Source organism: Miniopterus natalensis, chromosome 1 (assembly GCF_054644295.1).
Source record: "Miniopterus natalensis isolate mMinNat1 chromosome 1, mMinNat1.hap1, whole genome shotgun sequence".
In the NCBI taxonomy this organism is placed as follows: Eukaryota; Metazoa; Chordata; class Mammalia; order Chiroptera; family Miniopteridae; genus Miniopterus; species Miniopterus natalensis.
The window spans coordinates 197,875,289-198,018,617 of record NC_142081.1 but is presented as its reverse complement, the minus strand read 5'-3'; the positions used below and the strand labels follow the sequence as shown (position 1 = coordinate 198,018,617).

The 143,329-nt window shown below is 48.5% G+C and overlaps 1 protein-coding gene across 4 annotated transcripts; it reads left to right on the top strand.

Moving 5' to 3' along the window:
• Positions 1-59,263: 59,263 nt before the first annotated feature.
• On the top strand, positions 59,264-143,091 carry STX18 (syntaxin 18). Of its 4 annotated transcripts, none has more exons than XM_087828301.1 (11): positions 59,264-59,645; positions 118,587-118,654; positions 122,807-122,922; positions 124,063-124,140; positions 124,295-124,361; positions 132,655-132,770; positions 134,843-134,931; positions 138,856-138,914; positions 139,738-139,807; positions 141,938-142,018; positions 142,719-143,091. In XM_087828301.1, exons 3-11 carry the CDS (start codon positions 122,814-122,816, stop codon positions 142,812-142,814), a joined length of 765 nt encoding a protein of 254 aa, XP_087684427.1. In that variant the 5' UTR covers positions 59,264-59,645; positions 118,587-118,654; positions 122,807-122,813; the 3' UTR covers positions 142,815-143,091. The 4 variants fall into 4 exon arrangements, with proteins under 4 accessions (XP_087684427.1, XP_016059204.2, XP_087684432.1 ...); XM_016203718.2 differs by lacking the exon at positions 59,264-59,645 and adding an exon at positions 60,036-60,256; XM_087828306.1 differs by lacking the exon at positions 59,264-59,645 and adding an exon at positions 74,163-74,615.
• Positions 143,092-143,329: the final 238 nt, after the last annotated feature.

The window sequence follows — 143,329 nt, the reverse complement described above, 5'->3', positions numbered from 1 at the left end:
CCTGTGTATTTTGTTTCCACCCCGGGATGGGGGCTTGGTTTACATGAGCTCTGAGGCCCCTAGGTTTCTGGAAAAAATGGGCTTTGTTTAAATTATTCATTCACCCAAAAAATACAAATTGAGTTCCTACTATAGCCAGACATTGTCTTAGGCAAACAACATACAAACTCCCTATCTGGTGGAGGTTGAATTCTAGCGGAGGGAGCTAGACCATCAATAGGCACAGTAAGTGAATTGTATAATATGTTGGGGGGCAGGTGTTCAGGGTAAAATAGAGCAGATAGGAGAGGTCGGGAGTGCCTTCCAAGCGGGTAGGGGGAGCCATATACGTTCAATATAGGCAGTCCTGGCTGAGAAGATGTCAGCTGAGTGGGACTTGAAGGAGGGAAGGCAGTTAGCCATGCAGGTAGTCTAAAGGAGGGTATTCCTGGCACAGGGACAGCCAGTGCAAAGGTCCCATGGCCAGGGCATGCTAGGTATGGTCCAGATAATGGCAAGGAGGCCAGTGTGGCTGGACAGGGTCAGCAAAGGAGAGTCATGGGAGGAGAGGCCGGGGAGGTAATGAAGCCCACGGCAGCTCAGGCCCTGCAGGCCTTTGCCTTTTCCCTCCGGGAAGTGAAAATTATTGGAGGGTGAGAGTTAATGAGGGGCAGAGGCAGAGTTGGCGAATCCAGAAAAACAGGTGAGATGAAAAATCATGTCAAGAATCCCAACACAGGCTGTCTGCTGGCGGGTCGCTGAGTGGTGACTGCATTCAGTGGCAGGTCTGACCCAGCCTCCTGGTGAAACCAGAGCCCAGGTTAAAAGCTGCAAACGAGCACTGAAGATCTCTCCCGACTTCAGACAGTACCGACTACTAAGAAAGGTGGTGCTGGTGTGGGTTAATGCAGAGAATCCCGGTAAATAGTTTGCTTTAAGGGGGGGAAAAAAGCCCCAGGCAAGCGGGTGGGAGGCATGGAGTGAGTGGCTCAGGGCTGGGTTCTGGAGGCAGAGTCCGGGCTCCAGAACCCAGGCCGGCCGTGCGACCTCAGGCAGTCTCCGTGCTCTGGAGCCGTCTATACAATGTCTTTCTTGCTTTTAAAGGTGCATTTATACAGGTTCGTGCACCGCTAGGCATGAAACCAAAGGTCAGGGGGGTGCTCACCAAGCCAGGAAGGCGGTCGCCTAGGGCGGAGGCTGCCCCTCCCTCCCTCAGCCTCCGCTCTGCTGTGGGCTCCGAGCCTGGGGGCTCCCCATCCCCTGCTGACCCTCTGCAAGCAGTAAGGAGACCCCATTCTGCCGATGTTTGCAGTGGGGGGGGGAGTAAATGGCTCATTTACAGGAGCTCCTCCAGCTACAAGGTTCCTGAGACCCTGCAGGGCTTTTCAGATGACTTAATGCTGGGGGCTGGTGAAGGCTGTGGAGTAAGCGAGTGATCAGATGCCCAAGTGGTCAGATACCGGAGTGATCAGATACCCCGGTGATCTGGGCACTGATGGGAAACAGCCCAGTCTAGCGCAGGAGGCAGGAGGCAGCCTCGATGGAGCCTCCACACACATCAGATAAGGACAGGCCAGGACAGGAAGACAGCCCTCCCGACAGACAGCTGGCTAATCACACCCCCGGCAGGGGCCAGCAGACAGCACCCCTGGCCCACCAGGACTGGCCTTGGAGTTGAAAGTGGGACACGGACAGGAGGGTGTGCCCACAAAGACTAGCTGATTTTCCGTGTCTGGACCTCGCTCGATACTCCGACGAACACACTCCCGGCCTGCACCTCAGACAGAGCCACAGGTCCTGGTGTGTGGCTCAGACAAGCTTCCTAAAAACATGTCAGTTAGTGGCCATTGTGGGCAGAATTGCATCCCCCCCCCCCCCCCCCCAGTTCTTAAGTGGACGTCCTAACCCTTGGTGCCTCAAGATGTGACTGTATTTGGAGACAGGGTGTTTAAAGAGGAATTTAAGGTTAAATGAGATCATTGGGATGAACCCTGATCCAATCTGACTGGTATATTTATAAAAATGAGATTAGGACAGGCACACACAGAGGGACAACTCTGTGAGGACACGGGGAGAAGGCGGCGATCTGCATGCCAAGGAGAGAGGCCTCCGAGGAAACCAACCCTGCTGACACCTTGACCTTGGACTTCCAGCCTCCAGAACTGTGAGAGAATCAAGGTCTGTTGTTTAAGCCCCGAGTCTGGGGTATTTTGTTGTTGCGGCCTCAGCAAACTCCTACAGTGGCTGATTTTTAGAAACTGCAAGATTGCAAATAGAAATCCAGATTTCCTTTTTTCATTTAAAAATGAGAAGCTGTGGCCACCGTGGGCTCGCATTCCCTTCTGGTTGAAGCTGGTAGTAGCTGTCCACTGACAGGCCAAATGTCCCCGTGGGGATCAGGTGCAGGACCCAGCACCCACTCCTGGTGGGCGAGCAGGGTGCCCATGAGGAACTGAGAGGGCCTTCCACGCCTTCCCAAGAACGAGGGTCACTTGGTGGTTTGCCAGGACCACCTGAACTCAGCACAAGCTCTACCCCAGCTGACTTGCTGAAGCTCCGGGAACCTGCCACTGCAGGTTCGCACCTCCTCCCTTCACCTGTGATAATAACAACGGGGACCTCTAACATGTATCATGTGCTTGCTAGATTGAACCCCATTTTATAAACCAGGACACTGAGGCACAGCAAGCGCGGTTTGAACCAGATGCTCTGGCTCAAGCACATGCACACTTGGGCTTTGGCTATAGCACTGTCTTGTGCCTCATCTGCCTGGGACGCTGAATTTCAAGTTCAAGTTCCTCCACCTCCCAGAAGCCTCTCCAGCCACCCTCTAACCATAGCAAAATTTGAATCCATCCCTCTTTGTGCCATATTTGTAGCGCACATACATCGGGTGTCTACCATTTACCAGGCACTTTATAGACCTAATGGCTGCCCACCCCCAGCAAGGTGCAAGGTGACCATTGTTGTCCCCCTTAGAGATAGAGGCCTGGGGCTCAGGACTTTAAGTTGACCAAGGCTACAGTGCTAATCAGTGCTAGAGGCAAGATCTGAACTCAAGTCCACCTGACTCCAAAGCCCTTGGTTCTCCAAAACCAAGCCTGCCTGCCTCTCAAAACCAGCCACTGTCGCTTGTCACACGATGTGTCTCTGGGGCAGGGCTCACGTCTGTCACATCCCTGGTACCAAGAGCCCGCACTGGGCCTAGAAAAAGACAGCCTTGGAATCTGGGTGCCCAATGCCTGTGGCAAAGGCACTGACTGGGAAGATGCTGAGTGACACTCATGTGGCTACTCCAGAACCATTCATTTATTCTATTGACAAATGTTTACTGGATGCCTGCAATAGGCCAGGCACTGCCCTAGGCACGGGGGAAAAAGTGGAAAACAAAATAGAAACATCCTGGCCCTCGTAAAGCTTGTATTCTACTGGGCAGAGTTAGACAACCAAGAAGAAACAGGTCCCATGTCAGCTGGAGGGTCACAGTTATGTGAAGAAAACCAAAGCAGCAGGGGTGATAGATACAGGGCTGGGCTCACTGTTTCATATCAAGTGGTCAGGAAGGACTTCTGACCAGAGGACATTTGAGCAGAGACTGGTGAAAGTGACAAATAGGGGGAATGGGGATTCCAGGCAGAGTTCACAGTCCTCAGGCTGCAGGGAGCAAGCATTTAAAGGTGCAGCCACTGCTGGCTGCCGTAGGATGAGGCAAGCACAGCCAGTGCCTGGCCCGATCATCAGTGTGGTGTGAGGACAGAGAATGCCCCAGGGACCGAGTCTGGGAAATGCTCAGCCCAAAGTGTGACAGGTTTCTTCATCTCGGGACATTTGTGGCCTTAGGCTGCTGACCCACCCAAAGGCTCAGGAGTGAGATAGCACATAGGGTGCTCCCAGGTGTATCTGACCCCAGAACTTTGGGGAGAGAAAAGGCATATCCTGCACCAGCATTCCTCAGAAGACACGTGGGAACTATGGAAAGCGATTTGCTGCAGGGTCTGTTTCTGAGCTGGAAAGGAAGGTGGGGAGCTGTGGTCCCGGGAAAGCAGCCCAGGCCCCAGATGGGCACACCTCCCCGCTTTTCTGAGTGGCTGAGCTGGTGTGGGCAATAGCCTCGACCTCCGGGCCTCAGCTCTGCCACTGGAGTTCCCTGAGGATTCACTCTACTTGTGGGGAAATTGTCTCGTCAGGGAAGCTGTGAAGTGCTGAACCCATGAGTCACAGTCATCTCTAAACATGGCTGGCTGGCGGAAGATAACTTTTCCCAAATCTATTTGCATGCCAGCTGGAGCCTTAGAGAAAAACAAAACCTGACTCAAAAGAGTGGCTTTCAGGATGAAAATACTGACACACCCTCCCGCCCAAGGGCAGTAACAATGATAATAAAAACCTCAAAAACAACAAAAGCGATCCTTCACTTCCCACGCCTGTGCCTGGCCCTTCACAATTATTTTCTCTACTAGCAGTTAACCTGGTGAGGTAGGCATTAGTGTCTTCTTACAGACGGGGAAACCAAGCCTCAGAGAGGGTAAGTAACCTGTCCAAGGACACACAGCAGGCAAGAGTGCCACTGGGAAGATAAGCATTCATTCATTCATTCATTCATTCATTCACTCATCCATCCAAGATACACCTGCTTACTGCATTCTGTTCTGTTCTCTTCTGTTCGGAGGGGACTGACCCCACCACTGGTGACAGAGAGGTGCTGAGGGAGCAGACTTAAGGCAGGAGGAAAGGAAAGCTGCCTGGAGGAGGCGCTGTCTACACTGAGCCTTTAAAATGAGTCATTCAGGAGAGGAGAAAGGGTGTTCCAGAGCAAGGGAACGGCTGGACCCGCAGGGGAGAGAGGGCAGCCTGGGCGCTGCGGTCACACCCCGCCTCTGCCCCCAGCAGACCCACTGCTCCTACCTGGACGGCGAGGGGTCCCCGACGGGAAATGGGCCTTCTCCTCACGGCCTGCTTGGGCTGTGGGTAGAAGACTGAGCACTGGACCAGGGCTCTGGCTCCGGTTCTGCCACCCTCGAGCAATGCGAACTCAGGGGAAAAAAACCCCTCTGAGCCTCAGTTTCCCAGAGAGGGCGTTGGTTTTGGACAGTGGCTTTCAAAGTGTGGTCCCCAAGCCACCAGCATCACCTGGGAGCTTGTGGGAAACAGGAACCCTCGGGTCTCACGCCCACACCTGTGGCGTCGGGAGGGGCCCAGCGATCCGTCTTAACGAGCCCTCCAGGGGGTTCTGGTGCTGGGAGCTCCTGAGAGCCACTGTGCCCGCGGGGCCTGGTGACGGGACCCCCGGCATCAGCACCATGGGGAGAGGGTGAGCAGGGCAGAGTCCAGGCCCCAGCCCTGCCCCGCAGAACCAGAATCTGCATTTCACAAGATCCCCGGGGGTCTCGGGCTTATTAACATCTGAACAGCGCAACCCCAGGGCTGGGCGACTCCCAGATTCTAAGTGACACCCCTCACAGCTGTAAACCTCTCTCAGGCGCTCTTGGGAAAATCACCCACCCTTTTCTTCTCTCTGTGAACACCCCAGGCGGGAGGGGAGCCCGTCCGGCTCAATTAGGGCTTCCAGTCCTTTGATCCTTTCTGAGCTCCCGATAAGAAATGGGGGGCAAGGGGCGCTGGGGGCGGCCCCCTGGCAGTAAGGGGAGAGTGCTCTCTCCCCCAGGAGGCAGGAGACCCCGCAGCACTCTCCTGCCAGCCTGGCCAAGGAATGTCCCCTCACGGAGCCTCTGGATGGGAAGAAATTCCATGCGAATTCCACGCCATCCCTCCCGAGCCAGCGCAAAAACCAAGAGGGGGCTCGAAAAGGCAAGTTCAAAACAATAACCAGCCAACATGTGTTTCCTATGAGCGGTGCAAGTGTTAAAACGGATTTAATTTTCTTCTGTAAATAAAGAGGCCGATCCAGGCCCGCCGGTTTATCTCCCTGGGAGAGATGAAAGTGTTTCATGAGCCAGTAGCCTCTGCCCGCGCGGAGGTGGGGGGCAGCGATCTGGACCCCATGTGTTCCCTATCTGGGAAGCCGAAGTCATCTTCCCCATGTGGGACTGTTTGGGCACCGTGGGGTCTTTTCTCGAAGCCTTATTTTTAGTTATCTCAAACGGTACTCCCTTTTTTTGCCCCCCTTAAACATATTAGTGATTCATAAACAGTAAAATTAGTCTGCGAGGGGCTAGTGGAGGTATTCATCCCGGTGGCGCCTGCTTTCCTGGGTTGGTAGTTAAAATAAATCATCGCTGTCACAATGGAATTCAGGCCTAAAAATCACCTGTGGGAATCCCCACCCCCTCCCGCTCCACCTCCCCCAGGCCCCCAAGCAGCAGGGATCAAAGCTATCTTCCCCCCTCCAGCTGAGGGGTGGGGGGAGAGGGGGGAGGCCCAGAGGAAAGCCCCAGAAGTTACACCAAACCAGGAAATTAATGTCTCCGCTCCACTGTCGAAGCTGGGAGCCTAGGACTTGGAGGCCCATTTGTGATATTAGTGTCTCTAAAGCAAAATGCGATTAACTACTTCATTATGTAAAGTTATGTTTCCACTTAACCTCTCTGCGCTGGCGTCCAGAACTCCGTTTTTGTTTTGTTTTGGTTTTTCTTTTTTTTCTTTTTTTACTGCAAATTTAATAAATTCCAACATGCCCAAACTTCCTGACTTCCACTGTCCACCGCTGGTATCTTTGGAAACTTCAATAGCGGGAGGGAACTCGCACAGTCTGCCCTGCCTACCTTCGAGGCCCAGGCCCTAATCCAGGATCAAGCAAATAAGCTTTCATCTTCAGGGCACTTAAGTTAATTACATGGAGGCCGGTGGAGGCCCGAGCCGGTCTGCGCGCAGCCCTCCCAAAGCCAGACATCATAGGATCCAGATGCAAACCCTTGGCAGCTTAAGCCCAACAAATTTCCTTTGTCAAGAAATGCAAACAGCCAAACATTGCAGCCCAGGCTACTTCAGTGAGCCGGCCTCCTCCTGGGGCGCCGGGCCTGCAGGGCACAGGCCAGAAACCATTAAAAAGCTCCAGTGTTGAGGGCCTAGCCGGTTCCCAGGCGGAGGAGGGAGGTGGGTTATGCTATTTTATTTTGGACAGGTTACCCATCAGAATGGCCAGCTGCCTTCTTTAATCTGGCCCAAGGTGTTTTAAAGACCAGGGAACCCATCCCGGGCTGGGAACATGGGGGACAAGTATGGGGCTGCTCCCACCGGCTGACTGCCCCCTGCAGACTTTCTCCCCGATTTCTTTCTGTGTCGTCTTCTCTCCCTGGCTCCTTCCAATCAATTCCAGCCTCAGTAGTCCCTTTTCTTGGAGCCCTCCTGACCTTACTCAGTGGCCCTGCCACCCCACTTTTGTCACTTGGAATCTCCATTGTCAGGCAACCTTCTTCCCTGGCTTTATGGTCCATGCTCATCAGAGTGATGTTTGTGGTCCCCTCCATGCCCCTCTTCTCTGCAGGGCGGCTTGGACTGGGTGGGGGGAGGGGGTGAATCTGTCTCCTCTGCAGGGTGGCTTGGACTGGGGTCCTTAGAAGACAGGAGTTTGGGCACAGAGACTCATGAGGAGAAGGCCTTGTGAGGGCGGAGGCAGAGGTTGGAGCGATTCAGCTACAAGCCAGGAACACCCAGGGTGGCCAGCAAGTCACAGGAAGCTGGAAGAGGCAGGAAAGACCCTCCCAGGAGCCTTCAGAGGGAGCACAGCACCTTGATTTTGGGCTTCTGGCCTCCAGAACTGGCGAGAATAAACATCTGTTGTTTAAGCCCCCAGTTTATGGTACTTCACTACCACAGCCCCAGGAAACTAAGGCACCTCCTAGAACCTCAGCACTCATCACCTGCGTCTTCTCCCGCCTGGACTCAGGGCATCGAGAATGGAAGGCGGGGCAGTGTCTTCCCAGCTTTGCCCAGTCTCACTGCCATGCACGGGCCTTTCCACTCACGCCGTGACGCCTCACATTCAGCCTGCCCAGCCTGCCGCCTCTCCGATTTCCTCACTGGGCCCAGTCTACCTTAGCTGCCCTGGGTCTGTGCAGCGCCCTGAACTGGGTCTGCTTCTGCCCTGCTGGTTCCCCCTCCCTGTAGCCCACCCCTCTTCCAGGCCTGGCCAACTCTTACTCAACCCTCAAGACCCACGCAAGGCCCCTTTCTCAAGGTTCCTGGAGAGCTTCCCAGACTCCTCAGCAGCCTGGCTCAGGGCCTCCCTCTGTGTCCTCACAGCTCTCACACAGCCTAACACACTCTACGATCATTGTCCATTGCAGACTCACTAACATTACCACCTGACACAGCTCTCTGTGAGCCCACAAGGCTCAGGATTTGTGTTCAATGAATACAAACCAGTGTAACCAGACATTCAGGTTTGGCAGCTCTAACAGAGACCCAGAATAATGTAGCTTAACAAGATAGAGACCCATTTCCCTCTTATCAGGGGCCTATCTTTTCCCTCTGCCTTAATAGGAAACTTCCACCTCATGGAGCAAGGTGGTACCACCAGATCCTGCCCTCACATCCACATTCCAGCCAGTGAGATGAAATGGGAGAGAGGAAAGTACGCTCCTGCATTTAAGGGCATGGCCTAGAAGTTGCACACATCACTTCTGCTTGCGTCCCATTGACTAGATCCCATGACTAGACACCTGGCTGCAGGGAGTCTGGGGAAGCAGTCTGTGTGCCTTCTCCCCTTCTCTTCTAAGGATCGTTTTCATTGGCTTTGAGCCCACCCGGGTAATCCAAGATAAACTCATCTCAAGACCCTTACATTTGCAAAGGCCCTGTTTGCAAATCAGGTCACATTCACAGGCTCTGGGTAGACATATCTTTTGGGGACCACCATTCTACTGGGGGCCAGGGTAGGCACAAGGAGACCAGTTAAGAGGCTACCACCATCGTTTGGGTCAGTGATGATGGTGACCTGGACCAGACAGGGGGACGCAGAGTGTTAGCAGAATTAAGAGGTACCAGAAAATGGGATTGAAGGATGTGATAAATGACCAGGAGCAGAGAGTTGAAGAAGAGGCGATGTTAAAGGTGACTGTCAGGATTTGGCTTAAACACCTGGGTGGATGGTAAACGCATCTTTATTTTACCCAGCGCTAAATCACAAAGCCGGCTCTTCTCCCAGACCCAGTTACCCTGGTTCCCAAAAGGAGCCGACCTAACCCCTTCGAAGCCGGGCCTGGTTCCCCACAGACATTTGTTGAGGCTGCACAGCTCTGGGAAACACAAGAAGACCTTCATGTGATTGCTAAGTAATTGCTTTCCAACTATAAAAGTAATTAAGAAATGGCACCAATTTCCCTAAGTGTAATGCAATTAAATCCACTGGCTTGGAAAATCATTTGAGATAAACTGAAACAGCGAAAGATCAGGCCATGGGGAATTAGGGGAACGTCTGACAAGAGGGACAGAGTGTTCTCTGGGGCCTCTCCCGGGAGGATGGCTTTGGTAGGTGCAGAACGTGGCGGGCGACGGGGACGGGGGAGGGGGTGAAAGGGGAAAGCCAGTTGCTGGGTTGGCTCGGACCCACCGGGCAGTGTTACCCACTCAGGGTGCTACCTGCGGGGCTCAGGCCAGGGTGGGTGCCCACAGGTCAGGCAGGGTGGGGGGAGGGAATACCCCAGGAGGTCAAAGGCAGCTCTGACTTTGGTCAAGACATCAGCCAAGGAAGCAGGATGGAAGATCAGGCTCAAGGAATGAACCTGGACCATGGACAGAAGCAGGTAAAATCAGTCTAGCTGGGCCAAGAAATGCAGACAGGTCGGGCTAAGCAGTTCACCCCCAAGGCTGTGGCCAAGGGCAGAGCTCAGAGATCTCTTCTTCAATGGCTCTAGCTGCAGGATCCAGTCTGATGATGGGAGGGCCAAACAGACAGGTTTCCAATAGTTACGGAAACTAGCACTTTTTTTTGGGCAGAGTCAGGCAGAGAGCTCTGGGCTCCAATCCTGACGCCCCACTTGGTTATCTTGAGCAGCTTGCTAAACTCTCTGAGCCCCTGTTTGCTTTCCCAGAGAGAATAATCGTAATTCCTGACAAGCGGGCTGTTAGGCTCTCCTAACATGAGTCCCCTGGGACTGAGGAAGGGCCACCGCTTCTCCCTCCAGGACTTCCTCCGGGTGGGACATCCCCCCCTCCCCACATCGTCCCCCTCTCTCCACTGGTCCCCTCCCCTTGGCCTAGGCCCCTAATCCCTGCCCCTCAGTTGCTATAAATATAAAAAGAAAGAGCTAATGCATGAGAAAGTGTTAAGATGGAGCCTGGCACAGAGCTCTGTGAGACTGCAGCAGGGCTCGGCCATTATTAGGAGCACAAAAGATTTAGAGAAAGCCAGCAAAAGAGAAGAAACAGGCTCTCTCCGTCCTGGGACCATGCCCACGCCCTTCCCTTCCCTTCCCCTTCCCTTCCCCCTCCCCAAAGGCACATTACAGTTACCTTCCTCACTTCTAAGAGCCAAGGGCCCTTCCTTTGTCTCTATAACTTGTTTCCTAAGCCCATTTCTTCTACGAACTACTTCTTCTACCCCTGAGATTTTATGAATAAACGTTCTCATATATATATATACATATATATAAAAGTCAGCCCTAAATATGCCCACCTGGCAGTAACTATTATTAACAATTGGATAGCAACCTCTGGGGCTATCCCAAAGTTTTTTTAATTTTCAGGAACTGATCATATCACACACACACACAGTGTTTTGGGACCTATTTCTGTCATGTAACAATATGTCATGAGCAACTTCACACTTTCTGGTACATCGTCATTTTAATTCCTGCCAAATCATTTGCGGTTTTATCGCACACCATTGCTTCATCAGTTAGCGCTTCCTGGGCCACTGGAAAAGCTGGTCCTCACACCCCCTTTCCAACCAATTCCCACCCCAGCTCCGGCCCAGGCTCTCTGCTCTCCTTTTTCCTACAGATCTCCATGAGGTAAAATCCAGCTCTGGACTCATCACTCTTCCCCCCGAGCACCTTCCGTGGCTCCCCAGTGCTTATCAATTGAAACTGGGTCTTCCCTTCCTGCCCTCAAAGCTGCTTAGCTCCTAAATCCCCGTCATGCTCCACACGCCACCTGAAGGACCGCCTCACTCTTGCTGTTCCCAGCGCCTGGAAGGAACTGCTCCCCCACCCCCACCCGCCTGCCTCAGTCCATCTTTCAAAGCCCAGCCCAAGCTAATTTCCTCCCTCGAAGCCTTGTCTGCTGTCCCATTGTATCACTTAGGATCAGATGCATCTGGGAGGAAACAAGACATTACAACAGTGGCCTAAACAAGATAGAAGCTCGGTCTCTCGCATAAAGATGACCAGGGCTGGCACAGTAGCTGCACAGTCATCTGGAACCCAGGCCTCTTCTGGCGTTCCTCTGCCATCCTCGCGTTCGAAGGTGGTTGCTGGAGCTCCAGACATCACATCCGCACTCTGGACAGAAGGTTTTTGAAGGAGATGGGAAGAAGCGTGTATGGTCTGTCTTCAGGAAGCTTTTCAGAAGTGCCACACAGGACTTCTGCTTACATCTCATTAGTCCCCTTGGTCACGTAGGTGCAAAAGAGGCTGGGCAATGGGGCAACGTGTCCATCGCTAAGAAAGACGGGAGAACGGATTCTGAGAGCCAAGCCAGCCTGCTCAACTAAGAAATAACAGCTCCTTGCCCCCACCCACAGTGCGTTTCCTGGGCGTCTCCATACCCCGGCTCCAACTCCAGGAGCAGCAGGAGATAACGCCACGCAGGCTGTGTGGTCAGGCAGATGCAGGTTTAGACCCCGACTGGTTGCCTTCTACCTGGATAATTTAGGAAAGTTACTTAAACTTTATCAACCTCTCTGTCTTAAAAACAAACAAGAGCAGTTGTGAGAAAGTCATAGCATAGAGCCTTGTGCCTAAAGCACTGGGAAAGTGGCCCGTGAGGGACTGAGAAGCCATGGCAGTGCTGTGTCCTTGTTCCCACTGTCTGTCTTCTTCCCCATGTCCTATCTCCCATGAGACGCCAGGGCGGTCATGCCCAGGCCCCTGCCATATGGTAAGGGTCGTTATTAATGTCTGCTGCATTCAATTGAATCCAATTGGCCTGTCCCTTTCCTGGGCTTGCTCTGCCCCCGCCTTGGCCAGTGAACCCATGGCCACTGGGATGCTGGTATGAGGCTGACTCAGCAGGTTTGGGATGGGGCCTGGGAACCTACATTTTCCATCTCACCAGGAATTGAGCCCCTTCCACCTCTCGCTCTACAGGCTCTAACACAGTGCCAAGCCTGCAGCAAGTGCTCAATGAATGTCTACGCTTATTACCTGTGGTTGTATTTTCTCTAGTAGTGCTGCCGAGTAACACGCGAACTCTAAAACAGCAGCGTTCAACCACCATTTCGTTAGACTCACGGTTCTGTGGGTCGGGCATCTGGGCAGGGTCTGTCTCTGCTCCCCAACCTCGGGGCCTCAGCTAGGAGACTCAGAAGGACGGGGGCTTGAAGGCTGGAGCCATCCTTAGGGATCTTCACTCCCATGCTTGGCAGTCGATGCTGCTCAGCTGTTGGTTGGGACACACACGGCCTCGCCGTGTAGGCTAAATTGGGCTTCCTGATAGCATGGCGGCTGGGTTCCAAGGATTGTCCCAAGAGAGCAAGACAGAGGCACATGTCTTTTTAAAAAAGATATGAGGTGGTAATTAATTTGAGAGAGAGAGAGAGAGAGAGAAACATGGATAAGAGAGAACCATTGATCGGCTGCCTCCCGCACACCCCCTACTGGGGATCAGTCCTGCAACCCGAGCATGTGCCCTGACTGGGAATCGAACTGATGACCTCTCGGTGCACGGGACGCCACTCAGCCATCTGAGCCACACTGGCCAGGGCTGCACATGGCACTTTTATGATCTAATGATCAAGCCTTGAAAGTCACATAGTGTCACTTCTGCCACGGTCACAAGCCTGCCCAGGTTCAAGGGGAGGGAACATAGACCCTGGCACACGGTGGGAGGAGAGTCAAAGTCACGCTATCAGAAGACCACGTGGAATGGGAGACCACGGTGCAGCCTGTAGGAAATACTGTCACAATATAGTAAGGAGGAGGTGGGAGAAAGGAGTCTTCCTCACCGTTGCCACGGTCACCATTGCCATCCTGCATGCCCACCAGGCCGGTGCCACTCAGGACAGTGGAACCAGCTCTGGAAACAACTCAGACCCAGCACTCACCAGCCTTGTGACCTTGAATGCGACCTTCTCTGCCCTTATTATTCTGAAGCTCTCATCGTATGAAGACGAGAACCCTTCCTTCCCCGGACTGTCCTGAGAACATATGAAAAGTTCTAGGGCCCGGAGCCGGCTCGCCCGGGGTGAGGGGCGGGCTCCTGCTCAGCCGTCCTCTCCGTGGGCGCCCCGCAGCCAGCCCTCAGAGGCCTTCGGTCAGGGTCAGGGGCTGGGGGCCGCCGGCAGTGTGCCCAGGCCATCTATTTTAAAGGACTTCCATGGGCTTCCCGGATGACTGTCCTTTGAAGTTGCCCGAGGAGGGTCCCTTTTCACTCTGCCCTGTGAGATATTCGGTTGGTGACACGGCTGGAAAGATCCACAGGGAGACATGCAGTATCTTTCTTCCCAAACCTACCAGTCCTCCAAAGAAGAGCTGTGTGTTTGGTTTGAAAACAGACTGGCTTTATCACCAGCCAGGGCCCTGGGTGAAATCTTTCCCCCTAAAGCTGAATAAACAGCCTCAGGCTCTGCTCACACCCTGCTCTCAGCTCCTGAAGCCCACTGGGGCTTATCTAGGCCCTGCCCTCCACCCTGGGCCTGTGCAGACGCCCTTCTCTGTGAGGCCTGCCCTAAGCCCCTGACCACCCCACGGGCTGGGAGACCTGCTTTCCTCCCCATCTCCTCCCAGCAGGGGGAAGAAGCAGCGGGATTCAAGTCTCTTCTTCCTCTGAGCCTCAGTCGCCTCATCTGCAAAGTGGGGATGGTGTCGCTTGCCTTGCCAGACTGAGCCGGGGCTGAACAAGACTATTTTAACAGAAAGCCCTGGCTTTGGAGGTGCTCAGGGAGTCCCGGCCTGACCTGAAGAGAGTATGGCAAAACCCATGGCCACCACCATTACCGCTTACGTGCTGGGTGACCTTGGGCAAGTGCATTCATTTCTCTTCCATCTGTGATAATAAGATTGCTGTGGAGATCAACACAGTGCTTGAGCACAGGCGCCTAATAAATGTAGTTAATTATTATTATTATTATTAATTCATTACACTCCTCTAGGCAAGAATATGGTCTTATAATTCATTTAGTCCCAACATCTCGCATATACAAAATGAAGCTCCTCAATGTGTTTGCAGATGGTCCTATAATTTTAGTTCATTTCTATTTTGTTGTTGTTAATCTTCACCAGAGGATATTTTTTCCATTGATTTTTCAGAGAGAGTGGAAGGGGCGAGGAGGAGAGAGGGAGAGGAGAGGGAGGAGAGAGACACGCACCGACTGGTTGCCTCCCGCACTCACCCTGACCAGGGCTGGGGATCAGATCTGCCACCGAGGTACGTGCCCTTGACAGAGAATCGAACCCACGACCCTTTGGTGTACAGGCCAACACTAACCACTGAGCCACGCCAGCCAGGGCTCATTTATATATTTTTTCAATGGGAAGTTTCTGTGAAATCATTGTAGATCCGTGGGCAGGTGTGAGAGATTACGCAGAGAGCTCTCTTGTCCAGGTCTGCCCCATGGCAACACTTTCACAAAACCGTGCACGGGGATTTGGGGCATTATCACGGCACCCGAGCATATTCTCATAGAAGCACAATAAACCGTGAGAGCTAAAGACGACCTCAAGCCACTGAGCGAGCCCCATCCTCTGGCCTTCACAGGGAGCGCAGGGCTCCCGCTCCCCCCCCCCCCCCCCAGCCTCCTCTCCGAGGCGCGTCAACTCTTCACCCAAAACTTCTGAGCCTGTGCTGGGAGCCTGTTGTTAAAGTGTCATTTCCAAACAAACACAGGTTACAATCTTTTCTCCTTTTTCCCCTCTTTTTCTTTTCCCCAAGATCAAAGGAGGCATTTGGGCCTTTAAGATAACATTCATTTGAGGGGAGATGGTAATATATAAGATTAATGAAAATTAACATAATCCCTCTGAATAGAAGAGAGCTTTTGTTCCCTCGTTTGTCCTGCTGTTAATTATCGTTAGGTGGTGATAAATGCCCTAAATCAAGCGGTGCCTTGAAAACCATTTAAATGATTTTCACCTAATTAGGTTCCTTGCCTTGCTCCGAGCCTGGGGGGTCCCTCCCCAGCTGCGCCCCCTCCTTTGGATGTGAAATATGCAAGGGGATCAAGGAACCCCGAGCTCCAGAAGGAACCCTTGCTGGCCTCTGCCGGCTCTGACCCACCCCGTGGGCCCACGGCTGTGATTTATTTTTTCTGAGTGGCTTTGCAGATCAAAAGGAAATTTATCAGTTTCTGTCTCCCTTCAGCCCATTGCAGCCAGACTTTCTGACAAGACCCTATGGGCCTTAAAGTTGAGAAGGCCGGGCACCGAGGGGAACAGAGAGGGGAGGCCCCAGGCAACTGTCACTGTCAGATCAGGGACCGGAAATTGCTGCGTGGCTCCCAGCTGGCCTTGGACAGGAGGAGCCCTGGTTTGTGCAACTCAGAGCTCTAGGGGGGCACAGATTCATACAGACCCCCATCTCTGCCGCCCCTCTGAGGTTGAAATGTCATCTGAGCATTTTAAAGAAACTGGTGGAAAGTGAATTGAAGCTCTGGAGAGGAAGGGTGAGGGGGTGGGGCTGTGTGGGGGGGGGGGGGGGTATAGCCAAACCTCCCAGATAACCAGGATCCTGACCCAGAGGCAGGCCTGGGCCCTGAACTCTCCTCCTCCTGGGGGCCTCCAGGATTGAACCAGGCCGTTCTGGCTCAAGGGGGCCCTGGTGTATCTTCGCTCACCACCCCTCTTTCTTGCCAGGAGATAGGGGCATTAGAAGACAACTGATTTGGAGGCTGATCACCACCATCTGTCAGTCTAAATGCTGTGACATGCGGGGCCCTGGCCTTCTGACTAGTGATTCTGACCTAGAGATCAAGGCCCGTCATCTCCACACGGGTAGATTCCTGGTATCTGTCTGTGTCCAACGGGCTGAGCGCCACCAGGGCGGCCACTTCTACTGGGTTTGAAACTCTCACCACCCCCTTGGAAGCCAGAAGATACGAAAAAGAAAATGCAGCCAAGATACCTTCCATAGATGCCTCTTCTAGCTGAAAAACAAGAAAAAAAAGAAAGAAAAAAGTTCACATTCGACACTGGAATCTTTTGGGGGGCTTTCCCCCCCTCCTTTCATCCCGAACAATCCTCCCATTTGCAGCGCCGACGGCTTCAGAGCCCCCTGAAGTCGCAATTATTTGGACATTTTTGGAACATGTCTGTTAATGATTTGTGATCCCAAGGACTTATTTTGAATTAATTCCTTTTTTAAAGGGCAGTTTGGTCTCCCAATAAGGGGCAGACCCCAAGTGCCACAGCCGCTGCCTTTGTGCTAAATGAAGCTTTTAGAGGTTCCAGATGACGCCTGGCACCGACTGAGGGGAGCCAGCCAGAGAGGTCAGCTCCCTGGGACAAGTTCCCTGGGCAATCCCCCCAAGTGGCTGCGCAGGAAGCGGTGCCCTCCGGAGCGAGGCATTTCAGAAATGCCTTTGAGACAGGAGGCCGGCCAGCGGGGCGTCGGAGCCCCCAGCGGGAGGGGACCGAGGATGAGTCCCGAAGCCCCACAGGGCACAGTCACCGAGCCGCTCCTGCTCCTCAGACACCCCTCCACACGCTAGCCCTGCTGCAGTCAGCGTCCCCAGAAGGCCCTTAATTGCTCCCCAGCCTTTTATTTTGGTAATAGACACATAACATAAAATTTCATCATTTTAACTATTAGTGGCATTAAGCGCATTTGCACTGTTGAGCGACTGTCCCCACCATCACCTCCAGAATCCCTCATCGTGGCAAAACCGAAACTCTGTCCCCACTAAACCCTGAATCTCCCTTCTCGCCTCCCTCCAGCCCTGGCTCCCCCCGTTCTGCTTTTCTCCCTATGAATCTGACTCCTCCAGGGACCTCAGAAGTGAAATCGTGCCGTGTTGGTCTTGTTGTGACTCGCTGGCTTTACTCAGCATGGTGGCCTCAGGGTTCCCCCGTGTTGTGGCCTGGGCCAGACTGTCCTTCCTTTTCAAGGTCGAGTAATATTCCACTGTGAGTACAGAGCAGGTTTTGTTTATCCGTTCATCCGTTGGTGGACACTGGGGTGGCCTCCGCCTTCTGCCCGCTGTGAACAGTCCCCTGGGAACGTGGGTGTCCCCACCCTGTGCGGGGCCCTGCCTCAGCCCCCAGGCTGTGCACCCAGACGCGGCATTGCTGGGTCCTAGAGTAATCCTGTCCAACTTGGAGGAGCTGCCGACCGCTTCCCGAGGCAGCTGCCCGTTAGGTTCCCAGCGGCGCACAGGGCCCGACCCCTCCACCCTCCAACACGTCCTTTCCTCTTGTGTTTTGCTTTCCCTGATAGTCACCATCCAGGCGGGTGTGAGGGGACGCCTCATCACGGTTCTGATTCGCATTTCCCTGACGAGTAGTGCTATTAAACATCATTTGAAGTGTTTATTGGTCATTTCTACGCCGTCTTTGGGGAAATGTCTATTTGTGTCCTTTGGCCATTTTTTTTTAATCAGCTTTTCTGTTGTCAACTATTAAGAGTCTATATTCTGGATATTAACCGTTACAGATGTATGACCTGCAGACACGTCTTTCCATTCATGGCTTCCCTTTTCACTTTGTTGCTAGAGTCCTTTTGACACACACAAGTTTATAATTCTGATGTAGTTCAATTTATCTATTTTTTTCTCTTGATGCCTGTGCTCCGTAATCATTCTTGTGCCTAAGTCTTCATCTGCTCCCTCCACCTAGAACGCTCTTCCTTCGCCTCTTAGCTGGACTAACTCCTATAAACTGTCCAGTCCCAATTTAAACGCCACCTCCTCCAGGAAGTCCTCTGATAGGCCCACCCCAAAATAGGTGCCCTATTGTGATTCTAAGGATGAGGTGCTTCCTTCAATCACAATATTCATCCAATTATTTTATAATTGTCTACATGTGTGTTCCTTCCACTGCTACACACATTTGCCACTGGACTTTGAGTTCCTCAGGACAGGAGTTCTATTTTCTAGTTCATTACCGAGCACAGTGCTTGGCATATGGAAGGCTCTCCATCAGTGTCTGTTGATGGAAATAAGCCACTTCTGTGACTCCAGGCATTCTTCATTATCAAGGCCTCTTACAGAAGAAAAGATTTCACGAATGCTCACCTGATAGAAATTATATTTCCCTATTTATGCTAATTAAGAAGATCCATGACAAAAAACAGTGAGTTTTCAAATAAATGTGTTTCTTCTTAGTCCCAATAACATCAACAGTCGCTCCATCTTCAGCTGGGCTGGGTTTGCCTGGAGAGTCTATGACGCAGGGTCAGTCCACAGTCTACACCTCACCTCCTGGGATCCGTGGCCCACAGACTGGGAACCACCACCTATTTATTTGATCCATGGGAAAGTTAAGTCTCAAAGGGAGAAAGGGAATTGCCTGGGATGCTGGCAACAATATGTCCTAAAATGCCAACCCAAAAATCCTGCCCTGTTCTCTAAAATATACCTACCTATGTGGGATTCCTGTCAAGATACAAGATTTGGGGAACACAGTGGCCATGGCATAGACAAGGCTGTGGGACCATGGCCCCTGTTCTCCTTCCAGGCTCATCCTGTCTACATTTCCTGGCCTCCCTTGCCGTTCAGCTGGGGACCACAGGACTGAGTTATGGCTAAAGGGACACGGGCAGAGGGGTGTAAGCTGCTCTCAGCCCCGGTCCTTAAAAAGCATTGTGAGTGATCCCCCACTTTCCTTCTCCTTCTGAGGTGACCTAGTTCTTAGTTATATAACTTGGGGCTAATTAGTTTATATTCCTGGACCTCAGTTTCCACGTCAGTTAAATGGGGTAGCCGGCACACCTCTCTCACAGGGACAGGATGGGGAGCGAGTGATAAAACATGCGTAGAAACAATTTTTAAACTGCACCTAAAAAGTTTTTGCGAATGAAAAAAACCTACAGATTTTTGTGCTTTTCCCAAACATTACTTTGTTGTACAGCAGGCAATGTTGGAATGAATTAATTTAATTTGCTCAGTTGTTGGAGGAAGGGGAAAACCAAAGAGCTTGGAAGCATCGAGCCAGGGAAGCTTAAAATGCACGCATTTGAAGTAATTTATTGAGCACCTATTATGTATGATGTGTGTCGATGCTGGAGGTTCAGAAATGAGACTGGTTGTCTTAGTTGAGGTAACTTTAGCTCCTGTAGCAGATAAACCCTCAAGTCTCAGTGACTTCATACAATGTTTCTCACGCCCATCACAGCCCCAGAGATGTGCCTGTCTGTTGGGAGGGGGGCGGTCCACTCTTTTCCACAGGACCCTTCAGGAGGAAACTCTGCCATCTCCCACGGCGGCTTCCACGGTCACCCTGGGCTTTGCCCTCTGGCCAGGAGATGGGGAAAGATGGTGTCGGGGTTATGCCAGGAGGTTTCCAGGCCAGCCCTGAAGCTGGCCACTTCCATCCACATTCCAGTGACGCAGGCACAGGGCCTGGGGACAAGGAACTGCAGGTTAGTACATTGCTCACCATCTATGTCAATTGACTCTGCCCTCCAGTGGCTCGTAATAAAACCTGAAAATTGAATTAGGAAAACAATTCCATTTTCAATACTATCAATAGAATAAAATATTAGGAACACATTTAACCAAAGAAGTATAACACTTGTATGTTGAAACTACAAAACAGTTGAAAGAAATTAAAGAAAACCTAAATAAATAAAAAGATCCCCTGTGTTTATGGGTTAGAAGACTTAACATTGTTGAAATGGCAACACTCCCCCAAATTTATCTACAGATTCAGTGCAAAAACTCAACAGTCTTTTTTCTTTCTTTTTAGAAATGGACATGCTCACAAGAATTCACATAGAAGTACAAGGGACCCAGAGGAGCCAAAAACAAACTTTAAAGCACAAAGTCGGAGGACTCACACTTCTTAATTTCAAAATGTGCTATAAAACTAGAGTCAGCAAAATGCTGTGGTTCTGGCATAAGAATGGATGTATAGATCAAAGGAACAGAACTGAGAGTTTAGAAATAAACCCTCACATTTATGGTCAATTTATTTTCAACAAAGGTGCCAAAACCATTTAATGAGAGAAAGAATAGTCTTTTAAACAAACAGTGCTGGAACAACTGGGTATTCACATGCAAAAGAATACATGTGGACCCCTACCTCACACCAAATACAAAAATTAACTCCAAATAAATCACGGACCAAAACGTAAGAGCGAAAATGAAAATTCCTAGATGAAAACATAGGCATAAATCTTCATGACCTTACAGTAGGCTATGATTTCTTAATATGACCCCGAAAGCATGGGCAACCAAAGTAAAAATAGACATATTGTGCCAAACTTAAAAACGTTTGTGCATCCAAGGACATGAATAAGAAAGTAAAAAGAGGGAATCAGAGAAAATATTTGCAAGTCGTATGTATGATAAGGGCCTGGTGTCCAAAAGAAAGAACTCTTACAACTCAACGATTAAAAAGGGCAACTCAATTTTAAAATGGACCAAGGATCTAAATATACAGTTCTTCAAAGAAGATGTATAAATAGCCAATAACCGCAAGAAAAGTAACCATGTGACCCAACAATTCTACTCCTAGGTCTATACCCAATAACCACAAGAAAAGATGCTCAACATCACTGATCATTAGGGAAACGCAAATCAAAACCACAGTGAGCTACCAGTTCACACTCACTAGCACGGCTATAATAAAAGACGGGTAATAACAAGTGTTGGTGAGGGTCTGGAGGAACTAGAGTCCTTACACGCTGCTACTGGGAACGCAAAATGGTGCAGCTGCTTTGGAAAACAACTCGGCAGTTCTCCAAAAAGCTAAACGTCAAGTAACCTTGGGACCCAGCAATTCTCCTCCTAGGTCTACACCCAAGAGGACTGAAAAGTTGCATGTGAAGCATTCACTGCATTATTCATAGCAGCCACAACGTGGAGACCACCCAACCACCGTCAGTAGATGAATCGCTAAAAACAGGTGGTGCATCCATACAATGGGATATCATCCAGCCATACAAGGGGTGACGTTCTGATTCCACAATGTGGATAAACCTTGAAAACATACGCGGAGTGAAAGACACCAGTCACAAAAGGTCACATATTATATAATTCCATTTACATGAAATGTGCAGAATAGACAAATCTATATATAGAGAAAGCAGATTAGTGGTTGCCAGGGGCTGGGGGGGGGGGGGAGCTGATGTTTGAGTCTTGACAGGTGAGTATGGTGGCAAAAGATTTCCCAGAGCAGAGGCACAGGCAGGCACCCCCTTCTCCCACTGGCCAGGGCTTCCGCACCTAAGTCCCCAGGTGACACCTACCCCCTTGGACCCCTCACTTCTTCTCAGCCCTCTGAGACCAAGAGCCTGTACTTTGGGCAACTAAATGAACCATCACGTTCTCCCACTTGGGGCCCCTCTCCTACTCAGGGCCCCTCTCCCCCTGCCTCCAGGTCCACCCCCACTACGCCTCCTCACCCTGGCCCGTTTGAGTGGAATATGCACAGGACAGGGTGCTGTGGGAAAGGGAAAGGGAAAGGGAAAGGGAAAGGGAAAGGGAAAGGGAAAGGGAAAGGGAAAGGGAAAGGGAAAGGGAAAGGGAAAGGGAAAGGGAAAGGGAAAGGGAAAGGCCTGCACCTGGGCACCTCCTGGAATCAGGTACCGGGCTCTGTGCTTCACACTGTTACCATCTCATTTCACTCTTCCAACCATCCTCAGATGAAGATGCCTCACAGGGGCCAGGGAAACAGAAGCTCAGAGAGGTCAACAACATAGCCAAAGCCACACAGCTAGCAAGGGAGGCAGCTTGGTGTGAAGTTCCGACCTGCCTATGTCTCTTCCAAGTGTGTACTTGTTCCGGTCCCCTGATCTGCATTCAGGAGCCTTGACTTTAACTCCCAGCCCGGACACCCACACTCTAAGTGGCTTGAATTATTTTACCTCTTTGAGCCTCAGTTTACCCATCCCTAAGACGAGAATGTTCTGAGAGCTGAAGAGGAGCTCTCAAAGGAGGCTTCTATCTTCAAGATCCTTTGATCTCGTGCGACTTTGGATAACACCGGCATTTATGAAAAACAAGACATCATCCAACGAGCTTGTAATAAAATTCCAAAGCAATATGTAGGGGGGTGGGAGAGGGCTGTAAATCCACAGGATGTCGATTCCAAGTTGCATACAATGTACAGAAATGTGGTTCAAATATCACAAGGTCAAAACAGTTTTGAGCTTTCCAGTATTTACAAACATACCTCACGTCATAAACCCTTTCAACCCGCGCCGCACAGCACACACAGGGCCATTGGAAAACAACCCTCTTTAATTTGATGTGGCTTTAAGTGAGGTCTGTTGGAAATGTGCTACTAATTTTGGACTTTTGTGTTTAGGGGAAAATGCGATTGAAGCTTAATCCAATTTTCTAACACCCCCAAAACAGCTACGAGGAAATAGACGGGCCATCAGGGAAAATGGCAGAGCCTGCCTCAGAAAAGGCTCCACTCGCCACTACTGCTGGAACGTTCCACACCAATCAACGTTGGCCCTTCGGGCACGAGGGGAAGTCAGGCCATGAAGATCTCTCACGGTGGAGCAGGGAGCTTAGGGAGAAGAGTGAGGCCCCCGAGAAAGCCTTTCTGGAGGATATTCCTGCTCTAAGCTGCATGGAGAAGCTTCCACATATATTCACCTAGTCTTTCAACTAGATGACTGACGATGGTAACATTCATCATTTGTTGAGCAACTCCCAATGCAAACTCTTTGGGTTACCTGATTGATTGCAGTTTCCCATGTCTCCACATCAGCGGAGGTCCTGCCCCATCACTGCTCTAATAAATTCAGATAGATCTGAGCCCTACGTGGGCACATTGCAATTTCCAGAAAGGGTTGCATCAATATGTATCCCACCCCACAAGGCTTTCTGACTGTGACTTTGACATGCCTCCCCAACTGACAGGAGGAGTCTGGGTTCCCTCTCTCTGAAATTGGATGGGATTAGGGCAGAAGAACGCTATGTGACCCCTGTGGCCACGTAATACAAGGAAATATAGTTTCCACTGGGTTCTCTGGGGCTGCTTGTTCTTGGAGCGCAGTGGCCATACTGTGAGGAAGCCTAAGCAACCCATGGAGAGGTCCATATAAGAGGAACCCAACTGAGCCCCCAGCTAAGAGCCAGCACCAACTTGCCAGCTGTGTAAACGAGTCATCTTGGAACAATCCTCTAGAAGGGTCTCCATAACCTGGTCCCAGGCTCTTTCCCTAACATTTCCCATGCACAGTCACCCAAAATCTAGTGACATCAACGTATTCCCAGTTTCCAGCCCTGCCAATACCTGATCTCAAACTTTGAGCCCCCAGAACTATGAGAAAATTAATTTCTGTTGTTTAAGCCCCTAGTTGGTGGTACTTTGTTATGATGGCTCAAGGAAATGAATAGAAATGCCCATACAGAACTTTCTGAGTATTTTATATGGCATTGCATAATTCACATATTGGCCAACTTGGAGGTTTTGTTTGTTGTTGTGTTTTTTTACTGAACAACATATCAAGGTCATTACTCTAGATTACATAGAAATCTAATTTTTAAAAGGTTGATATTCCAAAAAGGCAAGTATCATAACTTATTCCAACTTTGCAGTCCTGATGGACTCTCAGGTTGCTTCCAGGTTTGTTTTGTTATTGTTTTTTAAATATGTTTTTATTAATTTCAAAGTGAGGAAGGGAGACAGAGAGAGAGAGAAACACTGATGAAAGAAACATCAATTGGCTGCTTCCTGCACGCCCCCTACTGGGATCAAGCCTGAGACCTGGGCATGTGCCCTGACCAGGGATGGAACCAGCGACCTCCTGGTGCATGGGACGACACTCAACCAACTGGGCCACACCAGCCAGGCATTTCCAGGTTTTTGCTACCAGAAACATGCAACAAACATCTCATCCCTATGGCCTTCCACTCTGGAATTTCCATTTCTGCAGGACAGGTTCCCAGAAGTGGGACTCAGGATCAAAGGGAATGAGTGTTTCTAAATGAGAGTAGAAACTTCAGATGACATTCCCAAGAAGCTTTGGCAGTTCACCAGACCCAAACATGAACTCCTGGTCCAGCAAACAAAACACAGAAAGGACTTTCTCCCCCTTCAGTGGTTACGGTCAGCCTGATGTCCTCTTTGGAGGCCATCTGGTCAGGTTTCTAGACATGGAAGCAAGCAGATGGGGCTGAGTCTCAGCAGGGTGCCTGCAGGCAGGTCACTCAACCTTGCTGAGCCTGGTTCCTTGTCCAGAGGAGGACCCAAGCCTGGACTCACTCACTTTGCAAGCACCTGGCTGCAGACAGCAGACACAGCAGGGCTGCGTGGTGTGTTGGGGACAATCATTCACCCAAGGCGCTGATCTTCCTGACCAGACTGCTCTGGAGGGCTGCAGAGACCATGGCCTTGACCACATGGCCACATATGGGCCGGGCCCCATCTGAGCTCCCTCCCCACTCGTTTGACACTTCCTGTCCTTTCCCACAAGGTGGGGTCCTTCTGAAGCCCACCTGCTTTTCCCCCTCTCCTTTCCCTTCACACACACCTTGCCACATCCTTCCCAAGCCGGGGCCCAGGCCTTTATCTACAAACAAAACCTCTCTCCTCCCATCAGAAGGCTGGTGATTCTGCCTCAGCAGTTCAGTATATAATAACAATAGTGGCTAATATTTGCTGAGCGCCTCCCAGGTGCCAAGCACTGTGCCAAGAGCTTGAGCATGACACACGTTAACTCACATCCTCACAATAACTACGATACCTCATTTTACAGGTGAGGGAACCTGGGCTTAGCAACAGGCGTGGGGCCTTGACCTCCTGCTGCCTCGGTTAATCCCCTTGTGTCTCACAAGACCCAGGACCCGCCTTGTCCAGGGATCCATGTGCCCAGAAGAACTGGCACTCACCTTGGTCCACATGGGAAGGCCTAATATTCCAGGTGAGCAAGAGGCCTACCCTGCCCGTCCCAGGTGGTTCTTCTCTGGCCCTCAGTTCCAAACACAATCAGTTTGCTGCAGGGCGAGCCACATGGATGCCTTCAGCAAAACATGCCTGAGCTCACTTAGCACCATTAATTCAGGCATCATCCTGAGCACCAGCTCTGTGCTGGGCTGGGCCCGAAGATGGGAGTTAAGCCCGGGCCTGACCCTGAGGGGAACGGCAATGGGATCAGTGCATCGGGAGCCCAGAGGGGCCCAAGTCAGCCCGCAGTAGTCAGGGACAACTTCCAAGGGACAAGGTCATGGGAACATTGTTCTTGGAAGAAGTCATGACAAGAGGGAAGGCCAGGAGGTAGGTCCCTCAGGAGCAGCCCCGTACAGTAGCCACCCAGCGCTGGCTGCAGAGCTAAGGCCCAAAGGTTCAGGGGCCGCTTGCTTGGATCCCTCTTTCCCAGACACTTTCTGCTCCCCGAGCCCAGAATTAGAATTATGGTCACAGCTGCAGCTGACATCTGCTCAAACCAATTAATTATCATTAGGAAATGAATCCCTAATGAATTTCTACTGCCATTAAGTCTGATTTACAGTAACAGTAATCATCCTCGGAGGCACACGCTTTATCCCTTTAATGAATAATCCTCGCTTATCAACAACCCTAATGACCATGAGACAAAAAATGGAAGAGAGCCTCCCACTTCCAGCCCCAGGTTCCCCATCCCACGTAGGAGATGGGGAGAAAGGGGGTCCGGGACCATGCTGCGTGCCTGTGGGGGCGTCAACAACCCCCGTCCTGTCACTGGGCCCTCCGAGCCACCAGAGGCCGGGCCGGCCCCGCGTCCTCTGCAGATTCCCACGCGCCGGGGCCTCTGCGTGCTGCCGTCAGGGGCCTGTACAGACGTCAGCAAATCCGGGCAAGTGGCCCCCTGCCCAGAACCCCCCGGCTCCATGTGTGCACTCAGGACCACGTCCCAGCCTCCGCACCCCTGCTCGCCCCGAAACCCCCTGCTTCTTCCTCCCTCGCAGCTGGCTCCCTGCTCGCTCTTTCTGTCTCCTCGCAGAGACCCCGGCCCGCCGGGTGACAATATGCCTCTTTCCGAGACGACTGCCTTCCTCTGCTGCCCCGCACGCATCCACGCCCTCCCTCCAAACCGCTGCTACAGCCTGAGCACTTGGTACCAAAGGCCCTCGTGTGGGGGGGGGCAGGTGGACAGGTCAGCGAGTAACTCTTACCTAACATGAGAAGCAGCCCCCCGTGTGTGAGCACAGAGGGGGCCGAGGAGGGAGAGCCGGGGGGGCTCTCAAGACGAGAGGAGGCCTGAGCTAGGTGTTGAAGGCAAGTTTTATAATATTAACGTATACCCACCCCTTATTAACACTCACTAGGTGCTAGACACTTTACCTATTGCATCTCTTGTAAATGCCACACCGATGCTGAGGTCGGGATTATCACCCCATTTTACAGATGAGAAGACCAAGGTCTGGAGACGTTAAATATGCTCTGGGTTATGCAGAGCCTGCGAGCGACAGACTGGGTCCCGGCCCCCCGAGTGTCTGCCCCCAGGCACATCCCTCTGACAGTACCGTGTTTCACGGGGTTTGAACAGTGTCCTTCATTCCAAAGCGGGACACAGTGTTGACACTGCCTTCATCTCCCTGTGGCTCACACACACACAGGTCACCTCAGTGGGGTCCCCCACTGAGCCAGAGCATCCAGCGAGCATGCGTCTCCACCCACTGCCTTAGTGAGCTCTGGCTGCCCTAGAGCACACAGACTGGGGGCTTGACCAACAAACCTTCACTTCTCACAGTTCTGGAGGGGAGAGGTCCCAGGTCAGGGTGCAACACGGTCAGGTTTGGGGTGAGGAATCTCCTCCTGGCTTGGGGCCAGCCTGCTTCTCACTGTGGCCTCACAGGGCAGAGAGCTCGAGGAAGCAAGCTCCCTCCCCTTCTAAAAAGGGCACTAATCCCGTCGAGGGCCCCACCCTCACCCACCTCATCTAACCAGAATCCTCTCCCAAAGGCCCCACACCCAAATCCTGTCCCATGGGGGGATAGGGCTTCAACACACAGCTTGGAGGGGGGTGTGAGGCAACTCAGTCCAGAGGACACCACCAATGGTGTGGCTCGCCTGCGCCAAAACCCCATCCGCGAAGCATGACAGACCCAGGTTCTGGGGCCTTTTCCAGCTTCAAATTCTCTCAACCCCTTTCAGTGCCAAGATGCTGAGGAAGTTGCCTGAGCCTCATAGTTTTCCATCAAAAGCTGGGATTCCGGTGGCACCTATCTGGAGTTGGGTCCTGGCGGGGGTTAAATAAACCAGACGGCACCACATTTGCAGTGGTGCTGGTGGGCAGGAAGGATTGCAAGTGCTCGGTGTTGCTATGCCAGCAGGGTCGTCCTGCTCTCAGCAAAAACCGGTCAGGTTCAGGCCTCTGCGGCGGAAAGACCAAATGGGTGCGATTTCCCTCTGTATTCTCTCTTCGCCCAAACGCACAGCCAGGTGGCGCGTCCTGAAGGACTCGTTACAGTGAAGAAAGCCAGTGGGCAGACTTGTGTCATGTCCTCCTTAAACCTGGTTGCTTCCCTCGCCTCAGACCATCGCTGCATCCCCCAGGCAGTGCTCACCTGCACCCCAGCCGCCCCGCCCGCCGGCCTTGCTGGGTTCACCCGATGCCCGCTGCCCACCTTGTAGCTCTGGCACCACCCGACACAAGGCCCCCCCCCCACACGCTCCACGCCGTTTCTCAGGGCAGGGACTGGGCTCGCCCCCCCCCTCCACAGGCCCAGGCTCCCATTCCCTGTAAGGATGCCCCCCAAGCAGCTGTGGGACCTTCTACAGTCCCGTCCCCCCCCACTGCACTGTTGTTGCTCCCTTGAGGGCCCAGGGCGCTGGTTGAGGGCATGAACTCATGCCCAGCTGCCTGGATGTGGGTGAACCCTGACTTTCTGCTTGCTGGCTGCGTGATGGTGGGCAATTACTTGGACCTCTCAATGCCTCTGGTGTCCCATCTGTACATGGGGACCCTGTTAGGATTATGTGGGTACATAAAGCACTTAGAACAGGGCCTGGTCAAGAGCCCATTATTATTTACAAAACCATACCCCCACTAACATCTTAGATCCCCACCACCCGGCACAGTGACTGAGACTTAGCGGGCACTGAATAAGTCCTTGTTGAGCCGAATGACCCACCAAACGGGAGCAGGGCTTAGCTCACAAAGGGGTCGATCGCATCTACCCCGTGGCAGGCGGTTTGCCCGGGGTGCGTCGTGGCAAACACTGGGCCTCCTTTATTGCGGGGAGGGCTGCGACATTCATTAAGGGGCAGCAGTTTCATTAGAAACCCTGACTTTCAGAATTTTATAAGTTGGCCACAAAAATTCACTCCGGGCAAAATGCTGACTTTCGTCTGGAAATAAGTGGGTTTATTTTATAAATTTTTATGCATTTTCCACACGTAAACAAATGGCCAGATAAACCGCTCTTTAATGGAAGGATTGCAAGAGGAAAACTTGATATCCTGGCATAGAAGATGTAAAATCAAGACTGAACGGGGCAGGGAGCTCGCTGGCCAGAACCTGGGCCCCAAAGGCCACTTACGCACTCTTTCCTCTGAGCCTTTTCAAAGGTCCCTTCCTCCACAGTGACCACCACTGTGACAGCTTCATCCGGCCAGCTACGGTTCTAAGTGGTTTATGTGTATTAACTAATTCCCCCCAAATTAATCTCCTCCCTAAGAGTGGATGCATTGGGTTAAATAAGTGTTCCCCAAAATGTATGTCCACCCGGAACCTCAGAATGTGACCTTATTTGGAGAGGGTCTTGGTAGATGTCCATCCTCAAGGTCAGATGAGGCCACATTAGATTAGGGTGGGACCTAAATCCCATGACTGGTGTTTTACGAGAGAAAGGAGAGGAATTTGGACACAGAGAGACACATGGAGGGGAGGAGGCCATGTGATGACACAGGCAGAAATCAGAGTGAAGCGGGGACCAGCTAAGGATCGCCAAGGACTGCCGGCAGGGCCAGCAGCTGGAAGGGGCAGAGGAGGAAGGTTCCTCCCGGAGCCTCAGAGGGAGCTCAGCTGACACCTCGAAGTTGAACTTCTTTCCCCCAGAACAGGGACAGAAGTTTCTGTTGTGTGAAGCCACCAACTCATACAGTGGGGAGACTAAGGCAAACAGAGGTCAGGCAACTTACCTGGTTTGTTCATGGAGCAGGTAGGGGTGAGATTTAAGTACAGGCGGGGGGTCCAGGGCCCAGAGGCACCCCCACTCCCCTACTGCTCATCAGCAGATTTAACATAAGCAAACATTCGGGGCCTACTCAGATGACTTCATCTCTTAATACTTTCCCAAGTTCCCACAGTGAAAAGTGGAGGAACAAACACACACCCCCCATTTTTTAAACTTCAGGGCTTTTGGTTTATAACCCAGGGTTCTATCCAATCGCCTAAAAGCTACCTCTCAGCTCTAGCACGATGTGAGGGCTGAGGGAACAATACAGAGGTCCTCACGCTTCGGATCTAGAGAAACAAAGGCACAAGCAAAAGCTACTTAACACCGACCAGGGCCGGGCTGGAACCCCACCCTTCACCCTCAGCCAGGCGAGCGTCCACCCTCCCGCCCCGCACTCGGGCCTCGATGCCAACATCGGGGGGCGTTAGGAGGGGCCAGCCTCAGCTGACTCCCGTGCAGCCGCTGAGAATGGGGACGCTGGCCCCCCACTGGGGGTGTGGGGAGACATGCACAGCATGTTATAAAGTGAGAAGGCAGCTGACAAGGGGGGTGCACTGCACACGTTATAAACTATAGATACAAACATGCAAACCAAAGGGCAGGTGTGTGGGGGGCGTGTGCACACAGGAGAGAGCAGAGAGGATCTGACACCGTGCTAGTAATGGCTTGACATTAAGGGTCACTTTTGCCACCCCTTTATATTTTTTATTGTCTACTGTCTGAATTGTTTTCTGTGAATATGCATTTACTTTACAATTAGAAAACAAATAACAAAACTCCTCCCATCGGGGTGGACGGAAGCCTGCAAGCTCCTGTGCGTTGCACAACCTCTCCTCCTGTCCTGGGCACAGAAACCCCCAGGCTCCAGGGTGCCACTTGCCGTGCCCAGGGCAGGAAAAGCTTGTCTTCAGAGCCTCAGTGGCCCAGCCGGTCTGATTTCAGCTCCCGGGTCCACTGTGCAGCCATCCCATGTCAGCAGGTCTTCTCTGTCTAAAATGCAAATAAGCTCCTTAGACTTAATCTGAACCTCCTGCCCCAGATTAAGCCACATGGAAACGAAACAGTAAGAAAGGGCCTACCAAACCGTAGAGGACGCCATTCACAGTGAAGGGGACAGGCCCACGAGAGGGCACCCCCCCACAACTGCCCTGGGGCCCCAGGAAGAGAAACAGTGCCAGGCGATCGCCCTCGAGAGGCAGAAAGGCCGCAACACAGAGACTGTGTTACTTCCTGCGGCTGCCCTTATGAATGACCACAAACCAGGTTGTTTAACACAACAGACATCTATTCTCTCACAGTTCAGGTGGCCAGAAATACAAAATTAATTTCCAAACAAGGTCCCATTCTTAAGGTTCTGGGGGAACATGGATTTTTAGGGTACACTATTCAAATCGGTACAGAGATATACCCAAGTTCCTGGGACCATGGCTACTTCAGCCCACCGTGAGACGGTGCGTCCCAAATCCCACCTCCTAGCAGTATCTGGTGTCTGACACAACTGCCCCTTCGAGCAACTGGTCATCCATCGGACAGTCAACAACGCTTTGCTGAGCAGGGCCAGAGAACAGTCCAGAAGGTGAAGGTTAGACCTCTGCAGGCACATCTGCTCACTGTGGTGGTTCATTTCATGTGTCAGCTTGCCTGGGCCATGGGTGCCCAGATGTTAGCACGATGCCGGGTGTGTCTGTGAGGTGTGTCCAGACGAGATTAACGTCTAAGTCAGGAGGCTGGGTACAGCAGGCTGCCCTCCTCAGAGTGGGCGGCCCCGCCCAGTCACTGAGCCTGAAGAAGTGAAAGGCTGAGCGAGGAAGAGTTCCTTCTCTCTGTCCGACTGTCTTCAAGCTGGGATAGGGGTCTTCTTCTGCCTTTGGACTTGGACTAGGGCCCGAACCTATACCATTGGCTCATCTGGGTTTGGGCCTCTCAGACCCCACAATCAAGTGAGCCAACTCTTCATAATAAACAAGCCCAGCCACACACCGCCGAGGCCCCAGGGGCTGTTTCTGGGGCTGGGACACCCTCTCTTTGATAGACCTGATGCAGGCCTCCCTGGGGAGCTCTGTGACCTTAGGCAAGGGGACTCTTCTCTAGAGGGGCAGACGACGGTGTGCTGAGAGCAGCTGAGGCAACAGCTGGGGGGAGGAATCTGGGAGGCGTATGGGCGTCCATCCTGCTCTCATGAGCTGTGGATCTCAGGCAGTTTCTCTGAGCCCAGTTTCTTCAAATAAACATCATTTCACCTACATCAAATGGACGTAGGGAGGAGAAATCTGAACAACATAAGGAAAGTGACTTTGGCATTGTAGGACCCTGCCAATGGGGTCATTCTCACCTCTGCTCATAGTTAGGATGTAAAACGAAGATGCTGATGAGCGTGGCTGTGCTAGTTTATCATAATAACAATAATAGCAATAGCTAATCATATGGGGCCCTCGTGTTACACACTGGGCACTGTCCTACACTTTACACAGACTGGCTCATCTGCTCTTCAGAATGACCCTGAGCAGCATTATCTCCATTTTAGATAAGGAAACTGACACACCGAGGTGCTCAGTAACATCTGGACATTTGCAAGGTCATAGGGAAAGATCGTATTTACAGTGAGGATTTCTCTTCCTTTCAAATAGCAAACCTTAGGCTAACACACTTTTGACTTAGGAGAATAAAAGTCAGGTAGCATCCAAGACACACAGGAGCCCCCCTTATCCAAGGCTTCACTTTCCAGGCATCAGTGACCCATGGTCAACCAGAGTCTAAAAATATTAAATGGAAAATTCCAGAATAAATCGTAAGTTTTAAATTGTGCGCCATTCTGAGTAGCATGATGAAATATCGCTCCCTCCTGCCTGGGACGTGAATCACCCCTTTGTTCAGCATCTTTACCCTACATAGGCTCCCCACCTGTTAGTCACTTTGTGGCCATCTCGGTGATCAGATCCACTGTTAGAATATCACAGCACTTGAACTCAAATAGCCCTTATTTTACTTAATAGCCCCAAAGCCATTCACATAACTTTTATTATAGTATACTGTTATAGCTGTTCTGTTTTACTAGTTATTATTGTTAACCTCTTACTGTGTGTAATTTATAAATTAAACTTTATAATAGATATGTATAGGGTTCAGTAGGTGCAGTTTCAGGCATCCACTGGGGGTCCTGGAACATATGCCCTGCAGATAAGGGGGATTACTATATAAAGAACTTTTGCAACTCAATAACCAAAAGACAAACAATTCACCCTAGCCGGTTTGGCTCAGTGGTTAGAGCGTCAGCCTGTGGACTGAAGGGTCCCAGGTTTGATTCCAGCCTAGGGTACATACTTCGGTTGCAGGCTCCATTCCTGGCCCTGGTTGGGACATGTGTGTGTGGGAGGCAACCAATCGATGTCTCTCTCACATCGATGTTTCTCTCTCTCCCACTTCCGAAAAGCAATGGAAAAAATATCCTCCGGCGAGAATTAAAAAAAGACAAACAACTCTATCTAAAATGGACAAAGGACTTGAATAGACATTTCTCCAAAGAAGATATACATATGGCCAACAAGCACAAGAAAATATGTCACCAGGGAAATGCAGGTCAAAACCACAAAGGGATACCACTTCACACTCACTGAGATGGCTTTAATTTTTTTAAATGGGAAATAGCAAGGGTTGGCCAGGATGCAGAGGAATTGGAATCTGCATACATTGCTGATGGGAATGCAAAATGGTGCAGCTGCTGTGGAAAAGTGGAGTGGTTCCTCAAAAAGTTAAACACTGAACTACTACTATGTGACTCCACAATTCCACTCCTGAGTATGCACCCCAAAGAGCTGAAAACAGGTGTCCAGACACAAATTGCACATGCATATTTACAGAAGCACAATTCACCATAGCCAGAAGGTGGAAACAGCAGGAGTGGCCATCGACAGATGACAGATAAACACAGTGTGCTCTGTCCAAACAATACTGCAATGTTAGTCACCCACGAAAAATAAAACTTGTCATTAGAGACAACATGGATGGACCTGAAGAGTATTGTGCTAAGTGAAATAAGTCAGACAGAGAAAGACAAATACCATCTGATTTCACTTATATGAGGATCGAAAAAAACAAGCAGAAGAAAACAGAAACAGACACATAGATACAGAGATCAAACTGATGGTTACCAGAGAGGGGAGAGGTTGAGGGGGCAGGTAAATTAGGTGAAGGGGATTTAGAGTAACAAAGTTCCAGTTATGAAATAAATAAGTAATGGGATCTAAAGTGCAGCATAGGGAATGCAGTCAATAATATTGTAATAACTATGCATGGTGACAGATGGTAACTAGACTTACCTTGGGGATCGTTTTGTAATGGATATAAATATTGAACAGCTATAATGTACATTTGAAACTAATAGGCTGTTGTTTGTCAATTTAAAAAAATAGAAAAATAAAAACAAAAGTCAGGCAGCAGATGCAACTCCAGCTCCGAGTCCTGGCCCCCCATGGTTAGAGGCGAATTGGGGTGACTTGCATGGGAAGCCAGGAGTTCAACATGAAGAGAAAAGCATCTAGTGGAACCAAAGCCTCACAGCCAGGACCCAGGCATGGTTGTCCGGGCTGTGCACTGCACAACAGGGACCACAACAGGAGCCTGAGATCTAGCCCATACTCAGTGCCCAGCCATGTGCCCCTGGGTGAGACTGCACTGGCCCAGAGCAGTCTCCCTTTCCTAATGCTCATGGAAGTACCCTACAACCTGCAGCAGCCCTTCCTGTAAGCCAGCAACCTTCCCAGCCCCACCCCACCAGCAGCCATCAGAAACTGCACAGGTAACCTCCAGCGGTGAAAGAACTAGCCGGCCACATGAGTGAACCACCTTGGAAGTGGCTCCTCCAGCCCCAGTCAAGCCTTCAGATGACACAGCCCCAGCTGATTCATGGGCGCAACCACAGGAGAGATCTCCAGGGAGATGCGTCCATCAGACACCTTGGAAACCACGAGAATCATACATGATGGGGTTATGCATCATTTTTGATGGTTTAAGTTGGGGTACCACGTCTCTAGGTACTTTGTCACTCAGGAACAGATAACTCGTGCAGCTCTGTGGGCTTAGACCTTGGACCCAAGTCATTTACCTTCTTTGGTCTCAATGTGCCTGTCCCCCTTGGGGTTCCCTCTGAACGTCGCCACATATTAAGAAACCATCTCATCGTCTCTGTGCTTTAGGAAAACAAGGGGGGAGGGGTTTGTTCACTCCTAGGTCAGGGAAAAGCAGGCCCTTCCCGACATGCCCCGGAGGAGGGGAGAACAAGAGTGCCAACTAAGAGAAGGTTCAGAGAGGGCCCATGGGCCAGCAGCCCCCTCCCACCGGGAAACTCTCTCGGCGCTAACAGGGAGGCTCTTGTTTCACTTGCTCAGGGAGGCAGCGCTTGGTGGCATCTCTGGGCTCAGGGTCCCTGTAGGAACCACGGGGCCGGATGAACTAAGCCCAGGAAGAGTCGTGCTCGCTGTGATTCGAGACGGAGAGTGGAGCCCTGGGGACAGCAGCAGTCACGGCATCACCTTGGGAGGAGGGCCCGGGGAAGGGAGCAGGAGAGGCCAAGAGGTAGAAGGACCGGGGCTCCAGGGCGTCTCGGGAGCAAAGGGAGAAGAGTTTGAAGAAGGAACATGGTGTAACAAAAAGACAAGAGGAATGAAACTTATTTACTTAAGAGGTGCAGAGAAAGAAGGTGCAGGAATGATAACCCCCGCAGGGGCCCAGGAGGAAGAGGAGCCCCATAAGTGTGATCCTAGCCAGGCACCCCCTTCCTTCTCAGAGCTGCCCCCTGGGCCCGAGCTCCCCAGCCAGTCGCCTGCCCCAGCTCGCAAGCGCCCGTCACTTTATACGCGTCTGCTTCCCGTCTTCAGACAAGGCATGTCCCTAGAAACTGCTGACTGTGGCGTTAGCAGAAAGACGGGCTCTGTCTTCAGCCCCCATTTTCCCGATGGACGTTCCCTTTTGTTTGTGCCCACGTTGCGCGTGAGCATGGAGATGCATTGGACGTCCCCCCGAAAGAGGGATTGCGGGGCGACTCTACCGTGGGCAGAAACGTCCCCAAGGAAGAGCAGTCATCTTCAGCGAGCGGACGACAATGGGGAGGTGTCCCGTTACATAATTGAGGAGACAATGTCTTTTCTACTCAGTCTGGTTCACTTTTCACACTAAATTAATCTTAATAAGCATCTGCTTTGAGTCAAGGAAGTTTTGTGATAATTCAACCGTGACCTCTGTAAAAGTCCAAATGATTTCACTTCAGTCCCTCAGCCCCGAGTATCCTATTGAAACGGTCTTCATTTCATGATCATCAGCATGTTAACATGAGCTGATTAACCCCATCAAGCGACCACGCAGCAGCGCCACCGCGACGGCACAGCCCAGGGCTATGACATCATTAGCTTTGGGACGAGCACGGGATCGCAGGCGGTGCCGGTCAGCTGGTCCCACCAGTCATTTGATCCAAGGCTCCTCATTTCTGAGAATTAAAAGCAGATTCTCCCTCTGGCTCATTTTCTGGCTCTGAGAGATCCAGGTAAAACTGTCCCAACAATGGCGTGGCTGGGACCACGTGGGCCAGGGGCCCACCGCGTTTGCAGACCCTCTAAGCTGGACACCACCATGGTGCCCTTTACCGACAAGGAGTGTTTGGCCAGGCCGCTGGACCCTCAGCCAGGACCTCAGACCCACCAGCCCCGTGGGTCTCCATGACCACCATGACCTCCACCAGCCTCCCTGTCATTTCTGAGCACGTCTTCCTCATGGGCTGGATGACACTTTCCCCAGAGGAAACCCCTAGACAGCAACCTGGACGGTGGCCACGCCCCTGCCTCCTGGCGGCCGTCTCTCCTGGCTTCTACAGCCCAGCGATCTTTTCGGAAATTTCTCTTCTCACACAGGCAGACTGTGAGAATTCCTCCACAGAGGAGGGCTGCCTTCTCTTAGCCCGACGGCCACCAGCGTGACACCGGGGCCAGCGGCTCGGCCTCCCCTCGGGATCTGTAAGGAGCACAAGCGCTCAGGCCCCTCCCCAAACCTGCTGAATCGAAGTCTGGGACCTGGGCCCGGCCGCTGTGCTTGTTGCCCTCGCAGTGGCTCTGACAGATGTCATTGCCAGACACCAGACCCAGGTTACTCAGCCAGCCAGAAGTCCCCAGGCTCCATTAAGGTAACTCCTGGTGGCGTACATCCCACGGGTTTGGACGGGTGGAAGATGACATATGTCCACCACTGCAGTGTCCTGCAGAGCAGGGTCAGGCCTGCAAATCCGCGTGCTCTGCCTGTTCCTCCCGGCATCCGTGTTGTTTTAAGCCACTAGTTTGCGGTTATCTGTGACAGCAAATGTAGGAAACACGTGGTCACATTGTCCCTCTGCTAGACTTCAGTCTGAACAGTGATGCAACACGGAAAAGGGCTGGAGTGAGGTGCCCAGCAGCCCTGGCGTGGTGCTGCTCTTGGGGGCTCCCCCCCTGCACCCCCACCCTCCGCCTTCCTGTGGCTTCTAAGAGCCTGGACAGTCATCCTAGAGGTTGCCCGTCTGCTGAAGGGGCAGAGTTGGTGCTCGTTGCTTATCATGGAAGTTCCTTGCTCCTACCCTCCCAAAGCGCAGGTTTGATCTGGAGAGGTGGGGCTAGTAGCTAGCCCCGATTTCAGTGCTTAGCGTATTAAGAGAAAACTATTTCTGTCTCCAGGGTAGAGTTAAAAACAAAACTGCCCCAAAGCTAACAACTTGGGAGAGGCTCAGCTCTCTGACTGCTGGTTTAAGCTGCCGAGAAAGTGTCCTGAGCCTCGGGGGTCCGGGGCTCAGAGCCCACCAACCACCATCTGAGAGCTTTATTTACTTCATCCTTGGAGACCCTCTAAGCTGGACACTACCATGGTCTCCTTCACAGACAAGGAAACTGAGGCACAGCGAGGTGGGAGGATGCTCATGGAGCTCTCCTGTACGACTCATGCTGTATCGCAAGGAGGGACCCCTCCAACAGTGAACCCCTCCCCAGAACAAACCAGTGCCCATGAGAAAGTCACAGCCCGGAAAGGACACGAGACACACCAAACGCCAGCCGGCCAGTGGGTAGCAGGGTCCAAAGCGTCGGTCTTAGCCCGACCCAGAAGGCTCGGGAAGCTTTCTCAGCGACTCCAACCAGCAGTCAGAGGGCTGCCCCCTCCACGGGAAGTCGTTCCCTCTGGGGCAGTATTGTTTTCAACTCCATCCTAGAAACTGAAACGCTTTTTTCTGAACATTTTAGGGAACATTTCTCTTTCATTTATTATTTTAAATTATGACTTGGATATGGAGACGTGAGCTAATTTGGCCTTCCTTTCATTTGGGACTTGGGGCTGGAAAACCATGGTGTTGGATGCAGAAACCCAGTCCAATTCTTTCAGGTTTTCTGCACATGCACACACGTGTATACACACTCACACCAACATCAGAAAATGGGGCTGGGGCCGGGGCAGGAAAATCAGGAGGCCAGGCAGATCTGTCCCCCAGTGTGACCCTGCCTCTTGGCCTCAGCCCCACCACCTCCCCGGCCCCTTCAGATACCGAGGGCCCACTGCACACACATGGCTTAGATTTCTCCTCCCCGGCCTGGCGCAGAGAGCTAAGCACAAGTATCCTGTGAGAGGAAATGAGTTGGTGCTGACTCCCGACTTGCAGATTTGCTCCCTTTACTCTGATTGTAACAGGGAGGGAGGGTCTGGAAGAAGCCCACCGTGGGGGAAAGAGGGTGTTGGGGGAGTGAGCACTGAGTTTGGAGGCTGCAGGCCTACATCCTAGCCACCAACTTGCTGTGTGATGGTGGGCAAACCACTTACCCTCTCTGGGCCTCAGTTTGTACTTCAGGAAAAGGAAAAGCTGTATAGTGAGATGAGACCCCAGTTAGGACTCAGTCTCACTTGGCTCCATAAGACACTTCCTGAGCAGCCATGAGATGTGAAAAGACATCCCCCTGACAAGGAGCTCATGGTCGGGGTCAGGGCGGTACCAGAGGCCATCCCATCTTCAGCCTCATTTCTATCACTGACCATAATCTTGGAGAGCCTGACATTACAGGGTGGTGTGCCCCCCCCCCCCAAATTCATATGTGCAAGTTCAACTTCCAGAGCCTGGGAATGGGACTGTATTTAGAGACAAGGGTCTTTTAAGGAGATAATAAAGGTTGAAGGAAGTCGTAAGGGTGGGGACTTAATTTGATAGGATCCATGTTCTTATAAGAAGAGGAAGAGACACCAGAGCCCTCACTTAATCTTTCTCTTTTTGTGCATAGGAAAGGCCATATGAGGACCCAGAGAGAAGGTGGCCGGCCACCTGCAAACTGGGAAGAGGGGCCTCACCACGTCCAACCGTGATGGCACCTTGATCTTGGACTTCCAGCCTCCAGATCTGTAATAAAATAAGTGTCTGTTGTTTAAGCTGCTCAGTCCCTGGTATTTTATGACAGCCCAAGAGGACTAAGACAACTTCCCCTCTCAGGCTGCCTCAGTTTCTCAGATTAGATCACGACATCTTTGCCTCTTTTGTCCCCAGCACCCTTTGGGAACCTGCAGAAAGCACATCATGCTGGTGGACAAGGCAAGACTTTTTAGGAAAAGGTGGGATAGAAGGCACACATTTCCATTATCTGAAAGGGAAATTACTACAAATTCTATGAATTTTTATTTTATTTTATTTTTTTTACAGATAATAAAAGGACACTATGAACAACTTTATGCCAGTAAGCCTGGAAGCAGATTAAATGGACAGACTGTAAACTAGAACTTCATAATGTTACACAGGAACATGTAGAAAGTCTGAATTTCCTGTAACTATGAAAGAAATTGAGTCTGTCAATAACGCCTTTTCACAGAGCAACCTCCAGGCCCAATGGCTGCAACAGTTGATCTCACCAACTGAAGGCAGAAATACTATCCGTGTAAACAAATGCTTTCAGAGAAGGGAAGACAAGGGGACACTCCCTATAGATGAGGCCTGCATAACACTGACTCCAAAATCCACCAAGGACATTGCAGGGAGAGGAAACTACAGGCCTATCTCGCTCATGAACCTAGATGTAAAAATCCTGAGCAAAATTACGGAAAATCCTATCCAAAGCTTTATAGCATAAAAAAGAGAGTATGTCATAAATGTGATGGGTTCATCCCAGGAATTCGGGATTGCTTCGCCATCCAATAATCGATCAATATAACTCACTCTATGAAAAAAGACACTGGTAAAAAGTCTTATGATCATTTCAATAGATAGAAAGTATTTGATAAAATTCAACACCCACTCATGAAAAGAAGTGTTAGCAGACTAGAAAGAAAAGGAACCTTCGTTAATTTGATGAACTGTATCTTTAAAAACAGCATTTTTCTCAGGGAAATGGAGACATTTTCATGCAGGAACTCGTACACAGTTCACAGCAGGTTATTCGTAAGAGCTGCAAATTGGAAATGGGTAGATGGTCGAACCAACAGTGGTGCCTCTGTGCCACGTGCAACCTCTGTGCCACGTGCGGTGGCCTGGGGCTGCCCGAACGAATTGCCACAAACTGGGAGACTTAAAACAACAGCAGGTTATTCTCTCACAGTTCTGGAGGCCAGAGTCCAAAATCAAGGCATTGGCAGGGCCGTGCTCCCTCCGAAACGTCGAGGGGAGAGTTTAACCTGGCTGCCTCCAGCTCCTGGTGGCTCCAGGCATTCTTGGGCTGTGGTCACATCACTCCCACCTCTGCCTCAGCCTTCACATGGCTCCCTTCCCTCTGTGTCTGTGTCTTCATATGGCACCCCCATCTATGCATTTCTTTTCCTATAAGGACACCAGTCATATCGGGTTAGGGCCTTTCTAGTGACCTCACCTTAACTTGGTTACATCTACAAAAACTATTTCCAAATAAGGTTACGAATTTGTGACCAGGGTTAGGACTTCAAAGTACAATTTGACCCACAACACTGGGATACTGCTCAGCAATAAAGAGGAAGGAACTGCTGATTCATGCAACACCTTGGAAACCTCGAGGAAACGAGGTGAAAAAGCCAAGCTCGGAGGATAACACTGCTAGTCCACTAAGGTAACATTCCTAAGATAACAAGACAGTGCAGATGAGCAGTTTCCAGCAGTTAGGGATGCGGGGAAAGGGGGGGTGAGGCTATGAAGGGGTAACACAGTGAGGCCTGTGCTGATGGTCAGTTGAATCTCTTGGTTGTGGTGGTGGCTAAGCAGACTACACATGTAACAAAATTTCACAGAGCTACGCACACACTCAAATTAGTGTGTGTCTGACTAGTAGAACCTGGAAACCCAAACACCCTTCAATGGGTGAACCGTTCAACTGTAGTATGTCTGTAGCATGGACTACTACTCAGCAGTAAAAAAGAAGCTGTTGACACAGACAGCTTGAGTGAATCTCAAGGGAATTACACCGAGCGAAAAAAGAGTCAATCCCAGAAGCACACAAGTGCACGCTTGCATTTACAGGACATTCTGGAAACAGATTTCGCGGTGGCAGGGGTTAAGATGCGGGAAGGAGTAGGTGTCGTGTGTAGCATGGTCAGTGCGAGGGACCTTTGGGTGATGGAGCTGTTCTGCATCTTGACTGTGGTGCTAAATGCACAGACCTGCATGTATGCTAAAATTGCATAGAACTAAATATATACTGTGTGTATATATATGTATGCATGTAAGTACATAAGTACAAGTCAACACACATAAGTACAAGTAAAACTGAGGAAATCTGCAAAAGATTGATGGATTGCATCACCGTCAATATCCTAAGTGTGATAGCTTTGAAGATACTATCGCTGGGGAAGACTGGATGAAGGGTGCACAGGGCCTCTGTGTTATTTCTTACATCTGCACGTGGATCTACAATAATCTTTGATGTCAGTCAGCCACGGTCTGATGTCCTGACTCCACCACGGACCAGCCGATGGCTTGAAGCAGGTAAACTCCCTAAAGCCTGTTCCCCAGTCACTAAGTGGGGATAGTCATTAGGTCCTGCTACCTAGGGTTGTGGGGAGGACAGAGTCACTGAGCATAGCATCCCTGACAATATAAATCCCCCGCAAATGTCACCGCAGGGGAAATGACCATCGTAGCAAATGAGATGAGTGGCCTTAAAGAGATGAGGCGCTTTGCCCCAGCTCACCCCGCAATGAGCCGGCTTCCTGTCCCCGAGGCTGGGTTCTATTGGGTCGGAGGGGACAGGATCAAAAGTGGGAAACCTGGGGGTGGATACACTGTCTTCTCCCCCTTTGTGTATGCGTGTGTTGGGGAGGGGGGACTCGGGAAGGGGGAGGGGTGCATTAGGAGACAAAGGGGGAAGGGGTCAGAGAGCAGGCACCAAAAAAAAAAAAAAAAAAAAAAGCTAAGGAAATCAAAGGGCCCCGGGAAACAATAGTTTAGAAGGCTATTGTACTCTTCCCAGATCCTCCGCTGAGACTGAATAGACTCCCCAGCCGTGCCCTCCTCTCCCTCCAGGGTGCACGCAGGGGTCAGCTGGGTTCAAGGATGTGACAGCTGCTTTGGCCCGCGAAGAGCACTGCACAAATGTTTGTTGTTGATGATTACGATGATGGTGATGATTTCTGTAACTGTCGGTTGAAAGGACCCCTCGGGATCATTTCATATTCTGCTCCGCCCTAGCTGGGCCGGATCTAGGCAACACTTATTTTCCACGTGCCTACTCCCAGGGCTCAAGGTCTGGCCCTTCAGAGTCAGAAGTGGCCTCCGAAGTCCTCTAGGTCCTGGCTACTTAAAAGCTGGTCCAGAGACTGGGAGGAGCAGTGGCATGACCTGGGAGTTTGTTAGAAATGCACAGCCCCTGGCCCTGCCCCAGGCCTCCACAATCAGACTGCATTTCAGCAGGATCCTTAGATGATTGTGCACAGCGCTAGCCCAGTCTTCTGGGTTACTGCCAAGGAAACAACAAGGCTCAGAGAGGGCGAGGGACTGCTCTTAGTCACAAAGCATGATTGCCCCAGAGCTGCACCAGCACCTGCTCTGAGGCTCCCAGACAGAAGCCTTTGGTTCAGGTGGGCTGAGGGGAAATGGGGCCGAGGAAGGAGGAAAGTTCTGTCCTCTCTCCTGAAAACTGTAGACAATCAGCAGATTGAAAGGGGGCGCAACAGGTTGGACATATCCTGGTCCATCTTCATTTCCCGGAAGGGGACATGGAAACCCAGAGAGGGGCAGAGACCTCCCTAGGAACACACAGCATTAGTGGTAGCACTGGGACTCCCCACACCTTCTCTGGTACACTATCTCCATCCATGTTCCTCCCCCCCCCCCCCCCCCCCCCCCCCCCCCCCCCGTGAGAAAGTCACAATTCCACCAATACTGACAAGTGTCCTCCCTTCTATCTGGGTTAGGCGGGTGATTGGTACATGGTTTCAGTTAGGCCCCGCCCTGGGGAAGCGCTTAGCTTAGGGGGGCTGAGCCAAGCAAGTTCTGCTTCCTTGCTGTTGTCTTTTGTTGTTTTTTTAAATGTATCGTTATTGATAAGTTCTGCTTCCTTGAAAACCACCCCCTGGGCGGGTGGGAGGTGCCTCCTGACCAGTGTGGGGGTGGGGCGGGCCTGGGCTAGCCTAATCTAGGAGCTGGGCACTTCAGGCCAAGTGCCTGGGAATCCCAAGCTGCTAGGAGGGCTTTCCAACAAAAACGCTGGAGAACTGGAAAAGTAATTTTTGGCTGTACCATGAGAAAAGGAAACTGCAAAGTCAAAATTAATAAATGTTTAATTAAATGTCTACAGAAGGTAGCACCGTGTCAACATCATTAAATTGCTAAATTAATTATTCCTAAAAATCTCATTACATGTGAAAACGATTTAGATTTTCTCACTTTGCAAGAATTTCCCCATTTGCCTGATCAAGAAGTCACAGCCACTGTAAATTAGGGCCTTGTAGCCAAGTAAAAGCAAAATTAAAATTATTTTTAAAAATCCTTTAAATTTTTGTAATAAAAAGGCTCTTTGCAATGTGTGTGATGTTGCTCTTCTGAGAGTTCGCTGTGATGAGGGCTGGAGCCTCTGAAACGGCTACCTGAGGGCTGCAACTTGGTACCTTAACTGGCACAGGGCGTGTCAGACTGGCCTGCCAGAAATCCCTGGGCAAGTCCTTTGAGCTTTGGTTTTCCCCTTCTGAAATATGCAGGGGAGTCAGTAACCCCAACTGCTGGGGCTTGTGAAAATCCACAGGCCTCACATGCCAGGGGGTTGGGAGGAGTGGGCCCCAGCTGGGCAATGCCGCACCCTCTTGGGGTGCAAAATTTAATAGGGCACAAAAAATTTTGATAAATGATAGTTTGGTTGTTTTTTTTTTTTTTTTTAAAAAAAAGGCAAAATAAAGGCGGAGGGCTGGGACGCCAGATAAGCAAAATACCAACTATAAAAGCCTGACCTGTCGAGGACCCTGGGGCGAGCCAGAATGGTGCCACCGCGTCTAGCTCCAGCCTCAGTTTCTTCACCTGTACGATGGGGCCAACCATCCCACTCGCCTCGCAGCGTCGCGGGAGATGGGCTGGAGCGTAAAAAGTTAAGGATTTAGAGGAGTGCCCAGGAATCTACTGTTACGGTGCAAAGAAAGGATCGTCCTCAGTGGGGACGTTACACCTCGTGGGAGAAACTCAAGGTCGCATTGTCACAAAATTTCATTCGGGCCAGGGCTGGGCAAAGGCTTGTGCCTGTGGAGGTTGGGGAGCCCTGCGCTGCAGTTCCCGCCTCGGGAAAACTCTTGGGGGGCCTGGGGGACCGTGGATGGGATCAGGCGCCAGCGCGCGGAGGGGCCGGAGCGGGCGCGGGGGACCCCGCCGCGCGCCCGTCTCCACCTTTGTGCGGACCCTCCGCGCGCCGCGAGGCGGCCCAGCGCCCTTTGTCTGCCCAGCGGCGTCTCGGGGCAGCTGACACTTGATCCCGGGGCCCAGCCAGCCCCTCATTAGGCCCGGCCACACTTCAAAGTCTGCGCGACCCGCCAGCCCCAGAGGCCATCCCGGCGGGGCCGCGCCGGCCGAGCGAGGGGGCCAGACGGCCGGAGAGGGCCCGACGGCCGCGCCCGCCCCGCGGAGCCCGGACACCCCGGGGGTGCGAGCTTCGGGCTCCTGGTTCACGGCGGCTCCTTTGGTGCGAGGTAGGGGGACGCCTTCCCCAAAGGGGGCCAATAATGAAACGCATTTTGTCCATTTCAGTCAAACCGAGTGCGTAATTACCTTCAATTTCTTTTCTGAAATAATAGGCTCCCTTGGCTATTTCTGAGACCAAAGGAACCCCTGAGGCCGACCTGGAGAAGAGTTACTGGTGGGAAAGGAATCCCCCACGAATGTCTGTCTGGGCCTGGCTGGATTGATGGGCGGGGACACTCAGGGGACTGCTGGGGGTGGGATGGGGTGGGGTAGGGGTGGCAGGAGGCTTGGGGGAGATGGCCTTTCTCCGATAGAGACACCGGGTAGGCAAAGTCCCACTCTCAGCCTGACCCAGCAGCGAGCATCCCCCCATTCCCCATGTGAATTACACCTGGGAACTTGTCCTACCGGAGGCAAGGAAGGCGACTCCCCCACTCTCCTGTCACACTTTGGCTACTGGGGGGCCTGCCCGCAGGGCTGGGAGACCCATCTTCAGGAACGGCTTGTTGGCTCTGGCTGCCAGGTGCAGAAGTGACCCCAGGAGCCGAGGGGGAAGGCCCCTGAAGAAGGCTGCAGGTGTGAGTCCTGAAGAGCAGAGCACACAGAAGATTAGGGGTGAGCATGCAGAGCCCGTAGAGGGCACCCGAGGTGTCTCAGGGCTCTGGGCAGAGCACCCACACGTCCACTGCAGTAGCTCACTGTGGCCCAGGAAACACGTTATTGCTATTTTTATTTATGCGTCTGCTTCATGCAGCAAACAACCAGCACCTGGAGCTCAAAGCGCCCTATCCTGTGGCATCCACAGCACCACACACAGGACGCTAGACCTCAGCAGAAAGATCGCGGCTCTCAGTCCCAGCTCCAGCTCTTCTGCCTGTGTACCCACCTCTGAGCCTCAGCTTCCTTAGTCACCCACCCACCCACCCGCCCGCATCTCCCACACGCTGGCCTCTCATTTCTGGGTGCTGGAGATACAGCGAAGGAAACAAAGTTCCTTACCCTCCTGAGCTTGACTTCTAGTGAAAGACGAAAAGAAATATCAGAATAAGTAAAACATGTAAAATAAGTAAAGCATGTAGTATGTCAAAAAATAATTCATTTTTATAATAGCTCTCCTAAATATAACAAAATAACAAGTGTTCAGAAGGATTTGGAGTAATTGGAACTCTTGTGCACTGTTGGCAGGGAACACAGAATTATTATATGATCCGGCAAATTCACTTCAGGGTCCATACCTAAAAGAATTCAAAGTGGGGACTCAGACAGATATTTTCATACCCATCGTGGAATTATTCCCAATAGCCAAATGTAAATCACATGAGGGAAATAACTGTCTTCTCTGTGTAAGCCACTATAAGGAGTGTTTTGTGTTAGGAAATGTAACTAATAGAGACTCAGAACTAACTGATACAATAGTGACAAACGCTACAAGCCTGGCACTGTGTTGAGCGTTTTATAGCCATGTGCCCTTTAATATCTTTGTAGTAATCCTGTGAGAAAGTGGTATTATCGCATTAGATTTTTCCCCCCCAAGGCCAGATCTGCTAAAGTTCTGCTACTCCAATTCTACCCAGACCCCTGAGGCACAAGCCCCAGGCTACTTATGCTCACCCCCAACATGGTAAGTTGGAGTTTTACTCTAGCTGGGGATGGTCTGGACAAGAAATTGCCTTGAGAAACAGATTTGAGCCAGTGTGTCACCTCTTCCAATACTGAGGGAGAGAGTTGTGAGTTGAGGCTGGAGAAATATCTGAGAATCTGGGGGTTCTGGGGTCACCACAGCATTTCTGAGCTCAGCGCAGTTTACTGGGTAAGTGGGAGGAGCAGATGCACGTTGACAATTTTCTGAACATCCCTATATCCTGGGGGCAGCCAGCCTCCTTCTCCAAAGCTCCAAGGGGGGGGGAGGGGCATGGAGAGGTCTCTTTGGCACAGCTGAATGATACAATTGAAAACAAACACCCACTTAGGCCTGATGTTACTGTCTGCCGTTTCACCAATAAGGTTTCCATTTGGGCTAACAAGCAAACACCCAGGGATAGTTAAGAGAGTGCCATCAATCACCCACCTCTTAGCATGGGCTGCTTTGCTTCCATTTTCTTTGTTAATACCTAGGCAAAAAGTTCTCAGAACAGTCTTGTTAGGGGATGCTAATAAATGTTGCAGAATGAATAGATTTATGTATGAATGAGCTGCATTCACGGAGGAGTGTTCAGAAAGCTATGGGTGGGCTCCTCAAAGCTGCACCCACACATGTATGTGCAAATGGGCACGCGCGTGCACACACACACACACTCTAACAGGAGATGTGGAGCTTTTGAGGTCTTCTTGGGTAATAGAAACAAGATTCAAAAGTCCGAGAAGCTAAAACAAGGGGACTAATGTAATGAGACTGTTTAACAAGGGCAGGTGTTGGACTCGGAACATTTGTCCCAAACTGCCCCACACAGGGAGGCGATGGGGGAGGTCAGGGTTAGCAGTGCACGCAACAAAAAACAGGGGTACCAGCTCCTGTGAGTCAGGACTAGGACCTGGCTGCCAAGAACGTTAATGAGCTTCTGAGCCGCTTTAATACAAGTGAGCACAGTTTTCAAACAGGGAACTGGAGAGGCTCATGAGTCAGACCACACCTGAAGCCTGGGGCATGATGCTGGGGAGAAAGAGGGCGAGTGGTGGCCGAACAGAATGCCATGGCACAGCAGAGGGAGCAGGGGAAAAGCAGGGCCGAAGAGGTAGCCGGGAAGGAAGGAGACTGAGAGCGGCCAGGGAGCAGGGACAGTGACCCGCCCAGAACCAGAAGCACGTCCCCGGCTTGGTCAACATTTGCTGGTGAACAAAGCGGAGCGTCCCAAAGTAGAGCTTTCATAGAGGAGAGAGTTCCCCACCCACAGGGGCATTTTAGTACAAAATAGGCCCTTGCTGAGGTTTTTCTAGTGTTACCGGAAAGGAGCCGGGCCCTGAGCAGGTCTGCCTTGGGCCGGACTGTAATGCAAGAGTTCTTGACATCATGCGGGAAAGATTTCACAGCCCACGTCCCAGTGATGTTGAGACGATGTTTATAAAAGCTGGGGACAGTGAAACAGGGGCCTAAGGACAGAAGCAATAGGAGAGCCTAGGCGGGTTGCTGTCAGCTCACTGGAGAGTCAGAGAAAAGGGGCCTTGGAGACAGGATCAGGGCATTAGCCTGGGACGAGCTTCTGCTGCCCATTGCTCCCCTGGCTGCAAGTCTGGCGGGGTCCCTAAGAGTTTAGGGGACGCTGGCTTGAGAGGGAAAGGAGGGAGGAAGAAAGCACAGGTGTGCTTCAGAACGGACACCAGTGCTGGGGCCTTTGTTTGAGGGTTTTTAAAGGCTGGGAGTTTAGGGGCGGTCTCAGGGGAGGGTCCCAATAGAATATTCATCAGCTTTTCCAGGTGTCCCCTTTCTGGGTCGTGGTCTCCTCTGATTGCTCGGCGCCAGGGCAGGGGTCATTAGTCACTGCAGCTGGTCCTGGCATCACCGGCCTGGTTTTGCTGCTTTTCTGGGCCTGGAGCTGAAACAGAACTGAGGCCTAGATGTTATCTCCAGGGAGGAAAGGTCAGGGGGTCTAACCCGCATGGCTAGAGATATGCCAGGGGAGGAAAGGCCATCAGTTTTGCCCGTTGCTAGGCACCTGGGCCTATCTGTCCTGGTGACCTTCTGTATCTATTGTAAATTGCTCGGCCAGTTTGTTCAACCACCTGTCTCAGTTTCCCCATTCCACGTGCCAAGGAAATTCCCCAGCTTCTTACTATCCTGCCTCACCAGGAGAGATCCAAGCAGCCAACGACGTTTCGGAAGTAGAAACTAAGTTCTATGTCCTGAGAACCTTACTCCATAAGTCTAGACAGCAATGCTCTCCCCGTGTCTGCGTCTCAGGCATTTCTTTCTTTTTTATTAGTGATTCTCAAAGAGAAGGGAGGGAGGGAGGGAGGGAGGGAGGGAGGGAGGGAGGGAGGGAGGAAATAAGAGAGGAACAGTGGCCAGTGAAGCAGTTTCCTCTCTCCCCACCCCCAAGGAGGAGACACCCGCCTCTGGGTGTCGCCCCATTAGTTTCACTGTGGTGCAAGGTTCCTGTCTTTGTGTGTCCTGGCCTCTCTTCCCTGCAGCCTGAGCCATCTGTCTTGTGCGGGTTTGTCCCTAACACTTGCATGGCCCTTGTGGAACAGTAAACGTTTCTTGAATGAATGAATGAACAAATGAATGTCTCTGCACTCTTTAGACTTGGTTAGGGACGGTGCGTTTGCTACACTGGTGTGTTTTTCATACAATATTCTTAGATGGGGTTTGTCTATCATTCCCCTGGAGGAAAAGGAAGGCAGACGGTGGGGGTGGGGGTGGGGTGGGGTGAGGGGAGGGGGCATTCTGGAGAAGTGAACAGGACACTCTGTGGATTTCAGAAAAACGCCCGAGGCTGAGGCATGGAGCTGTATTTATTTTTTCTTTTCTATAAACAGTTAAAAGTTTCCTACAAAACAAACAGCAGAACCTCTCATTACTTTTTTGTAGTGAAATCATGTGAGCATGTCTCTGAGATTCTGGGTCTTGATGTTTGTGCTGGCTCCGTCTCCAAGGTTTAGGAAAAGTGTGTGTTACCTTGTATCTCGGTTAAGGGTTTTGAACAAGCAAAGGCCCCTGCGTGGGTGAGGAATTTCAGTGAGGGCGAGGCAATCCTCTTTCCCATCACAGTTCCTGCAGCCAGGGCAGTGCCTGGCATGTAGTAGGTGCTCAGGAAACACTTAGAGAATGGGTAAGATAGTCGCTGTCTGCCCTGATGACAGATTCACGTAATGAGCATATTATTAACTGTGCCATTCATCTACTAGCACAGCATCGGTTAAGTGTGATTCTGATCTTGAAGACAAAGAAATAAAATGGAGGATTAGTCAATGGTGGTAACGGAGTGAGTCAAGATTCAAAACCAGCGGTGCCTGCCCGGCCGGCGTGGCTCAATGGTTGAGTGTCGTCCTACACACCGAGAGGTCACTGGTTCGATTCCTGGTCAGGACACATGCCCGGGTGTCGGGCTCGATCCCCAGTGTGGGGAGGTGGCGTGCAGGAGGCAGCCAATTGATGATGTTTCTCTCCCATCGATGTTTCTATTTCTCTCTCCCTCTCCCTTCCTCTGTCTCTAAAAATCAATACAAACATATTTGAAAAAACAGCCTGACTCCAAACCCAGTGTTCTCTCTTTGTCACTCAGGGGACAGTGGCCTTTGGCCCCAGGTGAAGCTGATCTTGGGCATTTCCTTCCAAATGCCTGACCTGTTCTTCCGCTGGTGGTTCTTGGGTCCAGATTGCTGGCTTTTGAAAACAAGGTAGAAAATAAGGATTAAAAGGATGGGTGGGTAGCGAGTTAGCTCGCCGATAGATGGGTGTAAAATCGATGGGTGATAGGGAGCTGCATGAAAACAGGCTCCTCCTGTCTGTACCTACAGGGTCAGCCTGACCGTTTCAGTCCGGCTACCCCTCCTGACAAAGCAGACCGGCCCTCACGCTTCCCTGCCGGCTCTGCCCCCTGCCTGCCTCCCCCAGGATGATAGACGCCCCCGGGTCTTGAACGTGGAGTGTCCTTCTGTCCTCCGGTTTTTGTCCAGACCCCCTTCATTCAGGAAGACGATACTTCAGCCAGTGGGAAGGTATCGAATGTGTGCAAAGACTCCCTAATTACAGGTTTCCTTTCGCTGTCTGCTCCCTTAATAAATTTGGAAACGATTTTATGTAAATTACATCCTTTGAATGGGGCTGTCACATTTTCCTGCTCCAGCAGCTGGAGCAGAGGTGGGCCGAGCGGAACCAAGGACAGGGGCTGCCTGGGGAGCTTGCTCCGGCCCAGGAGACGACTGTAGTAACTGCATCTGCGCTTTCACTCTAAACTAAGCTCCTCCTGGGGATGCTGCACATAAATGTGAGCTTCGGGGACGCTGGTGTAAGAGGGAGCCAGAAGTCTCACGGGCAAGCAACAGAATAGTGGTGAGGCAGAAATCTTGGCTCTGAGGGCAGCTCCGAGGGCAGACAGTGGAAGGAAGCCTGGAGGTGCCTGGGGTGGGATTGGGGGTTATAAGGAGAAGGATGGGTGGGTGGGAGGGAGTGAGGTGGAGAAAAGGAGAGGAGGTGGATCCGGAAAGCAAGGCAGAGCCGGACGAGCAGCCAGTGGGGCGGTCTGGCCAGCCCAGAAGCCTGAGAGGTGGCCCATGAGCTCTGTCTCCGGGCCACCTCTGGTCTCCGAGCCAGAGCTCCTGCAGCTACTCTGTTCCCACCTGGGCAGCCAACAGACACGGCCGGCACGATGGCTGTCTCCCTGGGAGGCCTTTCAGAGTTGGGAGCTGCGCAGCCTGGGTTCCCCTCTGCTCTGCTACTTACTAGCTGTGTGGCCTTCGGCAAGTGTCTTAACCACTCTGTACCTTGGTTTTTCATATCTACAGAATGGCAGTGATAAAATTACCTACCTTTTAGGATTGTGTGATTTATTATCTATAAAGCATTTGAAACAGTACTTGTGAACGATCTGCAATCTCATCATCATCATCTTATCATCAGCTTCATCGCCATCATCTTCACCACCACCATCTTCTTCTTCTTCATCACCATCATCTTCATCATCGTCTTCTTCATCTTCACCATCTTCATCATCTTCATCACCATCTTCAGCATCTTCGTCACCATCTTCATCATCTTCATCTTCATCTTCATCACCATCTTCATCATCTTCATCGTCTTCATGTTCATCTTCATCTTCATATCATCACCTTCATCATCATCATCGTCCTCTTCATCTTCATCATCTTCTTCTTCCCCTTCCTCTATTAATGATGACCAGTCACCAGCAAGAATTTTCCGTCTATCTCCTTGTGGGGAGTGGGATGGCCCGCTCCACCCCCCTCCCACCCTCCACTTCCTGGAACTGCATTCCCCGGGGGGACGAAACTCAAGGGGACGAGGCAGCATTGGGTAGAGGGGGGGCAGCAGAGGGCACACTGGAGGCTCCGATGGAAGGTCTGTGGCTTGCCCAGGCCGCCCTGTGGGGAAGAGCCACCTCCCTGTAGTCCTCACACGAGCAGCAGAAGCAAAGGTGATTGGCGATCCGAGAGAGGGCGGGGGACCTCCAGGGCTTCCCTAGACCGAGGATCGGAGAGGGAGGAAGGGAAGAGAAGAGCAGAGGTCTGAGGGCAGACCAGAAGGGGGGCCACGGGGGCCTTAGGGAGGGACAGCTAGGGCCCCACGCTGGCCGCAGGGGCTGGGATGACGGCTGGGCAGAGCAGCTGCCTTGGCCTCTTCATGCTTTGTCACCCGTCTGGACAGGAACTTGACATAAAGGACTCGTACACTTTTCTGGACCCTGTGGGAGGTTTACCTGATACGAGCAGGTCTGTCTGGCATGGAGACCAAGACTCCTTCCTTCCACCGCGAGGGGTAGAGGGCTGGACTGGCTTCACTCATAATTATGCTTTGTAATGGAGGCATCGAACCTGTGAAAGCTCTGTGGGTTTAATTAGGGACTTTTATAAATTAAATCGATGCATTATTATAATAATTTGGCCATTTCCAACAAAATACTTCAGAGTGTATGAGGCATATTTGATAACCGCCGAATGACCAGTATTACAGACTCTTTGTTTAAAACCTCCAAGTTAAAGCCACTCAACTCAAATCTATTTTAAACACATACTTACCCATCAGAGGCTACTTTTTGGTGGAAAAAAACTCAAAACTATTCCCACCAATGGTCACAGTGAGACTTTCGTATTCCATTTTGAACTTAGAGCCGTGATTTGCCTGCCTCTTTAATAATTATCAAAACCAGTGGCTGGCTTAAAGGCTTCCTAAATCAACAGGGAGGACCTTGGCTTTTTCGAGAGGGGTGGGGAGGACTCCAGTGGCGGGGCCAATTCCTGCTTATTGATAACTTTTGGAACCCCTCTGGGTTGGCCCGCCTCGTGCCTACAAAGCAGAAAGGCGAAGACAAGTAATAATGGAGACCTAAAAATACGGCAACGAGAGTAAATGTGTTGTGAGGAAATTCCAAGCTTTATTAAATGCGCTTTTGGTGAAGGAAGCCCTACAGAGAATTTCTTAATAAACTTCAGAGAGGGGAGGCGCGGTCGCCGCAGCAGCCGGCACAAGCGACGGTGGTATCCGTGGAATGTTCAAAGTCTAGGTCGCCGGGGGTAACCATCCAGCTAGCAACCCTGTCCCTGCTCGGGAGGGACCCAGGTCTAGGACAGTGGTTTCATTTGGCTGAGACTTGTGCCCCGTGTCGGAGGATTCTGCTAGTGTCACAGACGCCCTGTTTGGGGAGAGCTTGAGAGTGTCACCATCCCTACGCGTAAAGATGCGTGGCGGGAAGAGACCCTGTCCGATCCTGAGCACCTTGCCAACTCATCCCAAAGTCCACCAGCAGCATCCAGATGATTCTTACTGTTTAGCTCAGGCCCCTCGTGCGTTGATGTAGCTCATTCCCTCTAATCCAGCCCAGGAGAGAGACAGGGAGCAGCTGCTCTTCACCCCCGGCTCGCACACTTGAGGGTCGTTATTTCATCTACTTTTTCGTCTCCAGAGTAAATACTCCAACTCCCAGAAGCATTCTCTGAGACTGACCCAAACCACGGTGGCCAATTACTTTCTAAGTGCTTCCTGTCATCTGAGTCACTGTCTCGGCCTTCCCCGTGAACGCCCCACATTCGCTGGGGGTTGTAGAGACCAGGAGGTAAACCGAGGCTCCCTCCGATATTTGATGAAGACTCTCCACCGCCTGCAGCTGTGAGGTTTAATCTCTGACCATCCTCAGCACCCTCGGGCCCACGTGGCTCTGTGTTCATTACTAGCTCTGTGCCAGAGCCACTCCCCACTCCATGTAGATCATCTCAGGAACACCTACAGCAACCCTGTTGGACAGATATTCTATCTTTAATTCATAGATGAAGAAATATCTTCTAAAGATCTCGCTACTAATAAGTGATGGGATTTTTAAAAAATATATCTTTATTGATTTCGGAAAGAGGAAAGGGGATGGAGAGAGATCTATAGAAACATCAATGATGAGAGTCATCGATCGGCTGCAGCCCGCAACCCAGGCATGTGCCCTGACCGGGAATCGAACCCCGATCGCCTGGATCCTAGGACGACGCTCAACCGCTGAGCCACGCCCGCCTGGGCAAGTGATGGGATTTAAGCTGGGCTCTGACCCAGAACCCACACTCTTGCCACTATGCCTGGCTAGGACCTGGTTCGTCTCCGTAGACTCCATCAAGGCTGGGATGACTGAAATCGCCAGAAAAGACCACCAGAACACCTTCTCTATCCCTTATTTCTGGGGGCAAGACCTCTTTCTAATTCATGGTCTTTTGCTATCTACAGAGAGGAGGTGGGTGATTCATGAAGCTGTTTTTTAAGAATTAAAATTCTTCAGAGATGTCGTCTAAAAACAACAAACTCCCATAATGTGCCTATTGTGTTTAATTATAATTATCTATGTATGTACTTGTCTGCACCATTAGTCTTTGACCTGTTCCAAGATCAGGGGACTTCAGGTCTGTTTTTATATTTTCAGAGTCCAACACTGTCATTTACTGAGTAGGCACTCACAACATGTTTGGAATATCATTGAATGACTGAATGAATGGATGGATGGTGGATGAACAGGTGGATGGATGGGCGAATGGATGAAACACACACAAATCCACACTTACTACCTTCCAATTCTCAAATTCAAAAGTGCTTACAGATACATACGGATCCCTTTGTATGCATGCTCCTCCCCCTGACCCCACGCCCCAAAATAACCCAGTTTGAAGGCATTGAAGGGTTGGGAGATAAAGAATCTAGTCTCATTTCCCCACTAACTCAACGTGTGACCCTGGACAAGTCATTTGCTTTCCCATCTGAAATATGAGGGGGCCTGGCTGGATGATATCTGAGGCCCTTTCCAGTCCTAAATCTCCATAATTGTGTGGCGATCCACCCACCGTAATCAGACTTATCTAAATAATCACAAAAAAACACCACTTCATGCTGGAGAAACACAGTCATAATAAACTAAGCAAAACCAAATGCCCTTCAATATCCTGTTGTGAACTATAAAATGTCCCCTAAAATCACATTTTCCCCTTGAAACAGGATGTAGGAAAAATATTTTCCTATTAAACCCTTTTAAAGTGCAGAGGAAAGCATTTATTCTGTGATTTGCCATCCAACTCAATAAAAAGCGGAGGCTTCAGCCGTCCTAATTACGGGAGATACCGTCAGAAAGTAAAGGTGGTGGGAGTCCAGGTTGGAACCCAGGATGCCGGGCCGACAAGGCGCTGGACACGTTTTCTGGAGGGAGTTTCCAAGTGCGTATCGAGCAGTTTATTTCTGCCATTATGTTGGGGAAACCAGTAAATGAGTTTTTATGAGGTGATTTATGAAACTCCTGGGGTGGACGAAGTGAGTGCTGGGAAGAAGTGGCACCGACTCCCAACCTGGGGGGGTGAAGGGAGAGAGAGGACTTGACCTCTGGAAGCTGTTAATTACATTGTTGCCAGTTGTGTCTTTTAAGATGCTAAGCAAAGTGGGATGGCTCCTGCAGAGGCAGAAAGGGCTCGATTTCAGAGGGCCCTTGCCTTGGCCTTTGGGCATGTGAGAGCCTCCTGCGAGAGGAAGTCCTGTTTTAAAAATATATATTTTTATGATTTTTAGAGAGAAAGGAAGCGAAAGGGAAAGATCAATGTGAGAGAAACGTCACCGGTCGGCTGCCTCCTGCACGCCCCCTACTGGGGACAGAGCCACAACCCGGGCACGCGCCCTGACCAGGAATCGAACTGGTGACCTCTTGGTTCCTGGGTCGACGCTCAACTCGGAGCCACGCTGGCCGGGAGAGAGGAAATCCTTTAAGCGGAAATCTGTTTTCCTTATTTCTGTAGACCCTCAGAGCGTTACAACGAGCAGGCCCAGGAACATTGCTTGAGGAATGGAAAATTATGGGTGCATCTCTCTTGTTCATCCAGGAGGACACCCAAGGGGTGTCTGTCCGGCTCATAATCATCCCACCTTTCTGTTGGAGCTACCCCCCTGTGGTAGGCAGAATAATGACCCCCAAAAGGCGCCCAAATCCGAATGCCTAGGATGCGTGAATATGTTATGTCGCGTGGCAAGGGCTAATTGGAGTGGCAGATGGACTTGAGGTTGTGCATCAGCTGGCCTTCAGAGAGGGAGGTTGTCCTGGATTCCCTGGGTGGGCCCCAGGTCGTCACAAGGGTCCTTAAATGTGGAAGAGAAGGGAGCTGGTGTCAGAGTGATGGGTTGTAAGGACTTGCTCCGTCACTGCTGGCTCTGAAGGTGGAGGAAGGGGCCGGGAGCCAAGAAATGTGGGCAGCTTCTAGAAGCTGGAAAAGGGAAAACTCTAGGGATTCTCCCCTAGTTTCCAGAAAGGAACACAGCCCTGCCCACACCTTGATTTTGGCCCATTTTGGAGTTTTGACCTCTAGAACTAAAAGACAGCAAACGTGTGTTGTTTTAAGCCACTAAGTTTGTGCTAATTTGTTACAGAAACGTAATATAGCTCCAAAGCCCCCAACCATCAGCGTATGTCCTGACAGCCACGTTTGAGCCATGACTCTGGATGCTGAGCCACAGCTGACTGGACCAGGGGTGGATGTCTGTCCCAAGCTGGGCCAGTTTTTTCCTGCATGCTCAGAATTTGGGCTTGGAATTGATACAGCTGTGACTAAGTAAACATAACATATAAGCTCAGGAGCTGACCGCGGCCCGTGTTCGGCCGCATGAACTGAGAAGCAGAAAAACCTGGTCTGCAGAGATAATTATATTGAGGGAGAGGAGGAGACAAGGGTGGAGAGAGGTTTGGTAGATTCCAGTTTCTAGCTCCCTTCCAAGGTGAGATACAAGTATGCAGAACAGACCCCTTACCCAGTCACTTCTTCCCACTGACATCTGCAAAAGAGCCAATGTCCTCAGTTCAGAAATCTTGAGATCAGCTCCAACGAACTGAAAAATGCAGACTGGTTGGCTGTTGCCCAACAACCAGATGACTAACATTGGCTCCACGGGGAGGTGGAAAGGGTATTTAGGAAATTTCTACTCATAGAAGCAGGAGTGGTCAATAGGTGTGTCTGTTTTTCATACATTTTTTCAGAAAAGGCTCAGAGAGGTGAAGTAACTTTAAAGTCACACAGCTGGTGAGCAGGGAACCTGGAATTCAAACCCAAGTCTTTCAGTTTTCAAATCTCAAGTGTTTTTTGTTTGTTTGCTTGCTTTTCCTATTACGCCTGGCTGTTTCCTGGGATTCTTTTGTTTTGTTCTTTTAACTAGAAAGAGCTCAGAGATCTGAGAAATGTCTCTTATGTACCCTACAACAATTCCACAGGTATTGAAACACTCACAACTACCGCTGTCCAGAGAGAACAGTGAATATGTGATGTAGCTGAGGCTGGTATGGGCCTTACTGTGTCCAGAAGCTACAGTCAGATACGCTGATGAAAGTTAACATGGTAGCTTTCCATTCTCTTCTGAGGTCTTTTGCTCCCTGGTGTCCACATCTGTGCGGTTCCTGGGGCGTGCATACCAGCAGACACTGGGCACTCAGCAGCCCCCGGGCCTGTCTCTGCCTGATGTCCAGCCTTGCAATTCCCACGCAGTAACGACGGTAAGTGGAGAATGCAGCCAGTGGTCTTGTTTGGGAAGATATCTGGACATGGGTTTTATCAATCAGGATAGTCGCACAATGCTGCAGTAACATCCACCACAAATCTCCATGGATGACAAGAACAAAGGCTGTCTTCTCACTGCCAGCACACGTCCCTGGTCAGCTGTGCTCCATGCCCTCTTTGCTCGGGGACCAGGCTGATGAAACACTGGACTATGATGGGTTGCCATGGCAGAGGGTAAAGAGAGCAGTGAAGCACATGTTATCTCTTAAATTTGCAACACATGTCGCCTTTTATGGCTAAAAAGAATCACCTGGCCAAGTTAGTCCTCAATAGGCCAGGGAACTATAATCTTCCCCTAGGGAGAGGCTGTGACTATGAGAACAATGAAATACTGCCGCAGAGAGTCTCCGGTTACTCCCACATTATGTGGCAAGTTCATGATTCCGTGGGCCCAGAAAACGCAGGTCTCCCGTGCCACCCCACAAGAATTCACACTTCCAGGCCCTGGGCACCCTCCATGCAGCAAATGCCCGCTTACAACATCTTTCCCAAGGTAGTGGGGCTATACAACCAACCCTTCCAAGGGATGTGACAAGGACATCTCGGTGGCTGACAGCTATTTCTCATTCACAGCACACGTCTGTCATGGGTTGGGCGTCTGGATATGCAATATACACACCCTCTTTGGCTGAGGCTGCACCCAAGGACTTCTACGAAAGTCCCCAAATGATTCTCAGCTGCCTGCATCTATCCTGATGGCACATGGGGCGCAGCTGCAGGGAGCTGGATTTGGGAATTCCAATACGCCTAGCTCTCTTTCAGAAGGGTACCTGGCCTAATGCGTGAAACATCGTTGCTTATGAAGCCTCATTTATGTAGCACATCAAACTGGGCAGTTGGTAGCATCTCTCTACACTGTCCTTCCTTTTCATTCACATCCTCTCAGCTTCATGGGGGTGTCAAGTAGTTATTAGTCCACTGTCCACTGAAGGTTCCTTGCTCTCTGAGGTTAAAAGAATAAAAGAAGAACAAAAGTGAAATCTCATATCCCAAGGTCTGTGGGAAGACTAAGGCCTCCTCACGGACTTTTCTAGGCATATCATGTACTTGTGGTCACTTGTGCCGTTTAGTGCCTGATGTTTTGAGCTCACGTGGGTCTCATCCCCACAATCTTCTCTGCTCTTGCAGATCCAGAGGGAAAACTTTGACCTTTGTTTCCACCCGATTACCTACCCCCCCCCAAAAAAACACCCCTGCACCAAACACAGTACTCACATTGAGGGTTTGGTATAGCTCAGTCCCCTCTCACTAAAAAACCCTCCCCCATGGACTGGCCTCCTCCCTGGGTTCTAGTTTCCCCTCTTACACTTAATTCACTCCTGTTCACTACATTATGCACAGCTATTTACCTCTTTTCTACTCTGCCCCAGGCTTACCTTTGCATAGTCAGACTCATTAGTGTCTCACAAAGGACCATTTAGGCAACCCAGAATCATTGGCAGAGATTCTGTCATTTCTTTCGAATTTTCTTTCTCCGTAGGAGGAAGAAACCTGTGTGGAAACTTACTTTCCTCACCTACAGGAAGGCTGAAGCAGCTATAGTCTGGGTTCTCCCTCTTCCTTTCAGGTATATATGTCCTTTCTTGACATCTATTGTTGATGAACTTATTTAACACAATGGGTCTCAAACTTTTGGTCTCTGAATTCCTTTACACCCTTAACATTTAGGGCCCTCAATAATTTTTAACGTTTATTTACATGGTTTTTTATCTATCAGTATTTACCATATTGGAAATGAAAACAAAAATTTTAAATATTCAATTCAAAAACCAAAAATTAACATATTACATACCAACATAAGTGGTATCTTTTTGTGAAGAAAAAAAAAATTCCAAAACAAACAAACACCAGTGAGAATGGGATCCCTTTACAGTTCTGCAAATCTCTCTAAAGTCTGGCTTAATAGAAGACAGCTGTTCTGCATTCATTGTTTTGCAGAATCACAAGTCACAGCCACTGGGAATTCAACTGTGTGCAGCTCAGGACAGCCAGAGCGAAGGCAAATAACATCTCAGCCCCGTGAAAACAACTCTTCCTCCTGCTGCTCGCTCTTCCACAAACGCTGTTGCAATGCACAGCCTCGTTGTAATCCTCTTAAAAAACAAAAAACAAAAAAAAAACACTTGAAATCGGTGAGATCGTGAATTAAATCAGAACCGTGAGCCAAAATGTAGTAGGAACTCATTGGCTAATGCAATTTTATTAAGTATATTGAGAAACTGTAACACCGTCCCATAAACTCTTAGTGATCCTGCAAACCTGCGTCTGCAGAGAGCCGCTCACTGCAGGTAACATTGTTACAACCTGGATGGCTCGCTGGGCGCACGTGTCCTCTCTCGTTCTCACGGGAACGCGAGGAGCGAAGTGGCCTCGGCGGCCGACGGCTGAGACCAAAGGCTTCCTGCCTCTCGCTCGGGCCGTGCACACCTGCTCTGCCGTCGCACTCACTGCATCCAGAGGGGCACCGTCCCCGGGCTTGGGCACCGTCCCCGGGCTTCGGCCCCGCACCAGGTGAGTCCTTGAGGTCAGAGGTCAGGCTGGGTCGCCTCCCGTCTCCCGCCCCCCGCGCGGCGGGGCGCAGTCGAGGCGGGAGCCACGAGTGGGGATGGAGACTTTTGGCTTCCCGATCCTCTCGCTACCGGGGGCCTACACTCCCCACGCGGGCCCCGGGACCTCCCTGTGCGGTGAGGCGGGGCCGGGTTTGACGGAAGGAGAAGCGAGCGCGGGTGTGCGCGCGTCTCGGAGGTTCGGGGAGCCGCGGGAACCGAGCGGAGGCCGGAACCTTTGTGCTCGCGTCGTCGCTGGCGGGCGGAGGCCGGAACCTTTGTGCTCGCGCCGCCCTGGGCGGGCGGAGGCGTGCAAGGACGGACCGGTCCTCCAGCGGCCGGGTGGCGCGGTGGTCGCCGGCTGCTGACGTGGGCCGGCCGGGCTCAGGGCTTTAGGTGCGGGGCACTATGGCGGTAGACATCACACTGCTGTTCCGGGCCAGCGTCAAGACCGTGAAGACTCGGAACAAAGCGCTGGGAGTGGCGGTGGGCGGCGGGGTCGATGGCAACCGCGACGAGTTGTTCCGCCGGAGCCCCCGGCCCAAGGGCGACTTCTCCAGCCGGGCGCGTGAAGTGGTGAGCTGGTTGCTATGGAAACAGCGGGCTGGAGGTGGGGGCGCACCCCGGACGCAGACCCCAGACCCCAGACCCCAGACCCCAGACCCCAGACCCCAGACCCGAGCCTGTCCCATAAGCGTTATGTGAAAGAAGCGCCTGGAGAAAAGCGGCCTGAAGGGGAGACAGAGTTGGTCCCGGAGGGCCCACAGCTGTCTCGGGAGGGAGCCGCCTCCTCGGGAAGCGCGGGGACGGCCTCCGGGCGGCTCTAGGGGGCGACTCCTCTGGGCGGGGCGGGGGGAGGCGCTCGGAAATCTCAGTTCGCAGAGTGCGTGGGCTGCCCTGTAAGGTGATGAGTTCGCTGTCACTTGAACGCCGGGGAAATGTCCCCAGAGCCCTTTGCTTTTCGGTCGCGGCGCTGACCACAGTGTGTCTGCCTCCAGCGTTTTCTCGTCTCTTGCTCCCCTTTCCCTTCCCCCACCCCCCAGCATTGAGGTCAAAGAGCGCGTTCCTCTGACCTCTCCCTTCCCCTCGCCTCCTGCCGCAGGTTAGGGCTCGAGCTAGGGGCCAGTGGGCCTTGAGACTGGCTCCGGGCGATCTTTCGCGACCCTCCACGCCGCAGTCACCTAAACTGCTCTCCGTTCCCTGGACGCCGCCGGCTTTCGTTCAGGGGAGCAGGGGCCGTCTCGCGGCGGGAACAGTGCTGGGCGCGTCAGAATCGCCAGCGCCCGACCCGGCGTCGCTTAGTATATGGCTGTTGAATGAAAAAAGAAAACAAAAGAAAAGGAAAAAAAAGGTGGTCTGTCTTCCCCCACCAACCTCTGTAAGGGGAGAGGGAATGTTTGCCTTACTCACTTTTGTATCCTTGGCACCATGGTGGGTGTTGTTTTTTTGTAGCTTGACGCTTACACAGTTCTGTGCGTAGTCTTCAAGATAGAAAAACACGAAATCACAGAAGAAGGTTCAGAGCTCTGGGAAGTGCAAGTAAGGAGCTCTGAAGCTTAAACTTAATTACTTTCATGGTAAATCCACTTCTGTTTGACTCACAGCCCAATACCTGGTACTTTGCAGACATATTTTTTAATGAATATGTGTGTGCACAAATTAATGAATGGCAACTTTCAGAGAATATTCAAGCATGGGGGGGGGGGAATGCAGAGGATTGACCAGATGAGTCTATTCAGCCTATCAATATGCATCTATTAAGCACCAACCTTCTGATCAGCACTGTGTTAGAATAACACAATTTAAAAGGACTGGTGGAGGAAACATACATTTTAACCAAACAAGTGCCATAAAGCCTAGTAGATGTGTAGAGCACAGAGGAAATGTGTTCAGCTGTACCTGGGTGCCAAGACTGGCTGTATAGAGGTGATGATTCTTAAAACAAATCTTGAAAGAGGAATAGTTGGCTCCAGTGCCGACAGGGTGGAGAAGGGCATCTCAGGCTAAGAGAAGAGTGTGTACAAAGGTGTGGAGATAGGTGACCTTTATGCTCAATTTATATATACTCAGTGCATGTCTGCCCATTAAAATACAAACAAATTAGTAACGACATTTCAAATTTTGTGGGGATGAACTTATATCTGAACAGCTCTAAACAATGATGAATATGCCACTTTGCAGTGAGAGCTTGATTAGTTAAACTTATCTGGACTGTGGGACTAATGGGGACCTTGGGAGTGGAGAGAGGACTGGGACTTGATTTGGAAGACTTGCATTTGAACCTGGGTTCTGCCACTTAGAAGCAGGTGACGTGGGCAAGTCCTGTTACCTGGCCCTCAGTTTCCCTTTCTATAAAATGGGCATGATAATACCTGCTTAACTGATAAGGAAGTTATTAGAATTTTATGAGGCTGTGTATGTATCATAAAGAACCATACTGATTATTATTGTTCCCCTTCACCCCCTACTTCAACCCCAAACAGGCTGTTTAGACTGTTTTCCTCATTGGTGCCAAGCTATGTTCCCTAAACCTCTTAGTTTTCTTGTACTTTCATTTCTTGCTTGCAAGGGGAACCAAGTAAGTGCGTGGAGGAATCAGTGAAAATCTGGTGCAGGTACTAATAGCATCGATGGTGGAGAGAGCAGCATTTCTCTGTCATGTTGAAACTCTGTCAGTAAGGACAAATGTGTGGCAAGCATGCAGCTGTTCTTCTCTTCCTGCCTGTGACCATGGAAGCCAGTGCTGATTTCCCAGCAGATCTGTAAAGCTCAGAATCCTTCGCAACACTGTGCCCCAGACAACCATTACCAATTGTCGGGCCTGACATTCATGTTGAAATCTGCTTGACATCTTATCTGACGTATAGTAAAAATAGAACCTGTATACCTAAAGCTGAACCATGGGCTTTTTTCTTTATGTACTTAAAAAGATTTCTTAAATATATATATATTTTATTGATTTCAGAGAGAGGAGAGGAGAGAGAGAGATAGAAACATCAATGAAGAGAGTCATTAATTAGCTCCCTCATGCACGCCCCCTACTGGGGATCAAGCCCGCAACCCGGGCATGTGCCCTGACAGGGAATTGTAGCGCAGTCTCCTGGATCATAGGTCATTGCTCAGCCACTGAGCCATGCCGGCTGGGCTAAAAGGATTTTAAGTTCATGTTGTATAGGCTTCTCATTTTATAGGAAAACTAATACCCAGGTAAATGAAATGACCTGCCCAGAGTCCTAATATCTGAGCTCATAGGACAGAGCCAGAAGTAGAAGCCAGGTGTTTTAATGCTATTTATTATGCCCCCCACTTCCGCCCATCCTCCTACCTTTAATTTTCATTATAATTTTAAACCAAAAATTCAGTTATTTGGCTTTAGAATGGCAGTAAGTCTTCTTCTTAAGTTAATACTGAATTAATAGCTGGAGACTGAATGGTATTTAGAGCAGAAAGACCTGAATTGGAATGCTTCTTACTGTATGAACTTGGGCAAGATATTAACCTCAGTTTCTTCACTTCTAAAATAGAGTGAGTGGGTAATAACAACCTTACAAGGTTGCTATGCAGATGGAATGAGAAAAGGTATGCCAGTGCCTGCATGAGCCTGAATTCTTTTGGTTGCAAATGTATTTTATTATTAAGATGTGGTTCCAATTTTGTCCTATTTAGATCTTGGAGACAGTTGAGTCTACAAATAAGATGCCCAGTACAGTTTTCCCTTGAACAGCCCTGGTTTAAACTGTGGGTCCACTTATACACAGATTTTTAAAAATAAATATGCAGTCAGCTTCCCATATCCATGGCCTCGTACCCCCCAGGTTTCGGTTGGAAAACGACATTTTTGATTGGAGGTTAGGAATCTTTTAGTGCAGAGGGCCAACTTTATGCACTGTTCTACACCATTTTCTATAGGGGACTTGAACATCTGCGGATTTTGGTATCTATGGGAGGTCCTGGAACCAATCCCTTGCAGATACCTAGGGATGACTATAGTTAAGTTTTGGGGAGTCAGAAGTTACACATGGATTTTTGACTGCACGGGATTTTGGTACTCCTCACCCTGGTGCTGTTCAAGGGTCAGCTAGCTGCACGGAGATCTGAGGCCTGCTTCACAAATCCAGCAAACACTGGGCTGGGCCTTCCTTCACATGGTGAGAAATACAAGGCAAGTCAGCCGCAGAGGACTGCAGATGGGGATAGAGACCACTAGGGCCCTTGTGCATGCCAGGCTCTTAGGCAGAGTTTGTCTTCTCTGTGTGCTTGTTTTCTTGAAGGAAATTCATCTTGGATAATAATTGTGTCACATGTTATAGAAGCATGGTTCTTTGGGATGGTCAGTTCATTTTCTCCTTCATGCCAAGGAAAATCCGCACTGGGTCAAAGAGTTCCCTCTTTCCTCAGCTTCTAGTTGGCAGGCCACCAACAATTCATTGTGTCACATACTGGGATGGGGCTGCTGAAACTGGTCTCCTCAGGGTGACATTATAAGTTAATTCTTCCTGTCCAGAGTCTGGTTCTGCCTCAAAAGCTTGAGAACCAGATTTGTCAACATGCTGAGGGTGGAATCATCTATAAGGACAGATACTGACTGAGCTCACACCAACTTGTGTTAGAATATTCAGCCCTATAACTAATACTCAGGAAGATACAAAATTTTGAAAATCAATTTAATTTTGAGCTTCTGCTAAAATAAATTGTTAAGGAACTCTGTTAAGGACTTTAATACCTGATCTCATTTAATTTTTCTTTGTGGGGGGGGTTAGAAATATAATACTGTGTGATTTTGCAATATTGATTGCATTATGAACAGTGTCATTCTAGAATTCACACACTTAGTGTTTGAGCTTTCTTTTTCCATGGAAATCCATATGGGCTCCCTCTGGTGGGTGAAGTATCAGTGAAGTCTGCAACGGTTAATTATGGCTTGTATTATGAAAAACTTCATGTGTTTAAAACTTTAGGTTTAAAGTTGACCTAAGAAGAGGCCCCTTCAGAACCTCTAATAGACAGTGAACCAAAGGAGTGAAAGTCTGATGTGTTGAATGAACTCATGTCACACAGACATGAAAAGCTTGTGGCACAGTTGTAATTTTAAACTCAAAGCACTTTTTCCTTCCCAACTTTCAGGGTCTCAAGTGTATAAAACCTGGAGTGTGCCAGCTCCTACTTCTCCCAGTGTAACATGTGCCTGTTTGTCAGGACTTTCTTCTGGAGCCCCTGAGCTGTATCCAACCGAGTCACATTATTATACAAATTCCTATTTACTTTTCGGCAGGTGATGAGAAAACCTTGGGGAATGTACACTTGCCTTCTGGTCTGAGTAGAAGTGACAGCAGCAGCATATCTCGACTCAGAGAAATTGAGAAAGTAATTAAAAAGCATAAGTTTGAATTATAAATACTTTTGGACTTTGCCATTAATTAACTGTGTGGTTTTGTAGAACACACCTAACTTTTTTGTTTTTGGTTCATGTTTGCTTTTCTTTCACATTTGTCTTGTTTAATGTGAGGGGCTTTGGCTTGATAATCCTTAAGGACCTTTTTAGCAGGGGCTCCATGACTCAGTGCTCTACTCTCTAAAAGTCCCCAGGTAAAGATATATATATCCTCACCCAAGGATATGTGGTTATTGATTTTTTGAGAGAGAGGAAGGGAGAGAGAGAAACATCGATGTGAGAGAGAAACATTAATTGGTTGTCTCCTGTGCACGCCTCGAACGGGGATTCAACCCACAACCTAAGTTTGTGCCCTGACCGGAAATTGAACCCACAACCCTCTGGTGTGTGGGAGGATGCTTCAGCCAACTGAGCCACCCGTCCAGGGTGCCGGATATATTTTTAAATGCTTTTTGCAAGGATAACTACCCAATCAGTGCTTTGTGCTATTCCCTCCTTCCCTGCCCCAAGTTCCTGTGTACTAAGAATTTTTCACCTAGATGAAAAAACTGAGTTTGTGTTTCAGAGTTGTCATTTGGTATGTTTCCACAATGTATTTGATTTACTAGTGATTATGTGTTCTTATAATAGACTTTTATCAGTGTCCATTATATGTTTTTGAGGTTGACTAATTTTAAAATCTGATTGTAAAAGTGGTAAGAGCTCATGAAACAGAATAAAGAACATGAAGTTCACATATAATACTACTGACCAGAAAAGGCCACTGTCAGAATTTTGGTGTATATCTTTCCAGACATTTTTCCTGTTAAACGAAAACAGCATTTCTCTGTGGTGCTGTTATGTGGCCCTTCTTTTTATCTTTTCTTGCCTTTTTTACTTATAATGTATTATGGACATTTTCCATGTCAATACATGTTGTTCTGTGTCACCAATTTATTTGGCTGCATAGCCATTAAAAATAACCTCACAGTTTATTTACCTGAACCCCTATTGAAAGATATTTAGGCTGCTTTCAGTTTATCACTAATTTAAATAAACTACATTTTTACCAGATTTGTCTCAAATTTATAGATTTTTTTTTTCCTTTTAGAGATTATAAATTCACCTTATTTGTGTGTTTTTTTCTTTTTTTAAAAAATATATCTTTATTGATTTCAGAGAGAAGAAAGGAGAGGGAGAGAGAGAAACATCAATGATGAAAGAGTCATTGATCAAGCCCACAACCCGGGCATGTGCCCTGACTGGGAATCGGACCCTGATCGCCTGGATCCTAGGTCGATGCTTAACCTCTGAGCCACACCTGGCCAGGCATACCTTACTCGTTTTTTTAACCTTTCCTCAGATATAAAAAGTTGGATGTCCTAGCACTGATAAAACGAATATACCTTTCATTTTGGGGACGTGTTCAGTGCATTGGAACCTGTCAGTGCTGGAGAAGCGTAGGAAAGAGGATGATAGGGGTAGACTGGTCATTAGGACTGGCGAGGAGGTGAGTGTGAGCGTGATGCCTCGGTGACAGCACTGGAGCCGCTGGCGGCCAGTGGGCACTCCGTAGCCTGCAGTGGGAAAGAAATGTGGGTTGCTTAATGGCTCATAGGTTGCAGGAGGCCTCCAGAGCTTTTGTTCAAAGTAGGTATACACAAATCAATGGCCGTCCTATGTCTAATTAGTGGCCACTTAAAATCTAATGAAAACATTTGCAGTAATAACAAAGCATTTCTGGAAACAACCTTAGTAAGAAATGAAAATATCCCCCTTGAGGAAAACTTCACAGTTTTGTAGAGAGATACTTGAATAGTTAAGGAAGCACTTTGTGTCCCTAGAAGGGAAGAAAAAGTGTTGTAAAGACATCAGTTATTCCTAAGCTCATTTGTAGATTTAATGCAGCTTTAATCCACATTTCGGCAGAACTTTTTCAAAAGTAGTTCTGAAATTCATGTAGAAAAAAAGATGTGTGAAAATAGCTAATTAGTTTCTGAAGAAGAGTGAAAGAATGTGTGTGTTCTGTTGGGGGACCTAGCCTTGCCAGATACTAAAACATTTTAAAGCCAAAAAATAACATACGCATATCTGGGTCACTCAGTGAAACCTGTTAGACCAGGATTGTGTGTGTGTACGTTTGTGTGTGTGTGTGATGCTCAACTTGATGAGGGAAGCATCATCAACCAGAAAAAGATTTAGTCAGTGATGATTTGGGGATAATTGGCTAGGACCAAAAAGAAAAGTATTTTTCTAAGGTCCTTATCTCACCATACACACATTAAATGTTTAGATGGACAAAAGATTTCACTGTAAAAGCAAAGCTGCAGAAAATGAATATGAACATTGACCTGTCTCCTGGAAGTGGTAGGTCTTTCCAAGTTTAAAATTAGCAGCAGTAGTCTCAGTAGTAATAACGGTGATGAATTTGATGATGATAGTTATGGCAGGTATCACAAGTACTAATTACAGAGAGACATGAGAGCATCAAGCCGAGTACAGAGAAATTATTAGGTAAATATGGCATATACTGAAAAGTATATCATAATACGGAAAAGATTGCTTATATTACCATGTTAGGTTAAAAAAATTACCATCCAAACCAGGTACAATTAAAACTGTATACAAAAGAAAAAATCTCCAGGTGTGGAAATCACGATTAGAGGGGAGTACACCACAGTGTTAACAAAGATGGGATAGGGGTGATTTATTTTTCTACTTCTATCATCCTGAATTTCTTTAATGAGTGCATTATATTTTTGAAATGAAAAGCAGAACAGTAAAACTCTCAAAAGATGAGTTTTTATTGAGATGCTGTGGTAGGAAATGGAGAATTAATATCTTTTGATTAGAAAAATGTCATGAGTAAGCAATATCTAATTATATATTAAGTGCACAGCGGAGGGGGTCCCTACTTAAGTGAAGACTGTGATGAAACCTTTTGTAAAGGGAGTAATTTTCTTGTAACTCGGCTGGATTCTCAGTTCAGACTTCCTTAACTTTCACAAGAAAATCATCTACAAATGTTGCATGGAGGTCTTAGCTTTCTGGTTTTCATTCTAAAAAATAACAAACGATAATAATAGCTACCACTTGCTGAACACCTACTCTACCTGGTACTGGCTGAAAGCTTTATAATTGAGTTGACTATCCTTGCAAGTCAGGTGCCTTTACTCAGGGAGAAACTGAGGTTCAGAAGGCTAAGGGACCTGCCTAGGATGATGTAGCAGTGCTGGGAGTATGCCCTACACCTAGGATTGCCTGCCGCCTCTGCAGGCCTGTGAATGTGTGGGTGTGGGCATGGTGAGTGCTGTCCCAGGACTTAGGAATTGCGCTTCATTTGGAATTCCACAGGTCAGATCTCTGGTCGTTTTCTCCTTGGCATATTGTCAGGTCATCTGCTGTCTTTAGGGGCGTACTGTGGTCCATAAATCATATTCATTTGAAAGTGCCTGACTAGCTTTTGGGAAAATACAGCTGCCTCCAACCAAACTTTTTAAAGAATCAATGATTACCTTGTACAGATTTATTTATTTATTTTTCTGTATCTTAATAGTTAGTGTGTTTTAATAGTTAATGTAGTGTTGAGATATGCTTCTGGGGAGAAGGAGAAGAGATTTGTGGTTTTAGTTAGTAAATTATGGGCAAGAAGGCCCAGCTTAATTTCAATCCTCCCTTGAGGGTATTTTCCCATTGCTTTTTTTACAGAATGGGGGGAGGGAGGGAGACACATCGATTGGTTACCTCCCACATGCTCCCCATGGGGATCGAGTCTGCAACCAAGGTACGTGCCCTTGGCCAGAATCAAACCCGGGACCCTTCAGTCTGTGGGCTGAAGCTCTAACCACGGAGCCACACCGGCCAGGCTCTATATTATATTATAGACATTCAGAAAAGTGTAATTCTTTTTTGTCTTTGGGACTCTGTTTTGTTACTTTGCTTGTTCATTCAACAGACATCTTACGGAGAACTTCAGAGCTGAGATGACTTTTCACAATTGACCAGCGAGGCAGGGGCCAGGCCTTTAACCCACCCGTTGGCCAGCCATTGGAGGTGGGCCTCCCCCAGGGCAGGACCCTACTGGTGCATGAGGCAGCTTCCTTCTGTTGTGAGCCATCAATAGGCAGTTCTGGAAGTTGAGGGAAATGAGGACCTCATTTCTGAAGGCACAGTTCTGCCACCCTACTTTTAGGGCTGTGTGGGGATTGAATGATATAACTGTGTGTAAACCTGCTAGTGTTTATCTTGCACAGTATAGGTTCTCATTAAATAGCAACTACTTCATTATCACCTTATATTTGTTAAGTACCTATGAGTAAAAAAGGCATTTATATTGCCATTTGGGATAGAAAGATGAGTGAGACTTTCACCTGGCCATCAGTACACTTACAGTCTAGAAGAGGGCATTCATTCATTCATTCATCCATTCATTCATTCAGTAAATATTCATTGAGCACTTGATGTAGACTATGAACTGTTTTTGCCCCTAGGGACAGAGCAAAGATGAGACAGAGTAAATCTCTGCTGTCACGAAGCTTATATTCTAACGGGAAACACAGTAAATAAGGAAACAGATACATAAAAATATTTTTGTCAGGTACTGATAAGTAGACTCCTAAGTATAAGACATACTCATATGTAATTAGAGAATTCTTAAGAAGAGGAACTTGAAAAATTCAGAGAGGTTATCCTGGGTGAGGATGAGAGGAGACTACATGGAGGAGGTGACATTTAGTTGGGCCTCATCGATTTCCACAGGTGGAAACAGAAGAGAGGCCAGGAACATGACAGAGACTGTGGAGTGAGAAAGCACAGGATGGGAAGCCCTGAGGAAAGCTCAGTGTAGCTGGAAGGAGGGTAAGAAGTAGGTAGTGGGCATGCCGTATCTTATCCCTGCCCTTCCTGATCCACTCTCCACCTTCCCTCTGCTCTTGCCCGAGTAGGCCGATCTCTGTAGTATGTGGCTGGGTTTCCTTGCTCTCTGACTTCTGATTGGCTTCAGCCAATGTGAGGCTCCAGCAGGAAATTGAAGGGCTGGAGGAGAGGTGTTGGTTTGGGAACTGGGTAGAGGGCAGACACCCAACCTGCATCCACGGTCCATGGCTCCGGTTGAGTTTCTGCCCACCAGCCCTCCAGTGTTTTCCCTGAGCATGTCAAGCATCCGTGGGTTACTATGGATTTAACCAATAGGCCGGTACCAGCCAGCCGTAGACAGGATTGCTTTGCAACCCCAACCCCGAAAGACAGCGCCACAGGGAATTCCTCCCGCGGGCAGGACTTTAGACAATACATCTCTGCCTTTTTATTTATGGTGGTTTTATAGAAGATATGTTTCTCCTTCTCTCCCTTTCTAGCTCAACATTCCAGTAGGCAGAAGTCAAGAATTTTACTCAAACAGATTTTCTCTTAGTGATGTGGCAGTTTATGCTTTTTCCCCCAGATATGACCTGAAAGGTTAGAGATGGTAAATGGCTCTGGGGCATTTTTGACTCTCACGCTGGACTGGAATGGAACCTGTAACCCATTATCAGACTCTGAACCAAGCTGCCTTGTCTCTCTCCTGTTTTCGTTTCAGTGGAAATGTGTGTTTTTATTCTGTCAGTGGACAGTTTACATACCTAATATACCTAATATTAAGAGGGAATTATATAATGAATACTTGATGTGAAGGACTAGTTAAATACTTCAACTCCAAGGGATTCCATTAAAGTAACAAGGAAATTACATTTAATTTTAAATGGTAGAGAGATTTTTTAATGTTATTGCTATTAAGCATGTATTACACACACTCAGCCCACTTTTTGCAAATGAATTCCCAAAGCACAATTCATCTTTATATAGGTGGAAAGCAAACATTCTTGCAAAACATGTAGTTTGATGTCTTCTTAACTGCGGAGAGAAGCATACTTTTCCAAAGAATAGAATGTGATGGTTGATTGGAAAGTTTTGGAGTTACAGGCTTTTAGTTCTACCTCTTGAAATAAGAAAATATATATAAATGGGTCCCCAGATGAAGGCGTGGTGGGGTACTTTATAGCCCTAATTGACTCCAGACATAGAGGCCGCGATTTGTAAGCAGGCAGTGACAAGAGGAAGTTAAATCAAAATTAAATTAAGGGAAGGAAATTAAAAAAAAAAGATATCAAGGAGAGGTGATGAATTTTCTGAAAGCTTCTAAATACCTATCTGTGGGCAAGTGGCAAGTCTGTGAGTATATCTCAGTTATGTCAAAGATGAAATCTGGAAACATTTCTGTCCTAAAAAGGACCTCCTCTCTTTTCTGAAAGTCTTTTTTATATTCGTTGGTTGGTACAATTTAGTCAGTGCAGACATATTCGCCTCTATACTTTTCCATGACTCAACTGTCAGCAAAGATCAGTATCTTCCATGATGCACATGAAGTGATATTTTGGGAGGGTTGGGTTTTCTGTGTATATTTTGAGATTTTGTTGTAGTTCCAGCTCATGTAAATAAAATTCTAGGCACCAGAGCCTACCAGAGACTCAGCCACGCTGACCATGGCCATCTCTGCAGTTTCTGTCTCCCTTTCCTGACCCAAGGACAGGGACTGTTCCACTACCATGCACAAGCACAGAGCATGGAGTGCACACACATTCGTGAAATGAATTAAGTGAGTAAATGCCTGTGCTTCCTCTTTCTCTTCCGTCCCACTTTGTGTGGGTTCAGACCTCACCACCTTGAGCCTGAGCTTGACAGTGCTGGAGCCATCCCCACAGCCCAAGCCAGGCCACTGTGCAGAAAATGTGCTTTTATGCTTATGCAGAAGAGCAAATGCATTCATACTGCTCCCTCCCCACATGAATTCTTGCATGTTTGGCTGGCATTCAAAGGTCTTTATAGAGCTAGCCCTGCCCCCTTTTTCAGTTTTACATCCCCCACTTCCCGAATCATCCCTCCAGCTTTAGCCAGCTCCTCTATTCAAAGCCTCCCCCGCTTCCCTGCCTCCTCCTGTGTCTCCTGCTGTATCTCTTGCTTGGGTGCCTCACTTTCCTTCCTTACTCATATCCTGCCCATCTTTAAAGGTACACCTTGTCCCATACTAGCCTTCTGAGTTCAGATCATTTGCTGCCTGTATTGCTCATTAAGCAAGGAGCTATATGTGGCTGCGACAGCCGCTGCATCATGGTCTTGTTATTTGATGATTGCATTGTTGCTTAACTTTCAGAGTGCTGTCATGTTGTCTCCCAAACTATAGTGTTTACTTTTGAGCATGGGGGTCAGAAAGGAGAGGGTAGGACTCTGACTTGATACTACTTTGTCTTTTCCTCAGTGGCTCTTGGAGCTGGTGTGACAGCATTTTGACAGGACTGTCACCACATCGTAACCACTCTGTATTTTCAATGCCTAGCACCATGCCCAGCCCATAGTGGGGATTCAGTACATGATACGTGACTACATGAATAAAAGACATTCTCAAACATTTGTTTACTAGTTTGACTGAAAGAATAACATAGATGATTTTTCCTCTTCTAAAAGCAGTAAAAATCCAGGTTTTCATTGAGCTTTTTCCATCATTAACAGTTCTCCTTAAAGCTCTTCTCCTTCCTGCCTTCAGCTTCCTACCGAAGTGGAAATCAACGTCCTCTCGTTCTTTTCCCGGTGAAATTGGAGAACAGCTGTTTAGTCACCTCCTTATAAATAACCCTCAACAAGTAAAATTGCCTCTAGGACTTGCTTTCTCCAGATTAAATTAGCCCAAAGCCCCCCCTTTTTTTTTCTTATAAAGGCCTTTTCAAAAGGAAGCATTTGTTATTTTTAATTTTTTCCCCAGCTTTTTATAAAACTTAATTTTTTTCATAGACATGCCACAGGATAGCCCTGTGAGGGCCTGATTAGTGCTGCCTGGATGGAAGGCACCTCGAGCCTCCTTCTCTTGTTTTTGGAGTATCCTGTTGACTTTTTTTTCCATTGCCTATCAACTATAACTTGTCCACTCTCCTGCTCCTTGTTTTTGTGTATGTGTGTGCATGTGTATTTCTCTAAATGTGTGACGTGATATTCTTCCGCACACCCTAATTTGCTGTATTAAGAGTCTTATGGTTACAAATTACAGCAAACCAAGTGTAAATTGCTTAAATGATCAGGGGGATTTATTGGTTTGTATCACTGAAAAGTCTAGTGGTAAGACTTAACCCTCCCCCAGCATGGCTGGACCCATGGACGAAACAGTGTCACCAGAGGCTCCCTCTGTTCCACCTTCGCAGTGCCAGCATCTCCTGTGAGGCGCCCCCAAGCTCTAGCCTCATGGGAGCTGGAGAGCTGCAGCACTGGGACCTACTTTCCCACAGTGCCCCACCAGAGGAAGAGAGAGGCTCTGTTCTCCTGATTCCAACAGAACCTTGGGTTTCTGTCATTCTCACTGTCTTACATTGTGTAGTATGCCTATCCTGAAATCCACCCGTCTCCAGAGGGGAAGGGTAAACTGCTCAGCTTGGTCTGCTGAGGACCATACACATGGCTGAGAATTGGGCAAGAATGATTTCCAAAGGAAGTTTGGGGAGCTATTTCTGGAAGAAGGGAGCGGTGGATGTGGGTGGCCAACAATAGATGTGCGTTGCTCTCAAATTGTGCCCTTCACTCCACTGTGGATAATTAATATCGTTTTGAACTGAGAGGTTTCTGAGAATGAATTCTTCATTCATTTAATCATTGTTTATTGAGCATCCAGTATATGCCAGGCATGCAACCTGGTGTTGGTGTACAAACACAAGTGAGACAGTCTCTGACTAGGAGAAACTCATAGTCCGGTGAAAAGAGATGAACAGGCAGGAATTAAAGCGTATGGGAGTGAGTGCTGATGTCAGAGTATGTACGTACGTGTGGACACAGTGGTAGAAGTGAAGAATTCAGCGGGTGGAGCTCAGAGGGAGGGCTGCAGAGGAGAGTGAGTTTTGAGCTGAGCCTTGAAGCGTAAACAGGACTTTCTAGAATGGGAAAGGAAGGGCATTTTCCTGAAGGCCATGGCGAACCATCAAAGTTTTCAGCAGGGGCCTGGCAGGACCAGGTGTGGGTTTTAGGAAGGTGGTTCTACTGGCCATTGGGGGGAATTTGAAGTGAGGCGAGGGCCTCAGAGTAATTCCTGGGCAGCAGCGTTTGAGAGGCCAGTAGCGGCTGAGGGGCTGTAGAGAAGTTAGGTATATATGTCCTTCCAAATAATTGCCTCTTCTTACCTTGATAAAGGAAATGTCACCTGGTTTGCTGCATGGACTCTGTCTGGGCTCTTCTACCTACTGGTGTGCCACTGTGGGCAATTACTTAACCTCATTCCCTGTTCTACGTGATGGACACAGACTAGTACCTAATTTTGGAGGCTACAATGAGCAAAGCACTTTGAAAGTGCCTGGCACATAGGAAGTGCTATAAAGTGTTTGATAAATAAACGCAGAAACCAGTAAACACGGCTGTGTGCTTGCATCTGTCTGTGCCTCTGCATCCTGGCCGGTTGATCGGAAATCCACAGTTAGCCTGTTTGAACATCAGTGCTCTACTCATCTGAAAACTCTGTGGCTCCAGTGCAGCAGCGCAACCTCCGGCTTCTTGAAGGTTTTTCAGAGTATTTATTGGATTATTTTTTTTCTAACGGCTATTAATGTTACCTCTGACTTTGATGTGCTTTTCTTTGTTTCTTCCACACTTAACATGTTTTTAAATTGTTCGTAATACCTCACAGCATACAGCTTTCCCTTCTGTCTCCTGTTTGTTTTTAAATGTCCTTCCCCAGAATCGTTCCTGAAGTTCTGGAATGCTAGGTTAGCTGCTCCCCCACACTTTGGCCAGTTCCTGGCATGTTACTTTTAATCAGGCTACTTTTCTTGTCCATCTGCAGGAATTGGCAGTATTTTCAGCTCCACCCCATTGTGGTCAGGAACATGAACTTGCTGTCTTGTCGTCTTCCTCTTCCATTCTCCCAAGTAAATGTCTTGAACCGCTGATTAGATCTACTTGCCACAATAACATAAGCAGGCACGAAGCTCAGATCTGATTTAGAGGAGTATTGTACAGAGTCTGTTACTCCATTGAAGCGTTTTAAAGCCTAGGTTAAAATAGAGCAGTGTGCAGGGTGCGAGGAGTATGCTGCTGAATCTCTAACATCGTTGAACTAGACAACATCGTGTGTGTTCATTTCTAAATAACTGGGTGGGTCACTCTTTTATTTATTACGAACACAAACACCGATGCTAACAACTGACATGTGAAAGGAAAACAGGCAATAGTGATGAAAACCATTTAATGATTAGTGAGGAAACAAATATTGTTTAATGAAAATAAAAACCATGTCTAAAGGGCCTAATGCTGACTTTTGGAAATGTGACCATGTTGCGGTCGGCCGTGTACCCTCTTGTCCCGTACAGTAGATATTGTTTAAAATTGCCTGGGAACTGGAGCTTGCAGTTGTGAGCCTGGAATGTCCTGCAGATAATTAAGTTGTGGTCAGGCTTTGGAAAAATAAAAAGTTCTCGAACTATGATTTTATAAACATGCTACAATAACATTTCTTTATATTTAACAGTTTCTTATAGAAAGCTGATACTCTCATGAGGCATTGATTAAAGGTAAAACATCAAGAAAGAAAAAATATTAAATTAAAACTTCACTTAGGATGTTGACAGTTGGCTTGTAATATTAAACAGATGTGTATGTTCCTGGGGATATTCTTCTTTCTGAGCTGGATTGCTAAGCTGTATTTTTTTTTTAATGACAACAAATTTTTGATCAGTTAATAATTTTAAATGCCCTTTCCACAGTCTTCTGTATTCTAACTTCATCTGTAGCCTGAGCCCTTTCAGTGCTATGATGATTGGTGAAACCTTCACCCCCTCCTCTAAAGCCTCTCTCTCTTTTTCTTCTTCCCCCTCTTACAGCTTAACTGGGTTCTTCTGATTTCATGATGCATTCTTGGGGATTGATTCCTTGAAATAATTCTGGGATCATTGGGTGGAATTCTACCCTTTTAGATTTGTGTCTGTAGTTTACCTCCATGTAAGTTTTGCGTTGGCATGTGAGTGCAGAAGTTGACCTGCATTATGGTATTATTGTGTTTGTGTGGTCAGTTGTAAAGGCTTCATGATACGTCTGTATGGCCAGCGGTGCAGAGGACCTGCACCCCCATGCTGTGGGGCCAAGGAAGTGTCAGTGAGGGGACCTAAAGGAAGCCAGGCCGTGGGGCGAGAAGAGGTTCAGCATATGTCTTCTTTCTGCTTGTAAGGATTTTGCCATATCAGGCAAATCACACAGAGTCCAATAAAAGTGGTGGGGTGGGGTTGAGGGTGAATTGGTTGGGTGGGCAGACTTTGGTGATCAGAGGAGGAGTAGGTTGGATTTTGCAGGGTGAGGTGAAGATGTTTTGTACCTTTGAAGATTCTTCAAATCTATTTGCAAGACTAGATAAAATGGTTCATTATTGTGTTTGGGCTAATGAAATTTTTTAAATTCTGAAGATCATTTTAATAGTAAGTCTTTGGCATATGGGCATCGTGAGTTTTCTGAAAGCTACATTTCACTAGGAAGGAGCCCCTGATTGACCTGGGGAACGCCTAGTTGGTCTGGATAGGTTTATTTACCCTGGAACTGTGTGGTTTGCATGGTCTTCTTTTTGGAATCAGTGTTTTTTCTCTGCAGATTCTGCTTGGAAAGCTCTGATTTGGGGCCTAAGTATATGGAAGGCATTTCCAATAAACACAAACAAAGGCCTGCTAGACTGTCTGAACAAGCATAACGACATACTTTATCATTTGAACCTTTAGCCTGTAAATAACTAATTCATTTTAGTAGCACACCATTAAATGTGACTATTTGTTCTTTATAACTAATAGTTCAATAGTTTTAAAGTGTCCTGTTTCTTAAAGTTTGATTTAGAAGCAAAAATATTTTTTGATATAACAAGTACGTTTTTATCTGAAAGAATTTTATGAGTATACATTTCAGGTGTTCAACTTTTGTTCTCCAGCTCACTGTTTTAGAATTATTCTCATTTATACTGTGTGTGTGAAAGAAGGGAAAGCAAATTTCTGTGTATGATGTCTTAGACTAATTGAATCACTGCCTCATTCTCCTAGAAATTTGAGATGCTAATTAACGGTGCCCTTCTGGAAAGTTGGGAATGTCATATACAAAAATACTATATAAATTTAGTGTAATCTGTTACTCTAGAAAGAGCCATCCATTTTAGCAAAAGAATCTGAAAAGCAGTAAAATATGCCTAAGGTTTCCATCCGTTAACTTGTTTTTGGGTTTTCTATTATTTCATTCCAATTCTCTTCCAATATTTTGCTATAAAGGAGTGCTGTAAATATTTTAAATAGTTCTCTCTAACCAGAATTAATAATAGCAGATTTAAGTAGAAAATGCTGTTTCGTTTTACCATTATGACTGCATCATAAGATGACTCTGTAAATGATGTTCTTTTAGAGAGATTTTGGCGTGGCTCACGGATCCTAATTCCAGTAGTATGCCTGACTTAGCAGCAAGCCTGGGAGATCTGCTGCAGGCAGTTGTATTAGGCAGGCTTTATTTCCTCTCTCAGGGTGGCACTGCAACTCCCCCCACCCTAGCAAGAAAAGCATGGTTTTCATATTGTTTTCAGTTTTAATGTTTAACAACTCTACCAAGGGGAAGGGACCAGTGGGAAGCTTTTCAGAGTTGTGATGATTAAAGAATTATACCATTGGAACTATTTTCATCTTTACAATTTTTTCTTTGAGCATCCCCTTTTTTCTATGCAGTGTTGGGACCTTCTCAGCTGTTTTGCAGATAAGGAATTCGGTTCTGTTAGGGAGAAGGGAGGACGTTGCTCACGCTTGCTGCCTGTTAGTTCTATTAACTATTAAGTCACTGACCTGGGAATGGAAGACACTTATTGGTCCCTAGTGGTCTGAAATGGGAAATGCATCTCTTGAAAGTTTCTTTAGAACTTTCCATAAAGCTTAACATCTGACTAGAAACAAAAATGCTGACTATTTTAGGCAGGCCGGTTAGTTTATTTAAAGTGTTCTTTGAGCAGCAGTTGAAGTTACTTGTTTTCTTGATCTCTTATTGAAAATGGATGAACTACATATAAAAACTTGGGTATGAGATTAGCACCTGGATTTCAAGCCCCTTAGGAAAGGAGGGAAATTCTGTGAGTGCTTGGGGAAATCTGTGAGGAGTTTTTCCCCTCGTCTCTTCGTTAGCTTTATCATGCTTAATTTTCGTGAAAATAATGTGTTTGTTACTGTGGTCACACCGTGATTTAGCTTTGGCTTATGTATGATATTTTATTGTCCCTGTCCTAGAAAATTATAGCAGTTTTTATGAGGAGTGGTTTGTGGGTTCACACAACCCACTCGGAGTGCCATTTACTATAATTCTCTTCTAAAAGGACCATAAAACATCATGTAAATTGTTTAAACAGGGAAAGGCCTTTTTTGAGAAAGGCTAAGAAGAAATCTCTCCAGGCTTTCTTTTGTTTCTTGTATTCATTTTCACGATTTTAAGCTCACCATTTATTTAAAGCATTAATATTGAAAAATGAAGTGCATGTGTCTGTGAGTAACGCTGGGTGTGAGCAGAGCTAGGCTGAAACTGGTGTTGGTTCAGAATAATATAGATCCAATTCATTATAGTGTAGTCTTTATAAATGTGCTCTCTGTGACTTTGGAAATGAAATTAAGGAAGAGAGGAAGAGAGGGAGGGAGGGAGGAAGAATGAAATTAATTTATAGGATGTACATCTTTTAAAAAACCCTATGTTGTCTTCAATTGTGTGTGTCTATAATCGATATTAAGGTGAAGTTTTTGGTAACCAGTCTTGAGAAACTCTTATTTAAATTCACCAACAGATTTACCTAAAGAAAGTTCTCTCCTCGGCAGTTTGACTGTTTCGGCTGGCTTGTCGCACTCAGCTTATACACACTTACGGAGAAAGCATAAAACAGCCCCGTCGCAGGCCAGTGTTTTGTCACGGCTTCCTGTCGTGGTTTTCTTATTATGACACTGTCTTGATTTGTGTCTGAGCTCTCAGGAGGGCAAGGACAGAAACTGTTAATCATTTTCTATAGCATTTACATGGTACTCTGTGCTTCTGGTCACTTAATACAGATATATCTCATGTTCAACAAAGAAAATGCACATACATGTGAAATATAAGATAGAAGCAGATGTTCATTCTGCATAAAGATACCACAAATATATAATAGATTTAATTTGAACCTCTCCCTTAGTGCATGCAAGACCACTGTATTTGCAACAACATTTCATAGGAACACTTATAAGTGAAATGATTGCTGTATTCGTGTAAATAGTGACATAAACATTTGTTTCTGCAAAATTTTCTTTCTATTCAAATTAGTATGTTTTGAAAAACACAAGAGTATCTGTGGCTTAGAAACTCCTCGGTTTTGTGACAGGATGAGTCTGTAAGTAGATCACATTTGTGCATCGTGTAGAGCGTCGGTGAAACTGCTCCGCTTTCTTGAATGTGGCTGTCTTTGTCTGAGTATAAATACTTCCTGCTCGCATGAAGAATATCAGCTTAGGCTTACGTGACTATAAATTCCCCTTTTCCATACGTGTTAAAATACACACATACAACCAACTTTCTAAAACATAAGAATCTCAGGAATTTTTCCTTATTCTATAGTCTTTTTTATTTTGCTGGTAGTGGGATGTTCTGTGCCAACAGGATCACAGAAGAGCCAACCAGAGTGAGTTTGGGAACTAGGAAATGGAGCTATAATTGGAAAGGAGATTTTTTAAAATCGAAGAGTCTGATGTCAGGCTGCGATGTTATGAGAGGTGGGAGTGAGACGGGTGTACTAGGAGCCTCGCGCCTGCTGGTGCCCAACAGCCTGGACTTCCCACGGTTCTCTGGGGGCTGTTTGATGGAGTTGGGGTTCTTTGCACCAAGCCTTTAGCCTAGGAATCCACTTTCTTTTGTTAAGTACCTAAGCAAAGAAGGCTTCTTCTGGCATGTTAACCCAAGCTGTCGGGTATGCCACAAATTTTCATAGTTAAAAATTTTGTGTCTAGCTCTGTTGAATAAATTGTTTTAATAGATGTTTACAAATAGGGTAGGCTCTACACTGAAGGGACCAGGTACCAAATTCTCCAAGTTAGATATCGTTTTCCACTATGAATTTATAGCACGTTGCTATCTAATGGCATCATTATTATTGTAAGCCATACAGAATGCTGCGTTTAGGGGTTTTCTTCTTTTAGATTAGGAAATGGGTTTTCTTCTTTTCTATTAGCACAGACAACATACCTCCTAGTCTTTTATAGCTGTTAAATAAAAATGCTTAGGCTTTGAGTCAAGTATGTTTTATAAACTATTCAGTTGCAAGAAATCTAAACTTAATTTCCTTACAACTTTTGTCCAGAATGTTGATGTTTTCCTAGTTCTGTTTTTCACTTGAGTTGGTTAGAAAATATTTTTCATGGACTTTAGATGACAGTAAATCATTTGTTATTAAATAGCTAAGTTTTCTTCTCTTACTTGAAAATTTTCATCAGAATGACCAATTCCTGTCAGAAAGGGGGCACAGTTTTTTAGTTTTCTCCCTAAAACTGCAACTTCAGAAAATATGTAAGAGATGTAGCAATTAACCTACATGCACATTTATAATACTAGAAAATGGGCCGCTAGTTACATTCAAAGACAGGATCTGATAGGCCCAAATTGCTTAAAACATCACAGTTATTGAAGATATACCCCAGGGAATCTGAGAAACCATTTAACAGATGAAAGTACATTTTGAAAAGTCTGACCTTACAGGCAATCATAAAATGAATCAAAACAGTGCTTTTTCCCCCTGAAATGTACAGAGCCCATCTGTGTCTAATCCAGTAATTATAGACTGTGTTCAATTACCTTTTCAAACTTGGAGCAGACTGGAGACTAGGCAGTGAGCAAACATAGGGTTTTGTCTAGACCTCAATTGACCACAGTCTAAAACTTGAATTTATATCTAATTTGGTTTTTTGTTTAATTTGATAGTTCTTCAAGTCTTCATTTTTGCTACTTGGTGTTTTACCTTCTTGGATTTGAGATACTGCCGTCTCTCATCACAAGAGCTTTAGTATTGGCGATAGCTCGTGCTGCAATCAGATGTTTGTTTTCTGAATGCCTACTTTTGTCTACAAATCAATAACTGGAGGAAAGACCGCACGGGGTGGGGGAGGGGATTATACCCCTGAGTTGTATTTTTTAAATGTTGCTCTTGCTGCTGCAAACTGACTTTTTTATGTGCTAGGAAAAAATAATTTATTTTCCTCTTAAACTCAGATTTTCAGTTCTGTACACTTAATAAGATGTTTTATAAAACATGTAGACTGCTTAAACAAATTTATCTTATTACGTGTCTTAGAGGTTTTTTCTCTTTATGCATTTTTATTGCATTTGCTCATCAGGATGGTATCCATTAGATATAGCGGATAGTATTCACAGTCCACTTCAAGCCATTTCTCAAAGTCATTTTATGATTTGATGAGTCTTTGTGAGAATTGCCATGAGCAGCCATAGCCAGTTCAAATATTTAAATTTTATCTAGGAATCTTGGCATTTGAAGTTTTTCTTAAAACACAAGACAAACAGACGATGACCACAGTTTTTTAGAATGCTTATGCAGTGGTCAAAGCTCTTCTCCGCACTCCCCCCCCCCCCCATTTTTTAGTATTCAAGTCATTCACATTCCAATTAGCATTGGAAACAAATGTTTTGGGGTATTTATTGGATGTAATCATTGCATATAGACCATGAATTTTTCTTGAAATTTTACGACCATTGCCAGTATGCTGTGTTATATTTTAAAGGTTGTGTTCATTTAGGTCTCACCATCGTAGGAAAGTTTTAAGGATTCTGTCATGGGGGAGAAAAGTAGATTTATTTAGTTGCATGAATATAATGTTGAGAAATTATATGGGGAAAATGAGACTTAAAGAGGATTACAAATACCTTATGCTTCGTGTTCCCGAGACATTTGTTCAAGAATGCTAGGACAATATGATACCTTTACTTTCTTCCTGCTGCTTAGGCTCTTCATAGGGAAGGGGAGAGAGCAGTCTTTCTGAGTCTGAACCTGAGAGGCCCTTTGGATCCTGTGTCATTCACGCCGTTGTCTAATCCTTTTCATAGTCAGCACTCACTCCTAGTTTCTGCTTTCGTTACATAGTGTGTAGACTGCTGGAGCTACCTCCTCCCTGGCACTTAGCATGGCTTGGTTTTTATATTTGTTTATTAGCCTGTTTATGCCACTCCCATAGAACTGTAAGCTCCTTCAGATCAAAGGCAGGCTGTGTGTTCTCCCATTGTACTCTAGCCGCCAACACAGTGCCTGGCTGGCAGGCACTGACTGAATAATGGATGCACTGTCTGCCTTACTTTCATCCCATGCTCCCTGGCTCAGTCCCCACATCCACACGCTTCCCTCAGATCCTCCAAGCCCTCTAAGCCCAGTGCTGGTCTTCCTTTCCTTTTCCATTGGTGCCATGCCATTACGTAGATTGTATTTCCCTCGCCAGATGACCAGCCATGCTGGTGCCCTGCCCACATACCCTCCACCATTTTCCTTTGAGCAGGACAGTTACTCTTCCAACCCTCCCTGTTTGAGAGATATGAGATAGGAGCTTCAGAGAGCCCAGGTTGACTGAGTCGTAAACCCCAAAGGGTCAGGACAAGAATTCAGATCAGAATTCACTCTAAGCCTTGTGTTCTTTCTGGTACATCAAGATTCTTTGTATATATCCTCTCAGTTTTATTTTTATATACATTCGACACCTAGAAGGTTGTGTTGGTTTGTACGTTGGCTGATGTCACCCAGCCTATAGTTAGGTCTGCTGTGTCTCTCACTGAACTATCCTGCAGTTGTTGACTATTTCCCCCACTTTCGCTTCTTAAGGGCACTGGTCATGTCCTGTTCGATTATCACTCCACAGTGCATGGTCCTCGTAGTAATGCAAAAAATATTTGTTAGATGAGTGTAACGAATCAAGTGAAAGAAATAAAAGAAATGCAATCAAAGTAGAAATCCTTAACTGGCCTAGATTATACACCCTTATTTTTTTCAGAGCATTCTGTTAGACACTGGAAAAGTAGTCAGGAGGAGAATGCTGCTTGCCTTTATGAGTGTGTAATCTAAAAGAAAACAGCGGGTACTGCAAAGGCAGGTGGGTAGTGTAGTGGCATGGTGGTAAACAGAGATGCTGGAATTCAGCCAGCCTGGACTTCAAGCCCCAGCCTCAGCACTTTCTGGCTGTGCAACCCAGACAAGTCACTTTACCTCTGTATGTATCAGTTTTCTTATCTGTGAAATGGGGATTGTAATAGTACCTGCCTCATGGGGTTGTTAATGTACAGGGTGGGACAAAAGTAGGTTTACAGGAGTTTTCTTGTATTTTTATTAATTACTGTATTATTTTCCATATGAACAACTGCAAATCTACTTTTGCCCCACCCTGTATATATACTTAGAGTAGTGTTTGGCCCATAGTAAATCCTCAGTAACTATTAGGTTTTATTAACATAGAACACAGAAGGCCACTGGGCCGTAAAGATAGGCATCCATAAATAAATATAAATATAACTAACTGTATATCTAGAAAAATAGTGGCAAATACTAATGAGTTGCTGAAATAATCAGGGTGGCCAAAGCTAAGTGAGGCTGTTGTGAGCATGTGCAGTGGAGGAGGCGAACCCTGAACCCTGAGTGTGGGCATGCAGGCACTCGGGAGCATACTCACTCAGCAGCACCCATCCAGCGTGTCCTGCATACTCTCCCTCGTGAATCTGTGTGGATTCCACAGGTCATGTTTACAGGAGAAAGGTACTGAGAGGAGCTCTTTAGCCAGGAGCTGAGGATAGTCCTGGGGTGTGCCTTCAGAGAGTAAAGAGTACTGTGAGGATACCATGGATCCCAATGAAGAGAGAATTCTGATTACATAATTGGGTATCAGCAGGCAGAGGAAGGAGCAGGAGGCTTGACCAGGTTAGCTGGCTATCACGTAGAGAACAGTTTCAGTGGAGAGTTAAGAGAGAAGCCAGGTTGTAAGGGTTTAGGATTAAATACACGGTATGTTGAAAAGTGGGAACAAAGTGGATCATTCATTTAGGGTTCTTAGTGTTTAAAGGCGGGAGAGAAGGATCTTAATAAAAATTACATCTAAGTAACATTTAAGCTCTCTCTTTTTGCCATATCTAAGTAGCTGAAAGAAATTATTATTATTTTAATCCCCACCCGAGGATATGTTTTATTGATTTTTTGAGAGACAGAGAGAGAGAGAGGTACCAATGTGAGAGAGAAGCATTCGTCGGTTGCCTCCCATATGCACCCCACCCGGTGATCAAACTTGCAACCTAGGTATGTGCCCTGACTAGGAATTGAACCCACAACTCCTTGGTGTACAGGACAACATCCCTAACTAGCTGAGCCACCGGGCCAGGACAGAAAGAACTTTATTTTTATTTCTGACTCTAAATTTTTAAAATAAGATCAATGGTAGAGTGACTTTGATACATGAAACAGTCTCTTTTCCATTGAAGCTGCGCTCTCTTGCTGTGCTTGACCAGTGGATGGCTGACTTATGGTAATATTTATGTAACTGCTTCCCCATTTGCAGCGAGAAGATTGAGAAACATTTCTCTGACTTATACATTTACCTGTCTCCTGATTCATAGGGAAGTCTTGCAAAAATAACCGCTCCGTAAACAGTTACTGAACCCCTCAAGGTGCCGCTAGGTGCGGTGGAGTGATGACATGCAGGTTGTCACCCGGTGGAATGTGAAGTCTGAGCACGGCTGGCCATGCTCAACCTGGGCTGGGTTCTCAACCTCAGTTGAGAAGGTGGGCTCTCGGTGATCCCTCCAGTACTGACTCTTAGTATTTGCGTGGTTTCCCCCAGGTCCTCAGGTCGGAATGGAAAGAAATCCTGTCATTTATAAAAGCAGTGCTTGAACGCCCGCCTCTTACAGGAGCAGATGGATGGAAGCTTGTGGTATCTCTCTGCAGCCGGCTAGCGCATCGTTACTGCCGCAGCGAGGGGACACGCCAGACCCCAGCTCTGCGGGGGTGACTGTGGCCCCCACCCCTCAGTGGCTGAGAGCCCTGTTGCTTATTCCTTTTGCTCAGGCACCTGTGTAAGATGTAGGATGTGGTTTTTACTAATGCTGTGACTTTAGGTAGTTTTCAGGATGCCACAGTTAAGTAATCCAGTGGTGGACTGAAAATACTGCTAATCTTGTGTGTTGCTCCCTGGAAAAGGTAGTCCCTAAAGTCAGTGACAACAGTGAAATCCAAGAACAGAGCAGAGAGGGCTGTGCCGTCTGCCACAGCGCCCAGGAAGCCGGCAGCTGCTTCCAGCCCGTTCCTCTGTCCCTTCCTGGACTGTGACTGGCTCCTGGCCCAGCAGAGAGGCGCCTATTCCAGCTAAGGTTGCGGTCAGGCCCTTGAGCCTGTTTCTCCGGAGGTCTCAGGTGCACGGTGAAGCCCCCGAGCTCTGGCTTGTCTGAGGCAAAGCGGAGGTGCGTGGCCCAGGCCAGAGCCCACCCTCTTTCCGATCGCCACTCGCGAGGTACAGGTGCTGCTCTAATGAGCACAGACAACTTCTGCGACATGCTAATGAGAACCAGGGAAGGACTTCCTGTCTCCTTTTAATTTGGGGAAAGTCTTTACATTTTCTAACTTAGACTGCTTCGTTCCTTAAATTCTGAATCGAATGCATGTGTGTCCGTTTGATGTGTGTTATCATACTCCTGGGTTTTACTCTTGAGCTCAGTTGGAAGGTTTCGAGGCAAGCAGTTGTTTTCTGTTAGCCCACAAATTGGGCCATGGTTGTTCAACTGTGGTCTTCTGTTGACTTAGGCAGGGTCGCATTTTAAAAGTGTATTTTGTTAGTAGCCCACAAAGCATACCAACTGTCAGTCCTTCGCCATGTCTGACTGTGGGCAGTGGTATTACAGCGATAGTAATATTCCCAAATTTCGTCTGTGAATTGCTTAAATGTTTCATCCAGAAATTCACTTTAAAATACATCAAAGTAGCCAAGCATAGTAGTTATGGACTGCGCTTGCCTAGTTATCCAAAAATTAATAACAGTCTCCCAGTGTAACTCAAATGTCACCTAACTAATGACATGCGTCAACTGTGGGGAAGCAAACCCAGTTCACTCTAATGAAGAGCCATTAATGTCCTGCCTGTTTATGCTTCAGTATTACTTGGGATACTTTTTTTTTCCCCCCAGACTGTCCTTTATCAATAGGAGCACCTTCTTGCCTTTGGGGACGTATCCTGCCTCTATGTCATTGCAGCCGAAGCTGCTCTGTTCTCCTGTAACAGTCCTCCCCCTCCAGGCCACAGAGCAGGGTAGATACCGACACAAGTCAGGCCAATCAGAATCCTTCCCCAGGATTGTTTACAAATTGGAATTAGGAAAAAGAGTCCTCTTTGTCTGGAGGCCTGGATTTTCACAAAACTCAGGAGCTGTTGGTGACCATGTTCCCATTGCTGAGCTGCCATGAGAAAATTAAAGCTACAATGCAGAGGGAAAGGGGATTAGAAATACGGGAGTTCTAGAGAAGTTTTACATGCCTTCTTCCAGTTGCTTGAGAGGCCCAGCTGTATCTTTGCCTTTCTTGTGTTTTCTTAAAAAAACTTGTTTAAAAAATTGATTTTGAGAGAGAGAGAGGAAGAAGCATCAGTTGCCTGCCTCCTGCACGCCCCCTGCCGGGAATCCCACGGCAACCTTTCCGTGCACAGGACTACACCCAGCCAAGTGAGCCACGTGGACCAGGGCAGCATTTCCTGTTTTAATCATTATAAACCAATGGTTCTTAACGGGCACTTTTGCCTCCAGGGAACATTTGGCAATGTCTCCAGACATTTTTGGTTGTCACACCTAGGGGGTGCTACTGGCAGCGAGAGAGTAGAGGCCAGGGTGCTGCTAAGCAGCCTGCAATGATCAGGACAGCTCCCTCCAAAACAATTCCCCTACAGTAGAGAACTTTCTGGCCCAAAATGTCAATAGGGCTTAAGTTGATAAACCCTGAATTCCAACCCATCTTTTAAATACATTGGATAACCTTAGTATCCATTTAAATCCATTTAATACCTCCCTCCTCCCTTTTTTGAAAGCTAGCTAGAATTAGTTTCTGTTCAAGAGAACTTTAACCTAGGGGTGTATGTAAACTAACTGTGAGTGTTCGGTGATTGGTACACATTTCACTCCCATATTTAAGAGTTTTCAGTGCATAGCTGACCTAATATCCAGATATCCCACCACGCAGGTTGAGAGGGCCTATTGATTTTCCTTACCCCGGTCTTCTTTTCTTCAAAGCAATAAACCTCGAATATGTGTTTCTCACTGCAACACAAAAAAATCCCTGGATTTTCACCAAATTTGGAAGTTATGTTAGGGATGATCTCAGGTATAATATAGGCTATAGCATGAATGAGAGGCAAGAAGGGACAGTCCAGAAAATAGGCTGTTTTCTTCCAGAGCAGCTTCAATGGGGGAATATGGAGAGGCCCACATGACACACTTAAGACACCATGAACAGGTAAAACTCAGAATGACCCAGCAACAGCAGTTTGGGATGTGAGTGCCAAATGGAAAGTCCTAAAAGCAGGTGCTTTTCACAAGGGCATGTCTACGTCCTGTGCTCCACAGGGGTGTCAGCTGCGGTCTGCTTATTTAATAACGATCCACAGCTCTCAGCAGCCGTGGGAGGCCAGCTAGTATTTAAATTGAAAGACACCCTTTATTTGGACTCAGTACCTTTTCCACTGTGTTCGGCTGGCCAGTGCCACTTGCTTGTGGCCCAGGGCAGGTAGCTGAGAGGCGCAGTCAGTGAGTACGGAATTACTCTCAGGCGGAGCACAGGTGCCGGGAGAGGCAGCTGGCATTTTCCAGTTAGTGTTTTCTTAATATCAGTTTTATTTTAAAGTTAACATACAGCAAAAGTGACCTTTCTGCTGTACAGTTCTATGAAGTTTACCATGTTGTTGTAACCATCTCACAGTCAGGGTGCAGAAGCTGCATCGTGCTTAGACTCTCCTATGCCATCACTCTGTAGCCACACTGCCTCCCCTCCTCCCCCTCTCCCACACAACCTGTCTTCCTTGCTGTAGTTTTGTTTTCCGGAGAATGTTATGTAAATGGAACCATATAGTATGACGCCCCTGAAATTCACTTCTTTTGGTCAGCATGATGCCTTGGAGACTCATTCACGACTGTCCGTAGCTCCCTCCCTCCTCTGCGTGACTGAGAGCTGCTCTAGTTTAGGATGCAGTGCCGCATCCATTACGCGTGAGGACATCTGGGCTGTTCCCAGTTTGGGGCAGCTATGAATAGAGCTGATCAATATTTGTGCACAGGTTTTTGTGAGAGCTTAAATTTTAATTTCTCTAGGGTGAATACCTAGGAGTGTGGGATTGCTGGGTCCTACGGTGACTGTGTGCTTAATGCTATTTAAAAACCTGCCTGTGCACAGGTCTTCACAGCAGCGGTATTCATAATGACCAAAAAGTGAAAATCACCTAGATGTCCATCAGCTGGTGATGGACAAATAAATTGTGATGCAGCAATGCAAGGAGATTATTTGGCAATAAAAATGAATGAAGTGCTGATACTACAACTTGGATGAACCTTGAAAACATGGAAAATGAAAGAAGCCAGATACCAAATGGCCACATATTGTCTGACTCCATTTATATGAAATGTGTGGAATAAGCCAATCCATAGGGGCAGGAAGTGGGCTGGTCGCCCTGGGCAGGGAGGCTGGGGAAATGGGGAGTGACAGCTAATGGGTGTGGGGCTTGGGGGTTATGAAAATGTCCTAAAGTTGATTGGGGTGATGGTTGTACAACTTGTGAATATACTAGAAACCACTGAAAAGCACACTTTAAACGGGTAAAGTATATGCTGCCTGATTGTATTTCAATAAGGCTGTTATTTAAAACAATAAACTGCTACCTTGTTTCCCAGAGTAGCTGTACCAGTTTGAGTCTCACCAGCAATGCCTGAGAGCTCAAGGGGCTCCATGTCCTCCCCAGCACTTGGTTTTCTCACTGTGTTTTATTTCAGCTATTTTAATAGGTGCATCGTGAGGTTTCATTGCTCATGTGCATCCCTGCTGGCTAAGGGGTAATATCATTCACATGCCTATTTGCCTGCCTTAGTGAGGTGTCTGTGCACCTCTTCTGCCCAGTTTGAAGTTGAGTTTTTTCTTAGTGTTAAGTTGGAGAGTTCTTTATATGTCCAGAATACAAGTCTTGTCAGATGTATGATTTTCAGGTGTTTTCTCTTAGTCCCTAAATTAGCTCCTATTTGAACTCTCCTAAAATAAATACTTGTTGATGGGTTGCAGGTCCTGTCAGGGCTTCGTTGGCTGCCTGTTCCTGGGCCTTCAGAGCCCAGCACAGTGTCTGGCACAAACATACTCAGCTCCTCTTTGATGGGTGAGTGAATTAGTTCCTGCTTCTTCCTGATTAGCAGCAGATTCTTTTCCTGAGAGATAATAAATATATAAAAAGAAACCTGGTTAGGTCACTTCCCTGATTAAAATATTTCCTTCCAGTTACCTCCAAAAAAACCCCCCTCTAATATAGACGGTCAAGCATGGCATGATCTGGCTTGATTCCCTGAACATTTCATGTTCTTCTCTGCCTCGTAGCCTTTACATATACTGTTCCCTCTGTCTGAAACACGTTTCCTCCACTCTCATTGCAGGCCCAACTCCTTATTTTTATTCCCTAGCTGAGCCATCATTTCTAGTCATTCATTCCACACCCTGGGGATCTGGGTGAACAAGACAGACACAACCCTTGTCCTCTTGAGGTTCACCTGCAGGGGCAGAGACCCTCTGCCCTCCCCCAGATGAGGCTGGATGCTTCTGTTCTGTGCTTTTACAGTTCCCCTATTTTTGCTTCACAGAAATTTAATTATTTGTAATTATGTATGTTCATTGTTTTTCATCCTACCAGACCATAAGCCAGTGCCCTTTAAGTATTTTTGTTCATTTACCCTCTAAAAGAATTTAGAAAAAACTGGGTAGTTGCTCACATATATATTTCAAGCCGACAGCCATAATTTTTCATCATAAATTTAAGTAGTTGGAAAGGATATCATTTCCAGTGTACTGTGAAACTTGACATTTTAAAGTGAAACTTTTTATCACTTTTTAAAATGTATCCCATGGAATCTAAATACTACGTTTGATACCATCATTTGTTGAAAAAAGTATCCCTGAAAAAACTTTTTAATAGTCATAAATTTTACACCCTTTCTTTTTCTCCTTGAAGTTTTATTGCTATTTCACTCCCCCACATAATAGTACCCTACCTTTATTTATGCTTGAAAATCCTGTACTGATCATTCTGTCATACTTCTATGCAACAAAATAGGTGTGCAAGTTGCAATTTAATTTTTAAAACATTTCCAGTGATGGTCAAAAGGCTGTACTGTTCTCTGTTGAGTTACTGGGCTGAGTTGTTCTGTGTTGAGTTACCTTTGTAATTATTATTAATGTACATGGATATTAAAACAAAAAAATACATTATTTTATTCAAAAAGCCTCTTAAGGAGATGGGTGGGTGGGTTGGTTGTTTTCTCACTAGATCATTGCAAGTGGATACCTATTGCTTTTCTCTAGAATATGACAGGGTTCCGTATCAGCTGCATCCTTAGTTTGTGTTTCTTATGAATAGAGCTGAGAAACTTTGTTCGTATAAAGAAGTGCACGAGATGGAAGTTCTGTGATAACACGGCCACTCCACCCAGTCCTTCAAACTTCCTCTGAGTTACGTGCCCGAACTCATCAAAACTTTTCCCTAATGATCTGTCAGACGACCACTGAGGTAGATCCTCCCTAATTTTGTTGAATGGAAGCTATTGGGGACCCCCCCAGACCTGTGAAAGGATTGGTTGTCCAGGATTGGAGAGCCATCACTTTCTCGGTGTCCCTTCGTGAAGAGGGCTTGTGTCCAGCTCAGTGCCTCCCCCACCCCAGCCCTGGTAAATGCAGGTCTGGTGAGAGCTGCGTCTGTCTGTCTGCTGCAATGTGGGGGACGGTGATTGTGCAGGGCACCTGGGAAAGAGGGGAGACCAGCAGGAGGTGGGCAGACCTGCTTCAGGAAGGGGTGCATGTGGAAGCTGAGGGTCTGAAATCGCTCCCGCCCATCCCCATCCTGTGGACAGACCCCTGCTGCAGCCCTGAGGATGGGCTCTGCACCGCCCCCATCGCGGCTTCCTCCACTCAAGGCGTTTAGTAGGAACTCAGTAAATACATTTCACTGGTACTGAATCCACGGGAAAACTTCATGTAAAATCTGACTCCAAATCTATTAACTGTTTCAGTTGCCTTTGAAAAGATATGAAAGGGATAATTTAAAAATTCCTGAATTGTATTTCATGCTATGAAGTTACTTTTTGATTTTCAAGAATAAAAATGTTCTTCTACAAGTAAACTTTCTGCCTCGGTAGCTTTCCCAAAATTCTTTTCTCTGTTTTCCCAGTTTCATTGTTTTGGGTAACTTTTACTGGTTTTCAAATAACAAGGTTCTGCTTGAATTCCTCCCTAAAATATTGTTTAGAATAATTTTGGTCTTTTTTATACTAATGTAATCTTCAAAGATTAAAAAGACTGTGTTGTCATTTGTTTTCTTTTTGTCCAGTGGTTTTGAGGAATCGGTGGATACTTTCAGCGCGTTACCCCTACAGGGTAATAGAGGTCTGTGTGCGCGCATCAAGTAAACGTGTTATATTGCTGTTAAGAAATATGAAGCAGGTTGGCAGCTTTATCTGTCTGTTAATGCGCAGGGTCTTACTGCTTAGTAGTATCCTGGAGGTTTCTGTTTTTCTGCAGAAAATCTAATACAGATTTTCGATGGCCTCTTAAAATGCCACACTTCTCTGGGAAACCTTATCTTCGATGTAGCATCTGGTTTGCTGTGAAGTCATAATTTTGAATCAGAATTTCCAGCTGTGGCATCTAGTTTTATGGAGCCTGAATTGAGAATCAAAAACTAGGTTATGTATTTAAGAACCAGAAGTGAATGTTATCTTTCTTTTTATAAACCAGTATGGCAATTGTATTTAAGTATTTCCAATTTGCAGTTATTGTTCATGATTTGCTCCAGGAGAACCCAGACTGAGTAACTGCTGAGCCGTTGTAAGCGAGCAGGTTACATTTTACCCTTCCGTCAGTGTCCGTGAACCCACTCGCGCGGCGTCTGCTCGGGGACAGATAAGAACGTAAAATGCCAGAACTGGAGAGTTTCAGAGTCCTTCAGCCTGACTCCACTCATCTTCCAGATGAGGAAACTGCAGTCTTAGTTTGCTCTGGATGTAGAAGGCGATCACTAGCTTGAGGCGGAAGGAATTGGAGTTTTTGGTATTGGGATAACCGTGCTGTTGGCTGCTTTAAAAGGCAGTCAGTGGAACAGGCGGACGGCGCGGGGTGTCCGCAGCACTTCAGGGGCTGCTGCCCTGGGCCTGGGCCGCACAGGCGGGGCCGTTCCTGTCTGGGCCAGTGTTTGGACATCTGCGTCAAGATTTTACAGTTGTGTAGCTTTTTACCTCGTAGTTCCTCTTTTAAGACTTTATCTTCAGGAACGACAAAGTCAGGTAAAGGTTTAGTATACAGAAACCTCTGGTTTGGTTTAGCAGAGAGATGTTCGTTACAGCACCATTTATCCTCTTGAAAAATGAGGAGAAATACCTAGTTGTCCAACAGTACAGAAGTCGTCACATTGTGGTAAATTTAGACAATGAAATGTTATGTAGACATTAAAGTAATTTTTAGAAGAATTTTAATTACGTGGGGAAATGCTTGTTATGATGTTAATTAAAATAAGCAGAAAATAGCATTGTACATCTAATATGGTTTCAATTACATAAAGGATATATATATACACACATAAAATGGATAATAGTACATCAAAGTAGTAAATGAGTTTATTTCTAGGTGAGGATATTATGGGTTGAATTTTTTTTTATATTTTGCATATTTTACAAACTCTCCACTCTAAGCAGAAAATGAGGTTATAAAAAAGAAATTGAAAATGTAGCTGAAGAGGCCAATTTTTTTTGCAATACCAAGTGACAGAAAGCCCACTCTACAACCCACTGAGGAAAAGGGTATAGTCTCTGCCGCTTTTTTTTTTTTTAATGTATCTTTATTGATTTCAGAGAGAGGAACGCAGAGGAAGAGAGAGATAAATGCTGTCCCAGCTCCACCCCCACGGCTTGGATCCTAGTGTGGGGCACTGAGACTGGTCTGGACTGTGGGCAGTGGGGCGAAATCCACCGCTTTAATCAGCAGTCACTGTAGAGGGGAAAAGTAAATTTGAAAAGCCAATTACCCCTGTTGGACGAACGTTCCTTTATTCTTTCATTTAGCAAATGTGTTTTGAGCGCCTACAAGTTAGTTCTGGCTTGAAGGTACTGTTCTGCAGCCAGAGCCTGCCCAGTGATTGCTGAAATTTTCAGAGATCTGCTTGCCAGAGTGTTGTGTTATACAGGTAACTCAACAGAGGTCCTGTTCTCACCTGGTTCGGGTTTAATAATTAAATCAGGCTAGCTATTAAATAATGAGTGTCTGTGTAGGAGCCAGTCAATGTAATGCCCGTGAACCCGAGAACAGAACTTTAATCGGTGCGGGGCTTGGTGGGACCCAGGCAGCCGGGTGCTGTGCAGCGCGACGCCCGAGCTGCTGCACCAGTTAAGTGCCGTTTTTCTGAAAGGTGAGCTTTTCCAGAGCAGGGCAGGGTTTTCTTTGCTTTCAAAATTCTTTGAAAAATCTAGGAATATTTTGGAGTCCTCAGTTACACTCTATAATTTCAAATTAATAACTTCTTACTACTGTAATTTCATACGTTTTATACTACCCCCTAGGAAAAAAAAGGCTTTGCTTACTTCAAATTTCTTATATTGATTTCAGTTGGTCTCATTCCACATTACAATTAGGGCTTTCCACTCCACAAGGTATGGCCTAGAGTTGTGTTTCAAATTTGAAATGGGTTGTGCATTAATAAAGCTACTGTTTCTAATTTAGAAGAAAAGATCTTTTAAGGAAAGTTTGGTAGGCACCGGGATAAACTTTTGAAATATTTGTTTTCTGTAAATTCACGGTAGCCTCAAATTGTTATCCCTCTGCTAAGAAGTGCCACCTTTCAGCCTAGTTTTACATTTTTTTCAAGCACTGTGACCTGGGAGCTCTGGAGCTGTCTAGATGAGCCTTCTGCCTTCATGCAGAATATCCCGAGGCCTCTGGAATAGATGGCGTCTGTTATTCTCACAGGCCTCAGAGGACATTCTGCAGTCTGCACAACCTCCAGCCTCTCACAGTGTCCACAGCTTTTTCTCGTTCTTGTTTTTTTTTACCCATTAGGAAACCTAGGATTTTTTCGTAGCGCGTACACCTCTTTGCTATTTGCCTAATACTTTGGATTGCTAGTTTGTACCCGTGTGCATATAAACTAATCGTTGTTATTATATTCCCTGCGTCCTGACTGCCCAGATTATACTCGCTGATGGTTTTGTCCTAACAGTGGTGTCAGGTACTGGTGAGTTAGTATCACAGAACTGTTTTCACTGGAAGGATTATGAAGTCTTTGGTTTTGTATTGGACCAGTGGTCTAAGTCGTCCAAACACATGTCCTTTCTTCTGTGTAGCAATTCGGTAACTATGGACTCATGAGCTCTGTGCCAGTCGTTGTGCTGATTGAAGACTCAAAACAGTGGTAAGATTAAGGGGCTCAAAGCCCAGGAAATCCAGTAGGGAGACCTTCCTGCTAGATACATTAGCGGTGATATTATTATTTGGGGTTTATTACCATGATTGGACTTAGTATATTTTGCAAAGAAGTAGAAGAGTCACTACAAATCTGTTTGCTTTTTTTTTTGCTGCAAGTGGTTCCCTCCAGAGAAAAATTATTCTGAAAGGAAGAATGAGTCTTCCAAAGTTAAGGAAGGCGATGTAAACCAGTTGTAAACTTGTGGTCACAAGCAGTGTGCACTGACCGGTTCGGTGGAGCAAGAATTGTTTGATATTCTAGTTAATATTGTGTTGAAGTCTACATGACTTTTCTAGTAAGTAGGAAAACACCTCGGTTTACTACCGTAATTAGCCATCACGCCTCTCAGATGCACCCTGTGCCTCCAGGTGTGAATGCCTCACAGTACATCGTTTCTGGACGCAGCATGTTGTCTCTTTACACTCTTGTTTTTTAGAAGATAACGTTGATCTTGGTTTAACTCAGCAGGCACAACCAGACTTGTTCTGGGCCTGATGGGTGTATCTCAGCGTGACGTGACAGGCGCTCCAGTTGAGTCCTCTCCGATACAGGCCAGCTCGTCTCTGCGGTATGAGGGATCTTCTCCTACAAAGGACATAAGTCGCTGCTTTCCCCACCTCATCCAGCTGTTTCAGGCTTCTGTTCTTCGTGTGCCCTGAGCACTCAGGGCTTACTGAATTTTCGGCTTCTGTGCGACATGGTGGTTTAATGTGGGGGGGTGGCAGGCTATTTTTTAATCCCAGATCCACAGCACAATTGTTATTTAGCATGGAAAAGGGTAGAGGTGAAGCACCAGCCTTTCTCCCCACACTTGGGCAGGGCAGCAGCACCATTACGGGCGAGGGCGAGGCTGAGAACGGCCGGCCAGAGCTACTGACTGAGCTACTGACCGAGACAGCACAAATCCCCGTCTCCGCTCCTCCGCCCTGGCGGGCAGCCTGGGCCAGCCGCGTGGGAGGTGGGAGTGTGGATGTGAGGCTGGAAGGGGGAGCCTGCTAGGCAGGGACAGCAGTGAGGGGTCCAAGGCCAAGGCTGATGGGATGAGCAGAAGGGGCAGGATTCGGAGGCGGAGTCCGTGGACTTGCTGACGGGTTGGCTGGTGTGGCTCAGTAGGCAGCAGTGACCAGCCGTGGGGCCTCGGCCCAAGGAGACAGTGGTGTTCTCAAGGTGGAAGTCAGCTGACGCCAGGCCGCGGCCAGAGGGTCCGTGGGCTGTCCTGAGACCGGGGCGGCGCGGGGGCGGGAGGTCGCAGTCCTCAGGCCGTGAGAGGCCTCCGCCGTCCGTGGACACTTTCCTCGTGCGGCCCGGCCTCTGCTTTCCCTGGCCTCCCCCCTGGGGTTGCTGTTTAAGAAATCTGTGTTCGTCTCGCTTACCGGTGGCTCTGGGCAGTCCGTTGGACTCATTTCTTCTTAAATTGAAGACCCCGTGTTACTTGCTTTACCTTTCTCTTGGGAATGCAAAGAATAAGTGAAAAGAAGAGGGAAGTCTTGTTCTGAAAGTGTCCAGGACAGAGGTCTTGATAAAGTTACACTTATCTGAGGAAGTGTAATTCAGTGATAGGATTTAAAAAGTCTCCGTCTGATAATCACGGACGTTCTCATTGCCCGTGGCGTGTGTGCACAGCATCCCTGTGCCCTGTGGTTTTATTTCAAGCTCTCAGATCCATTTCATCGTGTCCGTTTCTTTTCACCAGGACACTGTGAGAACCTCCTTAAAAAATCTTGTTACAGTTGACTCCACAGATTATTTTACCTAAAAGTGAATTTTATTGTGTTTTTCTTCCTGTTTAAAAATTTAGACACGGGTAGGGGGAGCCAGAGCTGGTCCTGGATTGGCATAAAGTTACCATTTATTTTTTGCATTTAAACACACAACTTAAATATGAAAGAGAAGGAAGAAGAAATGCCACTGTCATCTGTCACCGCCGCCTGTGAGAGAACATGGTCGGCTCACAGATGCCATCACTGGGCAGCAGGACCGCAAGCCTTCGCCCAGTACTTGTATGCAGGCACTTTTCTGAGCCCTCTGCAGAAAAGGACTCCTTTCCTCCTCACACACCGCAGGAGGTGTGCACTGTTATTTCCCCCATTGTACAGATGAAGAAACCGAGGCAAATACAGGTGAAGTAATGTGGGAGCAGCCACCCAGCTGGTGGCTGTCAGAGCCTGTATTGGATCCAGGCAGTCTAGCTCCACAGCCCCCTTTCCTGTGCCCCCACCTCCCCATCAGTGGCTCTCAGCCCTGCTGTCCCTTAGGATCATCGGAGAGTTTGTGCAGAGGGCCAGAGGAGACAAATAATCTTACCTGCCCTACCGAGGCCAATCACATCTTCCCTCTTCTGCTTTTTCCAGGGTCCCACATCACTCCCTCTGTGTTCTTCTAGTCCACCATGCCTTTCCTTCCCGATTTCTTGGTATATGTAGGTTTTTAATTTCCTTTTGCAATTAAGGACATACAGTTTCTTGGTTTGGCCCTGTGAGGTAGGGCCTGTGGAGATAGGGAAGTATGTCTTACCTGTGTGTATCTTGCTGGCATTTTACACACTCACAGTGCTGCATGGTTAATTCCTTGGTGGTTCAGTGCATCGTTGGCATTCTGCATCAGGCAGGACCCTCGATGTACGGAAGAGTGCGGATAGTTCATTGGACAGACCTGACTTTATCAATGCCAGCGGATCCGAGCCTCAGCTTTCTTATCTGTAAAATGGGAAAGGTGGTGATAGTAGAGGATTGTTTGAAGATTAAATGAAATAAGTGAAAATATGGAACATGCTTTGTCATGCAGTAGGTAATGAGAAATAAATGCTGAACTTTTTCCCTTATAAATTAAGCACAGTTAACCATAAAACTTGGATATGAAAGTCACTTTAAAATATACTATTCATGGGAATGCAGAATGGTGCAGCCACTGTGGAAAACAGTATGGAGCTTCCTCAAAAAATTAAAACTAGAACTGCCTTTTGACCCAGTGATCCCATAGCTGGGATTATATCCTAAGAATCCCAAAACACCAAAAGAATATATGCACCCCTAGTTTATAGCAGTGTTATTTACAGTAGCCAAGATCTGGAAGCAGCCCAAGTGGCCATCAGCAGATGAGTGGATGAAAGAAGCTGTGGGACATTTACACCATGGCACAGTACTCGGCCATAAAAAAGAAGGAAATCTTACCTTTTGTGACAGCATGGAATGGACCTGGAGATCATTATGCTAAGTGAATAAGCCAGCCAGGGAAAGAGAAAGACAAATACTGTCTGATCTCACTTATATGTGGAGTCTAATGAACAAAATAGAAACCAGAGGCATGGATGCGTGGAACAGACTGACAGCTGTCAGAGGGCAGGGGGATTGGGTGACTGGATGAAGGAAGGTGAAGGGATTAACCAAAAAACATATACATAACCCGAAGACACAGCAGTGTGGTGATAACCAGAGGGAAGGGGGGCTGGGTGGAGGGGGGCAGAGCTGGGGAAATGGGAATGGGAAGAGACTTTGCTTGGGGCGATGGGCACACAATGCACTGTGCAGATGATGTTTTATTGAGTTGTACACTTGAAACTGTATGGTTTTGCAAACCAATGTCACCCCAATAAATTCAATTTAAAAAAATAAAATAAAATATACTAAGTTTTCAGTCAAATTCAAGAAGTCATGGAATTTCTGGAGCTCAAGTAGGGCATAGGGACCAGGAGATGCAGTCCCTTCATTTTCCAAACAGGGAAACTGAAGCATGAAGAAGGGACTTGACCATTGTGTACCGGTCAGTGTACACGTAGGTGGTTAGTAAGGACTTTCTCACTGCTGTGATTGTCACCACCTCTTACCTCACAGTATTTGCATCAGCTGCTCCTTGCACTCCTGTGTGTGTTATGTAACCCTCAGGACAACCCTCAGGACAACTTCGAAGGCCCCGAATGTCTGACCCCAGGGTGAGGCCCTGCCTGTTAAATGAAGTCCCACCTGCGACCGCCCATGGGGGCGCGATTAAGGAGGCACAGAAAAGAGTCTGGTCTTACCTTGTCCGCTGTTCTTGCATGAGGGGGACAAGTGGACAGGTGGAAGTTCTCATATTTTCCTTGGAAGCGGACTCTTGTGTCTTTCGGAAGTCCTTGCACATGTAAGGTTAAGAGCAAAGGGGAAATGAAGGGATTCTAACTATACTTTGAAAAGAATGTTGATGTTTTGTTTTTACTAAACATCATATTGTAAAAGTTTCAAAACAGCATTATTCTTTGAGATTGTTTTTAAACTATTATAAACACTATTTCCTATGGATGCTTTAGAATATATTTTTAGATTTCTGTTCTCGTTGATTACTGTAATTTGAATTAAAAGTGAAAAACAATTCATTGACATGTATATTGTTTAATTTGGGGAAAAGTGGGCAGCCTTGTAGTGTGATAGCAAGATCTGTCATTTTCTAATATCTGAATCTAAATTCTTGATTCCTGTTTCCCCCCAAAAAACGTTTTTTCCCCCATAGAGGAAGAGTATTTAGAGCCACCAAGGTGAACACACTCCAGTGTCAAATACAGTGGAAGCTGCCGTTCTTATCATTTCAGTTCCTCAGCATTTTCTGTCCCATTTCCCGCCTCATTCCGTTGCCGAGATGTCTTGAGTCTCTTAAACGCTTAGGAAATATTTCCTCTGTAGGGCTGTAAAATTAGCCATGGACAGTGTGGGAGGAAATGCCCGTGTCTTTTCCAAAGAGTGGGGTTGCTTAGAGGAGATGATGGTAAATGTTTAGCTTTCTTAGCAGCACCTAAGCCCCTGTGGAGAAACGCCTGTTTCTGGCCCCTTTAGAGACTAATCCTCTGAGAGGGAAGCGTCTGTCCTCTGTCGCTGGAATCGACTTGGTGACTTGGTGTTTACAACGCACTGTGTGAGCCCTTCACACATATATAGTATTTGTTTTTCACATGATCATCAATATCTTTGCTTCCTGATTCTACACTAAATTCTTAACCTTTTTTGTTTTTATCCCCCCCCCCAAAAAAAAGTCCAACAAATGTCTGGGTTTTCTAAATATAATGGAAACAAAATGTAGCTTAACTTTTAAAAGTACTCACTGTAAAGAAAAACCTGAAGCTATAAAAGTTAATCAAATTTGGTAGTACACAGATTTCATCAAAACCTGAATTGTATAAGCTTTGAGACTGACTTTTTAAAAAATGTTCCAGGAGTTTGTCTTGACCGCCCTTCAGACGCGCGCATTCCTTCGGCCCAGCGGGAGGGAGCGAGGGAGGGAGGGAGGAGTGGCGGGAGGGCCCCCGATTCCCGCCGCCCGGCCTCTCGGTCCCAGTCCCAAGTGAACTTCTGAGCCACGCGGTGATGAGCGGCATTGGGAGCTTGCCTCTGTTTTAGTACATGTGAAATAAAGAGTGAGAGTGATCGCCCGCATGCCCCTCGAGTTACGACGTGCTGATGGATCTTCATGGCGAATGATATTTTCAGTTTCCTAATGGAAGCAGAGCGACTCCGCTGTGAGGGCCTCTCCTTGTTATTGTTAAATGAGTCCTTTCTTTGCGCTCTCTTTCTCAGCTCACACTTCGATAATCTACAAACGCTGTTTGGATCCTGTGCGTTTCACTTTCTTTTCTTACTCAAAGTTTTCAATTGATGGATTCCCTGAACAAATCCTTTCCAGCAAAATATTTAACTTTCTGTGCACACAAATTCGAGTCAATTAAACACGCATTTGATGAACTTATGACAGAGAGTGCCACCTTGAATTAGAACAATTCTACTCTGTGGGAAGTTCTTTCTGTTCAAAAGAGGGTCCCTATTTCTAAGGGCAGAGCTCTGATTTTAATTAAATAAAGAGCATTTTATGCAACTTTTTTCCAAAGCTTAAGATTAATTTCTATGGTTACTAGGGATATAAATCTCTAGATTGCTTTAAAACAAAGATTTTTGTTCAGGAGAGAGTTGACAGCTCCCTTTAAGAGAAGCTATTACTTAATTTTACTTTCCTAAGTTTAAACACGTAAAAATATTTGTAATGATACCCCAAAGGCATCATAAAAATGTAAAATAATTGTACTCTAAAATATCTAAAATTACAGGAAATAGACCTCATTTTAAAAAATGAACTAGGATTCGTGGCTGGGGAACTGGGGTGTGACATACTTCAAAACTAGAATCTCTTTGTCAGGAGACTTTTTTTTAAATGGGCAAAAAAAAAAAAAAAAATTCTGTTGCCAGTCATACAAACTTTAAAATATGTTCATTCTGCTAGGAAATGTTTCTTTATAGTTTTTTAAACTTTAACGTGTATTACTATATGGATGGCTTGGATCCCCTTTGAGAGACAAGTTTCTGTCTCTGGAATTAAGTGGCATTGCTTGGCTTGTGGATTAACTATGTCACAGTTACCCTTCAGACTGTTTTTTAATGATTATTTTAGAAGCGCATACATAGCCCAGTGTTCTGAGCAGCTTTGGACACGGGCAGCATAAATAGTTTCTAGTGTTTTACCCAAAGCATACTTCCTCTTTCAGGAGATAATGTTAACTGGCAAATTGTTCCCAGGTTGAAAGTTTGTCATATTTTAATAAATGTAGTACAAAGTCTGTGTTAGAGACTCTTAAAGGGAAAAAAACCCCACACTTTTTAAGTAAATGAGTTAACACTCATCCTCCTTCCCACTTTAGTTTTGTCTTATCAGTTCTTCTGCTATTTTCATTTACAGAAATTTTAATTGGGTCTTTATAGTAAAACACCTTCATTTTACTAGGAAACGTGAAATTAGATTCATAAACTATTCAGACTGCAGCCTTTAAAGAAATGGCATTTCGTCTGCAACTTGAGTGCTGTTGAGACTAGGTTTGCTTGTAGTTTAAAACACACCGGATCCAGGAGTGCTCTGCATTAAGTGAGTTTATATTTTGAGAGCAAAGTGGGGGGAAACAAAACTACTTTCCCTCCTTTTTAAGAGACAAGAAAATTAAGTTGAGTGCAGATATTGAAAGTGCTGTAAGCTGAATGTTTGAGCAACGAAAGTAAACACTGATTATTGCAAATGTACATTTGGACCAATTTACTTTTATCTTTCAAGCGAAACATTTCCCACAGTTTTTGTGGGTTTTTATTTAAGTTTGGAAAACTTTGGAAGTTTGTGTGAAAGTATAAATAAGTTTGGGGAAGTCGTGATTAGAGTTTGATAATAAACATGCAAAAGCAAATTGGGAGACTCTATTAAAGTCAGATGTAACATTTAATAATGTTTTCTCCAAAACTCATTCCCAGAGAGAAGGGCGATCTATGTGGATCTGAAACAAAGACGGGCTGCAGTTGAGGATAAGGGTTATATGGGAATTCTTCAGCATGGACGTTTGCTTTTCTGAAAGGTCCTTCTCGGTTGTCATAGGAGTCCCCAAAGTGCCCCTTTCCAATTATGGGCATAGAAATTACGTATTTATAGATTCCATTTGAAAAACAAAATACATACTTAGTTGCCAGGAAATTTTAAACCATTTTTTATAAAATAAGCATTCCATTTTAGCATATAAGGAAATTCTTAATTTTGCAAGGAGGAAGAAAAATTTTAGCTGGTTTAATTATTGAAATATACCACAATATAGAGTATAAATAAAAACAAAATTTGAAAACCTTAATCTAAAATTTGTTTTAAATCTCATTGTTATAACATTAACCTCACAGTTGCACTTGGCTTTCAGTTCTTGGGGAAATTGGTCCATTTCTTACAATAATGATATTGTAAGTGTGGAAAGATATTTGCCAGTTGTTACATCTCAGCACTTTTAAAATAGCAGTTGTGCCAACATCTGATCAGATACTAATACTATAGAGTTTTGAAGGAGTTCTTGAACACTGTCAAGTCTGAATTTCCTTTCTTCAGTCCCATAAAGTATATGTGTGTCTGTGGATATGTGTGTGTTTGGGGGACAGTGTTACATTTTGATGACACTTTTATTGCTTACAAATTGATATGTGATTTTAACTGAAATTTGTTGCTGTGATAAGAATGGGAATTTTTGTGTCATGTTTTAAAGGCTTTAGCTAGTGATCTGAAAAACTGTTAAAAGGGATTTAAATTGTATATACTAGTTTAACTTTTAAAGCTTTGAAAATGAGTTCTGAATATAAAATTCAAATATAGGAGTTAAAATTTTTGTGTCTTAGTGAAACAGTAAGTCTTAAAAGTAGGAGTAAAAGATACACTTTGATTCTCAAAGCCAAGGCCTGTAGTGTATAGCTCAGCATCTAACCAGTGTTTCTCCAGTTTCTTTTATACATGGATTTTCCTTTGGCAAGTGTTATAATTAGGGACTAATTATTTTATGCTATTTTGAATACTTAACTAAGAATCAATTTTTATCAGATTAGTCTGTCACCATTTTATAAAACTCAGCACTTAGCAATTTGCCACAGTTTTCTTTAAATCTTAGAAAACAACTAAATTTTATTTTCATTTCTTTCAAGCAGAGAGGATATTAGAATTTTTTGTAACATTTCTTGGAATGATACTTTCTGCTTTTTTTTTTTTGGCGTGTGTACGGAAGTACTTTAAGCTTCATGCCCTATTTACTCCAAAGAACACCATAATGAGGGGAAGGAATCTAAGTTTGGGAGGACAGGGAATGATGAAGGAGGGCCCTGGATTCTGGTTGGAATTTGAACATTTGTATTACTGGTCGAGGCCGGCGTGCTCTGCATTTTACTCCGGTTCACTCAGTTGAAAGATGACTTTGGAGGCAAGCTCTGTATCTTGTTACCCAGCCCTCCTTCTCAGGGCTTCATGATAAAATGCACATTGATTCCTTTGCTTTTGTTTCACTAACAGAGAAAAAATATGTTTTAATAGAGCAAAAGCACTTAAACTTTGAGGGTTCAAATGTTATCATGCAGCGTTTTCTGTTGAGTGTAAATTATTGGCATCTATCAAAAAGTATGGGCGTTGAATGCGGCGTGTTCTCCCTTTGTGCCACCCCGCGGTTGATTTCACTCTTCTCTTTGCTGATGTGAAGCAGAAGCTGGACAAGGTAACAGTTTTGATGATGAGATTAGAGGTAGCCAGGCTGACTGTCTCCTGGCTCTTAGAGACCCTTATAAGTTCAGGGCCACCCCCTCCTCTTGTTTAGATATTACTTGCTCTTTTGGGTTTCAGATTACAGGAGCAATTGATCTGCATGACCTATCTTAAGAACTTTAACTTTGCAGTGGAAACTTAAACCAAATGTATATCCTCAAGAGACAAATCATCTTAAACCAGGCTGTTGTCATTTTGATGTACTGTACTGTTCCCGAGGAACGATGTGGCAGAGAGCGCCACCTAGTGGACGGGAGCTGCACTTGCTGCGGTGGGTGGGAGATGGAGAGAGCCCGTCTGTGCTGACCAACTCCTGTCCTTGGCTTGCAATAGTGAGGTTTTCTGTTGTTCTCATTTCATGGTTTCTACCCAGGGTCAGTATCCTAGGAGAGTGAGATTGGGTCAGTTGTGATATGTACGTTTAATTTGTGGTTTTCTCACTTCTGTTGGTGTATGTGCTGTTCCTTGCCATCTTCACAAACATTTTCTCCTTATAGATGATCTTATAATTCAAATGAAAAGATCACTTTTTTAAAAATGTCAATAAGGCAGCCTTTAGTCTTTGGGGGTTTCATGTTTTTGAATGTATATGTGTAACCTTAGTAGTAAGAGACTGCCTTTGGGTCGAACCTGTTTGTTGCCACAGACTTTATACTCTTGCTAAGCTGTTCACCTTATGAGAGGAGAGGCTGCTGCCGATTATCAGCTGTGGCTCATAACTTGCTGGCCGCTTGTAGCAGAGTGTGTGTCTCTCCTGTGTACTGAAACATTTGCAAAAGTTATGTGAGAAAATTCCACATTTTAAAAAACCTTTAATACATTATAATCTCCAGCTTTAGGGCATAGCTGTTCTTGATGTCTATTTTATAATGACATATTCTTGATAAAGAGTATCACCCATTCCCCAGAATTTGTTGAGCTAGGAACCTTGCCGGGCTTTGGGACTCCAAAATGAACACGATACAGTTCTTTCTGGTCGCACAATTTTTAAAAGTCTTTTAATTCTTCACCACAAATGAACGCAAACACATCCCTGGGATGTGGCATGTTCTACAGTGGAGTGTAAGTGTGTTTATTTGCTTAGTATTTTCTGCCACAGATTGGAAGAATTTAGATGACATTTGGCAAATGCTTTTGGAGAAGCTGATGAATAAAACTGATGGCTTTGTTTTAATGCGTTTGGCGTGTGGGAAGTTGTAGGAGGCTGCGCAGTAGCTCTTTGGTTTGGCTCTCAGTTCAAGGTTAACCTCGAAGAGCATGAGCTTGTAGACATAGAGTGAAAAATTTAAGAGCACAGACTCTGGAGTCTGTTTTGGAGTGCCGACTTGGCTTTCCAACATGCGGTCTGTATGACCTTGGGCAAGCTACCTAACGGCTCTGTGCCTCAGTTTCCTCCACTGTTTTCTCATTTGTTATGAGAATGAGTGAGATTGTCTATCCGACGGGCTTGTTACAGTGCCTGACACATAGCAAACACTAAACGTCAACGTGGATGAGAGCAGTTCTTGTGCGTCTCTGCCCTTCTGTGTGTTGTGAGGCAGGCGTGTGAGTGGTTGTCACAGTGCACGCAGTCTTCCTCCACACCTCAGGCCCCCCACCCGCCCCTTGATGGGACTGGTTGGTGTCACTATGCAGACAGGCTCCATGGACGCATGGCTGGCACTCTCTCCGATGCTGAGCTGGAGGTACTTCCGAGGCAGTCAGTGGTCCAGGCTGTCCTTGCTTCACCTGCGAGGGCCAAGCAATGGCAAAGAGGAAGCAGAAGAAAGCGTAGACTGACTGAGCACCTACTGTGTGCCAGACGCACTGCCAGACATTTTTTTCTTGGACGACGTGTGGTCACTCTCAGAGTTACTGTTTCAAGTTTACACGTCAGAGGTTCAGGCTCAGAGTAGTTAAATAGCTTGCACAAGGCCCTATGACTAGTAAGTGACAGGGCTGGGATCTGAGCTCAGGTCTGTAGAACTCCGTAGTCCATGCTTGAATTACCAAGACTGGGAAGACTGCAACACACGCACACATTCTACACATGCAGTCTCTGCACACATGGTCTGCCTGTGCAGTCTCTGCACATGCACTCTGCACACACAGTCTGCACAGTGTACACCCAGTCTCTGTACACAGCCACTGCACACTCAGTCTCTGCACACATAATTTGCACATGCAGTCTCTGCACATATACTGTACACATACTCTGCACACATCTCTGCACATATTCTCTGCACTCAGCCTGCAAGCCAGACTGGGTTTGGACTGGATCTGAAGACCAGTGCGAAGCCATGTCAGACCCTCGGCTGGAGCTTCCCTTCCCTTTGCCATCCTCCCTCTCCCCTCCTCTTTACTGCCTTTCTTAATGTGCTACCCACACTGGGACTTGTATTTGTCAAGGGAACAAGTGAAGGAACGGTTGCTGAGCCCAGAGACAGCAGTGATGATTAAGCCGCACAGGTTCGGGAAGCACAGTTGTGCCCCAGCCTCGCTGTGCACTTTCGGATCCGGTTGCTGGGCAGGTAGGCGAGGAGATCTGATTTCAGGAGCCAGTGAGCAAAGTTTCTTTGTGATGCTTTGTGGAGAAACATTTTTTAAATAGGCTGAATATTTGGGTTATGAGGACATCTGCAGCTCTTTGAGCTGGTTGTCCACAAGGAGGTTCTGTAAGTCAGTGCTGCCCCTTCAGCCCTATTTTCACCCCATTTTTTAATTGATGGTTTTCAGTTTGAGGTGCCTTTAATGGCAGAATGATCAGGTGGCAAATGACAAGAAGCCAGGGTTGATAATGAACACAGTGAACATAGTTTATCAGCAGCAGTTGAAGAAATAAGTTTAGTTGACATTAATCACCTTGACTCAGTGGCATGCAAGTGAGCGTGCCCGTGCGTGACATCACCGGAAGCTCAGAGGAGGCTCGAACCAGGGGGGCGATGGCTCTGCTTTCCTCTGCACTTCCTGCTGGAGCACAGGACATGAGTCCATTCTCAGGACTGTATCTGACTTCTGGGGCCCACAACTGCTGCATTCAGAGGAGAGTAAAGACCTCTTGAGGGGACTTAGGTTGTTTAGGTTAGAGGAGAGAGAAGCTTCAGATGGGGGGACACAGTAGCAGAGGAAAAAAGGGTTGCTGTGTGAGTGGAGGCTGATGTGGAGGAGGCGGAGCCCCTCCATGGGGACACAGCAGGTGAGTGTCTCCCCGGCCCTAGTCTTCAGGCTGCAGGGCGGAGATGCTTGCTGCTTACTCTGCAGTCACTCAGCCTGTGCCAGGCAGGTAGACAGGCCACAGAAGCAGGAGTGGCCGAGCTTGGAAATGTGCTCAGTAGATGCAGTTTGTGGAGCTAGAAGAGTGGGAACTAAATGTTTGGTTAGGTTGAAGTGTGAGCCTGGCAGCAGGGGGATTAGAGAGAGTGAGGAGGCCGGTGAGAATGCGACAGGCTTTTACTGGTCTTGAGGTGGACAGGCCCTAGACACCTTAAGTGGAAGTCACCTTGAGCATGGCCATGGGTTGCTGAGCACCAGGTGGCGTGGCTCAGCTTTTAAAAGTCAGTCATGAGCTCCCTTGTTCTGTCATCAATACTAACAGTGTAAGACTTGAATTTCTGAATTTCTTAAAAGGGGATGGGGCTTAATAGTAGGAAGGAGCAAACTTTTCAGGTTGTTAGGAAGGTAGTTGTGAATATCAAAAAATCAGACCACCAAGCTCATCCCATCGAGTGTTACCGCCCTGTCCCCTTGGTTTAACCACTACTGTCTGCAGTCAGGACTCTGAAGCTGGCGTAGGAGGAGTGAGACTAGAAAAGCCAGTCTCCCTCTTCGTGCACAAGTTTCTCTCTCTCTTAAAAACACATGTTGAGTTCTGAAACTGCAGTCCAGGAAGGCCGACGTTGGTTCTCAGCAGGTTACTTAGCTACTAATTGCAGTCTTTCTTGGATCAGGATCGCCTATGTCTTTTTTCCAGTAAGGTTTCCAGACTGATGGGATAGAGCACTTCATATATTCAGCTCACATATACATATTACTATTTATACACATGCACACACATATATAATGACATGCATACATTCAGCTAGCAGACACAGCATGCTTTAGGGCGGCTCCATGCAGAGCAAGTAGGACCTGAATCCAGATTAAAACCTCTTGGGCCCAGCACGTTTGAGTAGAAGTTCGGCTGATGAGAAAGACCTTCCAGGCAGAGAGAAGGGCAGGTGCTGAAGTGCAGAAACAGGAGAGGCAGCTTGGTGAGCGGGGCTTGTGGGAGGGTGTGGGCGAGAAGCGGTCGCTGCCAGCTCCCTTGGCAGACATTTAGCAAGTTGAGTGGACAGGCCCCACTGACCAGTTTAATTTGTGGGGTGAGAAAGAGGGAAGGGAGAGTCTTAAATGAGAGATTTTCTCACTTGGGGAATCGAGAGAGCGCTCTCCCTCTCTTAGGGGACAGGAGGGACTGAGAGGAAGCCAGGAGGGTTGAGAGGGAGTGGTCAGATAATTAGCACTTGGGGACTTGTTGCTTTTGAGGCCCCAGGGGAACCTGCAGGGGACGGTGATACCCACTCACCTGGACCAGGAGGGCGAGGCAGGGCTGGGGGCACATTTTCTGCAGATAGTAAACAAAGCTGTGGATGGGGCGTGTGGAGTAAGCAGGAAGGTGTGGGGGCTGAACCTAAGTTTCAGAGGCATGGGAAAGCAGAGGAGGCGGTGAGGGTGAAGAAAGGTGGTCAGGGGGTGAGAAAATGACCTGGAGGAAGGGGTCCTGGGAGCCAAGGAGGACAGTTCTTCGGGGGAAAGAGGACAGTCTGAGCTTGTGTAAGGACTGGGAGGGCGTGGCTGGGTTCCCACCAGGGCTGTCACCCCCTTCAAGGCCCACACTCATGGAAGGGTGGCGTTGTGTAGCAGGAACCATGGGGGAAGGAAGGAGAGGCTCGTGGTGCTGCTCACTGAATGATTATTGGAGTGAGGAGCTAGCAAGGCTGGAGCAGCTCACCTGTGTGACCCTGAACAGGCTCACTGCCGTCACCCCAAGCAGCGGTGGAACATCCGGCCATGCCAGGCTCTTTTGTGGGCAACTTGTCACCGGGGAGCTTCTCTAACACAGGGACAAGACTCTGACACCCCTACTGTGGCGTCCACAGGTCGCCATGCTCCGGAGGTGCGTTGGTCTGAACTTCTCACTGGAATTGGTGTCAATGCATTTTTCAGTGATGACTGAAGGGAGTGGATTCAGGATTTAGTTAGTGGGCCTCCCAATTAAACTGGGGAACATGATCCTTGTGAAAAATCATTTTGGCTTATCAGCAGTTGGCAAACATTTATACAGCAGAGCTGGTTCTGGCTGTGCCTTTGGCTGCTTACTCAACTGAACAGCAAGCTGTGTCCACTGGTGGAATGAAAAAAATGATGTTGTGTTACAGGGAACTTTTTACAATATGCCAGAGGGACCTACTGGAGTCTCTTTAATCTTGAACAATGGCTGTTTCTTGCTGAGGCAAATTATGCAAATCGGTACTTAGTGTTTTGTAATCAATCAGGTCTTTGTTGGGAGCCTAGTGAGTGCCAGCAGAACAGAATTCCTCTCATCCTGGGGGGGGCCCCGGCCAGTCAGACGCTGCTGTGATCAGCCGAGGACACTTGTGACTGCTTTGAACTCTCCCTGCAGCTGAAATACCTCGTCCTTAGAGAAGAACCCGACCGTTTTGTACCAGGGTTTTTGTTTTACAGTTTATCTTCCTTTGGGTAATTTACAAAACGCCCACGAAGGAGCAGCTAGCGGGACTGTTCTGTGGGTGACACATAAAACAAAGCCGGGCCGCGCCTGGGATGACAGATGGCAGCCGTGGCCCTGAGCTCCCGTTGTGCCGAGCCTTCTCGGGCTCATCCAAGTGCACATGTGCTTTAAAACAATGTCACTTCAGCTTCGGCCTGCGCACAGCAATTAACCTTTAATAGTCCTTTGATTCTAGATCAAAAACAAAGAACCAGAGAACTTGAAAAGCCCTTGGGAAAAAATTGTGATATTTTTGAGTTCCGTTATTGCTGCTGCTGTAATGCTTGTGCTGCCATCTAGTGGGCAGTGTGAAGTACTCAGCAGGCTTGCGGGGCTTGGAGTCTCTTCCCGGTGGCTAATTCCTTCCCTACTATTAATTCCCAAAGGGCACCGAAGAGCCGTTCGGTTCTGAGCGTTAAATCGTTATTGAGAAGCCACTTCGGGATAGGTTTGTGAGCAGCTTATGTCACATTTCAGAACCAGGTGTGACATGCAAAGGGGTCCTCAGCCTGGCCTGGAACTGGCAGAGAAGGTATGTGACCTGAGCGGTCTTGTGAACGGTGAGTCGGCACCAGCACTGGGCGGTGGGGAGGGCTCTGAGTCTGGGACTCAGCTGGAGGGGCACCCAGAGGGCCTGGGGGGGAAGGAGTGGGACTCGATCCTGTGGATCAGTGTACACTTTAGGGAAGTACTTGGGAAGGTGTACCTTTTCGTTTAAAAAAGTTTTCTGTCTGATTGCAAAGATTGTACACGCTAATCATAAAAAATTTTGAAATACAGAGAGGTATTAGAGTAAAGCAAAGTCTCGTAATGTTGCCACTAGACGACCATCAGTGTTCCGATGAGCAGCCTTTCAGTCTCCTCTCTGTGCGTGTAAACTGCATCGGTGCACATTTCATGTACCTTATGAAAATGGATCATACAGCACGTGCTTTGGGCAACTGTGGTGTCCCGTCCTGTCCCCCCCCCCCCCCCCCCCCGCCCTCGACAGTGTGCTGGTGGAAAACTACCCCTGTCAGTAGCCCCTGTCAACAGCACAGACTCGCCTGTGGGACCAGACCTCACAGGTGCACAGGTTGGGATGTTTTGTTTTTGTTTGTTCTCTCCTTGTAAAGCCTTTATGTGTGAGGACAGGTAATGCAAGAGTCTTTCCCCTCAAATACATCCACGTAGGGGGCCACGCTGCTGCTGTTCTCTACTCAGCTTGCTTTTATGGTAGGTGGGTTGTGTGGAGAATTTCAGCGTCTTGATGATTTGGGAATTGCCTTACTAAAATACAGCCACTTAATAGTGAACTCAGTTTACGTTCAGAGAAGGAAAGGGTGAGTCAGAGGAATAGCTGTAGCTTTAGAATGGAGTTTAAATAAACAGGTTGGTTGGCAGCAGCTGCTGGCTGACCCCGGGTGTGGCTGTGGCTGTTAGCTCTGTGCTGGCCCATGGCTGTAGACAGGCCTTTCACCTGAGCAGATCACCTCCGCACGGAGACTTCTGATCTCAGAGGGTGCTGTCTGCACTCCTGGTAGAGCAGCCCTCAGAGAACTGCCAAGCTCAGGCAGGGCAGTGGGGCAGCTTCGTGGGTAGACTTGTCTCCCATTTGTTTTGAACCGTTTATATGAACTGTGTTACCTTGGTGTCTTCCCATATGTGAAATGGGATCGTAATGGACTCCATCTCATACGATTGTTTCCGGAAGTAAATGAGGTCATGGATGTGGAGCGTTGAGCTTGGTGCCCGCCACATAGTACCCACTTAATAAAAGTTGCCTTTTAATTTGTGCTACTACTGTTTTTACAGCCCTCTCTTTGTAATGAAGCTAAGGGATATTAAGCAACTTGCTCAAAATTTCAGTTGGCAAAGCTTAAGAGATTAGGGGTGCTTATAAAAACACCCCTTTCTTCCCAGCCCAATTTTGGAACCACCTGAAAGAGAAATATAGGAGTCAGAACACAAAAAGACAAGTGGAGAACCTGGCTTTAGATTTGTGGCCAACTGTGGGTGGAACATGGGTGAAGGGACCCTTTCTGCTGGCTGGCTGCCGAGCATGCCCACCCTTCTCCATTATAAACCCAAGAAGTTTCTCTGCCTTCTGAGAAGAGTGAGAAGGGTTGGGAGAGCCCAGGAATGTCCATCAGCTGAAGTCCCTCCACATGAAGCCTGAGGATGTGGAACTGGGGTTCCCTTCAGCAGAAGGTGGCAAAATGGAGATTAGAGCCAAAGAACCTCGGCCAGCTCCCCAGGTTCTTACCAGCACCCCCTTGTCTGCCCTGCTCCGCACAAGCCCCACACGGCGCCTTTTGCCCAGATCCTGCTCTGCCCATGCCCCACCCTGAGCTGGAGGGCGGGGTTCTCTAGGTGTGTGCACGGTTCACTGTGCCACATGGGGGACTTCGACATGAGCACGTGTGGAGCACTCAGGAAGCCTTTCCCACAGTTCTTTCTGTGTCCACTGCAGTTAAACACATTTTAAACCAACACATATGCATGTTCTCCCCTGAAGCCCTGCTCAGACTTCTCTGAAGAAAAACCTCAAACTTAAGCTAATTATTAGTAGTTGTATTAGTCTTCTGATGGCATCACATAGAGCAAGTCACTTGGCCTTTGCATCATAGGCCTGTGATCCATCCCAGTTCCACCCCACCAGCTTTGTGGCCTTGCACAGGCCTCAGCTTCCATGCTTATTACATGGGAATGGGGGTGATGTCAATTCATCGGTTGTTATGGGGAGAAACTGACAGAGTGAGTGTCAAGCAGTTTATGCAGCAGCCCGTTGGGAAAATCCCGGGTATAGTGCACTGTGAATCCAGATGCAAGAGGAGAACAGCTGGATGTTGCTCACTCGCTGCTCTTCCCTTTCCCCACTCTTCCTCTTGTGACCACTGTGCTGGGAAAGTACAGTTGTGACTCCCAAGAATCTGTGCTTACATGTGTGCCTGACACTGAGCAAGCCTGGGCTCCATCCAGGCTTCACCCCTGCGTCCCTGAACAGATGACCCCTTCTCGCTTTGCCTCACTTTCTCATCTGTAAAATGGGCGCGATAATGTGACCTGTAGAAGAATCAGATGAGCTGATGCATGCAGAGCTCTTGGGATGCTGTCTGGTTCATAGCAAACTCTCAGAGAAGGTGGTGTTGGTTTGTCAAGTGGCACTGATTCTGTTAAATGGAACTTCTCGTAAAGAATCCGAGGACATAGAAATGAAGTAGCCAGAGACTGTGGGTGGGTAGAGCTGCTGGTTCAGGTGTGGGTTACTGCTGTTTTGGCAACAGAAAATCTGTACTTCAAAATGACTAAAAATGTTACGAGAAGAAAGTGCTAAGGTGGGAGAGTTTTAAAAATATTCTATCAAGTAAAACTTAAAATATATATGACAGCAGACAGTGGGTGGGGCCGCCATGTACGCATGTGCCCGTCTTCAACAGTGGTGAGCACAGGGCTGTCCTGCTTCACCTCTCCCCCTTCTCCCCCCGTATTATTTTGAAGCAAATTCAAGGGATAGCATTTTATTTGTACATTTTTCAGTATATATCCTTAAAAGATAAGGATTTTAAAAACAAAAACAGTAAAACCGTAATCATCATCATAATACTATTATAATATCTGAATGAAAATTCATTGTATTACTTGCTGCCATTCACTGCTAAGCGGGAGGTTTCACAGCAGTGATGACGCGCGGCAGGCGTTAAAGTGGCTGGGACGTCAGGGGAGCCTGGGCGCCGTGTCTGTTCGTGTGGCCGTGTTGAGGGGCCCTGGAGCCCCGCGTCCTGAGGGCTCCTGGTCCGCTCTGTCGGTGACTCTGCGTCTCGGGGCTTTGGTTCCTTTTCACCAAGAAAAGCGTCTGTTTCCACAGGGTTGTTGTCAGAGTTAGATGAGGGGACCCACTGAAGGTGACCGTGAGGAGACAGTAAATCCTGCCACCTCCCCCTGCTTCCTCGCCGAGTCCAGGGCTCGCCTTGAACCGGGGTGTGTGTGAGCAGGGAAAGGTCCGGCCGTCTCCCCCGACCGGCATCCCTCTGCTAGACACGTCCAGTGCGGGTGGCGGTGTGGGCAGAACCGCCGCCCCCTGAGGCGCGGCTTCCGCGGGAGGGCTCGGCCCTGGGAGAGAGATCCTCGGGAGCTCGCCAGCACCCGTCCCCAGCGGGCTTTCCCTGCGAGGCTGCGCCTTCCGACTTCCAGGGTGTCACAGCCAGCGTGTTCCTCTTCGTTTGTGTGTTCACAGTTATCTGGGCGCAACCCCGTGATGGCCGTGGTACCTTCCCATTCAGCTTGTGAGTTGGGTAGTCAGACCTTGAAGCCTTTTTCAGTGCCCCCCACCCTCCTTTCTCCTTCCAACATTTAGTGGCACAGCGGCCCTGACCTCAGAGAACTGAATCAAAGTCTAGCGGGGGCTGCAGACAGATATTTCTAACAGGACGTGGGAAGTGCTGGCAAGTATCTATAAAATACTAAGGGAGATGAGAGGGAAGGCTTCATGGAGGAGGTGGCATTTAAGCAGAGCCTGGAAGGATGTACAGGGTTTCTTTGGGTGGCATGGGGCTGGCATAAAGAAGGGAAGGCTGTTCCAGCCAGGGAAAGAGCAGTCACAGGCATAGAGCTGAGATCGGGGTGCCCCTCATCTGCCCAGGCCTGTGAAACGCCCCTCCCGGCTCAGCCCCCAGAGCACTCCCTGACTAGCCCTTGCATCTTACCACCTTCCACACTCCCAGTGACCCCTTCCTTCCTCCTAGGAACCCCTCCCTACCCGACTCCCCATGTCACTCAATGATATCCAGACAAAGAAACTGACACTAGGTTTAGATTTGTATGGGGCAAATGTACTTTCATTTTGCTCTGATTGTCTTGTCAAACTTGACACTGGAATGATGCCTTGGTCCTTCTAAAAGTAAGAGGCATTCTCTTTGGGTACACGTAGGAGGAACATGAGCACTCTTCAAAGTTAGCACTGTGTGTGGAAATGTTCAAAACCCAAAGCACACAGCTCTGCAGCCCCTCTGAAACCTGGAAAATGTTGGGGGCGTATCAGAATTGTGTGAAGTATAATATGCCGTCTTTGACAGTTTGTTCTCAAAAATAGGGCTTAAGCACAACAGTAAACAGATCAGAGCTTGGCCAGGACTTTCACAGAGACAGTGGTAGTCACATAACTAAACTGTCAACTCATTCTTTATAAAGATAACCTATCCTGTGATGCTACTCGGGGGCTTACGTTGTCTATTTAGGTAAATCAGAGACCTGTTGAAATATTTTTTGTTATTGATCTGTTGTGATTTTTGTGGGTGTTCATTTTAGGAAGCTGCCGCAATTTCAGCCTTGTCAATTCCTACAGAAATCTTAGTGCTCATTTATTTCTTTTCAGTCTTGGCACGTGAAATACTTTATACACTGCTCATGTTAAATTACACTGATGACATTGTCGAGTCAGTAATCACTTAACACCTCTTAACTTACCAAGAACTCCATTTAATCCTGAATAAGCTAACTCCGTTCTAATACATTCATTTTATAAAAATTTGTTGTTACAGAGCATAAGAAATTGGGATCACATTTGTACACTCTAAGTGAAACCTCTGGTAATTATGTTTCTGAGCTGCCTTGGGGCCTCCTTGCTCCTGGCACCCCCCTGTACTGTTCCGCCTGGTAGACTAGAACTAGCTGAGGATGGGGGTGTGGTGGTGAGCGGTGGCAGCAGGACCTAGCCTATGTACTAGAGTCCTTTTAAAACTTTCCTTGGACCTTTTAAAACTTTTAATGGAAAACTCTTTGGCTCCTAAAAAACCTGTTTTGGATATTGAGGCCCTAAGTAGGTGTGCTTTGGACTGAATGTGTGTGCCCCTCAAAATTCATGTTGAAGTCCGAACCCCCAGTGTGATGGTATTTGGAGCGGGGCCTTTGGATGATTAGGTTGTGAGGGTTGAGCCCCACAAATGGGATTGGTGCCCTTTAAGAAGAGACATGAGAGAGGGAATCCCTCTCTTCACCACGGGAGGGTTCAGCAAGAAGGCAGCGTGTGGAAACCAGGAGGAAGGCCATCGCCAGACACCAGATCTGCCTTCCAGCCCCCAAAGCAGGAGTAACAGCCACCTAGCCTATAGTATTTTGTTACAGCAGCCCAGCCTGACTAAGACAGGGTGTATTAGTGTTTCATTGCTGCTATAACGCATTACCACACCCAGTGGCTTGAAACAACACACATTTACAATCTTACAGTTCTTAGGTCAGAAGTCCAAAATGGGATTTCTGAGGCTGAAATCACGGTGCAGGCCGGACTGTGTTCCTTCCAGGGAGGCTCTGGAGGGGAATCCATTTCCTGGCCTTTTCCTGTTTGTAGAGGCTGCCCTCACTCCTTGGCTCCCTTCCTGTGTCCTCAAAGCCAGCAGTGTTGGATGGAGCCCTCCTCCCATTGTATCCCTCTGACTCCCTCCTTCCCTCCTGCCGCTCTCTTCCACGTGTAGGGACCTGGGGATGACGTGGGCCACCTCCCTGCACAGTCCAGGATCATCTCCCTCTTTAAGGTCACCTGATGAGCAGCCGTATCCCGTCTGCCAGGTTGATTCCTCTTTGCCATGTGACCTAATATATTCCCAGGTTGCAAGGACTAGGACTTGGGGATCTTTGGGGAGGGAGGTGGCATTGTTCTGCCTGCCACAGTAGGTATAATGTATAATCCTTTTGGGATTATGCAGCACCTCACTCTTTATTCCATATTTGTTAAAAGATTCTGAGTCTCTGGTTTGCACCAGGAGCTGCGCCTGACAGGCCCTGAGGAGAGAGAGAAGGCTCTTTACCCTCAGGAGCTTGCAGTCTGGTGATGGGAGGTTGGCCCATCACTAGCCATGTCACCACGGAGGGACAGGTGCTGACACAGATGCCCATAGGTTGTGTGAATGAGGTCTGGCTGTGCCTGGCATGCAGAGGGGGTGTAGGAAGGGAAAGAGGGCCTCGGAGGAGGAGTTTGCATGGAGAGAAGGTGGGTTGGGCTCTCCAGGGAAGGGAGAACCACGGGAGTGTGCGTATTGGGAAGCCTTGGGCTGGGAGTCTGGGGGCCTGGGGTATGGTAGGGACTGAGGTCACAGGGACTCATACAGCTGAATTGCGAAGGGCCTTCCGTGCAGTATTCGGAGTTTGGACTTGACGCCGTTAGTTAGGCCCAGTGGTTGCACATTGGCTGCCCTTTGGCCAGTCAGTCAGCAGAGCCGCTTCCTTTAACTGCAGTGTATTTTAAAACCAGTGCTCACCAACCTCAGATGTCCTCACCCATCCACTTCCCTTGCTTTACTCGTTTATATTGCTTACCTGGCCCCTCGTGGGCAGGGAGGGGCTAGGTAGGGGGATGGAAACCACTGAAAGTTTTAAAATAGGGGAGTAATTTGATCAAATTTATATGGGATGCAGTGAACACCTTGTTTGCACATCTCTTAAATGTTTTTCCCACCAGACTTAAAACTCAGGTTTTATAATGCAGTTTAAGTGGAAAAGAGGACCGGGGATATGAGGAAGGCAGCTGCGGTGGCTGGGAAACATGCCGACTGTGAACTCTGGCAGCCCCGAGTGTGAGTGCGGGCTCTGCCATTCACTTACTGTAGCTCCTGTGAGGCTCATTTTCCCAGACTGCTGAGCGAGAGCAGTGAGGTTGGGTCCACCCACAGCTGCTGGGACGAGGCATGGGCTGTGAGCACAGACCCCTGGCAGCCAGGCCCCTGGGCAGGCTCAGCCCCTGGTATCTGGTAAGTAAGTGAGGATTGAGCAACACTTAGCTTGTTCTTTGATTTTTGCTCTGAAAATGCCCGAGAGCACGTCTCTGAGCTGCATTTATGATTAGCCCACTCTGTAGGAAATTTAGCTGAACCCCTACTGATTGAGCTCCACACAACTGCTGGATGTTTACTTTGTGATAAGCACCATTTTTGTACTCAGACATATACTCACTCCACAGATACTTACCCCTTCCTGTGCTGCATGCGGTGTTCAGACCCGCTTGGGAAGCTGGGCAGCCTCCCCTGCATGGCTCATGATCCCCTAACACACTCACATGTAGAAGTTGAGGCAGAGGATGGCCAGGTATAAGGGAGTGAGCGCCAGGTTGGGGGGTGGGGGTGCAGAATGTTCCCAAGTGCAGAGCAGAGCAAAACCAGCCTGTGGGCCTTGACAGAACCTTCATGGAAGAGATGAAGTTGAGCAGACCCTCCAGGCTGCGCTGGGTGTGTCCAGAATCAGTCTAGAGACATTAAGAGGAAGCTGGTTGAGCAGGGGTTGGAGGACCAAGCTGGCCACCGGCCTGGCTAACCACTCTCTCCTGGAAACACTCTCACCCATGTTCACCGGAGTCCTTGGTTTTTTCCTACCTTGTTTTACTTTGTTTTTAATTCATAGCTTCTTGCACAGCGCTTGACATGTGGTAGGTCCTTTAGGTTTTTATGATGCTGGAAACCAGCCGTCACAAATAGAATCCTCTGTACTCTTGTGTTCTCTGTGTTCATCATGGACGTGGGCCATAGGGAAGACCGGGATTGGCTGTGCAGGGATGAACCGTGGCCCTGAATCTCGTAACTGCTGCTCAGCATGGACCCTTTTAACAAATGTAAGAGCTCCAGCCTTGGGGTCCATCCCCTAGCACACTTGTCTGTACAGTTTAAGATTAAGACACATAAAAAGGGGAATTGGCCTTTACTGGTCACATGCTGTGTAGATACTAGACATGCATTATTCCACATAATCTTGAAGTTCCTTAGAGACCATTTCTTCATAATGTCATAGATCATAGCAATTCGAGGAAGAAAGGACCATTAAAAAGACACCAAGGCTAGGAACGTGGGCGGTTATACGAGAGTCTAAAACCGAAGTTGTCCATTTTATAGTTTCAAAATCTTTCATTCCATTCTCTGTTCATTTAAAGTTTATTACATGTGATTGTAACATCCATCTCTCTATATAAACTAGTTTTTTCTTTTAATTTTAGATTTCACACATTGGCAAACTGAGAGACTTTCTTCTGGAGCACAGGAAAGACTATATTAATGCTTATAGGTAAGTGCCTGTTTTCTGCCATGCTTTGCTGGCCTTTTCCATGCCTATATTCTCACCTTTTTCTTGATAACTCAGAGGCATAACAGGGAAGATCAATTTGGCAGTGGTGCCTACAGAGCACAGGGACTCCCAAAGCAGCGTGGGCCCTGCCAGAGCCCCACGTCCTCCGAGTCCCTATCTCCCACAGCCACTTCTCTTGTCCTGATGCTCCCAGGTACTGGCGTCTCTGTATGCACCATGCTGTTGTGAACACAGAGGAGAGTGGGACAGAACATCTCACTCAGTAACTATGTATAAACAGACGAAGGATGATGCCAGCCATGTAAAAATGCCACTGGAGAGATGAACGTTTGCCTCCAGCAAGGGTTTTGGTTGATTTTTAAAAAGAGAAAACATTTCAACCAAGGCTTCGAGGTGGTTTCTGGAACAGATTGCCACTCTCTGCAGACGGGAGTGCTGCGTGCATATCCAGTCTCCTTGTGCACCCTCCATGTGCACAGGGCAAAGTCACATGTGTTAGGTGGGTTCATGGGAAGTTGGATTAGACCTAGGAGATTATGTCATCGGGAACATCTTGAGAGGACTTCATTTCCATGAAACAAGGGTATTCACCCTCCAGACCCCTCTGCTCACAAAGCTGGAGAAAGAAAGGAAACCCTCTGGGTTTTTAAAACCTTGTCAATATACAAGGTGTCCCAAAAAAATATATACACACTTTAACAGCTGATAGCTCAATTTTGAAAATTAAATGCATTTTAATAAACTCTGCCTTTGTAATTATTCAAATGTGTGTATGCATTTTGGGGGACGCCCTACATACAAATGAAAATGTTTTGTATAAACTTTAACAGAGAAAATAACAACACCTCAGGTGAATTTTAAATAACCCCTGCTGCTTTATCTACTGAAACAACATAGGCGACTTAACATTTAAGTGTATTTTATTTGTATAATTTTAAAATAAACTAAAATAATTATCCTAATGCATAGTACCAAGAAGACCTTATTTGTTAAGTTCTTGGTTCAAATCGTTGGTTGGTCAACACTAGATGGCAGTGTACACTTCATTTCTAAAGGTGTGTTTGTGTATCAAGTACTAATTCCATCGTCCATAAAAATGGAAGCTACAGCTATTTTGGAAAACATGACCACACTGGTATAAACCGTCAGTTTCCAGCTCTTCGCGGAATCCATTGTTAATGTCCCTTTGCCTTGAAAAGGCCTCCAGCTGGGTGAAGCCTTCATATTTTTCCTGGTCGCAGCCTGTCACTGCCAACTGATGTCCTTTTGGAAGAGCATGGATTGTGGGGCTGGGCACACCTGGGAGCCAGCGTGAGCTCCGCAAGTGTTAGAGTGTTAATCGTGTAGGCACATGCAGCTTGCTCCACGGCCTCGGGCTGGCCACGTCTCTGTGAAATGGGGACAGTGCTCTTACGAGGACTAAATGAGAGTTCTTGGCACATGGAAGCCCCTCGGTGAGTGGTAGTTGATTTGGAACCTGTTTGACCTGTGATGCATTTGGGGGTGGACATTTAAAAAGAAAGCACCTGTTTCCTACCAGAGAGGTGGGAGGGAGGGAAGGAGAGAGAGGTGGGACGCAGGAGGCAGGTCAGCGGTGATGGAGATGGATGTGTTGTCAGTTTTATCGCTAGTGAAATCTGGGGTGGCGAGCAGAGCTTGGGTCTGCAGGCAGGTGGCCTTAATGCAGCTCCAGAGTTAAACATACTCACTTGGTTGTTGGTACCACTGAACAGTCAGTTCCTGGAGCACAGACAGCAGGGCAGGTCTCTATAATACGTGAGCGAGAGAGGAACAGACCCTCTGCTGTTCTGCGCAGGCTGGTCCCAGAGGGAGAGGAGCTGTGTCTAGACGTGTGTCCACATTCCTGCCCAGTTCCTCTGCCAGGCTGTCAGGGAACCCCTGCCCCCTCGGGTGGGAGGGCTGGGAGGCAGGAGGCTGAGGGAAGGAGGGAGGCTGGGGGGCTTCCTAGGGGAGTGATGCACAGGGAACCTCGGGGACTGGGGGACTGGAGAAGACGCGTTGCCCTCAGTGCCCTATATTCTCTCCAGAGGAGCCAGGCCGCCCTCTCTTCCCCCTGTAAGCTCTCCCTCCCAGAACGTGGACTGTTTGAGGCCTTTCTCGTCTACCCCTCCTGCCAGCCCTGTGCTGGCCTCACCTGCTCCAGCCGCATTTTGGATGGAGTATGACGGTGGAATTGAAAGAACATGTGTAGAGATATCGCCTGAAGATCCATAAGGCTGTGCTAGTTTGACATAATTAGGAAGCTGTAATTTTTTTCCATAATATAGAGCTCAGACTTTATTGACCCATTTAATTTTTTTAAATAATGACATTTTACTGGAGCAGAACAGCATGCAACCTAGGTAGCTTCTGGCTGGGTCTCGAATGATTTCATTTAAAAATAATTTCTCCACTTCTGGTAGATGCACCATTTCTGCAACATCCTGGCAACAAAAAAGTACCACTTGGAGGGGAAACTTTCTTGGTTTCTGTTGCTGTTACTAATAGGATAACCATACTGTTAATTTTGTTAATTTCTAATTTAAAAGGTTAACATATAATGTGTGATCAGTTTTATTGAGTTAACCTTTAGGACTTCTCCATTTCACTGAGCTGAGGCTCCAATAATTCAGAATTTCTGGGTCAGTCTCCCCTGTTGTGTGGTACACTCTGTGGGGTTCAGAAATGAGCCTTATTCAATTTTGACCTCCAACTCCTGCCACAGTGCCTGACACGGGTTGGAGTGTAGGTAAATTGAGTGCACGAATGAATTGCAAGGATTAAATAAGTAAAGTGCATGAAAGGCACTAAGAATAGTGCCTGGTCCATAGTAAGTGCTCAGCTAATATTAGCACACCTACTATGTGCTGGACCCCATTTTAGGTATCGGAGAAACAAATTCCCTACCTCATGAGGATGCATCCTCATGGAGGGAGCTAGGCATCAGTATGTAATTTCAGGGAGCGATGAGCACTATGAAGAAGATAAGGCAGGAGGACTGGGTGTCTAGTAGCATTGTGGTTTGGAGAACCCCAGCCCCCGACCACAAAGCGGCATGTAGCAGGGTAGCTGTGGAGCTGAGAGACGAGAGCTCAATAACTGGCACAGGGCTGGAACTCAGGGACGGCGAGGGCTCGGAATGAGCACAGAGAGCGGCCAGGGAAGCTGGCCCTGGTTAGGCCATCTGAGCAGAGGTCCGAGGGAAGAGCAAGGGGACATCTGCTGGGAGCATGCCAGGCTGTGGCAGAGGGTGCCAACAAGGGGCAGCACGGAGGCCAGCTTGGCGGGAGTGATGTGGATGAGGGCATGGGGCAGGAAGCAAGGCCACCGGTGGGGTGGGGGTGAGCAACTCTGTTTACTCTCAGTGAGGGGGGCTAGCGGGTGGAAACGGGATGACCTGAGTCTGAATGTTACCTGTGTTCCTTCGGCGTGGTATTTGGTGGCTGTAGTTCCAGCTGTAATGCCTGGCGTGTTGAACTGGGCGGGTGGTGTCATAGGCAGTGAAGCTGCCCCTGCCTGGTCTCAGGGAGGTGAGCAGGTGTTGGAGCTTCCAGGTGCTCATTACCCAGCGTGAGCACCTTCACTGGCTCATGACTGAGGGGCTGTAACTAACCAGCAGGGTAGATGAACCGTGCTTCTAAATGCTCTTTTACTGCTTGTCAATGTGGGAAAAAGTTACAGCCTGAGACAACCTCTCCCACCCCTCTGAGGAGCCTCAGGTAGTGTCCACACCGTTCCCAGGCAGCACCCAGAGCCCTGACGCAGACCCACCTCTGTCCCTGTGCTGTGTGGATGCCTGCAGTGGCTGCCCCTGTGCTCAAAGCCGCATTCTTAATGAGGCTTCTCGCCTGCTGGACACCTCCCAGGCCCACCTCCCCCTCCCTGCACTGGGCTGCTCCAGTCTGGTCTCTGCAGGTGCTTTTCCTACCTGATGCCTTCCGAGTGTGGTTCTACTATCTAGAACGCTCTCTTCTCTGAGCCTGGCTGGTCCCTCTTCCTCCTTCAAGCCTCAGCGTGGGTGTCGCTTCAGTAGTGAAGCTTGTCTTCCCTCGCACCCCATCAGGCTACATATGTGCTCACTTGCTGCTGCCCTTTAATTTTGCCCCACATGCCTGTTCTCTCTCTTTTTAGCCATATCATGTCTGAATATGTGAGGATGACTGACGCAGAGCGAGACCAGATAGACCAGGACGCTCAGACATTCATGAGGACCTGCTCAGAAGCAATTCAGCAGCTGAGAAATCAAGGTGAGGGGTTCTGAGAGGTGCAGACGGGCAACCATGACTCTCTTAAGCTCCTCAGATTCTTATGGCACTGCCAGGTAGAGTTCCCTCTGTGCCTGTTCAGACTCAGGTTTCAAAGCTTTAAATCCTTCTTACCTGGTCCTTGTTTTAACCTAAGCCTACAGAAGTAATGAAAAGGCCATAATTCAAGTTGAATAAATGGGAGGAGGGAGGTGGAAAGGACCTCTCCAAATGGAACTAAAAATTCACTAAGGGGCCAGGGTCAGAGAAGATGAGTGTGTGTGTGTGTATGCGTGTGCTTCCTCATGTGCATAATCATAGTTGCCTTTGATTGTTTGCATTACTAGTTGTTATATATGTAAAATACCACTCACACACAGCAGGAGCTCACCTCTCAATACATGGGGGCCGTCCTACCAGAGTAAATGGCTCAGGCTTGAAGATGTGAGTTTGCAGGAGAGAGGCATCCTGAGGCTAGGCATCCAGGGAGGTTGACTCGATGTCTATGGGGCCTGGGATTTAGTGGCCGAGGGGAGAGGACTTGGCATCCCAGGCTGACAGCACCACTCAGACAGCGAGAGCATGTGATCCGAGTGTGATCTAAACGTGTACTTGAAGGCCAGCTTGAGCCTTGGATGCTATTAGTACAGATGGGTCAGCTCTCAGGTGGGCGCGTCATGTTCCACCCTTACATCCTGCAAAACCGTCTGCTCTGTGACTGCAGTTTTTCTACAGGTTTCTCTCTATCTCAAAGCCTGATACTCTTACTCTTAAAAATGCAGTCACTTGACTGGGCACTTGTTTATAGTTGGATTTTAAAATACTTTCAGCCTGGCCGGCATAGCTCAGCAGTTGAGCATCGACTTATGATCCAGAAGATGGAGGTTCAATTCCTGGTCAGCGCATATGCCTGGGCTTTGGGCACGATCCCCAGAAGGGGGCATGTAGGAGGCAGCCAGTCAATGACTCTCTCTCATCGTTGATGTTTCCCTCTCTCTCCCCCATCCCTTCCTCTTTCTGAAATCAATAAAAATATATTAAAAGAAAAATAAATACTTTCAGTAAAGAGACCGTTTTAAGGAGCTGGCAGGTTCTTCAGCATAACTGAGTGCGGGAACCTGAGTGCTGTCCTTTCTCTTGCAGCCCACAAGGAGATCCACTCACAGCAAGTGAAGGAGCACAGGAGCGCCATTCTGGACTTCACTGAAGATTACCTAAAAAGTATTTCATTTCCGCTTCAATGTGGCATTCACAGTAGATGAGGTGCACAGCTGGCTTTGCTGGCTGAGGACCGCAGTGTCTCATTGTATTTGATGATCCTTTGCCCGAGAAGCCGTGTTACATGGTCTGTGTTCTGGTGTTTCCCCTGCCACAGGAGTCTGTAAACTGTACTCGGAGCAGAGAGCCATCCGCGTCAAGCGAGTGGTGGATAAGAAGAGACTGTGAGTACTGTCCCTGGCAGGTTCCTAGTTAACAGTAGTGACGACGATGACGATGATGCGAAGTTCACAGGCTTTGCTGTAGGCCAGGCAAGTTTCTGCACAGGCACTGGAGTGGTGCTCACTGAACACGCACTGTGTGGCAGGCCCTGTGCTAGGCCGTATTCGCTCACAGCAGCCCTGGGAAGCGGGACTGGTGGGGAGGCTGCGGCTCAGGAAGTCAGGTAACTCACCCCAGGGTCCCACCGCCAGGCGGGAGCAGAGGTGGGATTTGAGCCTAGGGTCTTGATCCAAAATTAGTGCCCCTACCCATTTTGTTGTCTTAGTAACCCTTGAGGTTGGCACAGTTTAGGCGTTTTGCCTGGGTCTCTGACCCCCACAACCTGCTGTCTCTGAAAGCGTGTTCCTGAGGGAAGAGCTGAGCACAGTGGGCAGTGCCCCCCACCAGGCCTTCCCAGCAGCGCCTGTGCCCTGCTCCTCCCTCCAGAGAGCACTTGCCCCACTCTAGCACTAACCCTGCTTAGTGCAGGTGAACACACAGAAGCCCAGCAGGTGTAATGACCTGCCTGAGGCCACGTAGCCAGGATGCAGCCGGGCCCAACCCCAGTGTCTGCCCGGGTACCTGTGTGTCCCCGGTCTGTCCTCCCTGTTGGGCTGTGGGCCAGCTTCCAGAGCACGGGGAACGGTCCTCACAGTTGCTTAGCCGGCCCGGGTTTGCATCCTGATGAACATGGAGCTGGACCCAGATCTGACTCTTGGTCATTCTCACGTTGGAAAGATTTTAGGGCGTTCTTTCAGAAGGTAACAGCACATACTGTTTGGGGACATTTTCTGATTTCTTATTGTTGGGGTCCCAGCACCACCCTTAGGCTTGGTGATTTGCTGGAAGGACTTAAAGGGTTCAGCACACAGCCTGCCCAGGGCTGTGAGTCATTACGTGGGAGGGTGCAGAGCCAGCAGCAAGGGGAAGAGGTGGGCAGGCCAGTGCAGGGAAAACCAGGAGCACGCTCCCATAGTCTTCTCCTAGGGAGTCAGCAGGATGTGACTGTGGCAATTCGTGTGAATTGTCCACCAGCTGAGACTCACTGCTTGGGGATTTTAGTGGATGCTGGTCAGGTAGGCACCTGTTGCCTGGCCTGCACCAAACTGCGGACTTCCAGCACAAAGGCACGTGCTCAGCATGAGCCACACTGTTGGTACAGCAGTTCTGTACAGCAAGCCACCCTCATCGGCTGGGGTGGTGGGAGCCGAGCCCAGGTTCCTAGACCAGCCAAGGGCTAAGCTTGCAAGTAGCCTTTCTGAGGAGAATAGCTTTAAGCCTGCTGCATTGACTGTTTTGTGTACATGTGTGAAACATCTGAAATTGCAAGTCCCAACCACTAGAAGCATCTGTGGAAGAGAGAAGTAGATACTACTTATTACACAGGCCCGAGAGCATAGGCAGAGAGAAGCGAGAGATGAAAAGTCTCGCCCTCACAGAGCTTAGAGTCATGCTAGGTTGCTATATAAACATGAAAATTAGCAACCTGATCAGGATATGTCACAATCAGTGAGGCCAGCCCAAGCTCAGAGGGCAAGATGGAACTATCGAGAAGCATAGCCTATTGCCTCAGAGCCCAGACTCTGCAGCCGGACAGCCTGTGTTCAAATCCTGGCTCTGCCGCTTACAAGCTGTGTGACTTTGGGAAGTTCGCTTAACTTCACTGTGTAAAATGGGAAAATTCATAATACCTGCCTTGTTGGGTTGTTGTGAGAACAGACTGAGTCGATATAGGTAGAACACTTGTATGAGTAGTTACTATGTGTTAATGTGTCCTATTATCTACTAGTAAGCATTTATCAGGCAGTATGTTAATTTATTTCATTTAACCCTCACAACCACTCATATTAATAATTATTAGTATCCTGAGAAATTGAGGCTCAGAGAACCTGGGTTATTGGCCCAGCATCACACAGCTGGACTATGATTTGAACCTCAGGGTAGTCGGAGCAGATATTTTGAGCAGTGGGCTTGTTGGGTGTTATAAGGACAGGTCTGGGGACGTGATTAGAGAGGGAGAAAGTGGTTGGGCTTGGGGAGGAGAGCAGGCAATATTTGAGGTCAGTCCTGGGGGAGGGCAGCCCCTGCTGACGTGGGATTTACTGTCGAGACAATGTGGTCACCAGTTCTCACCAAAGGGAGAGATGCCAGTCTCTGCCATCTAGTCCCAGGCGCACCCTGACACTTGAGACTTACCAAGTAGCCCAGGTAAAGTTAGAAGAGGCTTTTGCTGCTGCCTCTTCAGGCCCTGGGTCTCAGCAGCTGTTTTCACAAATTAAAATCAATCATATGGGAGTTGTCCTCATTTAGACAGTGACGTGCAGCCTCGTCTCCTGCCAGAGAGCCGCCCTGTGCCAGTTACTCTGAGCACAGGACCCTGAGGGAGATACTGTGGTCCCCCTCCCAGCTCGTCCTTTCCTTGTCTCGATCCAGAAGGACCTACCAGAGCACTCGCAGCGGTAGCTCTCCTTTGCCGCCGTGTTCTCCGGAGCGCACCCGCACAGCGTGGCATTCGGGCCCATGACAGTGACCTCAGCCTTTGTTTCAGTTGGGCCCCTCGGGTGTGTGCTCTGGCCGCTCTCCAGCACTTGGTGTTCCAGGGGCCTGGCTCTGTGAAGCTCTCATGCTGCCATCCTTGCTGACTTCTCTGCCCGGAATGCTCTTCGTATATGTTATAGTCTCTGCCTCTCTCTCCCATTCACCTGGCAAGCGAACTCCTGTCCCCGCTTCCAGCCCTGGTGGAGGTGCTTCCTGCTCTGTAGATTCCCAGTTCCTGTGGGCCATGTCAGGGGCCCTGTTCTCTAGGTTCCCTGTACATTGTCACTGTCGGGTGACACACTCAGAAAGCTGCTGTCACTCCACCTCAGCCCACTGCGCAGCCCAGTGCCTGCTCAGGTCTGGGGGCGCCACTCTTTAAGGACTGTGATGAACAAATGACACATGACACATGTCTTGGAGATAATGTGAGCGTGAGTGGAGTTTGTTTGTTGTCAGGTTGGATTGGTGGGTTCTTTATTGTTAATATTTTGTTTTGGTTGGTGGTGATTATTGCTAAAAATAATTCTTATAAAATAGATTTAGAAACAAGTGCTCGTGTGTTATGGCATTGCTGCTACTATTGTATTTGTTTTGTTCTTGGTGAAAGAAAAGGGTATTTGCTAGTTAAGGAGCAGTCTGAGTGGCTTTTTGCAGTAGAGGAGCAGGGGTATTCTGTGCTGGTGTCTATCTTCATGAAGGTCGGAGCCACACTAGTCTAGCCTACCAGAGAGTTCTTATTCCACACTGGGTGCCGATGTGCTGCTCCTTAAGTCAGAAGGAGTCTCAGCAGATCTTCCCGCGTTTTCCCATCGTGACTATTTCCTTGGAAGGACAGTACCGTTGTCACATGGGACTCTTCTTCCCGTCCCCTGCACTGCACTGTCTGAGCTGACAGTGACACCTGCTGCTGCCTGCCCTAAGCTGGACCTGAGGGGTGGTGGTAACTGCTATGGGGTCTCACCTCTGCTCTTTCTCCTGCTGCAAGACTGTGAGTTCTTTGAAGGCAGGGCTGTGGGCCACTGTTGGACACAACATTGCACAGGTGGCCTTGGCATCCCAAAGGGCTTGAAGCGTGCCCTCTACCCTCCTGGCCGCTGTGAAGCATGGTTTGGTTATGATTCAAGTTGAAATGGCCATCAGATGCCCTCCTAAGCGTATAGTCTCATTAAAAACCATCTGAATTAATCAGGAACATTCCCCCTTTCCAGAAAGCAACCAGGCTGTGTATCGTCGGCTTGCTTTCTCTTGGGGGAGATGTCTAAGGTAGCGATCTGGGAATCAGAATTAGCCTCTGATATTCTTTTCTGCTACTGCACAGGATCCTTTTTGTGAAGGCATAATGAACTATACACAAGTCCAGCAGCAGGTCCCAACCTCAGTATTAGGTCTTTCTCCAAACAGCTGTTTTGTCTTGTCGAGCGGCAGGATGTCTGGCCTGTATCCACCCACGGCTCACGTGCCTTCATGTTTGACGGTTTTCAGTACATCGTTCAAGCACGTCTCCTTCACTGTGGCAGGGATGTGCTTGGAGTGGAAATGTTTGTTCGTTCTGAGTCCCTGCAGGCCTGACCGCATCTCCCAGAGGGGGCCCCTGCTCGCCACGGAGCCCTCGCTCTGAGACCCCGGCAAACCCACCACAGAATCCTGCCTCAGCCCGCGGCCAGGGGTGTGACCTTGAGTTAGTTATTACTCACCCCCTTGGTTAGTACAAAAGACCAGACATTTGCTGCATTCCATGTTTCTTCCTTTTTTTAAAAAAACAACAAAATAACGGTGCTCTCGCAGCACACTCTCTCTCCACTTCTTTGGTCCTTGAGGAGTGTGCTCTTCTCTCCTGTCTGTGGCTCAGTCCTTACCCAGCCAGCCCGCAGGCTGTGAGGGCAGAACGGCCCCTCCCTCTGCCGGTCCGCGGCCCTCGCCCGGCGCCCGGACGCAGGGAGGGCTCAGCCAGCCGGCTTCTCAGTGATGACGGCAATGACGGCGATGGTGATTAAGATGAAGAAAAACAGGATGATTAAGATGAATTTGTCTTTTTTTAAGTTATTCCTTATTGAGAATAATTGACAAATAAAGTTGTGAGCTACTGAAGTGTGCATCGTGGTGAGTGACGGTGAGGGATCCCGCCATCTAGCTAACGGACACATCCATCGCCTCACATATTTACCTTTTTTTTGGTGAGGACGTTTAAGTTCTCTGTTAGCGAATTTCAGTTATATAGCACAGTGTTATCAACTGTGTCTACCAGCTGAAAATGTGTTATTAGCTGTGTCTACCACCTGAAAATGTGTCCCCACGCCCCCCCCCCGGAGTTTCTTTTTCGCTGCCCACACAGGAGCTGTGCTCATCGCCCTGAAAGGATGGCAGCCATGGCCCGCGAGCCAGCACTAGCCCGTGGCCTCTTTTTGTAGGGCCCTCAAGCTAAGCAGGGTTTTTATATTTTTAAAGGTTTTTTTAAACAAAAGAAAAACATGGCATAGATGCCATGTATGGTCTACAAAGCCTGAAGCCTGTGCTGCTGGCCCTCACAGAGGTGTGCCGACCCTCCTTAGGGCAGGCTCCCCAAGACGAAGGGCCACTTCCATTACTTGTTCTTCGCAGTCATCATGAACTGAGGTGTGTCAACTGTGCAGGACGCATTCACAGCTTGTGCCATAGGGGACCCACTGCAGGAGTTGAATGACACCTGAGCTGGAGATGAGCCCATGATTAACTGTCAATGTCAGATTGCTACAGAGTTTCCAGTGCTTGTTCCTCATTTATGTACAATCTCATAGCAGACCAGTAACAGCCAGCTCATTAGTTTGGTCTGGTCGTGTACCGCACTGAGTAGCACTGGCCTGAAAACCACCTTGCACACAGTATATAAACATCTGAGCAGCGAGTGGACGGCCATGGTGCGGGTGGCCTAGTGCAGCGAGTGGGCGGCCATGGTGCGGGTGGCCTAGCGCAGCGAGTGGGCGGCCATGGTGCGGGTGGCCTAGCGCAGCGAGTGGACGGCCATGGTGCGGGTGGCCTAGCGCAGCGAGTGGACGGCCATGGTGCGGGTGGCCTAGCGCAGCGAGTGGACGGCCATGGTGCGGGTGGCCTAGCGCAGCGAGTGGACGGCCATGGTGCGGGTGGCCTAGCGCAGCGAGTGGACGGCCATGGTGCGGGTGGCCTAGCGCAGCGAGTGGACGGCCATGGTGCGGGTGGCCTAGTGCAGCGAGTGGACGGCTGCAATGCGGGTGGCTTAGGGTAGCGTTAGACTCCCTGCTCCTGGGAGCGCTCGGTGCCTGTGCCTGAGGGGCACCTAAGTGTGAAAGCCACTTTCTGCATGATTGTGCCATCTTACTGCATGCCAAACATGTCTTCTTCCTGCCTGGCGCCTTTACTGGGGCATAAAAGAAGTGTTGGACCCGGTATGTGAATTACTTTTCTCTAATGTTTGTATAGGGCTTTAAGGTTTGCAAAGAACTTCTCTCACATATTTTCTTGTTCCAAAACGGAAAAATCTGCTTCTTGCCCTCTTTTTTTATCTCCCTCTGTTCTTTTAAATTTTTAACTAGAATCCCAAGGTTTTTCAAACAAGGGATCTGGAAACAGATGTTGGGCCAGGTGGAAACTGTGGTGGCTGCCGAAAGAAAGTCTCTGCCTTCAGTGAGAGAAGTTAATTTAAATAAATCATGGGGCAGAAACTGGTCTTTCTGACAACTTTTTCCAAATTGTCTTCAACTAGATAATTTGTAGCTTCCCTGAGGGGTTTCAGTAGCTAGTCTGTGTATAATTAGATCTGTTTTTACCACCGAATTGGTCGTCTGCCGCATTGCAGCTATTGTTGGTTTTCACTCGGAAGCTGGCGCATCGGCGCGCCCTGGACACAGAGCCTGACGGCAGTGGAGAGCTCTTTTTGTAAAAGTTAGTCAAGCCCTTGTCCTCCGCGCGCAGTGCAGCCGAGCAGCCCAGACAGAGGCGGCAGGAGGCGGGGGAGCTGCGGCGGGAGTTTCCCAGAGCAGTGCGGAGGGGCCTCAGCATCCTCATGGGGGGCTGCCAGGGAGGTGGCGGGTTGGTTACACACAGAGGGACTGATCAAACAGTAACTACTCTATAGCAATAAAGGAAGCCAGGCTTCTCGCTGCTGGAGACGGGAAAAGGAAAAGCTGGCATGAACCCTGTGTGTTGGATGAAATGGAAGACAGTGGCGTGAACCCATGGCTTGCACTCTACAGAGATGAGAAATAGTATGGTTGTACATGTGCGTATGGACAGGTGTGCAGGTGCATAGGTGTGTGTCTAGCCCTGTCCCCTGGGAGGGCCTGGAACCTTTGACGCCCAGGGGCAGAAGCACATGAACACTCAGATCCGGGCTTCTCTGCAGCGGTTCAGCTCCCAGGAGCCAGGGCTCGTGGAGCAGTGGCTGACTCTGGGGCAGGGTGAGGCTAAGATGAGCTTGGAACACTGTGTTGTACCAGGAAGCAGGGGCGGGCTCAGAGAGTGACAGGGACTTGTGGAAAGGACACAGGCCATTTGGAAGGGTTTTCTGCTGGCCAACGGGAGACAAGTAGAGCATCAGTTTCAATGGTAGCAGGCGAGATGGAGCCCAGCCCTGCAGGTGGGACGTGACGACACAGCGTGGGAGGGGCCAGAGGCAGTGCCGAGTGCAGCTCCTGAGACGGGCTGGTCCCACCCATGGATATTTAAAGACCTGTGCTTTTATATGTAAATTACTGAAAGACATTACTGACACATGTGTTATGTAATGTGTGTGTGAGATGTACTGGGTGTGAGTGTCATGTAATGGGCCTGTGGGGGGGGTGTTATGTAGTGTGTGTGTGAGTGTGAGTGTGTATGTAATGTGTTGGGGGGGTGTTATGTAATGGGCCTGTGTGTGTGTGTGTGTGTGTGTGAGATGTAATGGGTGTGTTATGTATGGGCCTGTGAGGGGGTGTTATGTGTGTGTGTGTGTTATGTAATGTGTTGTGGGGGGGGTTATGTAATGGGCATGTGCGGGGGGGTGAGTGTTATGTAGTGTGTGTGTGTGAGATGTAATGGGTATGAGTGTTATGTATGGGCCTGTGGGGGGGGTGTTATGTAATGTGTGTGTGTGTGTGTTATGTAATGTGTTGTGGGGGGGGTTATGTAATGGGCATGTGCGGGGGGGTGAGTGTTATGTAGTGTGTGTGTGTGAGATGTAATGGGTGTGAGTGTTATGTATGGGCCTGTGGGGGGGGTGTTATGTAATGTGTTTGTGTGTGTGTGTGTGTGTGTGTTATGTAATGTGTTGGGGGGGAGTTATGTAATGGGCGTGTGCAGGGGGGTCAGTGTTATGTAATGTGTTGTGGGGGGGTGTTATGTAATGGGCGTGTGCGGGGGGTGTTATGTAGTGTGTGTGTGTGTGTGTGTGTGTGTGTGTGTTCAGCAACACTTTGCACAGCTGGATTTGTTGAACAGGAAGAGGCAGCCTTCACTGCCCACGTGTTACGTGTGGGGCGGGTTCCCTCATTCTCTGCTTCAGCACAGGCTGACCGCACCCTGCCCAGTCCTCACCCTTCAGACCGCAACACCAGGACCCTGGAATAAGTGCCCGCTAGAGGCGCGTCAGAATGGCCACTGGGCCCAGAGGCAGCATCTCTGCTCTCGGTGGGGGCACGGAACGTGCATGCTGGGTCATGTGACTCCCTCCTGTTGTCAAGGTGGAATTCTGTTGCTTAAGTGAATTACATGGTTGCCAATTACTTTTAGGTCTAAGCTGGAGCCAGAAGCAAATGCAAAGACAAGAGAATCCGGGTCTTCTGAGGAAGCTTCCCAGGATCCTTCAAAAGACTCTGCAGAGAAACCTGTCACGGAAGAGTATCCAGGTGTGACTTAAACCCAAGTCTCACCTGCATCTCCATCCTGCGACCTGTTGGCAAAAACATGAAGCAGAAAAGCAGGCGCCCGACCCAGACACTGTGCTGTTTATAGTCATGTGAAGCAAAGGGAATGGAGGGGCAGCCTCTTTTCTGTCTCAGTTGGATCTTAATGGCTGCTGCAGGGACAGAGTGGGAGGATCCCCATTGCCTGGGAGCTGGCAGGGCCCAGGAGACAGGGCTAGCAGTGCTGTGTCCAGTGGGGTGGGACTAGACCCAGAATCAGGAGATATCAAGATCTCTGCTCAAGTCAGTCTCAGGAAGGGGGTGCTGCCTCCCTGCACCCATGAACAGTGCACTGTTCCCATGACCTCGGGCACTGTCGACATTGGCCTTGTGTGGAGCTGACCTTCAACCTCTGGGTGGAGAGAGTGTTAGGGGAGGGGAGAAGCCTGCCCCCAGTTTCGTGGTGCTGCCCTGGTTCCTGGGCAGAGGGAACACATGGCTACTACCCTGAGGACAGGAAGCACGAGTGTAGTCAGTGAAGAGAACACTGAGATCGGTGGAGCCCACGACGGGCGGAGGGTGGGAATTAGGCCAGGAAGGCAGATGGGGCGACTGCACAGAGGGCCAAGGAGTCTGGACTGTCTGCTAGCACTGGCCCGGCTGGAGGCCTGCGCAGAGCATTGGCTGGTTCTCACAGCAGGTGGGCAGCGTGGCTGCAGGTTGCCACACAGGGGAGCCTGTCATCTGAGTGCCTGAGCTCCCTTGAGGCCTGCGGTTCTAACTCGGCTGACTTCTGCTGGCGCCTCCTCTTGTGTTATCCGCAGAAGTAGAGGCAGAAGCTTGATATGGATCATAATGAGGTCAAGCGGGAGACAGAGGCTCCAGGGACGGGTGGGCTGAGCGAGAGGTAGATATTCCTACCTGAGGAATGTTGTCTAGAAAACACCGCATCAGCTTCCAAAGCTGCTTCCAGCCTGTTTCCTATACATCTGTCTTTTATACGTAAATTACGTAGGTATTTTATTTTTATATTATATCCAGTTACGTATAAATAGGTCTCTTATAGATACAATAACAGTTCTGGCAAAAACAGCCATACAGTCATTTTTTATTTATTTTATTTTTTATTTTAATCGTCATCTGAGTATATTTTTCCATTGCGTTTTAGAGCATGGAAGGGAGGGAGGGGGAGAGAGGGAGAGAGAAACATCGATTGGTTGCCTCTCACACGTCCCCTGACCCAGCAGGGGATCAGACCTGCATCCAGTGAGAAGGTGGTCAGGGGAGTTGTGGTTACAGGAGGAACAGCGGGTCCTTACAGTGGGACACTGTGCAGTGATTTAACAGCATGCGGTAGATCTGTGTGGACCTGCTGCACAGGATGGTCTCCGAGATGCATGTTAACTCATGAAGAGCAAGTTTTAGAACAGTGTGTTACCACCGAGGTCTTCTAGTGAAACAGACCACCACACACACAACTCCATGAGTTCTGGGTTGGGGTTGGGGTGGGGGACACAGGGAGTTCCGTATCTGTTTTTGAATGTGCTTAGAGAAAGTCTGTGAGGCCACATCAAAGCATAACAGGTTACTTCTGGGAGAGGAGTGAGATTAGGGGACAGTTTGTTCCTGTGTTCTTTATGCGTATCTGTGATTTTTTTTTAACAATGAAAATGCCCATACATTTTGCAATCTTTAAAAAGTAGAGGGAAGAGTGTGTGTTTTGAAGAAAATACATGGAAAGGCGGGTCCGGAAGAATTGGTTTGCAACTATTGCTGAAGTCAGTGCGGTACTGAAACTGTGTGTAGGTCTCCTCTGCCCCTCCCCCCATACACAGACACACTCACATACCAACACATACACACCTCAACACAGACATGCACACACATGCACACGCGCACACACACAGGTCTAAACACTACAGCAGTCACGCTGCCAGCCTGAATGTTGGCCAGCAGGTAACTGAAGATGGACACACTGTGAGACACTGTTCCCTCCCATGGTTTTCACGGCTGCATCCTAAGCCAGCCTGTTCTAAAATGAATATTTACCTTCTACTTATGTTTCTTTCTAATAGAAAAGGTTCCGACGGAAGTACAGCCTGAGTTGGGAACCTGGGGAGATGGCAAAGGTGAAGACGAGCTATCTCCAGAAGAAATACAAATGGTAATGCTAGTCTCTGCCTAATCATTCATTTTGAACTAGCTTAGTAAGAATATTTCACTGAGCAGGAGGTCATCCTAAATGCCCTTGCCCTCGTTTTTATACTGAGTTTTTAAAATTATATTTTAGATACAATTTGTCCACTAGATTTCCTAATTCTTAATATGCTTCTCACGTATTTTAAACTGGCAAACACTGGCTCCTCACGTGGAAGCGAGGGGTGGGGTGCGGGGGGCTGGCCAAGCTCCACTGTGTTCACCGCAAGCCTGCTGATGGAGCTCAGCTGATGCACAGGAAAAGCAAATGTCCGTCTGTTCAGGCTCCTCTTCCCTTGCTGACTCTTGACTCGGCCTCTCATCGTCCTGCCCCAAGTGAATCACGGTGTGAAACGTGCCCGGCGACTCCCAGGAATGCCGGTGACCGTGGCCTTGCCATGTCCGAGACTAACGTGGTCAGGACCAGCAAGGCCTCCCTCACTGTGCTCCTGCCGGCGGCCTGGGCAGAGGCTGTGACGTCTAGCCTCTCATGACAAGCTGTTTAATGTTCCGTTAACTTCTTTCTCAACTGGGAAAACTAGCTAAGTACTGTACCTTACAGTCTAACCAAGTCTTATTTTAAAAGGCTGAGCTCTGAAAATGAAGAGAAAGAAGTACCACAGTATTGGTCTTAAATTGGAAAGTGTTGTAGCAAATTGTGGTCATAATTCATAACCACCGTCTTGGAAGTTTTCCTCAGGGCACAACAATGAATTAAGCACTCTAATGGCAGCATAATTCATTAGTTCACCCATAGGAGCAGTTGCTGCATGTTCCAGAGTATTGTGTGATTTCCACAGTAGATTCCCACTTATGACCCGTGGTGCGTTAATGCCTTGGGTTTGATGTGAGCAGGTGGTTGTGGTCAGGCTGAGTGCAGCCAAGTCGCTTTGTGGTGGTAGATTGAGAAAAGGCCTCCGTTCTGAGCCCACAGCCAGTTTACCTGCCTCAGATGAAGCCAGCTGCATTTAGTGTCGTATTCCTAGGGATAACTTTTAAGGACATGAATGTGACTTCTGTTCTCAAATCTGCATGAAAGGCGTCCCTAGCCTGTCCCCTGAGGTGGCCCTGGAAGCATCAGCTGACCTACTGGCAGGGCTTGTGCTCTATGGCCAAGTTCAGCTCACGCTACTGAGAACACGAGAATTGTTGGTAGAATCTGGGTGCCACATGGCGGGAGCTGGGGTTCAGACCCTGGGGAGGGCTCAGGGTCACAGTGCACAGGTGAGATCAAGGTTCGGGTTGCAGGGCCACCAGTGTGTTCAGCACAGAAACAGCACCTGTGGGAGAGCTGAGAGAGGGCCTGGGTGTGTGCTCCTGACCTAGGGGCAGCTGGCTCTCCAGGCGGAGCCCTGAGGGTTCCCAGTCTCCTGTTTGAGAGCTGCTCTTGGCTCTTTGCAATGCAAATACTCTGAGGCCTTTGTAGGAGTGGTTTTCTTTTGGGAATCGATGGGGGAAGAAAGTGGGACATGCGTAATACTTTCAACAATAAAGGTAAGTTCTTTAAAAAACTGTAGTAAGGAGGATTAGATGGAAAAGTACTTCTATAACAATGTGTTTACAATGTGGGTTTGTATCCCCTACACCAGATGATGAACCCCTTTCCAGGGCCCTGACTTTTAAATGTAATAAAGCAGTTAAATAATATCACCTGACACCCGTGGAACTCACCGTGGGCCAGGCACCGCTCTGAGCACGTCAGTGTTTGTTAACTTGTGCCACCCCCTGTGCTGGGGACTGACGCTGGCCCCACTGTCCTGAAGGCTCCCTTGTCCTGGGCACAGTGATGTTTACCACTGTGACTGGGGGCACTGTCTGCTCTGAGGGAAGTGGGGCATGGCAGGGAGCCCACAACAGCAGGCTGGCTGCTGTTTGCAGGGCTGTGCTCACCCACCATACCCATTTTCTAGGCTCTCCGCCCCCTTTCAGGGACCCGCAGAGCGGGTGAATGTTCCACAGACTGTGGCAGGTCTGTCTTCCCAGTGCCCATAGGCACCCCAGTCCCTGTGCCGACCTCGAGCCGGGCCTCCTTCAGCTCTGCACCTGGGAAGTCCCTGTGGGGAGGCATAGCTGCCGCTGCCTGGGCCCCCGCCAGGGCTCTGTGCGCGTTTCACGTGCCTGAGGGGATACCCAGAGTCACAGTGTCCTGTAGAATTTGAAACCAGGGACGTGGACGGGCCTTCAGGACATTTAAGAACTCCTTTTGCATATCTGGAGTCCAACTCCCAGAGAGAGTGTTAACAGGAGGCGAGAGCTCACTGTGCACCACTCACTGGGTGACAACTTACCTGTGCGTGAGTTGCACACATCTCCTCCTAACAATTCTGTCAAGTACTATTATCTCCCATTCTCTCTAGTGGCTGCTGCACTAGGCTGGGGAAGCAGGTTGGGTTTTGAACCGCAGCTTCATTGCGGCCGCCCCGCGGAGCGCGGGCTGCTGTCCATAAAGCCGTGGCCTCTGGGGAACCTGTCCAGTCCTGTCACTCGCGATCGGATTGGTTTCTTCCACATCCCGCAGGGACTGCTGTTTCCCAGGCAGCATCGGGGACCAGTGGTAGGAAGGAATCAGAGCCAGCGTCTGATCCCACCCCGCCATGCTAACGGGAGCTCTTCAGCAACCGTGGCTGAACAGAAATGCGAGGTGATGCCCCAGGGCCACGAGCTGGGAGGAAACAAAACGGCTTTGTTCCCAGGGCCCATTCTAGCAGCAAACCCTCTCAGACGGTTAGTGTTGTCTAGGACAGTTTAAAAGCATGAAAGGACTTTGGGTTTAAAAGGGCAGGGCAGGGCCACATTTTGTCACTAGAAAAACGCCCCCTGCCAAAGAAACAAAACACCCACGTAGTACCTGAGAGGATTAGCTGAGGCGAAAGCGCGCCTAGTAGTGAGGTGGTCATGTTTTTCTTTACTGGGCTCTTGAGTAACTGTTCACCATTAGCAGAGCTGATCCTTTCAAACTCAAAAGTGGGATTTTTATTCTCTTATGTGGCCGGTTTGATGCATAATTAGGAGTGTTGGTCTGCCAGCAGCTGCCTGGCTGTGACGGGTACTCTGGAGGGGGCTGCCCTGCACTGCAGCCTGCCAAGCGTGGCCAGCCCCCTGCACCCTGTGGTCTGGGCTGCAGAGGAGGCCTGGACTGAGGAATGTCAGGCCCCGAGCTGGAATCACCCACCCAGGAGGGGAGACGTGTCCTGAGCAAGTGTGAGTCAGTGCAGGGGAGCCTTTTCGAGAGGGGCTGATAGAGGGTGACTGAGTCTGCCCTGCTGAGTCTGACCAGGAGGAAGGTGCCTGTGCTGGCTCTGAGGGACCCACTGGAGCTCCCCTGTTGGGACAAATCCACGTGAGCCTGACAGCCAGCGTGTGCAGGGATCGCAGGAGATGCCACGGAGAGGCGGGCAGGGCCCGATCGTGGTGGTGTGGCCAAGGGCGTGGCTCTGAAGTCAGACTGTATCTAAGGGCAGCTCTGCCACTGTCCTCACTCTCAGCAAAGCCACTCAGCCTCACTACCCCACTTAAAATAACAGTCCTGGAGTCAGAAGGCAAGGGCCTGAGAGCGCCCGGAGGAGAGGGGCAGGATGGCAGGCTGAGCACCTCGGCGACCTCTCAGTCACAGCCACCAGAGTCCGCTCAGGCACTTGCGCTCAAATGAGTCAAATGCAGAGGCCAGGCCACAGGCAGCCCGTCTGCTCGGTGCATCTCTATTTTGTTCCTGACGCGGGTCTCCAGTGTGCCATGCCTGTCCCCCGTGCTGGGAGTGACTCCTTGGTGATCCTTGGAGAATGGGCCAGAGGCTTCCCTGTAGGCGCTGTGCTGGACATGTGCCTTTGGCTGTGTCCCTTTTGAGACTTGAATTTAGTATGATTTCATCTTTAATGTGTTTGTTTCCTCCCAGTTTGAACAAGAGAACCAGCGCCTCATTGGAGAAATGAACAGCCTGTTTGACGAAGTGAGGTACGTGTGTAGTTCCCGTGAGCTCGCGGCTTCATCTCAACTCTTCCAGAAACTCGGAACTTGCTCCACTTACTGTGGTGCCCAGGCATCCACCTACGGCTCTTGGGTCAGATGCAGCCCCCGAGCCACGTGGGGGTCACAACATGCAGGGCTCCCTTCAGCCTGGGGCCTGCTGCTAGGGCTCCCAGGTGCTCACCATTTGGGGACCTATTAGTGGCTGCAAATCACCCTATATAGTTACCACACATCAGTTGCTCTGAGATGAAGTGGGGCCTGTGAGGGACAGCGACAGAGAGCAGCTGCCACCCACAGTAGCTCCCCTAGGGCCTGTCTCCCCACAGAAGACGGGCCTCTGCTGAAACAGCAGGGTCTGTTTCCCTGGGAGCCTGGAGCATGCGGGGAGGAAAGCCTGACACCCTAAAGAAATGAGTCCTGACGTTGCACCCAGCTCCACCTCCCTCTTCTGGCCAAGTCTCTTGTCCCTCATCTGGTCTGGGGGGAGGCCCCGTGACACAGCCAGGAACATCTCTGCTTCTGCCTGGGCTGGGAGCTCAGCTCGCCGCCCTCAGCCTCTCGTCTCCTGCCCCTTGTCACCACTTGTGCTGGGACAGCGGTTAACGCCAGCGCCCCTTCTAGATGCCCACCAGCCCAGCCCACTCCTCTGCCCCTCACAAGGGGAGAGTGCTGCCCCCAGACACCTGCTTCCAGACAGGACCAAGGAGTTTCCTCTTTCACTTAAGAGACTTCTTTAGAAATGTCTAACATTCCTGTTGAGGTTACCAAATACTAATGGTTATACTACATAATCTCTTTTTTAACGAAGGCAAATCGAAGGGAAAGTGGTTGAAATTTCCAGACTTCAAGAGATATTCACAGAAAAGGTTTTACAACAGGTAAGAAAAAAATAGTTTTATGTTTTAGCTTCAAAGAGGGATGTACTGAGAGCTCGGGACACCTCTGAAGTGGTCTGTCTGCGTTGTGTGCCCGTGGCGGGGTGCTGTGGGGTGGGCGTCATGGAGCTCCGCGGCCACCGCCTCTCGGTCTCTGCGGCAGCCTTTGGGGGGAGGCACAGCAGGAACCAGGAGGGAGGCGTGTGGATCTTGGCTCCGCACACCCTCTATCAGCGGGGTAGCCCTTCTGAGCTACGTTTCCCCACCTACAAAATGGAGTGGCCCGTGCTGTGAGTTCAGCCATAGCCTGCAGGCCTCATGGGCAGCAGCTTCTTAACCAGACCCACCCTCCCGGAGGCCAGTCCGGGCTCCCTCAGGTGTGCAGCCCCCCGGGAACTGGGGTGGTTCCCTTAAGCGGGCTCCCATGTCCTGTCTGCCCACAATTGTGAAGTTCTTCCGGCCAGTAACTGGCAAATCTTCACAGACCTTCTAAACGTGCCCTTTGTTTTAGCCTCTGTGGGCTGGGGGAGGGGAGGGCTTGAGAGATGAAACGGCGTCTCTCCACTGTGTTCGACGGGGCTGGTGGGCTCAAGATCGTCCCAGAGCCTCCCTGAAGCCACAGCCAGTCAGGCCGTGAGCGGGCACAGGAAGGGAACAGCAGTGGACGCTCAGGTTTGTGAGCCGCAGGAACTGCTCTGGCAGGTACATGCTGAGCCTTCGCTTAGAAGCCTGAGGGTCCTCAGTCCAGCCGCCTGGCACCACAGTTAAGCCAGGGCCTCCCTCTCAGAACTCAGACCTGTTTGTAGAGGCAGCTCCGCTGCTGGGAGCTCGGAGACCAAGGGCAGTCATTCCGCGGCTCAGTCCCTGGGAACCGGGGCTTTTAGGTGTGGCTGTGACAGGCCTGGTCACATAATGCTGTCTTGGCGCAGCCAGTAGCCGCTGGCAAAGGGAACTCCACCTCGGTGTGTCCTGTGTGCCGGGGATGCTGCGTGGTTCTCCTGGTCGGAGCCGTCGGTCATTCTGCTCGTCCCACCGTTGCGCACTCGCCTGCACTCTGCCCAGCTGCCGCGGCAACCGGTGCCAGCCAGGAGCTGACCCCGCTCTCAGCAGCATCCCCCCGTCCTGCCCCTGGGCCTGCTCCGCACCCCCAGCCTCCAGCACCGGGCAGGCTTTGCAGGGCACAGGGTGGCGCCTCCCCTGGTTCTCGAGTTTCTAGGTCTGGGGGAAGCCAGGTCTGTCAGGTATTCTCACCTTCGTTGCCAGGTTCATGGTAGCTTCTCTCAAGCTGCACTTCCTCGCGGGTGAAAGCAGCAGAGCAGCCTGCCTAGGTCCTGCCTGTGACTGTCCCACTCGCTGCTGGGACCAGACAGCTGAAGGCTGCTTTTCCCTGCAGCCCACACCAGTCAGGCTTCTCCAGAAACCCACGGCTAGTGCACGCTCCCCTCCCCCTTCACGTGCCACATTCATGCGCACACACACTCATACACACTCTCCCTCCCTCCCCCCTCCCATAAAGGACGGAGCCGCTGCTGCTCCCAGACTCCGACCCTTACTGGCTGCGCGGTGCCGAGTGCTGCTTAGCCAGGTGCCCGTGGAGACCTGGACCCCGTCTTTCTGAAGCTTTCCAAGTGTTGGGAGTAAATGTTTTGCAAACACCCTGCATCCCATTTTGATTTTTAAGTTTTAGCCTTTTTAGAGATGGTGAGACAGGGCTTGTTTGAGGCTAGCATGTGTCTTGAGCACGTGCACCTGAGGCTGGCTTCTCTGGACTCAGAGTGACTGAGACTGGAGGGAAGCCTGCGGCGACGGGGTGCAGGCAGCTCTGTGATCAGTGGCTCTTAGGTGTTTATTTGGCAGGTGGACAGGAGAGGCGGCAGGTGGGGGTAGAGGGGGGCAGGCACTGGGGCCCAATCCCATTCTGCCACTGGGTGGCTGTGTGACTTAGAGCAACTTACTAAACTTCTCTGAGCCTTAAGTTCCCTTTTTGTAACATGGGATGCTGTCTACCTCTCGGGGTGCTGTAAGGATTCCCAGGTTTGTGGGTGTGAACCGGCCCCTGGTGAGCGGCAGGTGCTGTTTGTACAGTGACGTGCGCTCGGGGAGGAGGTGCTCACCTGCCCTGCTTTTCCCTAGGAAGCCGAGATCGACAACATCCACCAGCTAGTGGTGGGGGCCACCGAGAACATCAAGGAAGGCAACGAGGACATCAGAGAGGTGGGTATTCGGGCCCTGAGTCTGATTTGGCACGACACTGAATCAGGCACTAGCATTAGCCTCGCTGGTGGGCTGAGAGCCTTGTGGGGGCTGAGCCCACAAGACCAATCCCGCCACGTGCCGGGAGGTCACGTTCCACCCCTGCCAAGCCCAGGGCCCCACTGTCACCAAGAGGCAGTGCTCACCTCCCTCCAAAAGAGCGTAGGTGCTCTCAGCAAGGGTCTGACCAGCTCCCCAAACCCAGGGGTGGGTTCCACTGGAGAAACTCAGACCCCCAGCAAGGGCCAGAGCCAGGCACTGGGTATGGAGACCACCCGTCGACTCTGCTGAGTGGCCCTGTATTCTGAGTGTGGCCTGGGGTTGGGGCTGACAGGGGACTGTTCTAAGGCCACTGCCATCGCATTGCAGGGACACCAGCCAGGGCAGCATGGTGCTCTGAGTCTGCATTCGGTCTCAACCCTGGCACGGGGGCCACCTCTGGGGTGTCAGGTCTCCTGGGAGAATCTGCAGGAAAATTCAAGTTAATGGCTGCCACCCCTTTGTCTTCTCATGGGTTTTAAACCCACCTTCTGGTTTGCCTAATAATTAGCTGTCTGTCCAGGGCAAGCACAGGATGAGCAGTAGTCACCACCGGGGAGGGTGTGCGGTCCTGAGCCTCCGAGGGCTCTGCACCCAGAACCTGGAAATACTCTGTCCCCAGGCCATCAAGAACAATGCAGGCTTCCGCGTGTGGGTGCTGTTCTTCCTGGTGATGTGCTCCTTCTCCCTGCTCTTCCTCGACTGGTACGACAGCTAGTCCTGCCCGCAGGCGGCGTGGCCTCGGCATCGGCTGTGATCCTGACCAGGTTTTACCACAGAGCCATTTGCCGGGCGGGGGTGGGGGCCAGACGGACAACTACACCCCACAAAAGGGACACCCAAACCTGGGGTTTTAAGCCCATTAGTGGCTGAAAAAGAAAAACAATGACCAGAAACTGGAAGTGGTCTGTGTGGGGGTCAGAGGCTGGGTGGGTAGAGAAATAGATGGGTCATTGTGTCTCACTGGAGGCCACCCAGGTCTCCACCAGCTGTCCCAGCTCGGAGGAGGCAGTACCTGCCCTCCCGCGGCCTGACCTCCTGCCTCTGGGCGAAGGAGCTTTCGTGCAGAGGAACGGGCCACGGAGAACTGGGCCTGTCGCTCTTGGCTGTGCACCTGACCCCCTAGAAGATGAGAATACCTGTCAGGCCAGCACGGGACACCTGGAGTCCCGTCTGTCCAAGGAGACACCTGAGAGTGGGTGCGGACGGCCCTGCACTGGTCCTGCGACAGGC

Coding starts and splice junctions, on each gene's coding strand:
- STX18 (XM_016203718.2), top strand. CDS start 60,089: ATGGCGGTAGACATCACACTGCTGTTCCGGGCCAGCGTCAAGACCGTG. Junction 124,141..124,294: donor CACTGAAGATTACCTAAAAA/GTATTTCATTTC, acceptor CCCCTGCCACAG/GAGTCTGTAAACTGTACTCG. Junction 138,915..139,737: donor AGCCTGTTTGACGAAGTGAG/GTACGTGTGTAG, acceptor TTTTTAACGAAG/GCAAATCGAAGGGAAAGTGG.